General features: G+C 42.5%; 1 protein-coding gene and 1 pseudogene across 12 annotated transcripts; both read right to left on the reverse strand.

The window, feature by feature from the left end:
- Nucleotides 1–8,445: 8,445 nt before the first annotated feature.
- On the reverse strand, nt 8,446–94,149 carry DCUN1D4 (defective in cullin neddylation 1 domain containing 4). Of its 12 annotated transcripts, XM_086705083.1 has the most exons (12): nt 94,080–94,149; nt 93,820–93,880; nt 64,019–64,089; nt 63,813–63,852; nt 52,653–52,767; nt 49,459–49,550; nt 39,307–39,377; nt 33,693–33,784; nt 26,562–26,670; nt 14,103–14,207; nt 11,877–11,979; nt 8,446–11,768 (listed from the first exon to the last, which is right to left on the reverse strand). In XM_086705083.1, exons 1-12 carry the CDS (start codon nt 94,083–94,085, stop codon nt 11,713–11,715), a joined length of 921 nt encoding a protein of 306 aa, XP_086561209.1. In that variant the 5' UTR covers nt 94,086–94,149; the 3' UTR covers nt 8,446–11,712. The 12 variants fall into 12 exon arrangements, with proteins under 12 accessions (XP_086561209.1, XP_086561207.1, XP_086561218.1 ...); XM_086705081.1 differs by lacking the exons at nt 93,820–93,880; nt 94,080–94,149 and adding an exon at nt 83,790–83,947; XM_086705092.1 differs by lacking the exons at nt 93,820–93,880; nt 94,080–94,149 and adding an exon at nt 83,476–83,496.
- Nucleotides 94,150–105,314: 11,165 nt separating this feature from the next.
- Nucleotides 105,315–105,778, reverse strand: LOC112858457 (small ribosomal subunit protein uS8 pseudogene; annotated as a pseudogene).
- Nucleotides 105,779–126,517: the final 20,739 nt, after the last annotated feature.

Genomic DNA, 126,517 nt, shown 5'->3' on the forward strand with positions numbered 1-126,517 from the left:
GCCCTCAGCCTCTGCTTTCACTTTCAGAATGGACTATTTTCTGAAGGGAAAAAAGTGACCTCAAATACTACCTCATCTCTCTTGGCTTCTTTCTTCTTCTAGATCTTTGCCCAACAAATGTTCACTTCCTTAGTAGCCTTTCAATTCCTCAAGCAGATTCTAAAAATATCTTGCCTAACTTTTGAAGCTATCCTTATGAGGAAGTTGTCAAGACAGCCACTGTAAGAAGCAAACTTCATCTGCTGTCTACATACTTCCCAAGAATGTCACCAATTTATAATAAGAACTGGTCTTATTTCCCAGGACCTTTGGTCCTTCCATATTATAAAAGATTTTATAGCTAACTTTTACATTAATTGTTGCACCTGGTGGTTTTTCTCAAGGCCATTATAGCACATTCTGTCTTCTTGCCCCGTTGCCTCAGAGAGACCCCAAGTTTGGCCTAAGCAACTCATGAAGGTGGAAAAGGGTTATCTAGTGGGATATACATGTCCTCCTCTACTCCACTCATCACTTTTTTTAAATGTTTATTTATTTTTGAAAGAGAGTTTGTGTGTGAGGGGGACAGAGGATCTGAAGTGGGCTCTGCACTGACAGCAGCGAGCCCAATATGGGGCTCGAACTCACAAACCATGAGACCGTGAGATCATGACCTGAACCGAAGTTGGACGCTCAACTGACTAAGCCACCCAGACACCCCACTTTTTTGTTTTGGATGAGGGTTGTGATTTCTCCCACTTTGCCTGGCACATGGGTAATGACAAGTGTTAATCTAATGGGATAGTTAGGACAAAGTGAGACATTTGAGTGGACCCTATTTACCACCATGACATGAGACTTTCCATAAGAAAAAAACTATCACCTCTCCCCTTGTTTCCTAATATGTCCACAGATCATTCTGGCTGGTCTTACACAATCACAACCACCAATGGCCAGGCTTCTCAAGAACTCTCCAGCTCTTATGCGAGCTGGACTTTCAGCTCTCTCATCAAACAGGAGACACATTTGGAAAGTGACAGGGGTTACCCAGCTATCATTTGATTTCTCACATTGAGAGAACCTTCAGAATATGTTTTCCAATCCTTCCACTTGACTATCACATTGAGGTACAGTCTCTCATCTCCTGAGGGACCTGATATTAGGACTCCTTGGTCCATGGAATTATTCCAGTTAGTCTCCAAAGCTTGGGTTTGCGGAGTACAGGGTTGGATAATGATGGGGAAAGTCAACCTCTGATTCTTTTTTCTCTATTAAGTGTGTTACCATGCCAATGATGTCACAGTCCTGGTGGGGAGGCCCACCCAGATCCATTCTTCAGGTTCCTCCCATTACCATCCATTCCATTTCTAGATTGCTCCCCACAGGAGTGGTTGTCTCTTACCTAGTTAGGTTCTTGGTCTCCTACACTTCCATCCTCCAGAACATCCTTCAGGATCTCCTGTTTGTCAGGTGGGACTCTAGCCCTGGAGATGGCCCGCAGGAAGAAACTAGAGCACCACTGGGTGAGTCCTCTTTATCTAAGTAGTCATAAATTGTCTTTCTACCTTAGTATCTCACTCTCTGTAGAGCTTGCTGTATTCTTGGGAAAATCTGACGTCCTCTGATGTTTGTTCCAAATTAGTAAGGGATAGTCTGGTATTCCTCATATTGTAACTCTGAGCACAGCGTGCCCTCTCATCCCACTTTTTCTTTTAATCTACCAGATGATCCATGCCAGTATCCCAGAATAATCACACAAATGTCATCATCCATTGTGCCTGCAGCTTGAAAGCCACAGAAAGCCACTGGCTGGATGGCACCACTCCAGTAACTTAGGAAGCTTCTCACGCTTGCCTTAGTCTTTCTGTGCTACCTTCTTACACATGAGGTCTTTCTGCCCAAGCGTGTTAACTCTTCACAAGGATTGACCACAGGGCTGGTCTGGATTTGAAGACTAGTAGGCATGGCATCTCAACTATGGAGACTTCCACTTTGTTTTACCACACCTTTACCTAGAAAACAATGCAAAGTATATGCAAGCCTTCATGGATACATGGTAGTTCAAACCAGTGGATGTGGCGTAACTGGGTTTCCCTTACTTTTATTTCTCTGGAGGCAATTAGACCTATTCCTTAATCATTTCTCATTCTCCTCAGGGGCTCTTCCATACTTCTATCTCTCTCCTTGAACCTCCTACTTCTCCCTTCCCTCTCTCAGTAGAAATCTTTGAATCAGTCTCTGCGATCAGGTCTCATAAGGTGACACCATTTAACTGCCGCCTACTCATAGACATTTCCCCCTCTTGTCTCAGGGGAAAACTGGTCCCTTGCCCTAAGTCTCCACTTGGCTGTAGGGTCGGTTCTTCCTCCTGCTTATCTCCAGTCCCTCATTCCATCACCATCTCCTTTCTCTCCTTTATCTTGAGAATAAAAAGGTCTTATACTCCACTTCAAGAAAGGAAGGAAAAGCAGCAGGTTCACTGGCCATAGTAACATGTAATAACTACTAGAACTGGTTTTAAACTTGTCCCTGCTGATCAATGACAGCTTTGTATCATCAGTACCCATGTGTGATATTGTGACTGATAATAAGAATTGTGTATTTGGTTTTGATCCCAGATCCTGGCATAGTTCCTAAACCCGTTGGAAATTCCCTAAGTGATGAGAGGATTAGGATACCTTTTGTAATGTTAATGAGGTGACTTTTAGAAAGCCCCTAGGTAACCTAAGGATGGGGCTGGCTTCCAGGGAAACTAACCATGTGATTAGAGAGTTGGAACCTTCAGTCCCACACCCTTGCCCCCACGTCCATAGAAGGTCTGGAGACTGAGTTCAATTACCAATGACCAATGATTTAATCAATTGTGCCTATGTAATGAGGCCTCCATAAAAACTCCAAGAGACGGGGTCCAGAGAGCCTCCCGGTTAGGGAACTCATGGAATTTGGGGGAAAGTGGCACACTTGGAGAGCATGAAAGCTCCATGCCCCTTCCCACATACCGTTCTCTATGCATCTCTCCATCCAGGTGTTCCTGAGTTACATCCTTTTATAATAAACTGGTAAATGTAAGTAAATATTTCTCTGAGTTCTATGAGCCACTCTAGCAAGTTAATTGAACCCAAGGACAGATGTGGAAACCTCCAGCGTATAGGCAGTTGGTGAGAAGCACAGGTGACAAATGCTCTTGCTACTGGTGTCTGAAGTGGAGGGGGGATGTGGCATGGTCTTGTGGACTCAGCCCTTAAGCTGTGGGATCTACCCAGGTAGATAGTGTCAGAATTGAGTTAAATGCTTAGTGGTGTTGGAAAACTCACACACATCAGACCATGCCTTTGAAAGCCAGCCCCACACTTCTGAGTTAGCCAATCAGCAATATTCTTATTCCAGTGACCTCAATTTCATGGCTGAAGTACAACCAATCCATAAACATTCCCACTTCTGAAAAACTGGCCAAGCCCTGAACGTCGTGTGTTCCTAGAACTCGATAAAATTCGCAGGAGAGGGCCACCAATAACCCTATCAGAGACCCAAGCAGCACACACAGGGCTGCCGTGCCTCAACTTTCCTCGTGGCAAACTTTTCTCTACACCACGTGGCCCCCTCAGCAAATTGTTGGAGGTGGACACATCCGAGTTGAATCCTCACTCTCCCCACCTTCCAGCCACGTGACTTAGCACAAGTTACGTAAACGTTCGGAACCTCCATTTCTTCCACATGTTTCCCATGACGGTTGAAAGGTGTCTCAGGAGGTGAGCATAAAGCATGTTGCCTGGCTGGCCGTCTTCTCTTCTGAAAGGAGCTAAATGATGCCAGTAAGCCACCAACTGGCCTTCCTGTCTTCATCCTTCAGATCCATCACAGCTTGCTAGCAATCAACTCTCAAAACAAAGTCCATGAATATACGCATGATATTCAGCATCTAAAGTAACAAAGATGATTGTGTTGAACCAGAAAATCTAATTGTTTTCTGGTTCCCTCTCATGAGCCTGTCACCTACAATGTCATCTCATAGTGGTCAGAATTCAAAAAGTACTCTGCCTAAAAGACCCATAAAAGTCTATTCCCTTACACCCCCCGATTTCCATGTTGGAGCAAGCGGCGGGGGGGGGGGGGGGGGTGGTTGTGGGTGCCTTCTAGCAGCCTGTTCTTTTAACAGGGAGGGTGGAGGTGGGGTAGGGGGAGACCCAACTGCTTAGCTGCAAAGATTCTGACAGACTCCACAAAAGAACATGCTGTATGAAGACTGACTCAATTCTGATGACGCAGAGAAAGCACAGGCTCTCTGCTAGCCTGTGTGTTCTCCCTGCTACTGAGACTTGGCTCTCTGAAAATCTGTTAGCCGGCGAACTCCCCGCTTTCCAAGCACTTGTCCATACCTTGGTCCCGCTTGCCCCACTGCTCCCCACGGAGATTCTCCTCCCCTAAGTCCCTCTGCCGTATTGTGAGACCCTTCTCACCTCCCAGCATCTCAGCTTCCCACTCCCCATGCTGAACCTCGGGGGTCTTCCTCCCAGGAGTGTCCTCCCTTCTACGGAAAATGCCTAGTGGCTGGGCCCCGGGGAAGGATACTCTTGGAAAACTGACCCTCCCGTGCCCCTCCTGTGCCCCTCCTGTGGAGAGCGGGCTGGGGTGCTCTGCACCAGTTTCCTCCATCTGCTGAGTGGGCAGGCTCAGGGCCGATCTCCAGAAGATGGCAGAGGCCTACACCCTCTGTAAGACGGCAAAGGGAGCATCTCACACCTGCTAGAAGCCTCACACCGTGTGCGAGTTTTCCACTATAGTCAGCCTTCCCCAGAGTGAACTTTGGGGCTCTGGGAAGGTGTGCCTCCACCAGGAAATACGCTTGACTGTCCCCCTGCTTGATTGAAGCTGCCTCGGTACATTCCTTATCATTTGTCAGGAGATACTTCTTCTGTTAGCATCTTTTCATCAGTTGTATTGCTACCTCTTGGTGACAACCACAAACTCCTGTCCTGAAAAGCCTAATCTAATGCCGCCCCTATTGCTATCTTTGCATACACGACTAGACGCCCCCCGAGAGCTCTCCTCGGCCGAGTCCCCATCTATCACTATAATGCCCTACTCTCCAGAGGAACTCTAGGCTCCGACTGAGCTGGTGTCTTTCTCATCTACCATTTATTTGTAAGTGGCTGATGCCACTTACAGCCAATGGGCACAAGACCCCCAGGTCCTTTCCAATTCTTCAGTCTGGTGATTTTCTATTTACTCCAGTCCCCACTCCACACTTGCACGTTAGTGCCCGTGTTCCCAATTTCACACAGGAGCCCTGCCTAACATATAAAGTTTGTTGATACAATGATTATACTGAGAATCTGAAAATCAACCTTGATTAGAGCAATAAAGGAGGAATAAGAACTTGAAGCGTTTATGAGCACTCTGAGACATGCAGAATAGGTTGCTAAAATGCACGTATTAATCTATCGGGATTATGTGTGATGGAGTCACAACCCTCGTCCAAGTCCCATTCTCAAAATGGAGTGGGTAGGAGCCCCTACAGGCAATGAAGCCGAAACACGTAAGAAGCAAGGAGACATGAAATGCAGTGGCCCTTAATATACTATTGAAAGTTGGCCAACACTTTTTGGTGAATTAGCTCACTGGCTGTGAGTACAGCTGCAGCTCTCCTTTATCATCACATTTATCTCAAGATTTCTAGAAAACGCTAGCTTGAATTTCAGATATTCAAATGTAGGCAATTCCGAGATGTCTCTGGAAAAACACAAACGCTCCTCAGCTTACTTCCTTCCTGCCCTGGTTCTTCACAACCCACATGCTTCAGGGAGTGATTGCAAAGGAATTTTTTTCAAAGGACTGAATACACTTCTCCAGGAGAAGAGATTTACATTTTAAATGATGTTTTAAGACATTTCCATTTAATTACTACAGACAATTTCTGTTTTTCGGTCTCCAATTATTATTCTCAGCATAGTCTACTTACTCACCATAATTTCTAAGCAAGTACTTGGACACACGGGATGATTTTATTTTTTGTTATGGCAATTGAAGATAAACGTTAGGAACGAATTCGGGGGGGGGAACCCAAACTATTTTTTGCTGAATGGGTCAAAAGTGGTAAAAGTGGTCTATTTTGGATTATCTTCTGCCCTAAATGCTTAGATAAGTAGACAGGGCCAGCAAGCTTGATGTGTTCTTTCCTTACGTGATAGGTTTGTTTCCTCCCTAGCTGTAACGAAGTTCCACTGGCAATTCTTCTCTAAAGGAATCATGAAAGTTTTTCTCTCACCTTCTGCCTGAAAGTTATTCTTCACACTAAGATTTGGGGATAACGTTCAAACGAGTCATATAGGATGATGTAATGCATACTGCACCACAGAGAACACGTCCTGCCTCCCTGTTGGTTCAAAGAAAGCAAGAAAGGTGCTGTCCAGAAGTAGCTAATTCTCTTCCTCACTTCTGTAGCCCTGGGGTGGACTTGGTGACCTTCCGTCTTTTCCTGTGGGTGTTTGTCATTTTTCAGTTCACTTTCCTCTTCATCCCCTTATTGCAAAAAGTGGTCTTTAAAAATGCTCTTCCCTTGAAGCAAACTTCCTACAAACTTTTTTTTATTTTTGAGAGGGGGTGGGAAGGGACAGAGAGGGAGAGAGAGAGAGACATAGAATCCGAAGCAGGCTCCAGGCTCTGAGCTGTCAGCACAGAGCCCAATGCAGGGCTCAAACTCATGAACTGTGAGATCATGCTCTGAGCTGAAGTTGGGCGTTTAACCGAATGAGCCACCCAGGTGCACCCTGTAACCCTTTTTCCTTCGGAAGTCTGCTGCAACGGACCTCAGCTGGGTTTTTTGTCTTGAGCAGGCATTAGTGATTTATTCTCTCCCCAGTCTACCTTGTTTGTTACATGGCTGGAGAACTTTATTTCAATTCCTCTGAATTTTTTTAAATGTTTATTTTTGAGAGAGAGAGAGAGAGAGAGAGAGAGAGAGAGAGAGAGAGAGAGGGAGAGGAGGAGAGACAGAGACAGAGAGAATCCCAAACAAGCTCCATGCTGCCAGGGCAGTCCGACGTGGGGCTCAATCTCACGAATGAGATTGTGTGTGACCTGAGCCGAAATCAAGAGTTGGACACCTAACCGACTGAGCCACCCAGGCACCCCTCAAGTCCTGTGAATTTTCATATAGACTAGTATTGCCCAGAGAAACACATCTCATATTCCTATTTTGTAGCACTGGATGAAGCGGCCTGTGGTTTTCTGCTGTTTGCTGTATCCCAGGTTGGGTCCTCGGTCCTAACACTGGCCACCTCCCACTCCTTACTATCCATATAGAATTAAGCTCTTCCCTTCATTCCACCCACCGCCTTTGTAGGTGTCTGCAAGAGTATCTTCTTGATTTGATCCTCAGCTTTTGGTCCAAATTATCGCTGAAACACCATCGACAGCACCAGTTTAAACAGAGTACGTCTGGATTCTGTGTGATAGGAATCTTGTCTTCGACCTCCGGTCTTACTTTCAAGCTTCTGGGAGTCTTAAAGTCTGGATCAGTCCTTGAGGATCTTCTCATCTTTACGTGAGGTTTCTTAGCTCCTGGCAATTCTCTGCCAAGTGCCAACTGTGTGACTTGCTTCCTTCCGCGTACATTTTCTGGACACCCACTCCGGGCCAGAGGTCCTGCCATCAGGGAGCGGATATTCTAACGTGAGACACTTTCAGAGAGCGGTAACCAGGACTGACACACGCTAGAGACTAACCGCACGGTAGTGCTGGAGGCAGTAAAAGTGGTCATTTCCGTCCGGCTCTGGCACATAGTAGACACTCTGTTAACCGCTCAGTATTTTAGAAATATATAACCATGCGGTTGTAGATCTTCTTATCACAGTTTGGCTGAGGAGCGTTTGTACTGCATCTGGAACCGTTCTAGCTTAAAAGAGACTAAAGAGGAATGACAGCCAGACTCAACGCTTTCCTCCAGATTACGAAAACAAAATTGCTATCAAGGCCAATATCGGTACAAACAGAGAGATTTTAATCTGTGCTGTATATTAGGTAATAGTCTTGGGTCAATGTTAAATTTCTGGAGTGTGATCACTGTACTGCGGTTATAAAAATGTCCCTGTTTCAAAATTTGAGGTCTGGAGCTTCATAATGTAATTTACTCTCAAGTTCAGAAACAAGCGTACCTATCCACAGAGAAGGGCGTACGCACGCGTGTGTGTGCGTGCGTGCGCACACACCCACACACTCGGTGGTACAGAAAAGGTGGCAAAATGTTAACGAGCAGAAAATCTGGGTGACAGGTATATGGATGGGTGTTCACTGTATTCTTCCGTGTTTTTTTTTTTTCTGTAGCTTTGAAATTCTTTAATATAAAGAATTGGCGGGGGGGGGGGGGGGCAGGGAGAGGAGAAAATAAAAGATAAAAATACTCTGGAACTACCTTAAGTGGTTTTTGAAGCAAAAGCCCGGGAAGTGAAGAAAGAATTGACAAGTCAGTTCTGAAACCAAACACAAATACTTTTTATTTATGGGATATCATTTTACATCAATTCCATGAAAACCTAAAACCAGTTTGCTGTACTCAAGTTAGGTGGCATAACAGTATTGTAGTTAAGCTGGAGTCACAGGACTTGCACGCGTTTATGGATGTAATGCAAATACTGACGACACGAAGCGTTCACAGTTACAGGTTGGCTGCTGTCCACTTAACAGTAACCCCCAAGGGAAAGGATTCTATGATAAAAAGCAACCCATGTTTTGGTCTCATTTACAGACACCCAACGTTTAGTTGGTCAATGAATTCTATACATTTATTATACAACATATGAAAGAATAAAAGATAAGGCTTACAGAGGTATTTTAGCAGTTGTAAGAATAAAAACCAAGGGCACAAACTAACTTGGAAAGCTTTCTGTATAAACTTCAAAAGCACTGTTAAAATGGAGACTTGAGAGGCAACAGATGTCCGTTGTTAAATGAGAATCTAGAGGGGTGTCTGGTCAGATTTTGTAAAAACTTAATTCAGAGTTCATGTTTCAAAAAAGCGGCACGTAACATTACAGTGGGTGTTCATGGCAAATCAAATCATGAAACTTCTGACCTACCAGGAAACACCAAAAAGTTGTATTCCATGACAACGGAGTATTGCAATGTGTAGTTCAAAACACAGTGGAAAGAGAGAAAAGGTGTAGACAGGTAAGAAAGAAAAACCAGAAGAAGGCACCCTAATTTCTTTAACATTAACCACTAAATAAGTGTCTGATGACTGCTCAATTTTATGTAACTTAGGAACATTTTTAAGAGAAAAGTATCTTATTACTCATTTGGCCCCTTTTCTGCTCCCTAGAAACAAGTGCTGACTGCATAAAATCAAGAACTGAGGGCAAGCACTCCACAGTCACAGAGGCTTATTTTTCAAGGAAGTTTGAAAGTTATTTGGAGTTTTCTAAATATGCAAGATTATCATCACGTTGGAATACCTACTTTCACATTCTGTACCACGAACAGTTTTCACTCGGGTTTTCTGCCCATCATCAAAATGGTCACTATGGATGAAATGTAACGTCTCCCCATGACAATCCTTTTATTTTAGGATTAACTGTGCTTAGTGTTAAAACATTCTCCAGTTTCTAACAATAACTTTTACAATAACTTTATCTGTGATTCATACTTGTTTAAACAAAACTGTAATTGATCAAATTTAAGAACTGTGGCCATTAAAGTGTGTTTTTGTTTTTTTAACTTTACAGGATACTTTTGGAAACAAATCAAGCTCTTCACCAATTCAGACTTGGCGATGGCCAATCGCCACTGGAGTAACAGGCACCCGTTGGAACGGAACCCCTTGCAACACATCGGTCCCAAGAGCTGTGCTTGCCATCAACACCTTCTATGCTTCTCAGGTATTAATTTGTGCAAACTGGTATGAATTTGTAAGGTAGAAGTGAGTCTACAATTCCTAAGCAAGGAATGATCAAGTATGCTTAATCACTACAGAGTTTTTCACACTTCTGGTTTATTTCACAGCAAACCAAACATTTCTATTTGGTAGAAAAAGGAAGTAATTTCACTCTACCATATCATGATTTTGTATATGCACACACACCGTATATACATACAAAATTTCTGTCTTTGGTGGTTCAGTTAGGGAAAAAAATAATATGAAAATCTGAACACTGTTTGCAAATAAACTGTGAAATAGTGGTCAAGAGTAGCATCGTCTGTGTGCTTCACTCATTTAATGCCATTTAAAGGTTCACATTTAATCCAAAAGATTTTTTTGGCCAGATTTTGAAATAACCCAAACCTCTTCCAATCATTATTTAATCATGGATCCTGCTCACATCTATAGGATTCATTTGTTCAAATGCACCATTAGCTTTTTACTTGGTTTATATCATTAGACTTTTACGTTTTCACAAAACTTTAGGGACTAAATCAGGCATTCAATAGCACCAGTTAGTTGAGGGGAAACATGTTACCTAAAAATTTCCTCAAGAAGGGTAAGGCAAGGGTGGGGGGGGGGGGGGCAAAAAAAAGACACAGCATACAAACCCCCAAATACCGTCCTGTTTACTCTTGTTTCCTCATCCACATAAATAATGGCTATCACCTTTCTGTACAAATTACCCAGGTAATGAATGACGAGTGGCCCCTCCAGGAAAGGTCCTACTGCGTAATAAAGTTAGCTCAATGCTGGTGGTTTCGTGTCCACTGCCTGCAATGGACATTCTGCCAGGGAAAGCCTAGCATGAGAGAAACAAAACGAAACGAAACGAAACCTCTCGCTTACAGTAGAGTTCTTTTTCCAAAAAACTAGAAAATTAGACACCGTGAAAGCTTAACTGAAAATCCAAACCACAACTAAAAGTGCTCTGCGGTGACAAACTGCCAGCGAACCATTCGGCTTCCACGGAGGAGGCGAAATCAAGGTTACTTCGAATGGCACGGGAAGCATCGGCAGACCCAACACTGACTAGGAGAATGCAAAAGGAGAAACAGAACCGCTAAAGGAAGTTTACGAGAGTTTCAAGCTCTTTTCAAAACGTGCGATTTTCATTTGTTCACGTGTACCTATATTCGAACTACTCCGGCTTTAACCTCAGAGGATAAAATCCTACACCTCGCATGGTGGAAAGGCTTGTGGCATGGTGCGTGTCTGTATGTTCAAGTAATTAGAACTTCCGTCGTTTAAAAGCGCTCATATTTAAGTAAACCAAATTATATTTGGTATATGCCTCTGAAAATTTATGACTCCCACCTGCTTCACGAAAGTTGGCCTCTTAAACAAGAAGGTTAATTCAGGTAACATTTGCTTGTGGTAACAGTTGTTCTCTCTTGTTTTCTGAAATGCTACATTTGAGACCAAATAAAGTAGAATTGGTTCGTCTGAAAAAAGGGACTAAGAAATATGCCACAAAAATTATTTTTACAATACAGTTTTGCAGAAATAATCTCTAGGTGAAGCTTTTTCTTTTTATACACATATACAAAATTTAAACAGCAATATACACATCATCACAGTGAGGACGTTGGCAAATTCACCAATCTGTAGTGTAAATACAAACCGCAAAGCAGCCTTCCAAGAGAACAATGCTACACAGCAAGCAGAGCTGACCCGTTCAATAGCAAACACCACAACGTCCCTGCAGAAGGGAGACAGTGCAAGAAAAGCAGCATGCGCTTGGATACAAACAGCAATTTATGGCTAATGGTTGACATATCTGTGGTAACAGTGACTCTCTCGCTGCTATGCATAAAGTCCTAGGACATCTGTTTGTCTTTATACCACTCCACAAACTCGTCCAACAAAACTGGCCCTAAAGAGAGAGAGAAAAGAACACGGCTATGAGGCTCTTCCTCACAGGGGGATGGATGTGCGAATGCACGGTGGCGGGGGTGTGAGGGCGCCCAGCGCCGGTACTTACACGCTCCATCTTCATCGTAGTTGCTGAGGTCAAGGTTAATTGTCCTGCTAAACTCTAGCACATTGCACCACTGGTCTTTGTTAATAACTTTATATTTTGATTGCTGATGGAGGGAAAAGTAATATGAATTACCGACACTCAGAATTAACAAATGGCACGGTTTCAACTGCTGTATGAATCAACATAATCAAGTTCACGAAGGTTAACTCTTTCCACTTGAGGGATGTTAAGCACCAATCTAGGACAAGGATGAGAGAGAGCAAGAGGACTGAAGATGACAATTTGCATTAGGAAAATATTATGAGGGCTCAACACAAAATGACAAGCACACCAAAGAAACGTGATTTTTGTCCCTAGAAGTGAAATTCCTAACCTGCAGAAGTCCTTTTACAAAAAAGAGGTAATTAACCTACTTCACAGAGATACTGCAAGAATTAAAAGAGAGAATTCATGTAAAGTACTTCACTCGGTGCTTGGCAGAAAGCAGGGGCCAGAGAAAGAGCCACTCCCACGAGTAACGCTGTCCTGAGCGGCACGGCTCACTGCCGGGTGTCAGCACAAAGTACACACAGCAGCGACTTACTCTACGAGAACTTACGAAGTGCTACCAGCGGTCTCAGAGCTAGCTGCTCTGTCCAGCCACTGAAGAAAGTTACTGTTCTAACAATTCAAAACTTGAATCTGATCACAAAAGTAACAAATCAAGGATACCCATGAAGTGGTTTTTCTATTCCTCTTAGACAAGAAATATGCCGCAGGTATATTTTAAAGTACACGATTCCTGTAGAAAGACTGAAAACTAAAACCCAGATTCAACGGCTTTGGAATCCTAACCACTAAAAATCAGGAACACCGGAAAAATATACAAGTACATCAAAAACCAAAGAGCTGAGCCAATGGTTTTGAGGATGCAAACACAAGAGAAACTCAAATGAAAGGATCGCTGTGTCCTTTGAAAAGAAAAAAAGCAAACTAATGTAAAAGAGAGAACAAAGCACAGACTACAAGTTGAACTTTCTAAGCAGTGCAAAGCAAACATCGGTCACGGAAACAGTTGAAGATGCTTCTGGAATTGTGCAGTCAGACCTGCCCGCGGCAAGGTCTCTCAGCTAAAACGCACCTCCCACTCAGGCTCAGTCTCCTCAACTCCAAGAACAAGGACCTATTTCTACTCATTTTCCAAAGAAAGCTAACATGTCATGGGATGGCCAGAGAAATTAGAACAGACCATTTGCAGACATGGATTGCCATGTAAACAGACACTTCTCACAGTAAAACTAGAGTTTTTAGACCTGTCTTGAGGAGTCCTGGTTAGGAACATCAAAAGCAATTTTTAGTAACAGTCCTCAAAGAATCGTATCAGCTGGAAGTGTTTCCGGACCCATACAAAAAGTGGGTTGCACAGAAGCTTACGGCAGGAGTGAAGCCGGTCAGGGTACGGCCCGAGCTTTCCTCAAGGACTCGGCACCCTCATCCTTTCAAGCAAAGGGCACCTTTTAAAGGGTTTGGGGCTGGAGGGCAAGAAGGATGCCATGTAGGACAACCCAAGTAGCTCAAACCTGCATCTCCGATACTCGCAGGTCCTACAGCATCACACAGCATCAAAACCAGCTCCTGAGAACCAGCAGCTCAGCACTTGTGATCATTAACACTTAAAGCAAACAAACAACGATGGAGTGAAACGCTGGCGTTTTTCTAACGCAGACGTAAAGCAAGTGGAAACTGAGGGGGATACTGCCAGTGCGCCTAACGCTCAGGTTGGTCTAGGTCCCCAAGTTCCTGGAGAGAAGACAGATCTCTTATCTATCTAGACTAGACAACAATATATCACAAACTTCTTTTAGTAAGAAGGCAGAAGGCTGTTTTTTAACCTTTGCTCACTCAAAGTGGAAATTCATCTAGAGCCACAAAAGAAAGTGAATCTTGCTCATGCAGAGTAGGAAATCCTGACAGCAGTAAAGCTTTCCGAGCGGGGCGAGAGAAAGGAAAGGACAGAGCTCCAGCTGTCTCGCTTGCACCTGCGCCGGGGAGCCATGCGACACATGACCCCACACACAGACACACCCCAAGAAAACGGGTAACTGCTCACGGACAGCAATTACACGTCACCATAATTCCTAAAGGCAGAAAAGTACAACAGACAAAATTACGTGAAATGGTTAAATAAAGTATACTTGGTAGTTCTAAGCAAGCAAACATACATTCCATAAAATAGCAATTTGGTACCTCTAAGAATTGGTGAAAAACTGGAAAAAGGGGCCAGATTTTTCCTAATAACAGTCCCAACATGCACTTGGCAGTGTTTATGTCTAGGCTGCGCTGGTCCTTTTCCTGTTTAACAAACAAAAACAAGGATGAGCCAGATGCCCCCAAATAATAAATTCCAATAATCCAAATTTCTATTTCACTTCGACACAAAATTAGTTAACAGCTCATTTATCATACACCATAAAAACCCTGAACCAAGACTAAGGGAGGGGGGAGGGGAGGCAGTCAAACGCAACGGAGGGCTTAATCGTTTGGGTACCGTACCAATTTACCACAGGAAATTCATGTCAGCTGAGTGATCGCCCTAATGCAAAGTGGATCAGTTATGTAGTAACAATACCGATGATTATTTCATGGGATAAAGAAAAAGCTACAACTCAATCACTCGCCATTTGACATTTCTGATGATCATCCAAATCATTAGTATTGACCCCAAAGCCCGTGACTTAACTGAACGGAATTTAAGGGTTTCGGTTTCCATGCTTAGGAATCAGGTTTCCTTAATAAAAACCATTTTTTCCAACAATTTCATTTCATTGGTAAATGTTTTTCTTGTACCTAAACATGCTGGAATTAAATTCAACTCATAATAAATGCTGGGGCTCTGGGGATTCTAAGAGGACGAATGCATCCCCCTACTCTGCGGGAAAACAGTCTAACCTATTACAGTCCTTCTTACCTTGGATTTATTAGATGTGAAATCTCTTAGCAGAATACACCTAACTAGTAGCCCAGTGAAAAACAACATTTTGTAAGGAAACCAGAAGAGAAATATTACATAAACCTGAATATGGGCAGATTAAGCTCAAATTCACTTATATTTGCAATTAGGATCCTCCTCTCTCACTGTCCCCTTCTGTACAAGTTTCCATTCCGGAACTACAAGTGGGCACTTTCTATGCAAAGGGACAAAGGACCTGGGACCATAAGCGGTAACCTCACACATCCAAAGCTAGCCTCCCTGTGGTATTTTAACTACCGTGGCAATTTGCAGAAGTACTTTTCTACAGAGGGAGAAAGTGCCTGGCTATCTCACTCGGGGTGGACTCTAAACGTTCGCCAAATTAACAGACGATGCTGTGACCACCACTGTCAGCCACATATGCAGCCACACATACCTTCCGATAAAATAAATTGTTACCTCAAGGACTTAATGCTGAAATGCTCTTTAGTACACAGAGAATTTCTGGCCATGACACCAGATTTAGAAGTAAAGGACTCAAACAATACAGCAAATGTGAGGGCCTCACTCAACAGCAGCAAACAAGGTAGATGCAGATACAGGAAGATGTACAACGGGGTCTGTCTTTCGGTCCCGGTCATAAAGCGTAACGACCGTTCTCGTACAGACCGGGTCAGATGGCTCCAAGTCACCCTTCTCTGTTACAGGCCACACAACTGAGTCTGAGGATGGCGGGGGCCCAATTCCACAGTTCAATGCCAACAGGTGGGACCTCCTTTCCACGGCGTTCTCTGCCTGTCTCCCGGCCATGCATACGGGTCTTGCTCAGGGCTGCGGTACTCACTCCCACGGAGAGGAAGACAGTAGAAAAGGTGCTCCCGAGATTGCCCACCTTTTGCCCACCACCTCATTGGTTTGTTGCATTTCGGGGGTTCATACTTCTGTGATGCACTGTGCAAGCAAATGGAAAACTTCCTCTTACCCTGTAACATAGGTGTGGCAGACAGCAACAGCACACCACGCTATAAAGCAATCCACAGAAAAATAAAAAAATAATAACGAGTAAACTGTGGAGAACACACGCGGCACCACAGGACTGGGCCCAAACGTCGTTTGTTGAACAACAGCTCGTGCAGCACAGGGCTGACGCCACCGGCATTCTGGAAAAGCTTTCCCTCTGAGCAGTTTGTCATCATTCACCACACCTAAAATCACTAGTCTTGCCTTGATACATTTGTGCCTTCTTCCAACATCAATGCCTCTGTCCCCATCACAATGGACATACACTAAGGTGACAAAAAAAAAAAAAAAAAAAAAAAAAAAAAAAGATACGAAGGACCTGGACAGACTCTTTGCAACAATATAATCATCTGACAAACTGATGATCATGAAGGATTTCAATGCATGTGTTTGGCAGTGATGCCAAAACATGGAGGAAAAGGCATCAGACTCACAGGACCGGAAGCTGAACAGCACTCACTTACTCCTGCTCTGCCAGGGTGCCAGCCGGCAGCTCGCAATCACTAACACCATCTTCTGCCTAGCAAATAAGAGAAAGATATTATGGATGCACTCACGGTCGGAACAGTGGCATCTTGCTGGTAACCAACATTGCCAGTGGGGGGACTTGACTAAGTGCGAATGACCATAACTGGAAAGGCTCAAAATTCCTGGAACAGCACAGTTGAGAGATCTCACAGCAAACATCTCCTAAACAGCAAAATGGGAGACACACTCAGGGGGTTCTGTGACAATGATCCTAATGGCAGTCTCTGCAAAGGAGTCCCAATTAAAAGTGAAATGAATCTTCTAGAATGCCATGAGGCAGCCATCAACATCATGGGCAGTTTAAAAAAAAAAAAAAAAAAAAATTCACCTTAACAAATTCAAGGAGTACGGCAAAGACACACAGAAGCTCCTCACGAGAATTTAAATAGTACACTGTCAACACCAACCCTAGGACCCTCTGCTCATAGAGCACCAAGGAGCGAGGGACAGATTTCCGCATCTCAAGGTCAGAATCTAAGCAGAAAGTGCCTTGAGAGAGACAGGCAAGAGTCGCTCAGTATCCCCGAAGGCCCATCAAGGTTAAAGGAGAAGAAACGAAACTTTCCTTCCTGCCTACTCCTGACCCAAAAAGTGTAGGTATATATTTCACGCACTTGCATTCAACGTAAGATAACACATTAAAAAACAATTATATTTTTCTAATAATAGGAACCAAACAGGTTCTATACACCAAAGATACACTAACTCCCTACAATACACAACTAGATTCTGCCTTGCTGCCTCCTTAAACACAGATTTTTAAAAAGCAGTTACAGATGAATCAGGCCTCTTAGCGGTGCCACGTAAAACCAAAGGAATGTATCTGAAGATTTGAGGAAGTTATGTTTTGTATATGGAATAAATGCATTCCTCAGGCTGAAGTCTAACAATAGCTAACGTAGAGTAATGAAGTTCTATTAAGGTCTGATCTAAAGTTCTAATACATATACTTTTAAGAAGCACTCATGTTTATGTAAGACTGTTCCAGGATAGGTCTTCTTGTAAAATGTGAAGATTAATCATTTTTTTCCTTAAATGGCTCAAGTGACTTAAGAAACAATAATAGAAACAAAGCAATTAACGGTAAATATGTAAATGTAAGTATGGTATTATAAAGACGAATCTTCTAACATCTTTCACATCCAGTATCCAGATATGCTGTATCAGAGGCCCCCAACTGTTCCAGATGATCTAGTTCCAATTTTCACAAAGTGTTCACAGCTTAAGACTTGTATGTGAAAAGGGGGATGGACCTTGAATTATTAAAATGATGAAGGAAAAAAGCCTTCAAAATAAAAAAACTCCCTAAAATTTTCGAGACAGCCTTTACCAGATGAGCTCAAGAAACAATATATGTGACCACAATTCACAGACATAGATGGCAAGAACCAAGTGAGAAATCGGTGAGATCCAAAGGCCTAAACTGAAAACGGAAGACACGCGTCCTGCACTTCTCGCTTGAGACCACAAGGATTACAAAAAATAAAGAGAGAACGCAGTCCTCTTCAACACAGCTACCTAAGAAAACAAACGTAAGGGAAAAATAATGCTAAAGGACTCAAAGCTTACTGTGATTCAGTTTACAAAACTGACAATGCAGTAAATCAGTTTTTTGAGCGGGAGCTTTTTTTTAATGCACATTAAAAACAAGCTAAAAGTCCAAAAAAACCAAGAGTCCCCTCTCATTGGGAAAAATGAAACTAAATAATTATGCTCTTAGAACTTACCCAGCAACTCACTTACAGATAACAATGTTTGCAAGGCAATTACTTAATTAAGCTAAACTATTGACACTTCCTTTAGAACAAAAGAAAAAAAATCTGCCAACAGGCACAGTCTCTCCTTGTCATTTTATTTGGCACAGACTGTATTACTGTAAGCACTATTCTTGGAAAACAAGTCATTATTTGAGACTTGAGGTATGCAGACAACCTAAACAATGCCCATGAAGAGTAACACAACAACTATTTGCAATTCTATGGGTAACTTTTACGAAAAACTTAATCTGTGCCAGAAACTGTTAAGTGCCTTAAACTCATTTAATACAACAACCGTGTCAGGACAGGCATTATTATAATCCCCACTTTATAAATAAGGAAACTGAGGCACGGGGCACTAAATAACATGAACCAGGAAGTGTGAGTCCAAGCCTGAGCTCTTCACCGAGTACCACGTCGCTTCCCTGAGAAGGAACGAGGAGAGAGGCTGAAATACTGAGGCATAGGGTCCAATTAGCTTTACGAGTACCTGCTGGGCAAACCTCGGTGTCCACAATAACCACAGCGTAATCTTAAAGATAAAACTGACCAGATTTTCAGGGTAACCAACCTGGGATTAGATGACTGCATACTCTTCCTGCTTTTGTCCTCGCCCAGGACAAAACCTTCTGTTTTCTTCCTAATTCACAATGAAAACGTGAGAAGTGGAGAGGTGTGTGTGTGTGTGTGTGTGTGTGTGTGTGTGTTGGGGGGACTGTGTGGAGAGGGAAACTAGACAGACACACTGGTTAAGAAGTAAGAAATTTATTACGGGAAGTGACTCAAACCACCGCAACAGGTGTAGGTTAGAGTCGGGTGGGATTCTCTGGTAAGAGGTTGCTGAACGAGGCCTAGGAAGACTTTCCTTAGTAAACTCTATGAGTGACGTGCTCAGTCACGTCTAATTTGCATGGACAGACATGACTCAGCTGCTATTTTACCGACAGGAAGACGACACAGGAGCTTTGATCTGTGGGGCTCCCTACATCTTCCCGAAACACCCCCTCAGGAGTGGTCACAGAAGCGCTGGGAGCCTGAGGCCGGCAAAGCACGAACAGCCAGGGAGGCTGCGGGAACCACCCTGTCGCCCAGTAAGCGCGTGAGAGCGCCTCCCAGTAAGAGGGGCTCCCACCGGGCTCTTCTGCCTCCACAGAACCCTCTGTTACAACTTCTTAAAGCTTTAGTTTGAGGACTGCAAGGGCAAGGACTCCCCCCAGAGAAATCGCCCGCTGCTCCCTGCACCCCCGCGCCTCACAGGGAGGGCCTCCCTGCTCTCCACCTGGCGGCTCCTCCTGACTCCACGTTCCTCCCCACCCCGTGTGGATGCACCGGTGTTGGTCTAGGAGGCCTCTCGAGTCCCGCTGCCCCCCACGCCCACAGCCTCCTCACTCAATCTGCCCCTCATCTCTCCTTTCTGCACCAAGTCCAAACATCCCGCCAGGGGAAGGCCGAGAACGCCCGCTCTTCTCAGGGCTAAGACGCTGCTGCTCTCAGGCCCTCTCAGCCCAACATCTGTCCTCCTCAAAACTCCGAGGTGTCCACTCGCTCCATGACTTCAGCACGCTACCTGCCTCTGCCACAGAGAATGGAGAAAAATCAAATTTAACGGGCATTTAATAAACTATTCCCAGATCAACAAAAACTTACTATAGTTTTTTACCTCATTCCATCGGTACAATCTTACTGTCAATAGGTCCTTTCTTTAAAAAGGAATCAAGAGGTTCCTGGGTGGCTCAGGTGGTTAAGCGTCCGACTTGATTTTGGATCGGGTCATGATCTCACCGTTTGTGAGATCGAGCCCTGAATGGGGCTCTGTGCTAAGAGTGTGGAACCCGTTTGGGATTCTCTCTCTCTCTGCCCATCCCCCGCTCACACTCTCTCTCTCAAAACAAACAAACTTAAAAAAAATTAAAAAGGAATCAAGAAAAAATGGCTGTTTTATTTAAAGGAATTCATACAATGATATTTGCTTGTATAATAATACCTACATCGGGGAAAAAACCCTTCCACATAAAAATACTCAGATGAAATCCCACTCGTATGGAAAAACTGGCCATTTCAGCCCCTGAATGTATGTCCCACCATCTTCCTCCAACAAGACACCACAGGGTGGTGACAGTTTCCAGTCAGGGAAGGCGCTGTGGCTCTGTGAGAAGACAGTGACGTGCACCACAGGGGCGGTGCCTGGGCCCTCCTGCTGTCCCCTCCTTTCTGGCTCAGTCTCATCATCTACGTAATAACAACACTGGACCAAGTGGCCTCTTATGCTTTCTTTCAGCTCTAAAGCTCCACAATTCCACGGCATCCATAAGACTAAGTCCAAGTCAGAGTAAAATTAGGAGAAAAAGAATGCAACTTTACAGCCAAGCACTATTTTTAATTGGCTACAAGGTTTGAAAGTGAGGGGAAAAAACCCAATCACATCCTCAGGACTACAGTCTTGGTGGAGAGATGTCAAAGAGCTCATTTTACCACTTTCTGGTATTGTACTATAATTTCTTTCCTGGTACATTAAAGTATAAATGAAAATATTTAACATATGCCACTGTTATTTACACCAGGGAATATTTAAGATGTTAAAACTATCAGAAAGTTTCACTTCTATTAAAAGTTTGATTTTTAAAAGGTCTGCTGTGTTAATTACGCATTATTACCTCCAGGAGTCATGTTTTAGTAGGAAAAAAGAAAACGTTAGAGGGGGGAAAAAGAAGAACTTGAGTTCTGCTTCTAACCAAGATGCAGTTAAGAGAAATCAGATTTCCCCTTTCACTTCCAACAACCAGAAAATTGGACTGAATATACGAAGTGATGCCTCTCACACACTGGACAACGGACCATGACCACTGAGAAAAAGGAGACAGGAAGTAAGCCCTACGGTGATCCCAGCTCACTGTTGGGATACCCCTCTGAGGCCAGAGCACAAGAGGGGGAACCCAAACCAAGTCCAGTGGTCTTGCTGAGTTGGAAAAGACAAGAGTTCAAGGACACAAAGGTGGTTATAATTTGTAGGACAGAATACCAAGGTAGGACCTACACAGAGAGGGATCTAGACATTTACAAAGTGTCTCCCTAGTCACTGGCCAAGGACTTCTCTGTGTCTGTGCAAGAGGAAACTGCCTGAGTCTGGGGAAGGAATCACGCAGCAAACAAGCAGGCAGGGTTCCTGCAGGGTTAGGAAGCCCCTGCATTCCTATTAGCTACAGTGAAAGGACCTAACACACATGGCCTGGGGTAGAATCCTCAAAAAGAGTCTTACGGTGAAGCTGAATCACCCCTAGACTGACAGCAATCTCCAAGTAACTATAATTATACCCCAGGAAAACTTTTAAATCAAACCTTATTTAAAGGAATACTAGAAAACCCTGGAACCAACAACATAAAATTCACAATATCCAGCATCCAATCAAAAAACAAAGAAACAAAAACTACTAGGAATGTAAAGAACTTGTGAAATACGACGCATAATCAAGATAAAAATTAAGCAATAGAAAGAAACCCAAAAACGACATACATGATGGTACCAGAAGATAAAGTTGTTAAAACAACTGTTATAAACATGTTCTAGATATTCAAGAGGTAGGAGATATTATCACATAATGAGGAGAGAAACATACAAAAAGGCTCAAAAGGAACTTACAAAGATGAAAAACTACAGTACTTAAAATTAAAAATACACTAGCTAGGATTAACAGAAGTAGACACTGCAGAAGAAAAGATTAATATTAGCAGATGTAGCAAGAAATATTACAAAGGGGATGGGGGGGGACCCAAAAAACTGAACGTGGCATCACTGCCTTGTGGGACGGTATCGAGCATCTAACTTAGGTGTAACTATAATCCCAGACAGAGGGCAGAGGAGAACGGAAAAAATGATGAAGAAACAACAGCTGACCAACTTCACAATCTAACACAAACTATATGTCCAAAGATTCAAAAAACTAAACAAACCCTAACCAAAATAAATATAAGGAAAATTATGCCAATGCATATCATAATCAACTTGCTGAAAAGCAGTGAAAAGAGAATAAAAAACAAAACAAGACACTATGTTCAAAGGAAAAATGAACATCAGACTTATCAGAAATTATACGAGACACCAAGGGAGAGAGATTGTTAAAAGTACTGAAAGAATATTAGATAGTCAATCTAAAATCTTTTACCCAGAAAACACTTTCTAAATTGAAGGCAAATTAAAAGCTTAGAGAACTCATTACCAGAAAAGCTGTACTATGAAAAATGTTAAAGGGAATTTCTTGGGTAGAAGGAAAATGATACCAGGAAGAAATCTGAATCTACACAAAAGAAATAAAGAGCACAAAGACGGTGCATCAAAAATATTTTTGCCTATTTAAAGCAAAAATGGTAACAATGTATGCTATGGGCTGAATGTCTGTGGCTCCCCCAAAATTCGTATGTTGACATCCTAACCCCCAAGGTGATGGTTATTAGAAAGCGTGGGCTTTGGGAAGTGGTTAGGTCACGAGGCTGGAGATTAGTGCGCTTATATAAGGAGACCCCAGAAGCTCCCTCTTCCTTTCTGCCATGTGAGGTTACAGCAAAAAGACAGCCATTCAAGGATCAGGCTCCAGGCAATCACCAGATACCTAATGTTGCTGGCAACTTGATCCTGGATCTCCCAGCCTCCCTTCTACAGAAATAGATTCCCGCTACTTAGTCTCTGGTATCTTGTTGTAACAGTTTGAAGAGACTAAGTAAGACAATATATTGTGAGATTTATAGCATGTGTGTGTGTGTGTGTGTGTATATATATATATATATATATATATATATATATATAAGTAAAATGTACAACAGCAGCAGAAAGTATGGGAGGGCAAAATGAAAGTCTACTGTTATAAAAGTTCTTCATTATACATAAAGTAGTAGAATATTATTTGTAGACTATGAAAATTTAAAGATGTATATGTAAAGCCTAGAGCAACCGCAAGAAAAATGAAACAGAGATGCAGCTATTAAGACAATAGTGGAATGGAATGATTAAAATGGAATCATTAGAAAAAACAAACAAAACTCAATCCAAGGAAGTCATGATAAAAAGGAAAAAGAAACAAAACAGGTAAGACAAATAGGAAAAAAAATACTATAGGAGATGTAAATTTAACCACAGCAATAATTACATTCAACGTACATGGTTTAAGCATCTCAATTAAGACAGGTATTGTCAGACTGTGTATATGGTATCTGTAAGAAACTATATCCTACCTATAAGAAACCCACTTTAAATAAAGACACATGGACAGGTTTACAGTTTTAAAAGGATGGAAAGAGATCTATCATGCAGACTTTAATCAAAAGAAAGCAGGAATGGCTTTGTCTCAGGAGCAAACTTCAAATTAAGGAATATTACCAGAGATAAGAGACATTTCATGATGCTAACATGTCGACTCTTTAAGAGCATAGAACACCATGAAGTAGATCTAAACCTAGTTAGTATCTGCTTCAAAATCCATGTTAGAAACAACAGGAGGAACAGAGCTGGAGAGCTTAACAATCCCCTCTCAGTGAGGGGCAGAGCCTAGCAGGCAGACATCAGGAAGGATACAGAAGACCCGAACAACACTATCAACTGACATGACCTGACATTTATAGAACACTTCCCCGAACAGCAGCAGAATATTCATTCTTTTTATGTGTTTTACACATAACACATTCATCACAGGAGACCATTCTGGACCACAGATGAGGTCCCCATACCTCTAAGTGAACTGAAATTACACAGGGTATCTTCTCTGACCACAACAGAATTAAACTAGGTATCAATAACAGGAGGCTTATGTGGGAAGTCCTAAATACTTGGAAAATAACACCAACAACACGCTTGTAAATAACCAGTGGTCAAAGAGGAAATCACAAGGGAAAACAGAAAACATTTTGAACTGAGTGCAAATGAAAATACATACATCTCAAATCTTGTGGGATACAGCTGAATACACCAAAGCAAACCAAAGGATTCAATAAAAAATCCATCTTAGGGGCGCCTGGGTGGCTCGGTTAAGCGTGCAACTTCAGCTTCGGCCGTGATCTCACCGTTCGTGGGTTTGAGCCCAACGTCGGGCTCTGTGCTGACAGCTCCGAGCCTGGTGCCTGCTTTGGATTTTGTGTGTGTGTGTGTGTGTGTGTGCGCGCGCGCGCGCGCGGCTCTCTCTCTGCCCCTCCCCCGTTCACGCTCGCTCTCTCTCTTGCTCTCAAAAATAAACATTGAAAACAATCTTTAAATCCATTTTAGAGCATATTTTAGCCAAACTGAATCTATTTGGCAATGATTAAATATGCATGCTTTTCACCTTCCATAAAGGGGCTTATTAATTCACTGGTAATGCTCACCAAAAGCAAAGACCTCTGCTGGCTGTTACCGGGGATGCGAAGAAAGAGAAGACACAGTCTCTGGCTCGGTCTGAGAAGACGAACGCCTGTCGTACCCAGACGCCACCCAGACGCCACGGCCGAGCCGGAGGAGGTCGCCAGGGTATGCAGCGAAGGCGCACGACCCCCCAGGACAGGAGGACCCGGGAGGCTGGGCCCACGCGCCCGACGCAGGAGAGAGCTGGGAGAGCACCAACAGGACGCGGGCAGAGGCCCGGAGGGACGAAAGGCAGAAAGCAGAAAGGCCAAAAACGGCGGGCGGCAGGTTCAGCTGACTGGACTTCCCCGCAACACAGGCGCCGTGGGAGAAAGGAAGCCTGGGGTGACCGGCAGCCTGGACTTGAGGCCAGAAGCCGGGTCTGAGTCCTGGATCCACTGCCGCGGACAGAGTGACCACGGTGCAATGTGTCTGCTTCTCCGAGGCCCACTCTGCTCCTCCGTGAAGTAGACCGAAAACGCCCCTGCCTGTCACTCGAGAGGCTGCAGAGCAGCTGCAGGGGGCGCATGGGGAAGCCCCACGTGACATCCGGGCACCGGGAACCGAAGGCTTCGCCGAGCCGGAAGGCGGCCCAATGACCCTGGGGCCGAAGGTGGAGGAGTGGCACCCTGCTAATGTGATGCTGGAAGGGATGTGACAGAGCCCGGGAATAAGGGGACCACAGCAGCGCAGGCAAGGAGAAGGAGGACCGAGGGCCTCGATCGGATCGGCAAGGCTGCGGTGGAAGGCGCCACAAGAGGCGAGCAAAGGAGTCCTCGGGGCACAGGCTGCGCTGACGGACCACGGCCGGCGACGGGGCTACGGCAGATACGTGGGCAACTCTGGCCCCCAAACAGAAAAGCTGGAAAACAGGGCTTACTTTGGTGAGAAGGTAGAACGCTTCTACACAAACTTTACCAAACAGGAAGAAACAGCTGACTTTGGGAGGAAAACGATCTCGCGGGATGAAATACTTAATCCTACAAACTGTGTATCTATTCTAAAAGCATCTGGCAAATAACTTCTGCATACGATTACGCTAATGCCATTTGGTGGAACACTGTATTTGCATTTCACCATACCATTTCTAACATCTATAAACTTTCACGGGTTGGGATTTTATGTGAAGGTTATGAGACATGCAAAAATGCACAAATGAGGACACCACAGAGAACTACTCATGTGCTACCGCAGATGCACCAGAATTCACCATCGGGTAAACCTCTGGTGCGGAACTAGCAGAGCCGAAGCACGTAAGCAGTGAAAAAGACCAACGTGGTGGTAAGAAAAAAGGGAGTCACCTGACACTGAATTCTCTGCTTTAAATCACAATCGATCAATCAAGCCCAATGCCCTGAATGCACCAAACACACCAACTTAACAGAAAACACGACACCGCTCTTGAATGGAGTGTGGCCGTGTGGGCTGGGGACTGCGGGCGAATGAACACAATGCCAACTGGTGCCTCAGAATCCACTGCCTACGGTGACGAGGCTGAAAAACTGAGCCTTCATTCCGCTCCAGGAGAACCGCGGTCACACACTTAGCCCAGCCTCACGATGTGACCAACAAGATGCTCGCTTTTCAAAATGACGACTGGAAATTAGGGTTGAATAATGTTCACTGCAATTAGCTTAGGTCAGAAATTCAAACGATTTCCAAATACAATACAGGAAGTGAAACAGAATCAGATCTGCAGTTTACTCCAATAACTCAATGGGTGAAGGTTTGTTGTTTCAGGAGAATGAAAAGCTTTTCTAAGCCTATCTAAAAGACATTCAGAAAAGTGTCTATTACATGCCAGTTTATAAATTACTTCTAAGCCAATAGCAAGAGCTATTCAAGGTCTGGCACCATAGCTTTTTGCTAACAAACTACATTTTTGCCCAGAATCAGGGTTAGTGTAGAAAGCGTACATGTAGAAAGAAATCCTAACTAGCACCCTGGGAGTAACTTACTCAACCTTCTTTGCTTGCAGCATGTAAAAACAAACCTCAAAAGGCAATTAAAAAAAAGGGGGGGGGGGCGGGAGGAGAGGGAAACATCTGGATAGGCTCCAGAGAACTCACCCGTGCAAAGTCAAATGCATATCTGTAAATAAGTTTAAAGTTTGTAGAATCATTTAATAATGATCTTAAGTAATCCAAAGTATTTCTGAGTTTTTCTGTTGTATCACATCTAGAAAAACAGAATAAAGGCAAATTATAACCTGAGTTTTTTACTTAACTGGGGCAGTAACATGAAACAGAATACCAAAAGACAATAAAACCCTGGAGTTGCAACACATTCATGATGACCCATTTCCCTACGTTTTTGATTTTTAAAAATTTCAAATGTACAGAAAAACGGAAAGAATAATGAACAAGCACTCATATACCCATCCCCTCAGTTCATAACACACATTGTCACATTTGTGCTCTCATGTGCACTTTTTTCTGTACCACTTGAAAGTAACTTACTAACATGATGACACTTCACTCCTAAACACTTAAATACCATCATCACTCCTAATATTCTATCAGTGTAAACTTTCTTAGCTAATATACAACCCATATACAAAGTTCCCCAGTGTTCCCTCAATTTTCTTCACAGATGCTTTTTCTTGATCCAGGATCCAATCAAGGCTCACGTATTGCTTTTAGGTGTCATATCTCCTTAGTCTCCAGAAGGGTGTCACCTCTCTTCTTTCTTGACAATGCCATTTTTGAGAACGGTTGTTTTGTAGAATCTCCGTTTGTCAGATAATTTCCCTCTGATTATACTTAAGCTAAATGGTTATGACAACACTGCTTGTGAGGCCCTTCTCAGTGCACCCCACGAGAGGACTTGTAACGTCAGTCTGTCCCATTAGGAGTCACGGTAAATGGACTCATTCAGTTAAGGTAACATCCCCCAGATTCTCCACGAACAGGTATTTTCCCTCCTCTGAAACAGTATGTAATCTATGGGATGATATCTTGAGACTGTGAATCTTGTTCCCGAACAACCTTCCATCCGGTGGTTTTAGCCTCCACTGGTGATACCACCCGAATCGACGTTACATTTGAAGATGCAAAACGGTGATTTTTCTGACTCTATCACCCTTACCGGCTGAAGTTATTCTATAAAGAAGAGTTCTACTCACCACCTTTTGCATTTTCCGGACTTAAGGATTTTTGCTTTTTATTCAGTGTTACAATCTTTTACTGCCTTTATTCTTTTTGGTGCACAAATCGTCCTCATTTGGGCAGTGGCCCATTCAAGCTGGTGCCAGTGTCCTTCTGACATGTGCCACCAGTCTCTGAGCACGTCCTTGCTTATGGTACAAGATATTCCAGCTCACCTTGTACTTTCTCTACCCTAGACTTGAAATCAGCTATATCTCCAGGGAGCTTTGGTGATGAAAACCTGTTTTTACAGGTAAGGGACACACTGTTTATTCTTCCTAAGGAAGCAGACTGATTGGCTAATTTTACAAACTAATTTTCTGTTCCTCATATCTAGCCCTTAAAAATGAGAACCAAGAGTCACCATTTCCATCAGCAAAATCAAAGCTTTTCAATGCTGGACGTGCTTTCTTGTGTTCCCCTGTAGGGCTTTCACCTACCACTAAGCATAAGTAATACACAGTAAAAGTATTATCAACGTAAACAGTTTATATACTTTATAAACTAAAACACCGTTCATACGTTCACATCATAGATCAGCACACTGATCTATCTTTAGCAATAAATTTGTAAAGGTTTCTTTTTGTAGCTAACTACAAAATATTCCCCCATAATCTACTGAGATAATAAAATACCTAAAAGTCAAAAATTAGAGTAAATGTTTCACTTCTATGAATCTACAACAATTTAGAATGTGCTGTATTTCTTCCGGATGTTTGAAAACTAAAAAAGATAACAATTAGACTGTTTTAGAAGTCAGAAAAGGCAGGGGCGTGGGTGGCTCAGTCGGTTGGGCATCTGACTGCGGCTCAGGTCATGATCTCCCAGTTCGTGAGTTCGAGCCCCGCGTCCGGCTCTGTGCCGACAGCTCAGAGCTTGGAGCCTGCTTCTGATTCTGTGTCTCCCTCTCTCTCTGCCCCTCCCCTGCTTGTGCTCTGTTTCTCAAAAATGAATAAATGTTAAAAAAAAAAAAAAACTGTTTTAAGAAGTCAGAAAAGGCTTCTTTAAGGGACTGAAATGTTAGCTAATGGCTGAGAGCAGAAACAGGATATTTCTGGAGCAGAGGGTTTTCCAGATAAAAGGAACAGCATGCGCAAAGGCCCAGTGGCAGAAGGGAGCATGCCAAGCTCAAAGACTAAAGAAACCCACTGTGACCAAACAGAAGAGAGTAAGAGGGGAAGTGGTTCCAGGATAAGGCTGAAAGGGAGGTGAGGCCAGGCCATAAAGGGTTTTGTGGTCCATACTGTTTTTTGTTTTTTAAATTGAATCCTAGAAACACTGGAAGCTACCTCCAACCATGGGAGAGACCACAATCAGGCTTGCATCTTGAAAAATTCACTCTGAATCTCTGTGGAGAAAGGCTGGGGAAGAAAAAAAAGAGAGATGCCGATAGCCTAGTTAGAGATCTAGCACCAACCCCCAAAAGAGGGCTGGTAGAAGCTAACAGGGCACACGAGAAAGCAGGAAGTTGGAGTCTAGGAGGCAGGAAGGGAGCAGGGCCTTCTCTGCACTGGGGACTCTACTGTATGGTTTGATTTTTTACTGTATACATAAATAACTAATGATACTTTATTAATAATATGGCAGAGGGTCAAAGAGGAGAGAGACCAGCTAACCCCGAAACATTTAAGGCCGAGGTCTCTCCTCTTCACTGGAAAGGAAGGTTAAGGACCAAAGCCACAGGAAATTGGCCAGATTTTGGCAGGGGGGTTAGTTTAGTCCTGTCCAATGAGAGGAAGAAGAACAGATGTCTGTTTCAACAGATTCAAGGGCAGAGAGCACTCACTTAGACATCTGCTACATAGCTAAAAGAAAATAATGTAGCCATGAGTCTTTGGGTAGAACCGCAAGGCAAAATGGAAGTTCGTTAGCATGCCTGGGAGTCTAGCTGCCACCCTGGCAAAAGATGTCCCCTGAAAGACGTTTTCATTTGTCTTAAGACGCTCAGATCTCCTGTCTGGAGTATAAAGCATAAAATACCAAAGTAAAATTTTCACTTTACGTATGTAATAAAGACAGTTACACATGTCAGAGCTATTACCATCAATAAAGAGTTTAATCTGCTTTAAAAGGGGCCCTGCCCCAGGGCGCCTGGGTGGCTCGGTAGGTTAAGCATCCCACTTCAACTCAGGTCATGATCTTGCGGTTTGTGAATTGGAGCCCTGCATCAGGCTCTGTGCCGATGGCTCAGAGCCTGCTTCGTATTCTGTGTCTCCTCCTCTCTCTGCCCATCCAATGCTCATGCTGTGTCTCTCAATAATACATAAACGTTTTTTTGTTTTTTTTTTTTAAAAAGGGGGGGGAGGGCCCTGACCCACAGAGCCTCTGGAGTGACCCCCAGCAGGGAACACGCCTCTGAGTCACCCGGTCCGAACTACAGGTTGCCATCTAGTGGCCACTCAACAAGATCAAGTGAAGAAACTGGCTTGTCGGGAAGTTGAAGCAAACCAGCCTGGGACTTCAGGAAGCAGCCACATCTTCAGCCTCCCCCCTGCCCCCTCCCCCCTCCCCACCCCTGCTTTCCAGTGTATCACACGTAAGAAAACTCCTGTTAGTTTCTGAGTGACATAGTGCCACACCGCTCAAGAGCACCGTTTTCCAAAACAAAACGTGGCCATATTGTGAGATCATTTCTTCCGTGACTTCTGCTCCTGTTACAGATTCAGAAGCACCAGAAATCGGGACAATAAGCACCAAAGGTTAAAACCAAAAGGAGTTCTCCATTCCCTGGGGAAAGGCCTTCACCCCTTCACTTAGCCAAAGGTATTTTTCCAGCCAATCCTCACTTCTATGCAAAGTAAGCTACAAGTCTAACACACTTTTGTTTAGCTTAAACAGCTTTGTAAGTTTGATTCATTAGAAGTAACCTTAAACCCACGTGTTGGAACAAGGCGATAGAACAAACAGTCCACTGAAATGAGTTGTGCCTTCTCCTGACTGAGAATGAGCTACAGAACGTGGAATGAACATATCGGCCCCCCCACCCCCGCCAGATGCCCTCCGTCACGCCTTCCAGCACTTCCAAAACACTGGCCCTGGTGGGGCTTGCACACAGCTCGCTCCCCTCCCCAGTGTCCAGGAGATGGAGTTCTGAGAGCCCAGGTGGGAGTCACAGAGCATCACTTCCCTTTCCTGGTTCTAGACGTGCTGCCAGAGACACCCAGGGAGCAGCGGAGCATAGTCTCCACTCCCTCTGTCCAGTAACCATTTTCTTCAAACTTAGCATCTTAATCGAATATTCTATTATAAATACAGGGATTGCCACATACACTTTAATTCCAGATTGAGCTCAAAACACTTCACTGGACAGGTTTAATGAAACCAAAAAAGGGCAAAAAAGACAAAAATCCAAACTAGAAGACAAAACAGGCAATTCAGTAGACAGACTACTTTCTATCTCTAGAGCATATTCGTCTCTGAGTATTCTTATTTACCGGGTGTGGACGCCTTACAAATACAGTATTTATGTAATCAATTCGAGAAGCATAAAGAGAAGTGGCCTTATTATTTTTGGATCTTTTGGCTGAACTTTGCTTCTGAGCCCCTGCCCCAAAAGGACTGTCTTGCTCGTGAGTTTTATTTCCCCAGGATGTAGAATACTGCAGTTGGCACATCGCTGCCATCCAAACACTTGCTGAACAAATGAATCTAGGGAGGTTAAGGGAGGGGGAGTGGAGGTTCTTAAAACTTGCAATTCGACTATTCTGAACTATAGAGAACCTTAAAGGTTGTTCTGAGTAATGATCTCTTCCTCATTGATGAGGAAACCAGTCTCCGAGTTTCGTATCACACAAGAAGAAAGCAGGCTCCTCCCTGCCCTTAGAGTGGACCCAGCTTGTCACCTCATCTTGAACTACAAGGACCAAGTGGCAGTACCCTAGAGGAACCCAACTGCCCCCGTGTGTGTCACACTGAGTGGCAAGCAGGGTTCCCAACAAAGAACCTACGGGGTGGGGTCCCTGCAATTCCCCTCTGCCCTCCCTGAACTTACATAGACCTCCCAGGAAACTGCATACTTCCCAGGTAACTGCATACTTCCCAGGTGGTGTGGCCCTCAAAACGCAAGGGAAAGGCCCGGCAGTGTGTAACATTCTTTTGTAAAGGCAAATGTAAAAAATAATCTAGAATTACTTAAAAATGGATATTATAGCCTCTTAAGACAAATGAAAATGTGCCCGAAACATACTAATGGTGCCTCCTCTGAAGGCTTGAAATAAAATCTTGATATGGCCATGCATTCATCATTACACGGGCCCCCCTTTAAAAAGTGCAGCCATTATGTGCTGTATTCAGAAGGCAGTTAGGAAAGGCAGGGGGGGAAACAGTGAAAGTCAGTAGACTTAAAATTGTTAAGGAGATGTTCCCAACATGACAAGCATAATTTTTAAAGAGATTTCAGAGGACTTAACCCTAAAATTCTAGAGCATGATGACAGGAAAGTGTATGGCTTTATCTAAAACTCATTTGCCATCAGACAACAGTTGTTAAAGGAAGAATGCGACTTAAGAATCAGAAGTCTTGGGGCACCTGGGTGGTTCAGTCAGTTAAGCATCCAACTCTTGACTTGGCTCAGGTCATGATCTCCGGTTACGATCAAACCCCACGTCGGGCTCTGTGCTGAGTGTGGAGCCTGCCTGGGATTCTCTCTCTCCCTCTCTCTCTACTACTCCCCTGCTTGCTTGTGCTCTCTCTCAAAATAAACATTAAAAAAAAAAAAAAAATCAGAAGTCTTGGGTTTTCTTCCCATTTCTGCCACTTACTTTAACACATCATGTATCCCATGTGTCCCTTCTAAGCCTCAGTTTCCTCATTTGTAAAATGTGCAGGATAAAGCCTGATTTGTCTTCCTCACAAGGAAGGCAGCCGTGAGGCTCAAATGGAAAAGCAGCAAAATGACTTATGAACTACTAAAGCATGGTGCAAATAAAGCATTGTTATCAATAACAAATGGATAACAATTTTGGCAAATTCCAAAATTATTTGAATAAAACCATAAAACCATTTCCACTCCAATTTCAATCCAGTACATGTCAAAGTCTATTATTCCTAGGAAAAGTAAAAAAAAAAAAAAAAGAGTCATTCCGTAGATCAAAGTTACTGTGTTAATAATCTGCTCTTCATCTTCAGGTACCACTGAAATATTTACTTACCCATCTCAACTGTATCCTTCAATTCAGAATACAGAGTAACAACTGTTTACTTGAATGAAACTTTGTGTACACACACACACACAATGAACACATAAAACCACTGTTTTTTTTCTCATTCTGGGTAACACAAATAGACTCTTTATTATTATTTTTTAACCACTGGAGTAATGAAGTTCCAATTTTGCCCAAAGGTAAAATCAGAATATATAAAATACATATTTTCATTTATAAGTTAAACTTCAGTCAACTTTTTCTCCCTAACTGTAAACCAGATGCTGATAGGCCTTTGCTTTTTAAGCTCTGAACCTGTGCTAATATGACAGTCACTAGACACACATGGCCATCAAGCACTTGAAATGCAGTTAATGCAAACTGAGAGGGATCATAAATGTAAAATATGTACCAGATTTTGAAGACTTAATATGAAAAAAAGAATGTACAACAGCTCATAAATTTTGAAAATATTGATTATATGTCTGAATAATAATATTTTGGATATCTGGAGTTGAATAAAATATATTAAAATTAACTTTACCTGTTTCTTTTAACTTTTTTTTTAATGGGACGGCTAGAAAATTTAAAATTACATATGTAGCTCACATCTGTGAGAAGAGGAGAGGCTGGTCTATTTTCTATTGGGCAGCTCTGCTCTAGAAGAATACTAAAATAAACAATACACATTATATAAAAATTATAATTGCAAAACTTCATGCATACTGTCTTCTCTTCATCATGAAAATGGGATTTGGCCTTTACACCTACAGCCACAGGTGAAGTTTGCCAGATCACCCGGCTTTCCTGCAGTCACCCAACCCAGGCTCCTGACCCGCCAGGGAGGAGGCAGCCAGCTGGGGAGTGCAAGGACGCCACCCCGCCTCCCGACCAGGGCAGCCGCGGGACTTACTGTAGAGAAGTCATTCCTTTTAACCATTCCTGCAGAGTAAAATAACCCATGTTTTGTGCATCCAATTTCCAAGCTAGGACAAGCATAACTACCTGTATAAAAACAAACAAAAAAACAGACCAATCAAATCAGAACGACAGATCTCAGTAATTAATCATATTAACAACTCTCCAAATGCTTCTGCTCGCCGCAGTTTAGTCACGGAAATATCAACAGGGTAACTTCAAAAATGAGTTCTAGGCTGGGAAACATCCAAAAGTTTGGTAATTCATCTGCTGACAAGGGCTTGGGGAGACATGAACTCTTATGATGCAGAATGGTGGAAATGTAAAGCCATTAACCTCTCCACAGGGCAATTCTGCAGTATTTATCAAAATTAAAACCAGTGTTTGACTCAGCAATTCCACTTAAGGAAAGTTATATTATAACTTATACCTGTGCACGAACACAAAGATGTATATTCAACAATATTTTCTGCAGAATTATTTATAGCAGCAAAAGACTGAGAACAACCCAACATTAATCAGGGACTAAGTATATACTTCCTTGCTGAATACTTTCTATGCAAAGGAATACTATGCTGCCATTAAGACAAATGAAGTAGAGTTATCAGTACAAACAGGGAACAATCTCCAAGATTTAGTGAAAAGAGCAAGCTGTAGATCAGAGGGCTGAAAAATAAAAAGGCAAGTGGTGAGTCATACACAATAATGCAGCTGTACCACAAATACATTAGTGTTCGTGAGCTGAACTATACACACTGAAGAAAATTATTGTGAAGTGGCCCCACATCCCACTTAAATAGCGCTGTGCCTGGAATGAGCACAGGATGAGTGACCCAATCACTTCTCAGCGGGGCGCCACTCTTGCTTTTAGTGAATCTTCTGAAACTCTGTAGGCATCAGGAACTGTAACAACTCTAGTTTATGGCACTGCTTGTCACTTAGCTGCTTTAGAGAAAAGATGACACAGAGATACTGCCAGCGAGTTTAATAAACACCTGAAGGAGTAAAGACAAAATTACATTTCAAAAGCGCATCTAGCTTCCAACTATCCAGGGCTCTGCAGAGGGAAAGAGCTGAGGCCATCCATCCAAGAAGAGGGTAAAGAAGAGGGACAGGGATTTCCGAGGACCATCCTGCCACTCTGTGGGACTGTGTGCCTCAGGACATTGTCCACACCTAACGGACATCCAAGTCCTGACCTGGGGATCACATATTCACTGCTAAATGGCTACATCTCCATTTGTTGTAACAAAACAAACAAACAAACAAACAAACAAAAAATCAATGGTAAGAAAATAGACCTGTGAAAATTGGCCAGGGACTAGCATGTTCCACATTTGGCAGCTAATTTGATTTCTTTACACAGGACCTGAAGGCTTCATTTCGACGGCTGGAAGAACCAACCCAACCATTAATCTATCACCCACGTGCCCCACTGGGTCAGATGGCGACGGTGGTAAAAGGAATCGGGATGATGTAACATGAAAAAAGTAAGGCAAGCAGTCAATTAGAAATCACTCCAGATGATTTAATTGGCCTCTGAAAGCCACTACACAAATTAAGTACTGCAGAACAATACTATTTAGGAGGTTCAGAAAGTCGGTCCTTGCGTTTGCCAGCAAGCTAGCTTGTGGACTAAAAATGTCCAGCTTTGTCTAATTTATAGCTGCAAGATTAATGAAAAGCTTTCTCTTGATGCTGACTCTATGGTTTTCCATGTTAGAAGTGATTAGCAGTGAGAACCCACTGAATCTCTAAGCCCTTTCATCAAATCTCAATTAAATCAGTACATACCAATTTTTAAAGTCACTAGGTTTTTTAGATTAAACAATCTAGATTACTAGGTAGATTACTAGCACTGATTAGTAAACCAATGTTTCTACATATGCACACCATCACAAAACAGCATTGCTTAATAGGTTAAAAAAATTTTTTTTAGTTTTTTTTAATGTTTATTTATTTTTGAGACAGAGAGAGACAGAGCATGAACAGGTGAGGGACAGAGAGAGAGGGAGACAAGACACAGAATCTGAAGCACGCTCCAGACTCTGAGCTGTCGGCATGGAACCCAACACGGGGCTCAAACCCACAAACCACAAGATCATGACCTGAGCCGAAGCTGTAAGCTCAACTGACTGAGCCACCCAGGCGCCCCTACGTTAAAAATTTTTTAACTTAAGAGACCTAAACTTCCCCAAAAGAGCACACATGTTCTTCCAAATATTTACACATTAGTGGATTTCCCCTCATCCCTCAGCTTTTCTTGGAATTCTGACTCCCACATAACAATTTACCTAGGTGAAATAACCCCCATTTTCAGTTTTAAAAAAACTATTTTGAGAGAGAGAGAGAGAAAGAGAGCACGTGTGCACATGGAAGGGGCAGAGAAGAGAGACAGAATCCCAAGTGGCCTCTGAATGGTCAGCACTGAGCCGGATGTGGAGCATGACCTGAGCCAAAATCAAGAGTCAGAGGCTCAACGCCTGAGCCACCCAGGCGCCCCTAACCCACATTCTAGAACTCAAACTTCCTATGTTCTCAAACAATATATATACTAAATGCTCAATAAGAAAGATTTAAAGTTCCACATAAACACTTGTTAAATTAAAAAAAAAAAATGGTTAGGGCACAGAAACACACACAAGTATGCATGAAATGTGGCTAAAAAGTCAAAGTAGATATTCACGATGAGTATTTCTTTACACAAAATGGACTTTTCTTATGGTAGCTAATAAGGAAGCTAATTAGGCAAACAAAAGGTTTTGCTGTGGCCATAGTAAATGACAGTAGATTTGAATTTTACAAACCTGCTTAAATTTCCTAGGCTATAAGTATCAGGCAAGGTGAAGGTTTTAAGTACTTTAAAGTATTTGAAAGTGCTAACTCAACAATGAGGACAAGGCTTTAAAAACAATTTTACTTCTTATTTTTCAAATGTTAACATTTCTGAAATTGGGATGCATTCCAAATGGATGCATATCAGAGTTTATTTAGCAACATTTTTTCTTTCTTAGTGATGATATACAACTTCTATTAATGGCAGCTTAGAACTGAAGTACAGTAATAAATACTTTAGAATAATCTTCTGAATTCAGTTTCCTCATCTTCAATGTGATTCAACATGTTAAGTCTAGTTCTATTCCTAAGAGGAGACTAAGGGACACCATTGCCCCCCAAAAGGATAATAACAGCAGCTCTCTGTTACGGAGTACTGCTATTTGAAGAACTGTGCCTTTCTTCAGTTAGAATCAACACCAGCCCTCCCTCCCACCTGACAGGCCTCCGGGCCTCTGAGAATAAATGTTCAGACAGTGCCTCTCACACCTGCAGCCTGACCCTGGCCTCCCAATCTCCTCCCTTTCCGGCCCTGTTGCCCACCTCTGATCACATGCTGATGACAGTCCCCTGGGCAGAACCTTTGGGTCTGGGGCACCTTGGTAGCTCAGTTGGTCGAGCATCCAATTTTGGCTCACGTCATGATCTTGTGGTTCGTGAGTTCGAGTCCCACATCAGGCTTGCTGCTGTCAGCCTGTCAGCGCAAAGTTTGTTTCGGATCCCGTCCCCATCCTGTGTCCCTCCCCAGCTTGCGCTCTCCCAAAACTAAATAAAAATTTAAGAGAGAGAGGGAGAGAAGCTTTGGGTCTGTTCTCAGGTCCAACTCACTCTTGCCCCTCTTATTATTCAGTCCAGAAAACACTCTGCCAACATTGGCCCAGCTGTCATCAGGAAACTTCTTTCATAAGCCAGTGTTGTTGTTTTTTTTTAATCTTTTTAAAAAAATGTTTGTTTATTTTTGAGAGAGACAGAGAGACAGAGCACGAGCAGGGGAGGAGCAGAGAGAGAGGGAGACACAGAATCCGAAGCAGGCTACAGGCTCTGAACTTTCAGCACAGAACCTGCCAAGGGGCTCAAACCCACAAACCACGAGATCATGACCTGAGCCAAAGTCGGACGTCCAACCAACTGAGCCACCAAGTGCCCCTGAAGTGTTCTTTTCTATGCTTATGACTAGTCTATGGGCAAGATCAGACAAAATACTACTGGCAGTTCTCCCCAAACCTTTATACCAAAATGAATAGTTCATTAGCTTTTTATTTTTTTATTTTATTTTTTTTAATTTTTTTTTTTAAATTTTTTTTTTCAACGTTTTTTATTTATTTTTGGGACAGAGAGAGACAGAGCATGAACGGGGGAGGGGCAGAGAGAGAGGGAGACACAGAATCGGAAACAGGCTCCAGGCTCCGAGCCATCAGCCCAGAGCCTGACGCGGGGCTCGAACTCACGGACCGCGAGATCGTGACCTGGCTGAAGTCGGACGCTTAACCGACTGCGCCACCCAGGCGCCCCAATGAATAGTTCATTAAGATACTGAACTAGATCACATTAAAATAAAAACTACAAGACAAAAATCCATGTAATGAGCAAAAAGCTCTTTAGAAAATGTAAGGTGTTGGAGGGAGTTGGGAGAGGACAGAGGCATACAAATGTCAAGGGTAAGAAAAGTTTTAAGAATGAAGTGTGAAGTCTTTAGAGTTGTTTTTTTTTTTAATTTTTTAAAGTTTATTTATTTATTTTTGAGAGAGAGACAGAGAGAGCGACTGGGGGAGGGGCAGAGAGAGGGGGTGAGAGAGAATCCCAAGCAAGTTCCTCTCTGCCAGCACGGAGCCTGATGCGGGGCTCAAGCTCACAAACCGTGAGATCATGACCTGAGCTGAAACCAAGAGTCGGACGCTCAACCGACTGAGCCACCCAGGCGCCCCCAAAGTGTGAAGTCTTAATTTCCAGTTTTAAGAGCATGACATATGTGCATGGGCAGCACCTATCTTCCAAGAAGAGTCTATACGAGGGGGATGATCTCTTGTGATCTCTTCCCCATCATAAACTCATCTAGGACCTTAGACATATTTGTTAAATTGGAGGCTAATGCAATATTAAACTGCATAGTTAATGAACCAGGGCACCTGTATGAGCATAACTTTTCATTTTAGTGTAAGAGAGATTATGTAGGAACAGGAAAAAAATATTCAACAATAACATGACGATAAGAGTTGGGAAAAATAATTAAGCATATAAAATAACTTCTCAAAAAAATTTTTTAAAGGAAATACTTAAGGCCTTTATACTAAAAAGCAATCCCTGAGTTAAATTTAATCGGAAGTGAAAGAGCTATGAAAGATTCTTGATAATTACAACTTATTCCAAACCCCTATGAATAATTACTCAAAAATCTGGACAAACTCTACATTATGCTGAACAACTAGGGAGGGGGACAAAGGTACAGAATAGACTATGACTCGGCCCCCCCAGCTCATCTCTCACGGGAGGTACACATGCCCATAACATTTTCTAAACATCTAGTTTAATTACTTTACTATCGTACCTTTTAGATACAAGAAACAAACAAGAGGAAAACATGACTGACTAGTTACACCATGCCAATTAAAACAAAAAAATTTTGCTTAGAAATCCAATTAGAATTGGAACTTGTTTCTTAGATTGCCTCACAAAACTAACACACCATTCCTTCTTTACTGTTGCTTTATTTGTCAAGGGACAAAAGACAAGAAAAATAATCAACCGATTTGCCCAACTTAATAGGCTAGACTTACATTTTCTGGTTCAACACCAATGTCTTCGCAAAATTTCTCCATGCCTTCAGGACCTACAATATCATCAGTACCTGCGATGAAATGCAATCTTACATAAATTAAATCTGACCACGTACATGATTATTACTACAGTGATATTACACTGCTGAAATATTTATTATTAAAATAAACGAAAATCAAATAATACCTACAGGCCAGAACTCTTTTCTGAAAAAAAGAAATCACCAAGCGTAAAGCGAAAAATATTCGGGAATTTCAGTTACTTCTTTAAAGGATTCGGCTCTGCACAATCATCTGTCAATGTATTGCCATGCCTTTCGACCTACGGACAGAGGCTACACATAATTTTTGTCTGAAGATAAGGCCACTTTGCTTCTTTAAAGTAGCGTACAGCTCTGCCTGATTTTGGTAATAATTTTTGGAAACATAGCAGAGAACCACACAATGTTCTTTATAAAATTAACTGGGAAATAACATAATCATTTCTTTTACATAGAAGAAAAGCCAGTAGTCTTTTTGTTCCTGGTAAGGCCATAAAGCCTCTTCCTCCTCGGGCCTCAGCTCTGCTTCTTCCCAAAAGAACCGCCTGCATGGTCCATCTCCACTTGACCTCCTGCTCCTTCTTCAACCACTGCAATTTGGTTTCTGTTCCTCTCTCTCTCTCCTGAAACTTCTTGCCAAGGTCACCAATAACACCTTACCTGCCAAATCTAATCGACAGTCGGATCTTTATTTTATCTGACCTTTCTGTGGTATCTGAAACTCTGAAGCAATTCTTTGCAAAATCTGCCTCCTCCCACGGCTCGCAGAAGTACCCTCCCTCCGGTTTCCCTCCCACTTCTCTCCTCCTCTGGCTTCTTAATGTGTTCCTTCGCTTCTCCCAGCTTGTTAGATTTCATGGGCAGGGTTCCATCTTTAACCCTCGTCTGGTCCATTCTGCACCTTCGCCCAAGCTTCAACCATGCTCGAGTTTCCAGGCCCACACTTTCCCCCTGTAGTTTTGGACTGTCTACCACATTACTGCCCGGCTACCCCACCTGCTGTTTCACTGCCACAGCTAAACTCAGCTTCTGTCCCAAGCCTCTTCCTGCATTTCACATTTTCAGCCGTCACCTCACGGAGAAGGACCATCTGTCCATGCCAAGCCTGCTTATCCTCCTGTACTCTGTCCCACTGGTGGCACCAGCAGAAACAGAAACCTGGGAGTCACTCTGGACTCTTCCCTTCTCTTACACTCTCCACATCCAGTCAATTACCGAGTGTACTGTCCGTTTTTCCTGCCAAACACTTAATTGTACCTTATCCCGTGCTGACCTGCTCAGACTTTATTCTCTCACTCAGATGACCACAGCGGTCTCCCCAGGATCTCCCTAACTCCATAGCCCTGTACCCTCCAGCCCCTCCTCCACACAGCTGCCTAAAGGAGCCATCCCAAACACAAATCCCAGGCTGGCTTAAAATCCTTCAATGGCTCCCACCACCTGAAGATAAAGTCCAAAGTCTCAACCTTACCAAATAAGGTTCTCAATGATCTAGTGCCTCCTTTCCTCTTCAGCCTCCTATCTTTCCACCTTTAAATCAAGTTTCTCGAAAATAAATGAATCAATAAATATTATTAAATGCATAAAAACTGAGACCCAGAAATACTTACCTATGGTTTGCTCTGCACACAGGTCCTGCCACACACCCAATACCAGACTGTTCTTTCTGGCCTCGGCCCATCTTCCTCTCCCTTCCCCATGTTATCTGGCCAACTCATTCAGTCTTTAAGGGGAAAGCAGACGGGAGCCCTCCCGCTCTTCCTGACTCCCACCTGCAGAGGCTGGGAGGGGCGGTCCTCTGTGACCCCAGCAATGCTAGGAGTGGTTCTCTCACACTTAGCACATCTGTGTTAAGTCCCAGCTCATCTGCCTTTCCCTCTAATCCCTCAAAAGTAAGAGCTATTGTAGTTCTTGTGTAACCTCAGCATACCACCTGGCAAGGAGCAGCTGCTTTTATAAAATTTATTGAATAAATAAATGAATGAATACCTGAAGACAGGAACCACTCTACAACCTTTCTACAGCCTCTAGATCCAGTGGTCCTGCAGCATCCACTCCTCAATAGATCTCGGTTTCACTCAGGTAACATTTACTGAAGCCATAGACTGTCGTAACTGCTAAAGATTAAGAAAACATGGTCCCTGCCCTCCAGGAAGACCGAGTATTGAGTAATTTCTTTTTTTATTTTTTAAAGATTTTTTTTTTTTTTTTAATTCAAGTTCGTTAACAGTCAGTGCAGTCTTGGCTTCAGGAGTAGAACCCATCGATTCACTTCTTACATGTGACACCCAATGCTCATCCTGAACAGTCCCCTCCTTAATGCCCATCACCCATTTCACATATCCCCTACCACCTCCTTGCCAGCAACCCTCAGTTTGTTCTCTGTATTTAAGAGTCTCTTACGGTTTGCCTCCGTCTCTGTTTTTATCTTATTTTTCCTTCCCTTCCTGCATATTAATCTGTTGAGTTTTGTATGCAGAGAAAGGGAAACCCTTTAGCACTGTTGGTGGAAATGCAAACTGCGGTAGCCACTTTGGAAAACGGCATGGAGGTTCCTCAAAGTTCCTCAAAAACTTAGAAACAGAACTACCCTACAACCTAGCAATTGCACTACTAGGAATTTACCCAAAGGATACAAAAATGCTGATTCAAAGGGGCACATGCACCTCAATGTTTACAGCAGCACTATCAACAATAGCCAAATTATGGAAAGAGCCCAAGTGTCCATTGACTGATAAATGGATAAAGATGTAGTATGTATACGTCCATATATGTATATATGCGTATATACGCGTGTATATATACGTACACACACACACACACACACACACACACACACACACAATGGGATACTACTCAGTGACAAAAAAGAATGAAATCTTGCCATTTGCAACAACGTGGATGGAACTAGAGTGTATTATGCTAAGCGAAATAAGTTAGAGAAAGACAGATATCATATGGTTTCATTCATATGTGGAATTTGAGAAAGATTTTATTATTTTTTTAAAGTAATCTCTACATCCAACATGGGGCCTGGACTCACAACCCCAAGATCAAGAGTCACGTGCCCCACCACCAAGCAAGCCAGGTGCCCCAGGAGTAATTTCAATACAAAATAATAAACAGGAGGGCCTGGCTGGCTCGGTCAGTGGAGCGGGCGACTCTTGATCTCTGGGTTGCAAATTCAAGCCCCACGCTGGGTGTAGAGATTACTTAAAAATATAATCTTAAAATAGTAATATATAAACCACAATAAATGTATAAAGTGGTTGTCCTCAACAAAGGATAAATATTAAAATCACCTAGAGGGCTTGTTGGAAAGTCTTATGTCATTCCTCTGCTTCAAATCCTTGGCTCCCCTAAAGTCACACTCAAGCCCTTTCCTTGTAATCTGGCCACAGCAAATACTTTTTTTGCATGCTTTATTTCCCTTGTAATCACAAATGTGCTGTTTTGTTACAAAATGTTTTGTTTCATATTTTCCAATCTGTTACCTTTTTCTGGGGTTTTCTATTTTCTCCTTTTATTTTACGTTTGTCCAAGTATTCCTAATTGTCTTATCTTGATTATTAGGGGAATAGCTATTATTCAAATAAAAGTTTAAATACTGAAATATTTAAATAATATTTAAATATTAAATATTAAGATAATAAAAGTTATTCAAAGAAGATTACTTCATTTTTAAGCTACTTATTTTTTGCTACATTAACACATAAACATGATACAAAATTTCATTTAAAAGTGAAAGTGAAAAAATTTACAAAGCAAGTTTCCCCTCCAACCCCTCCTTACTCCTCAGAGACAACCATTTATTAAAAATTCCTGTAAGCAGCTTTCCCAAAATAACTCGTTTATAGAATTCTACATGCATATAATGTATACATATTTATTTGCTGTTTCTAAGTGTCAATGAAATTTCTCTGTGGCTTTCCAGGTAGAATTTAATCATTTCATTTCCAACAAATGATCATTTTTGCCTACTCCTTCCCAATTATTTATTTATTTTTAGCTATTTATTTTTATTATTTTTTATCTCTGAGAGAGAGAGAGTGCACGCACTCGACAGCGGGGCTTGATCCCCTGACCCTGGGATCATGACCTAAGCTAAAATCAAGAGTCGGATGCTCAACTGACTGAGCCACTCAGGTGCCCCATCCTCCTTTCCAATTATTTATGCCCCTTCTTTCTTCCTTTTGTCTAATCACACTGGCTAATAATTTCCAAAACAATGGCAAATAAGCAATCCAAGAGTGAGCATGCTTTTCTCATTTTCCACTCAAAAATGGAAATACATTTTGCATGTTATCATTTGATAGGCTGCTAGCTTTGGCTTTGAGAGTGCATATACCCATGTGTGCCCACATGCACATATTATACGAATGACACAGTAATGCGTCCACATAGCAAAATACTCATATAGGCAAAGTCAGAGCAAAATAAACTAAAAAGAGAAAACCGTTTTCTCCCTTTCCTTACCAGTCAGACATGTGTCCTGAGACCTTTGTGCTTATATTTATGTATGTGCAAATATACAATGAAATCAGTTTTAAATTTATCTACACGCAGGGGTTCACGCTATGCCTATGAATCCTATACCTGGCTTTTGTCACTGAGTACGCCTGTAACCTTCCCGTGGGAATGTCTATACATCTACTTTGTTAGCGGACTCTTCTAACCTTACTCCACTGCATGTATGTGTGTATGTTTCATTGTTTTTTTATTATTCTACTACTAAGAAAGAATTTTGGCTAGGAGATCAAAGAATAATTATTCTCATAAGGAAATATTCACCTATTCCTATTGTGCTAAGAGGTTTTATTTTTAGGAACAGATGCCTTTTTTTGGTACCTACTGAGAGGACTCCCTGGGAGGTAGTTGCAGATTTGAAAGAAAAAGTTACTTTACAATTCTTTTAAAATTCCTGTCTTTGGTTTCCATTCCTCCTGATTTAAAAAAGCTCTTTCCCCATAACCTTTTTTTTTTTCTTTTGAGAGTGAGTGCTAGTGTGCGCATGCGAGCGGGGAAGGGGCTGAGAGGGAGAAAGAATCTCAAGCAGGTTCCATATCCAGTACGAAGCCCAAGGCGGGGTTCAATCTCATGGCCCTGGGATCTTGACCTGAGCCCAATTCATGACCTGGATTTTTAACCAACTGAGACACTCAGGCGCCCCCACTGTAACCTATTCTAGAATCTCAAGAGCCACCTGCCTTCCCCGTCTGTGCACAAGACCTGGGTGGGTCCCGGCTTACTCCCCCTCATCCGCCCTCCAAACCTGGCCACTGATGCCTCTCTCTGCCAGCGTTCATCCTAAAGACAATGCTTCTCAGTTTGTCTGTTTGCTGCACAAGAAAATGGGTGGAGTGTGTCACCCCAGCAAGCCCTCAAAGGACGTTTGCTGAGGTATACTGTGCAGGAGTAATGTTAAGTTCTCCATGCTTTTCTCTTTTCTTCCAGATTCTGTGCAATGCCACTGTCATATTACTTGTATGCACCTGCGTCTATGTTTTTATTTTCCATTGTTATTTTTTACCTATTACATTGACTTTATATCATTCAGCCTTTCTATCTCAATGCTATTCAACAGAAATAATACTGTAGACAACATATGTGATTTAAAGCTTTCTAGTAGCCATGTTCAAAAGTAAAAAGAAATAGGTGAAATTAATTTTATTTTTTTGTTTTTTTAAATATAACTTATCGTCAAGTTAGTTAATATACAGCATATACAGTGTATAGAGTGTGCATCTGTGTTTTTAAAGAGCAAGTTTTTAACCATATGATTTGCAAAGGCATGACTCTGCCAAAAGTAGTATTTTATCCTAAAAACAGTAAAATATAGCTTGTTAATCAACAAGCTTTTCCATATCTTTTAAATACCCACAATTCTGCTTCTTAAAACAACGTTTCTTTTTTTGCCATTATCTTTCCCACACACACAGTTAGATTTAGCTGTAATCACACTGTTATTTGGGATTTTGACTGTATTTATACTAAACTTATAATCCACCTGTAAAATTGACCAATCTTAATTCTAAAATTAAGAATTGAGAATTCTGAATATGTAACTGGCTAACACAAGGCGGGTTAGAAGTGAAGAAGGAGAGGATTTTAAGAAGTTATATCTAAAATCCTAAGCTGTGGAATGTCCTGGTAATGAGACACTGAAGATACGTTCAGAAGACAGATATACTGACAACACTCTAGGAAAAAGTGGTCCTCCCACTTTCCCTGCCATTTTAAGCAGGGGCCCATAAAAAATATATGTGACCTTTTTAACGATGGCCCAAGACCCTCACGATAAGGTTTCCATAATGACACCACACTGCATCCCTGAGGCGAACAAGGCCACACTGTCCCTTTTTAACATCTCTTCCTTTGCTGACAGACCACTTGGTCACTCAGCACCTGCTCCTGGGTCCCTGATCTCATTTTAGTAAACCAAAAAACAATTCTATCATGGAACTTAATCAAAAACAGAAACTAAGGGCCTACAGTCAAGACCTAGAGAACTTTCACGATCTACCTATGTGAGATTTAGTGTAACTTTGAAGTCAATGTTGGCACGGGTATATTTGGCTTAATTCCTTATTCTTAGATATATTTCAGAAAGTGGGAGTTATTAGGTAAATTGTATATTATGTAAAACTGGTTATTTTCATTCTAATGAAAAGAAATGGAGCCCCAGTTTCAGATGGAACCAATCCTTTCTAAAGTCACAGAGAACTAAGGTAATCAAAGCACAGAAGGGTGTAAACCTGTAACCACAGAGAACAGGAGGAGCCCCCAGTGGAGTAAGTTTCCGTATTAAATCTCTGAGAACCAGAAATGGAGTTGACAGGGATTCTAAAAGGTGGGAGGCTGCATCCTAGAATGTGTAAAGGAGGGCTGGGGTTAACTGGCTGGGCCAAAGCTGGGAGGAGAGGGGCTCAGGCTGCAGGAGCCATGGATGGTGGAGGCAGGGTAAGGAGTGGAATGGAGAACTCTGGGAAGAACAAGGCGGCATCCATGTGAAGCAGCTCCACTTCCAAGGCCTCTACCCACCCCTCCATTCACTCTGGATTAAAGTGCAGGGAGTCGGCCCACACCAGCTGACTTTTTTCTAAGGAAACAGGATTCCCCACAGCTTGTGAAGCCTTCCTCATTCTAGCATCCAGGGGGCCTGTGGCCTACAGACTCATCCTACAGCACAACCTGACAGTCACCCCGGGTCATTTCACCATTGGTTTTTCTAAAATAATAATGATCTACAGTTTTTATTCATGTGGTTCGATATTAAAAGTGAAGTGGGTGTCAGTTGGGGCTCTTAATTATTTCCACTTTCAAGGCATTTTCCCTATTGATACAGGAAAAGAAGAAAAGGGGGGGTGCTTGGTAAAAATAGGGATGGCCACACCCACAAACACTTTTTGCAGGGATGAACTGCAAGGAACCACCTGGCAGGGATCTCCAGGATCCTAAAAACTGTGGCTTAACCTTTATCCCAAATGTCACCTTCCTGAGCCAGAGAAAAGCAAACAAAAAGGAAAACTGTAGACTGCTCTCTTTTTAAAGGAAACAGAAATGTGATCGTGCCATGGAAAAATTATGTTTGCTTGTAAACGAAGACACATCCACACAAAAAATCAAAATAGCTGTGCTACAATGGTGGGATTAAGTATACTTTTTGTCTGTTTAATACCTCCTTTTCACCAACAGACACACTGACAAGATGCTAAATGTCACTCATCATCAGGGAAATACAAATCAAAACTACAATGAGATATCACCTCACGCTGGTCAGAGTGGCTAAAATGAACAAATCAGGAGACTATAGATGCTGGCGAGGATGTGGAGAAATGGGAACCTTCTTGCACTGTTGATGGGAATGTAAACTGGTGCAGCCGCTCTGGAAAACAGTGTGGAGGTTCCTCAAAAAATTAAAAATAAATCTACCCTATGACCTAGCAATAGCACTGCTAGGAATCTACCCAAAGGATACAGGAGTGCTGATACATAGGGGCACCTGTACCCCAATGTTTATAGCAGCACTTTCAACAGTAGCCAAATTATGGAAAGAGCCTAAATGTCCATCAACTGACGAATGGATAAAGAAAATGTGGTTTATATATACAATGGAATACTACTTGGCAATGAGAAAGAATGAAATCTGGCCATTTGCAGCAACGTGGATGGAATGGAGGGTATTAAGTGAAATAAGTCAGGCAGAGAAATAAGTCAGGCAGAGATACCATATGTTTTCACTCATATGTGGATCCTGAGAAACTTAACAGAAGACCAGGGGGGAGGGGAAGGGGGGAAAAAATGTTACAGAGAAGGAGGGAGACAAACCGTAAGAGGCTCTTAAGGACTGAGAACAAATTAAGGGTAGATGGGGGGTGGGGGAGAGGGGAAAGTGGGTGATGGGCAGGGAGGAGGGCACTTGTTGGGATGAGCACTGGGTGTTGTATGGAAACCAATTTGACAATAAATTATATTTTAAAAGAACTAAAAAAATAAAACTTCCTTTTCATAACACATTTCATAAAAATAAATGTGAACCAAGATAAGAAAGCAAAAAACTTTCATAATCAAGGTGATACGAATATGAGAAAACTCTTCATTCAGTACCCATATGTCAAACAGCTGGAAAAGTGCCACCCTTTTTTCCTAGGGACACGAAATGTCTTCAAAAGATTCGTATTCTCATGATATAAACATGGGAACACACACATTCTAATACTGCCTTAAGTGTTTATACTAATGTCCGTGCCTGCAAACAAAATCTAGCTCAAACTAGTTCAAGTAATAAAGAAGAATTCATTAGAAAGATACTGGGGTAGCTCACAAAACCAAAGACCTACAGGAATCAGGATCGCGTCCTTTCAAACCTTCCACCCGAAGAGAAAGAAGCCCTTCTCCCTCCCAGCTTCAATCTGAAAATCCTGGGAAATTTTATCTGTCGGCCTGGCCTAGGTAACCCGTCAGCCCCTACAACAACTTCTGTGGCCAAAAAGGCAAGGCTGTTATTAGAGAAGGGCTAGGGTCAGGTGGGGGTGGGGAGGGGTGGGGAGGGGTGGGGAGAGGTGGGAGGGGTGGGAGGGGTGGCAAGATCAGGCCATAGGAGGAACCCTCACTTTGACCTCCAATAAAAGAGTATCAGAACTAGTTATGAAAACTGTCCTGTGCTGTGTTAAGTACAAAGAAGGCTATTAAGCAAATTAAGGGGCTCAGAAGATGTACAGCACAGCTGTCAGATGGAAAAGTGGAGAAAAAACCCTCCAGGTAAGGGGACGGCAGTGAGTCAGATGTCTTTCAACCCATATATAGGTAGCAGGGATTTTTCAGCAGGGGGCGAAGCTGGAGTGGATTGTTAGGGAATGATGTGTATGATCTACCTGTTCAGTTTTTTGTTTTTGTTTTGTTTTTTAAATGAGACAACGGAAGGTGCGTGAAACCTAGCTGGGAGCAGAGACACATGATACGAAAATCGGTCTGAAAGTGGCTGAAATTGTCAAGTTGATAGGGCAGGAGAGGGCCTGAAATAAGGTGAAGAGGAAAAGTAAAAGAGCCTTGAGCTCAAACTTATCTGGACATATTCCTTTTTCTTTTTACACCACGCACAGCTACAGTGACAAACAACCCCTAGACTCCAGTATTATATTATCCAACCAGTTAACTGTCAGCTGCAAAAAACAGGACTGAACTTAAGACATTTTAAATGACAAAACAAACATTCTCCACCAAATGATCTTTCAAAACAGACACTTAATATAAGAAATTCCATTGCACAAAAAGGTTCAAAGCAAGCAAAGCTTATTTTAACTTTGATATACAAACCAAATCATCACCCACTACCAGCATTCTAAACAGGTTTCCTAGCAATCCAGAGTATTTCTCCCAAGTGCATTCATCTTTTCAGTTCCGTTCTAGTGTTCTGAATTCTTTGGCTTAGCTGCTGGCTATAAATAGGACATTTGGTGATTTGTTTCGACTATGTTCCCTCCCTCAAACAGGAAGAGACAGCACAGAAACCACATTAGAAAAGTACACATTTTAAACTTCTTTAATCTCCCCTAAGGTATTCCTTATTTTCATGAGGATCAGTATTAGATAGTATAAGCGAGGACCTTACCAGCATATTCGTAGAACCACTCTAAGCATCTCTTACTTGAAAAGGCTTCTTCTTCAGTCTTTATTCTAGTTGAATCGTATTTTCTATACATGCTAGAAATTGAGAAAGGAATCAAATTATTTAAAGATGCTGAGTTTCTTTTCAGTAGCAGATAGTTTTTACTCTTTTACCCAAACCAGATACCTACTCAATCAGATTCCCAGTATATTTTAAACATTTTACTTCCTGCATTCAGAAGCTTCAGCTTTTATAACTACAGTTTTAAACACAGTCATACCCATAACAGAATTAAACAGTAAACACTTGATACAGGTTCTTCTCTGATTAACAAGTGGATCAGTAAGAACTGACTGGATATCCTCCCCTCTACCCCACTAGCCAGAACCAACTACAGAATGATATAGTGAGACATGGTCAGCAACAGCTGAGGTGTTTTCTTCAAGTAATGACCCTAGAACCCACTCATGTCTCTGCATGAAAAGCCTCCTGACTTTCATGTCCTACAAGTCAGGCTGGGCACAGAACACAGTCTAGGGAAGAACCTGTCAGTATTAGACATGTCAAGGGACCATGAAGCAAATAAAAAGAAACATCAAATTATGTCTACACCTCCAGGAAAACACCTCAGGAGAGAGACATACAGAGAAGCCTTGGTTTCTGCCACTCTCTTGCAACACCCCCCTACTGTGGGGACGGCTAGCATGAGCTGGAGAACTGAGTCGGGAAGCAGGGTGGCTTCCTCCTCCAACACTGTGACTTGCTGCAGAATTCTCTATTTTATGATGACCTGGGGCTAAGAACCAAGATATTCCCTACCTGGGGAGGGGAACGAAGGAAGGATCTTGAAAATAGTCATTTTAATAGAAAAATTAGGGGCGTATACTTTTTCTTTCTCTCATTTCTATATAGGTTGCCTAAATAGGTGTGTATGTGTGTGTGTGTGCGTGTGTTGTGTGCATGTGTGTGTGTGTATATATATATATGAACATTTATGAATGTAGTTTTATATAGTATATATTGTAAAGATCACACATAATTACTTTTTAGTAAGTATTTACTCATGACCTAGGCATTTATCAAAGTAACTGTATGTACCTCTGATTAGAGATTCTGGGTTTTGATACCAAACATGGCTACAGGGTATTAAGATACTGAATCTGCAAACCACCAGTGTTCTATTTCTTCTAGAAAATGTAGCCATACTACCCAGAAACAAAGGGGAGTACTGGCCAAGGGTTCAAACGCACAGGTTCCAATCCTGGGCCTAGACATTCTTAGTTCACAGTCTGTAACAACACGGAGACTTCCGTATGACACTGTAATGTCTGAATGGCCTAAACACACCCCACATAAAAAAGGACAACTGAATACCATTCCGTAAATAAGAGAAAAATATTGACACATGCTACTACATGGATGAACCTCTAAAACGTCATGCTAAGTGACAGAAGCATGACACATGAAGACCACTCACGTGAAATGCCCAGAAAAGGCCAATCTGTAGAGAGAAGTTGGATGGGTGACTGCAGTGTCTGGGGGCGGGAATGCGGACAGACTGTGAATGGGCATCAGGGATCGCAGTGGGTGGTGGGGACCTTCTAACACTGCCTTGTAGGGACAGCTGCGTAATTCCTAACCACTTCGTAAAAATCACTGAGTTGTACACTTAAAATGGATGAAAGCTATGGTACGTAAATAAACTTGTTTTTCAAAAAAGACCAAGAGGGAAACTGAGCTAAAGCTACAGACCCCTACCCCCTGGGTGGCCAATGAAATGCTATCAGTAAGAGTACCTCACATCCTTCTGCAACACAGCTACCAGTTTCCAAACTAGCTCCTTCATACTAAGTTCTGTCGGACTGTGGGGAGAAATAACAAGTCTACATACACAGTCACAAAATGCTATGTGATTATCAGAACTTGGTAATTCTTTACACCAAAGGGGCGCCTGGGTGGCTCAGTCAGTTAAGCATCGACTTCAGCTCAGGTCATGATCTCACGGTTCGTGAGTTCGAGCCCCACGTCGGGCTCTGTGCTGTCAGCTCAGAGCCTGGAGCCTGCTTCAGAGTCTGTGTCTCCCTCTCTCTCCACCCTTCCCCTGCTGGCATTCTGTCTGTCTCTCTCTCAAAAACAAATAAAATATTAAAAAAAATTTTTAATTAAAAAAAATAATTCTTTACACCAAAGAAGTATCAAGTAACCTGGCTTCCCAAAGCTGAAAATCACTGGTCTACACACTGCTGGTGCTTATCTTCTAAATCACCACTGTCTTCTTAGAGATCATTATTTTCTACTCATCTGGGATATGAAGAGTCATATTATTTTCACATTTTCAGAGTCTATCTCTCTATCCTTCCAACAGAGTTGGAACCTATTAAGTATCACAGCAAGAAAAAAAAATGAAAAAATCTCATCTAATCTCCTTGATTTATAGATGTGAATATTCAGGCCCATTAGTGAAATAACCTACAGGCCAGAATGGAGGAAAATGTAAGAAAAGCAGCAAAGACTAAAATTATGATGTTTGTTCATTGTTAAAAAAAAAGAGAGAGAGAGAGAGAGAAAAGGAAAAATGATGTATGAAAATCAAGGGGCAATGATAGAGATGCCTCAAATCAACAAGTCTAATGACTTTTTAGAGCTAGCAAAATTAAACAGTTCACTTGTCGGAAAAAGAATTCGTTTACATGGTCTTATTTTTTCACAGTTCCTAAAAAATTCTCACTCATCTGAGACTCAACCTCTGCTCGGCTAATACTCCGAGTGGGCTCAGAGCGTTCAGTCCCGGCAGCGCTCTCTTGCAACCCAGCCTGGGTCCCTTGTGAAAGCAATTACGGATTCCTGTGGTTGTGTGTTCAGTGAGACCTCTTAAAGAACACACGCATACCAATCCTGCGGTCCTCAACACGCACAGATGGCAGGCCCTTCAAAGGAAAGAAAAACTCTACACGAGTTTTGGTGGATCAATGGACTAAGATAAAACTTGGGTTCCTAAGAACTCAACTTACCTAAGTTTGTTTTCGTTTTAGAAACCCCCACACGAAAGAAGAATCGCAAGATAATTACACCTTGAAAATACACCTGGCAGAACCAAAACAACATTCCAGTGGAATCTGCGCACGACCAGACCCACAGAGGGCTGGGTAGGAATGCGCCTCTTTGATACACATCATCCGCTCTGATCTACGACATACCCGTCATGTCTACTTTTCTTGGCAGATAAATCATCTCCAGAGGCAGGTCTTCTCTTTTTCCTCGGCGGCATCACTTTACTAAAGCAGTCTGAGGAACTGCAAGACCGCAGGCTTCCTACGAACAGAGAGTCAAAGGGCACAACATCAAGTTTAGCCACATCCTAACATTTCCAAAGAATACCACCACCAAATTAAAAACTTTCACGGCTTGTACTGTAAAGGGTTTAGAGGTTATCTGTAAATGTTATAAGGTGAACAAAAGGTTTTTAGTTCCTCTTTGAGAGAATGTATAGTCAAGAAATAAACCTTGCAGTGACACAAATAAGTTAACACTGTCCCCACAAAACCACATCAGAAACGGAAGTTATCACAATTTCCATTTACTCTCCAAAAACATTAATATAAATCATCAAAGCTTTCGGTCTCTCTTATTTGTCAACGTTCCTTCAAAAGGAACTGCACTGCTATCTCAATTGCGTATTTCATGAGGCAAGGCCAGATCAACCAGTAACCTTGAATCTAAAATACAAACAGGCACCTCAGTCCCAATACTCTTAAGCTTCAGGGATATCTCATCTTAGAAAAACAGGGTTTAGGGGTGCCTGGGTGGCTCAGTTGGTTAAGCATCCGACTTCGGCTCAGGTCATGATCTCTCGGTTCGTGAGTTCAAGCCCCGCGTCGGGCTCTGTGCTGACAGCTCAGAACCTGGAGCCTGCTTCAGATTCTGTGTCTCCCTCTCTCTCTCTGACCCTCCCCCGTTCATGCTCTGTCTCTGTCTCAAAAATAAATGTTAAAAAAAATAAAAGAGGGGTGCCTGGGTGGCTCAGTCGGTTGGGTGGCCGACTTCGGCTCAGGTCATGATCTCGCGGTCCGTGAGTTCGAGCCCCGCGTCGGGCTCTGTGCTGACAGCTCGGAGCCTGGAGACTGTTTCAGATTCTGTGTCTCCCTCTCTCTGACCCTCCCCCGTTCATGATCTGTCTCTGTCTCAAAAATAAATAAAACGTTAAAAAAAAAAAAAAAGAAAAAAGAAAAACAGGATTTAGATTTTTTGGACAGAAGCCTGACATGATCTTGAGCACAATTTCCATACTAATTTTGAGATTGTTTCTGCCACTTTCAGTCTGGGTTTTCAGACGCATAACTTTCATTTGGTAAAAGATACTAAACTATAGTAACAACAATCACAACGTAGAGCACTTACAGGGACCTCCCTGTGAGCCAGAACCCGTTCATATGACCTACTGACCTGTTACCTCCAAACAGGCTTATGAAAAGAGAATAACCTTTGTTGCCCATGCAGATGAGAAAACGGAGACGGGGAGTTAAGTGGCAAAACTGGGGTACAAACCCAGACAGTCTCGTTTCAGACTAAAACCGTTATAAATTAAAATACTTGTATCCATCCTGGCACAGGGGTAATCAGATATGCCATCTGGTTCCCACAATAACCCCAAATGTCAGGCAGGGGAAAGATCATAATCTGTACTTGACATATGGGAAAAACCAAGGCTCAGGCAGCCATGTGATTTTCCAAGGTCCCAAAAGTGTTCAGCGGTGTATTCTGGACCCCCATGACTCTCTCCTCCTTCTATCAGCTCCTTGGTGGAAAGCTCTGGGCTCTCACTGAGTCAGAGACAAGAGGCAGCATAAGGGGCTAGTGTTTAAATGACCTGCATTCGACGAGTAAGTTCTGGCTCTTCATCTAACTGTGTGGCTTGGTCAACCGCTACCCTATTCGGGTTCCTCATTTAAGGAGTAAGAACTGTGATACCTACCTCTCCAGATTTTTATGAAGGAAAACATCCATTCAGTGAGTGCCTAGGTGCCAAGCGCTATGTGTAGACAGATGGCAGGGACATAAAGAAACACGCTCTAACTTCCATACTGGAGTTATGCAGGCAGTGCTCAGGCTGCATCGCAACCCTGCGATGTAGGTATGATTAGCACCCCATTTTTACATACTAAGAAACTGAAGAAGACAGATTAAGTGACAGCCAGAAAGCGGTAGGTGAAATGGATGACGGAAGCCAAGCAGCTTGGCAGCAAAGTCCAAGCCCTCAGCCGCTATTTTCTGTAGCCGCTGAGGCCATCCAGGCAGAGATGAGAAGCAGGAACTCAGGACACAGCCCTGGGGAGTACGGATATTTAAGGGTCAGGGAAAGACCAAGACAGGGAGAAAACCTAGGAAAGTACAATGTCCTACAAGCCAGGAAGAGACAGTTTCGGGCTGCGGTCAAGTGCACACAGAGGTCAGCTCAGGGAAGGAGCAAAAGGGACACACCGCAACGGGCAACGAAGCACAGCAGCGTGGGGCCGGTGAGGGCGGGGGCCACACTGCGATGGGCTGTGGAGGGATGCGAGGTGAGGGAGCGAACACAGTGCACACAGACCGCTCCTTCTAGAAAACTGTTTTGTGGGCAGGAAGAGAGTTGTCAATAGCTCATGGTCACAACCACAAGAAGTGCAATGATCAGGACTGGAACCTAAAGCCCAGTTCACAGTGAGGCTTCCACACTGTGCTAGGTTCCCAGGGCGATATGTTTAGGAACGGAGCAGCCAAAAGCACCTTTTCTGTTACAAACCAGGACCACAGCCTGAATGAGGCTTCTACCCAATGCCAGGTCCTGAACAACGTGTGAGCTCGAGGGTCCTGCTTGCTCCTTTAGCACAGAAGCAGACCCCAAACAGGGCTAGAAAGACGACCCTCAGTGGCCCTACTCCAGGTCCCAACCAGATCCTGTCCTTGCAAGAATGCAAGGAGGGGGGTTTTCAGAGACACAAGGCGTACCGTGTCTCTCTCCCTGACAACAGCAGCAATAACCCGAAAAGAAAGCCAGAGAAAGTGTTGCCCACCACCACACACACCATCTTCCCTATGAAGGGGTGGTCCCGCTTATAAACAACATGGGAGCATACAAAAAGGTCCAAAGAGTTTCAGAGCGACCCAAGCTTTTGGAGACTGCCAACACACAAGAAAAAGATTCATTCTTGTCCGTTAACGCTTTGGGCTGGGGCCTGCAGAACGTAAAAGTACATCCTGCCTAGCTGGAAAGCCTGCCACACTGCTCAGAAATAACAGTCTGTCCAAGAAATAACAAATGTTGGCGAGGATGTGGAGATAAGGGAACCCTTGTGCACTATTGGTGGGAATGCAAGCTGGTGCAGCCACTGTGGAAAACGGTGTGGAGGTTCCTCAAAAAAATTAAAAACGTAACTACTATATGACTCAGCAATCCCACTTCTGGGTATTCACCCAAGGAAAACAAAAACACTATTTTGAAAAGAATATATGCACGCCTAGGTGTGCTGCAGCACGATTTACAACAGCCCAGATAGGGAAGCAACCTAAGTGTCCCTCAACAGATGAAGGGATAAAGCAGATGTGTGTACATACACAATGGAATATTATTCAGCCACAAACAAAAATGAAATCTTGCCATTTGCAACAACATGGATGGGGCTAGAGAGTATTATGCTAAGCGCAAGAAGTCAGAGAGAGACAAATCCCACAGAATTTCCCTTGTATGTGGAATCTAAAAAATAAAACAAATGAACAAATGAAAAATAACAGACTCACAAATACAGAGAACTGGTGGCTGCCAGAGGAGAGGTGGGTCGGGGGGAGGTGGGCAAAATAGGTGAAAGGGCTTCAGCCGTACAGACTTCCAGTTATAAAATAAGTAAGTCACAGGGATGCAAAGTACAGAATATAGTGAATAATACCGTAATAACCGGGTATGGTGAGAGGCGGTAACAACACTTACCTTGGTGAACGCTGTAACGTACAGAACTGCCAAACCAACATGTTATACACCTGAAACTAATACAACATTGTATATCAACTATAGCTTAAACAAAAGAAAGGAAGGAAGGAAGGAAGAGTAGTCTGTCTTAAACCTTGAGGCTCACTTTCCCCTCCCTGAATGTGTACGTATGAAGAAAAGTCATTTCCTTCCAGTGCCGGTCATGGCTTAGTTCTGAGCACCTAGTCTGGCAATAAACTCTCCCTCACACCAGTGTTTGCAGAACACAGAGGAAAATGTACTATCCCCTCAGCCCGTGGAACAGCGAACACTATTTAAAATAATGTTTTCACAATATTCGCCAATAAAGGTTAATCCACTTGCTCCTCTCCTACCTGCTTCCTCATAGACGAACAGGTATAATGTCTGGCTTTCACTGAATCCTACTCAACAAGAGCATCATGTTTTGGGGAAACATACAAACATCTTAAGTTAACTAACGTTTTCAACTTTCTCTTGTTTTCTTCCTTATTTGATGCTTTCTGTGAAAAGGTTTCACAAATCACTTTTCCTCGTGTCCATGTAAAATGCTATCATATTTGAGCCCCAATTTGGCATTTTATTCTTTTATTTACTTAAAATTTTTTCCTTCTAGCCAAGAACTATGGCTTCTGTTCAGATCTCTCTACTCTAACGATCAGCGTGAGTGGCTACCGTGGGGCCATCTTTCACAAAGGAACAACATCTGTTCACCTTTCCAGCACTCACTGGCTCACCGACCCTTTCAACCCTGCCTCAGAGGAAAGACACATCCAATTCCCATGCCAGGGAAGATACAAAGGACGACACAGCACAGCTTCACAGGTAGAACCCGAGATAGAACCCATAACGACAGTGAAAAGTTTCAGGCTACATAAAAAGCAATTTTTTAATGCAAGGAAAACAAGTTTACTTGAAATACTTTGCCAACACGAACCAAGTCAACGAAATACACAGAGAGCACACAACTCAAGGCGTATTTGCCCCAATACTGCTCCTCTTCCCCCCAACACGGCTCCAGGGATCCCAGCTGAGCAAGAGCAATAAACTAGGGTTTTTAAGCGCACATTCCAAATACACCCTGGCTTGCAGGGCCCCGTTTGGTTTACCTGTGCATAGACAGCAGCCAATACAGTGTCTCAGTACAATAATAATAAGATACATACATTATTGAGAATCCAAAAGGAGACTCTCAATAAATATTTGTTAAATAAATGTGTTCTTAAAACATGTATACATCAAATTCTACTTTAAAAAGTCAGTACGTTTCGGGGCACCTGGGGGGCTCAGTCAGTTGAGTGTCTGACTCTTGGTTTCAGCTCAGGTCATGACCTCACGCTTCTGTGAGAACGAGCCCCGCATCAGGGTCTGTGTTGACAGCGCAGAGCCTGCTTGGGATTCTCTCTCCCTCCCTCCGTCTGCCCCTCCACTGCTCATGTGCACACACACATTCTCTCTCTCAAAATAAATAAACAATTAAAAAGAAAAAAGTCACTATGTTTCTTCAGTACCTTTCCAGAGATTTAAAATACCTATGAACAGATAACATACCATAATTTCAGATTTTTTTCCCATTCGTCAGGAAAATAAGCACTTCACTTTAAGTCTCCTGGCAAAGTAGGATTTTTTTAAACAAATATATTCAAGAATGTCTGCCCCTTAAAATAACTCTGTGATAAGTCTTTTTATAATAAAAATTGTATTTGTTTAAATGAATGTTTTACAAATTTGTATTTATTTGCATCATTGTATTTATGCTTTACTCGGAACTTATATCACATAATCTACTTCAATTAAACTTTATCTTTAAAAAAACAAAATAATAAGTAACAAGAACATTACGAAATGTTTATCTGCTTCAAAGAACGGACTATTTGAGGCACCTGGGTGGCTCAGTTAGTTAAGCATCCGACTGCTGATTTCAGCTCAGGTCATGATCTCACAGTTCCTGTGATAGAGCCCCACGTCGGGCTCCAAGTAAGAGCTCAGAGTCTGCTCGGAATTCTCTCTCGCCCTCTCTCTCTGCCCCTCCCCTGCTCACGCACCCTCTCTCTTTCTCTCAAAATAAATAAATAAACTTTAAAAAACAAAACAAAGAATGGACTATTTTAACACTCTGTAAGTATTTACTTAAACACAATCAATCTGACATTACAGGTAGAGGCAAAATATTAGGCAAAATATTAGAGGCAAAATATTATTATTAAAATATCTGGCATTTTAAAGATAACTCTGAAGAACTTTCAAAGTTATGCTCACTAATCTGAGAGGTGTTATTACTGTCCCAATTCTACAGATGAGAAAATTGGCCCATTAGGTTGAGTACCCAAAAGTTCCTACATCAATAAATACTTAACAAAGAAAAGCAACTTCCTGTAGATGAACTTTAAGAAACCCCAAAATTCATCTGAAATGATCAGAGCTGCAAGTTTTCATTCTTTGCCAATCACCCAAGAAAAAGCGGTGATGAAAAAGATTTTAAAGATCTATCTTACATCAGGAGACATATTTGGCAGATACATATGAAAGAAGAAAAGCCTTCTGATAATCATAATAAAGCAGGAGAAAGAGAAGACTAGTATCAACTAATAATCCCAAGCTAGAATTCTCACTCCTTATAATTATCTTGATGTTCTGGTGTTCAGTCTCAATACTTCTACACTAGACGGACAGTCAGTCTGAAATCTAGCCTGAGATGCTAGGGTCGATATATGATCCTTAGGAAGGCAATAAAAATTGTTTATATTTTTTACCCCAGGTTATGATTTGAGTTCATTTCTTTTTGGCTTAGTTTTAAAAGAACTTCAGATCACTAAAGTAGATCTAAAGTGATCTAAGTTGTTAAAACAAATGAGGGGCGCCTGGGTGGCGCAGTCGGTTAAGCGTCCGACTTCAGCCAGGTCACGATCTCGTGGTCCGTGAGTTCGAGCCCCGCGTCAGGCGCTGGGCTGATGGCTCAGAGCCTGGAGCCTGTTTCCGATTCTGTGTCTCCCTCTCTCTCTGCCCCCTCCCCCATTCATGCTCTGTCTCTCTCTGTCCCAAAAATAAATAAACGTTGAAAAAAAAAAAAAAAACAAATGAAATATTCTATTAATTGACCACATTTTCAAATAAATCAGGTAGTCAATGAATTCTTCCCACATTAAACAATTAGAAATACTGCCAACATTTTTCAACATTTTTTTTTAAATATCTGGTCCCAGAAAATCTATTTTTTTTTTCAACGTTTATTTATTTTTGGGACAGAGAGAGACAGAGCATGAACGGGGGAGAGGCAGAGAGAGAGGGAGACACAGAATCGGAAACAGGCTCCAGGCTCTGAGCCATCAGCCCAGAGCCTGACGCGGGGCTCGAACTCACGGACCGCGAGATCGTGACCTGGCTGAAGTCGGACGCCTAACCGACTGCGCCACCCAGGCGCCCCCCTAGAAAATCTATTTTAAAGAGAAACTTGAGTTCACCTGTTTGGACCAAGGCCCTTTAATGACTATCCAGCTTGTTGTCTTGATAATAATTTAACTAAATATGTTATTCTTAATAAACATTATTTAAGTAGGTGCACCATTGCCTTTCCCTTTTTGACCTTTTTGTTTGTGGGCCTCAAGAGGCCCATAAAATTAGAGAATTATTCTGACCTTTCCTAACTTAGTAGAAATGCATGTTCCAGTACAAAACTTTCACTGTCCGGGGTGCCTGGGTGGCTCAGTCAGTTAAGCATCCGACTCCTGGTTTCGGCTCAGGTCGTGATCTCACAGTTTCGTGGGTTCAAGCCCCAAGCTGGGCTCTGCACTGGCAGTACGGAGCCTGCTTGGGATTCTCTCTCTCTCTCCCCCTCCTCTCTCTGCCCCTCCCCAACTCACACTGTCTCTGTCTCTCCAAAAATAAACTTTAAAAAATAAAAAACTTTAAAAAATTCCACCATCTAATTTTCCATTTTATTGAGTTTGTTGCATCATAACCTTGTTCCACTTAATAACATTTTACGTGGTTCATTCTGCCACTTCACTACTTTTTATGGAGCTATTTCACCTCACTATTCACTGAAGAATGTCACAAAGACATAGTGATTTAAGTTGATAAATAGATCGTGTTTGAAAACATCTTTCCAGTACCTAATATTTTCTTTCATTTCCTTGAACAGATCATTGAACTACTTGCTTGCTTGAGTGAAACTATTAGGGTCCAAATGTGCAATTTTCATCCTACTACTTAAGACAAAAAAAAAATTTTCCTTTCCTTTGTCTCTAAATATTGACTTCTGACATCTACCTTCTTTGTTACTCATTTTTTTTGTCCTCCCCATCCACTATTTTTTATTCACTCCCTATAATTCGGATTTGGGGCTACTTGTCCAAGATCAATTCTGTCTGTCTATCTGTCTCTCTTTGGTGGGAGGAAGACTGAAAGCACCAAAGGAAAGTGCTGGAAGAGACAGAGCAGGAAGACACCAGCCTCTTTCGCACTTGGTTGGCTCTTCCACATACAGTTTCCGGCAGATACTGCTGAGACCCCGTTGTGCCAAAACATTCAGAGCAGCATTACAGTGATTAATGTTCTCGGATTTCCAAACGTTACAGATTTTATGTTGTTTAATTTTTTGAGTATACTCAGGTATGGGAATCACAAGTGATGCTATAACCAAACGGGGAAACGTTAACGAAATGGACTATTCGAAGGAATTACTAATGCTAATTGGCACTGACTGGCATGTCTGGGGTACCAGGCACTGCCCCAGCATGTCACATACCAAGTGTCACCCATATCCACTATCCCCAAGGGGGCAAGAGGAGGCATGAGGCCAAACACACTTTCCACTTTCATTTTCTTAATTACAGCTTCCAGTTATTTAATTGCTATATTCAGTTTAAATATTTAGATATAAAATTACTATAGTAACAACATTCATTTAAATCTGAAGTTCAAAGTTAACTGCATAATGTATAGGATTCAGAACTCAGAGGTCTTATTACCCCAGCTAAAGAAGAGACAATCTCCAGGCTATACAAACACAAAAAGCAGTTTTAAATCAAAACTACACTAACTCTTAAGTTTAAAAAATCCTCAGAGCCACCAACATATTATTTTAGAATTGGAGAGAAATGTGCTTCACTACTTAACTATTAAAGCTGGCCCTGAAAATTTTATTTCAGCATTACTTGTAGCAGCCAAGTTAAACACACTTAAATGTATATCAATAGGAGGCTGCAGAAACATATTATGATATATCCATGAACTTTAAAAATGCAGAGACATTAAGGTATAGAACACATGCTTTATAAATGGGCTGCTATGAAGAGATCAAGATATACTGAGTGACAAACACAAGAGGCACATACAAATGTATACAGTATTGGGGGGGAAATATCATCATCTGGGACATAAACATAAGACTGTAAGAGTTACCCCTGCAGAGTCAAGCATGGAGTACTAGTGGGGATGAAAGCTGGGGATAATAAAATGGAACAGAAATTTTCATTTTTTATTTTATACCTTCTTTTTTTAACGTTTATTTATTTTTGAGACAGACAGACAGACAGACAGACAGATGTGACCAGGGAGGGGCAGAGAGAGAGGGAGAGAGACACAGAATCCGAAGCAGGCTCCAGTTGTCAGACCCCGATGTGGGGCTCGAACTCACAAACCACGGGACCATGACCTGAGCCGAAGTCAGATGCTCAACCAACTGAGCCACCCAGGAGCCCCTATTTTAAATTACCTTTTCGACACTTCTTTTAAAACCATGTGCACACAATGTTTTTAAAATTTATTAAGCAAATTGTTTTTGACTGCCCTCGAGTTGATTTGCTGACACAAAAAGATCAGATGAAGGGAGCCTCTGTGGCCTGGCCTTCTAGAACACTCCTGGCACAGACTCTGCTCTCCTTCTCTGACTCCTTGCCCTGGAAGGAGGATTGTCTAATCCAATTAGTGGTCCAGGGAGAAGGAGCTGAGCAGAGCGGCCCAGCCCCCGTCTGAACCCCCTTTTCAGACTGACCTGCCGGCAGAAGTTCAGACTCTTCGGGCCTTCATGAAGTGGGGAGTTGGGGGTGAGTGGGGACAACAGGTGTGCTGGCCTGTGCTCATCTAGTTGTGCCGGTGACTGGGTGTAAGGCTATTTATTTAGTTCAGGTAAAATACTACAACTCCTCTGCATTCTTGCTATATATCTAAGCTGTGTTTTCCAACAAAACTGGTACTTCAATCTCCATCTTGTGTCTAATTTTCAACTGGTTCTAAACCAATGTGGAGGAGAGGGTGGGAGAGCTCTAAATCCCCAAACCTCCAAGGATATACCATTACATGAAAAATGAAAGATGCTGTATAATATGTACAGGTACGATCTTAGATGCTAAATTTTTAGAAGTCCTATAAAAGTATAAACGCACGCATAAAAATCTCTGAAAGAACAAACACTGAACAGCATACTGGGGGAAGGCTGGATTGGGAGAAGAGAAGGAAGACTGTCACTTGTCACTCCATTCGGTTTTGTGCTATTCAACATTCACCAACAAGCATGTATTCCTGTATTCCTGTATAATTATAATTACCTGAAAATTACTGTGGTAATTTTCAAAAAATCTAAATACATTTTAATAACTTTTGTTGGAAGTCATAGAAACCATAGAACAAGTGCAAGTTTCTAAACGTTCTGCTTCTCAACAGTTTAGAGAAGCGGTTCTCAGAGTGTGGTCTCCAGACCAGCTGCATCAGCATCATCTGGGAGCCTGATAGAAACGCAAACTCTGGGGCCCCAGCCCAAATCTACAGAATCAGAAACCCTGGGGGTGGAGCCTAGCAATCTGTTTTAACAAGCCCTCCCTGGCTGATTATAAGCCAGCTGAAGTTTAAGAACCACAGGACTAGAGACCGGCTCATAATAACTGTTTCAATGTTTCCATTTGTAAATCCTCTGGACCTATACCACCCACCCACCCACACCCCTACCCACCAATCAAATTATCTTTCGTCTCAATTCAACACGCATTTATGGAATACCTTTCAAACTGCATTACTGTAAGTTTTTAGTATATACTAAAGCACTTTAGTAAAGAAACGGTATCGTGAGGCCACTAGGGAGAGTCCCCAGCCTCTTTAAAGGGACTGAAGTAACTCTGACATAAACCAGAGACCCACAACGGAGCTACACCACCGGGAAGGAGGGGCAACATGGTTTCCTTCACACACCCTGAAAAACATCCTCAACCAAGTAGCGACTTGTCAGTGTATTACAACACACATCATTCTCAGCTAGTATTTCTCCTTCGTAACTTTGTATTATGAAGCTTATTTAAAATTAAGTAAAAAATAAAATTAAATTAAAAAATAATTTAAAAAATTAAATTAAATTAAATTAAGTAGCGTAAGCATTTATAGATACCTGTTGAGTGATCGTCTTGGCCAACGTCTTCTGTTAGATTCTGCAAGAAACATGTTCATGATTACCAAGAAATCACATACCATTCAGCAAGTTTTAAAATTCAGTATTTGCATAAACAGCTGGTATCTCAATATCCATAATCTCAATTTTCACCAAATACACTTAACTACTTTAAACAGTTGGTGGTCTTTAAAAGCTTGACTTACTAGCTTATTAAGGGTGTGGTAGATCTTATGAATATTTGCCAGTGTTGAGAGATGAGAGTTCAGCTGGAAGTCTTTAAAAGAAAAAGAAGAAAATTCAGGGTCATTTATTTCCCATGCTGCCAAACAACTGTAAGACAAGAAAACTCAGAAGTGCAGAAAAACAAATGTTTTGATACCACTGAATAGTACCTCGTTAATTTGATACTTACTAAATAAAATTCAACATGCAACTATTGACCTATCTCTTAGAACTAAAGTCTGACAATAAAGTTAAATCCCCAGCCAAATGTTTAAGTTCATGAGATTTTCATGTTCACTTTCTCTTTCTCTTTCCCTTCCCCAGAATTACTGATACAGTATCCAATCAAGCTCCTGGCAAGAAAATAACAGAAAAGCATCTCAGCCATTTGGCGTTTCTTACAATATATTTATTTTGCTGGCTCTTATACAACAGAGAGAGCAAAAATGGAACCGAAGTCCCTCCTCTCCCATCAAGCAAACACAGGCAAATTAAAGGACTGTGCTGCAAGCAGAGTCCACGCGCCCAGAGCCCGAGGATGGAGTCTACAGTCACTCGCACTGCAGAACTGAGAAGCGCCACAGACCCAGGAGGGAAGCAGCAGAAACCGGGCTCACAGACGTGTCCAACTCAAAGAACATATCCCGCCCCTCAGCATCTCTGATAATTTCAGGACTACATGCTAGATCATACATACGTCGTAGAATCCCAAACAACATAAAACTTTCAACTGTTAGGCTTGTGAATCTCTAACCTCAAATGCTTCTTTTAAAGTCAAGTATGCTTGCATACATATTGGCGACACAAATGCAAGTTAAAAGTCAATGACTAATTTCACATTTGAAAAAGCATCAAGGAAGTATTCTCATAAAATATCAAGATTTATATTAGCTCCTTTCCCTACTCTATCGTAAAGGCTAGTCTGAAAGTAACCTTGAAAAGATACTGTAACTCCCCAAGTTATGCCATTTGGATAAAAAAAGAGAACAATCGCCCTTCACGGCACTGGTTCACTTGGGACTCGTATTGGGTGCCAAGAACAGAGCAAACGGCAGACACTACAATACAGCTGTCTGTGCTGGGCTGGACTCTGGGCTGGACTTGGGGCTGCTGCTCCGAGTCTGGGAGGCACGCTGACTTCGCTGCCAGTGTTTAGAGAGCTTTACTTTCTTTTCTCAGTTGTGCCAGGAATCCAGCTCTGGACTGGCCTGCAGAGCAGAGGGGCTGGCGGGCAGCAGGGCCTCTGGCCCTCACACGTCACCATCAGGAGCGGCAGGCCACACTTGCACACAAACACGTGGACTGCTCTGACCCACCTGGCGGTGGCCATGGTCTAACACTCACAGCCACTGAGAGCTGCCCAGAATTTTTGGCTGAGAGACGATCAGAGCAGGGCCTCAGACTCTAAATGGGCTTCAAATACAGACAAGTGTTAATTGTTTAGCATCTGAATGGTTTAGCCGCACTTAAGGTAAATGATGACATAATGTGGCACAGAATCTTGATTTTCCATCTTAATTAGTACAGTTGCATAGAAAAGGTATAGGAAAGCATTTGGAGCATGTGAACATGTGTATGTGTTTATTTACTTATGTTTACATTTAATAAACATTGACGGGGTCTCTAAAGCTAGAAGCAACAGCCCTCTTCTGAGCCACAGGAGGCTTTGGGGAGCTTAAACATCCACAGCCCCCTTGACCCACATCTACCACCACACCATAACCGCACCTTTTCGTACTTGCAATTTAAAAACTGGAGGACAAATGATACATTCCATTACCATCTCCAAATTAAATCCTGAATTAAACTCCTGGGCCCCCCAAAAAAACAAAAACAAAAAAAAAAATTAAGGGTCTAGATTCTCTCTTCACTGAGGCCACATGGAGCAGGGAATAGAAAAGGGGGCTTGCCAAAGATCATTCAAGCACTGAGGTTTCCAGACGCCCCCCCCCCCTCCATGCTATACTTTTTCCACCCCTCTGATGTTAATTCAATTGTCAAAATTCACATAAGAGAATCTAAATGAATTAAAATTTCTAAATCCTTCTACACACACACACACACACACACAGTTCCATACAAAAATCACAGCCAAATAAACACCTTGATTTACAACCTCTCTGTGGAGTCTGACCGCTAATCTGAATCTCAGGTCTACCAGTTATTTAATCTAAATCTTGATTTTCTCATCTATAAAATGAGATTACAACACCTTGATGTGTCATTCATTCATTACAATGTCTGGACCATATTAAGTGCTCACTAAAAGAGACCAAAGATCACTACATTTGCTGATACCATTTTCCAAATCACACTTCTATCTAAAATGGTCTCTAATTCCCATAGGTCCAAGTCAAGCCCCACAACAGAAACTCCACAAAGCTGGAGCTCCCTCTGTGATTGAGGCATGTGGCCCAGTATATCGTTACAGCCTGTGATGGCCTTTCTGTATTCACACACCACCAACTGATGTCCACGATGATGGTCAAAGATAATCTCAACACAGTGGAAAAAATATACAAGAGCGTTTAAGACCAGGTTCTAGATACAAAGTTTCACTTCACAGGCAAGGAGAATAACAAGGCTTATTTCCCAAATCACATAACACAGTCAGCAATTCTCCATTTCCATATCCACTATCATCACTTCACCGAAAGGAAAAAGAAAACAGCAACACACATAATTTTACTTTAGCCTCACCAAGGTAAGAAGCAGCTAAGGAGGTGGCACAAATTCAGTGGGAAAAAAAGACAAAAATGGCATTAAAAGATAAATCCACAAAGGTTAACACATACTGAATTTATGGTTCATCTGTTCAGTGCTCAGGGCAAGTAATAGACCTTGAAATCTAAAATAGATTTCACATCCTTAAGGAATAGATGTTAAGGCTAAAGATCAAATGCTTTACACAGAATGTATTTAGGAAAGCACTAACTGATTCATAAAAATTTCCTTCTGCTCATATTTCAATTCCAAAGGATAAATGCCAGGTTAAGTCACCTTTACTCCAGGACCACATGGCTCTCCACAGTAAAGCAGTGACTGGGTGTCACTCTCCTGTGTGACATGCAAACCCTAGATTCTGTATTAAAAGCAAAACTGGCTCTGCAAAAAGGCACAGCCTGCTTGATAAACAGCTTGCCTAAATTATCTTCTGGGTATTCGGGGCATTCTTAAAACGATCAACAAATGTTGACTGGGCATAAAGCTCCCTGGTTTTTTGTTTGTTTTGCAATTACCATTTGGCATGACCTACATAATGGAAAAGAAAAGAATGCCACTGAGGGGAGGTCAAAGCCCGTGTCCCCAAAGTCCCCTGGGTTTAGAGCTCCACAATATAGACAGGGACATTAATATTAGGAATGAAACAATTATGTGAGTTCAGACAACTGACCATCAGCAACAAGAATCAAATTTAAAAATGAACAGCCCTTATAGGAGTTTACTTCCAGAAAAGGATCAGACACAAATTAAACACTTAAAAATCAAATCCTTTCCTTCATACCATCCTCACTTGTAAAATATAGCTGGGAGATGTTCCCCATTGTAATAGCAACAAAAAGCAATAATACCTACAGGAATAAACTAATATGTAACATACAAATGAAAAAAAACAATAAAAGTTTACCGAAAGACCTAAATGTAGAGATATGACACTCCTGGAATGGAAAGACTCAGTATTGTAAAGCAATCACTTCCCCTTTGCACTAAACTACAAATTAAATGTAATCAAATTCCTATTCTTCCTGCCTCCCAGATCTCCACTCCAAAAGAGGTGGAGAAAAGGAAGGGACTCGGGCAGATTGATTCTAAAGTTCATCTGAAAGAACAAACATGTTGGCCTTGCCAAGAAATTGTTGAAAAAAGAAGAATGAGGGAGAACCTGCCCTATCAGATATCAAAACAGAGTATAAAACAGAGATTGGTAAGCTCTTTGTAGAGAGCTGGATAGTAAATATTTGTAGGCTTGTGGGCTATGCAATCTCTGTTGCAACTACTGTGCCACGGTAGCTCAAAGCAGCCATAAATACATAAACAAAGGAGTGTAGCTGTGTTCCAATAAAACTTTATAAAAACTAAGTGGTAGGCCAAATTGGCCTGTGGGCCACGGTTCGCCCATGCTTGGTATAAAGGTACAACAATTATAATAGAGAGGTACATGTGCAAGAAGACAAATCAGTGAAGCCCACTGATGAACATATGTGCGTGTCTATAAACACACATATTAATAAACATATGATAAAACGGCATTTCAAATAAATGAGGAAGAGCTAATCATTCAGCAGAGGGGCAACTAGCTAGCAGGTGGAACAAATTAAAGTTCACTCCAACCTCACCCAAAAGTTACATACAGATAGAAGGGGAAGGCACTCAAGGCAAAAGAAAAGCCCTTATCTTGGGCTCCGGGTTCTGCTCTGACTCTACCCACCTCTCCAATCTCATCTCCTCCCTGGTGCCTGGGTGGCTCAGTTGGCTAGGCAATCTCATCTCCTCCCCATCCTCCCCATGCTGCTTCCTCAGCCACAACGAGCTTCCTGTTGTTCAGTGACCATCCCAAGCACACTCCTACTTCAGGACCTTTACACATGCTTTGCCTTGAGCCTTCTTCTAATAATAACACAGCTTGCTCTCACATTTCACCAGGTTGCCATTTAAATATCACCTTTTTTTTTTTTAAGTTTATTTATTTAAGAGACAGAGAGAAAAACCAGCAGGGGAGGGAGAGAGTGAGAGGGGGGGACAGAGGATCCGAAGCAGGCTCCAGGCTCTGTGCTGACAGCAGAGTACCCAATGTGGGGCTCAAATTCACAAATGGTGAGATCATGGCCTGAGCTGAAGTCGGTCGCTTAACTGACTGAGCCTCCCAGGCGCCCTTAAACATCACCTTCTTACCAACCTTGCCAGACTAACAAGCAGGACCCCTTCTTTGATCTTTTACCTTACCATGCTTTCTTTCTTTCTTTCCTCTGTATTTGTCATCTTTCTCTCCCAATTAAAGTGTAAGTTTCACAGAAGCCAGGACTCAGGTCTTGTCCACTACTGTATCCCTAGTACCAACTTAGAACGCTCTCTGGCACATAATAGGTGCTCAATAATTACTCAGTGAATAAATACAGATACAAAGGCACCAAATCTTAATTTTGATGTATTCAGGGCATTTCAAATGCATCCACACCATTAGACCTTGAACTGTGAGAAGCAGTGTGGTAAAAGAGAAACTCATAAGGAAGGCAAAGGTCTGAAAATGAAGAGTCTGTGAACCCTGCTCACCAGTTTCCATTTACTCTCTTAAGGACTCGTATGTCCCACTGGGCCACCAGAGGGTATGCAAACCAAGCAGATAAACATGATGCATTCAAGCAGCATCGATTCTACTCAACAGAAGGCACCTCTAAGAGTATTATACGAACACAACAACACGGTTATGGCACAAGACTTTAAAGAAACTTCATCACACCGAGCCATGCTGCCAAGATCCTGTGAGTACTTAATTCCCTGAACCTCTGCCATGGCAGAGTGTTGCTGGAGAACTTGGAGAAGCACTGCTGGGAGCGTGGGTGCTGCACAGGGTCAAAATGTTTAAATCAGGAATTCTTTAGAAGGATCACTCTGCGGCAAGAGCGTGGCCTGGACGGTGGGTGGCCTCTCATGAAGACGACTGGGAGTGACTGAGGTGGGGCACAAGCAGGGCCTCACGTTAGACAGTGAGGAGAGGAGAATCCCGGTACAGTGGGAGAGCAGAGGATCCACGCTTAACTCACACAAATTCAACTTCATTCACTTGCCAAAAAAAAAAAAAAAGAAGGAAAGAAAGAAAAGGAAGAGAGAAGAAAAGAAATTTCAATTGTCCCACAACCGCCCTCCATCCTACTTAACGAACTGGAGACAGGCAATACAAATCCCATAGTTGCTCCTAAGTCTCGATTTCCACGTGCCAGTCACATTTTGTGCATCTCACAACACTTAACGAGTCTAGTATTTAAAAGTGGATTTCCCATAAAACTCGGTCCCTCAATGCAGGCCAGCTGCTTCGGCTGGTGCTCCACTGAAGAGCCAGTGATCTGCTCCCATGCTGGAGGAAAGAACTGGCCGTCCTGGGTGGATCTGAGAAAACCCCTCGAGGGGCACCTTCTCAAAGTGTTCCCAAGTGCTATCTTTCATACAGGTGACTTTGACCTTACACATGGACTCAGAACTAACCTCTTTATAAAATGTCACTGTACTAGGAGGAAAAACCACTATGACTGCATTCAGGAGATGCGAGAGGAGTTCATCGTTTCATGTCCGTTTGTCCAATTCTCCTTTTACTGGCTCAGGCGGATCACACAGCTAGCTGTGGCCAAGCCGGGAATGATTCACATCTTCTGATTCCCCATCCAAAGTCCGTTCCTCCATTCTAGCTTATTTGTAATCAGAGCAAAAATTGACCTATCTTCATGCTCCATAAAAGGAAAAAGCAATACCATTTCCCACCCAAAGTTGTTAATAATCAGGTACACAAATTAGAGTAACATTTTCTTAAAAGTTACTAAAACTGGCTGAATCCAAAACAACCAACTTTTTAAGAGAAAAGATGTGCAAAGAAGCTACCACTAATAACACCTGTGTTATTTTGATTTCAAGTACACTTCTTCTAGAGCACTAACGATGAATGAAAGTATTTTATTATTAGCTAAACTCTAGTTGGGCAGTGAGCAATGCTCTCAGGTCTAGAGGTTTTCAATGCAGCACTATGCATAGACATGTACTTAATAAATGCTTCCTGATGACCATGAATGAACTAAACCAGTAAAGGCTCTTGAGGAGGGGAGGAGCAGAATAACCATGTTATTGACCAAAAAAAGTGAAACAAGATCGGACAAAATTAAAGGTTATCAAATCAGCATGGGTCCCTGATGTTTCTGGGGCAGAACAACAATATGGTCGAGCAGAGTGGGCTAAGGCCTAACTCAGTTTCAATATGTAATGCTACGGGTTCTCCAAGCTACAGGTTACATGGCCCATTCTCCTGAAATGCTGATTTTACTCAGTGATAAGGAAAATGAAAAAAATTCTGTTGTCAAAATCAAGGGTAGTTGAAATTTATTCTTTAGGTTTGCCTTGCCTCCTTCCTTCTAGAAACAGAAGCCCTTTGTCCAGTGAGTTTCAGAGAGACGGAGAATGAGAATGCCAATGATGTCAAGAGGAGACCCCTGCCAACCTGCAAAGAACACGGAACAACCTCTGATTTCAAGCAACACAATTTTGGATTTGTTATTGCAGCATAAAAGAAAAAAAAAAAATCCAAGTCTTCAACAAGTCCTTACAAGGCCCTACATGATCTGACCTAAGTCATCTCATTCCATTATCCTTGCTCACTCCATTCCAGCCACTCTCTTCCTTAAAGACTCACGTGAATTCCTACCTCAGGGCCTTTGCATTTAATATGCCTCTGCGTCAATGACCTCTGGTGTCCGCAAAGCCTGCCAGCTGACTTCACTGAAATATCTATTCAAATGTCACCTCATCAGAGAGGTCTCTCCTCTCCTGACTCTATCAAAAGCAGCACCTGCACCCCCCAGCTTTAGATTTACTGTATTACTCTAAGTTTGTGTGCTAGGTTTGTGGGTCAGTTTCATACTACATGCGCTTTGTTGCTAGTGGGAATTTCTTTATGAAACAGAAAATAGCAGCGCCTGCCTCACAGGGCTACTGCGAGGATTAAATGAGTTGATGCTGGGATGGGCTTGGAACAGTACCTGGCACACGGTAAGCACTGAGCGCTGGCTGGGACGTCACACAATGAGCAGGAATGGCTGGCTATCCGCCCAGCGCCCTCTCCCCCATAGCCCGAACCAAACCCAGCTCGCTAATTAAGCTTCTTAATGCTAATCCAGTGGCTGCACATAAGAATCACCTGGGAAGCTTGAAAAGCAGCCAGGGCCCCAATCCAGATCAATTAGATAAAAGTGGGAACAGGGTCGTGGATGTTTCAGTAACCCAGGTGATTCTAACATGTAGCCAGGGAGGGGAGTTCCAGCCCCAGGCTGCCAGCACAGCGCAGAACGAGCTCAGCACAGAACAGACCAGAACCCAACTCATTCACGGGGACCCCGTCAGCATGGGAAAAAGAAAAGCTCCAGATGTAGGGGAAAGATTGTACGGCTGGAAAGATTATAAGGTGAAAATGAAAAGAAACAAAGTAGCAGTAGGAAGACCTTAACATCATTCCCCTCATCAATAAACACTTGCTACTTAAAGGCACAAGAGCCAAAAGGTGAGCCACGCAAAGAGGACGCTGATAAGGGGTGGGAAGCAGGTCACCGTAGGTGACTCAGCATTTTCACTGAGCACAAGATCCAAAATTAAAGCTGTCCAAGCATACTGCTGCTGGCTTTTTCCTTCTAACTCTCACAGGACCCGTAAAAGAGGCTGCGAGAAGCCATCCGCCCTGGAGAGGCGGTGCGCCACCTGGCCCCGTCTTCCACTCCACGACCTGTGCCTGCTGGTGCCGTCTCAAAGGAGTCGGCCACTTCAGGACACCCTGTCTGGCTGCGTTCCAAGTGTGACGAGGTACAAGGGGCCCTAGATTCATTCCCTTTGCCCCACCCATCCGCCGAAGAACACAGACCCACTCCGTGGTTCAGAGTAAAACTCATCCTTTAATCTCACTGATGTCACAACAGCCCTGACACTCTGGCATCAGAAAGGCCCGGGTTAGAGTCTCAGCTCTGTGACACCCTAGCTGAGTGACCCCTTGTGACCCAATCTCACTGTGCCTCAGTGTCCTCATCTGTACAGAAGAACGGGCCCCCCTTCACAAGGCCATTGTGAGGAGCAAATGAGATGGTGTGTGCCAAGCACTTAGCACAGTGCTGGCCCACGCTATGCACCCATTACGGTTCATTGTTTTAACCCCTGCTATTATTAGAACACAGAATAGACTAAGACACGCTGAACCTGGAAGATCAAAAAGTAAAGACAGGGCAGAAGGGATGACAAGGTGACGGGCCTTTAAAAGTGTTGCGCCAATGGCCAGTAGCCTGGACTTGACCATGCCACTATCCTTCCCAGCCTCCCGTTTAATTAAGAACAAGTAATCTGGGTGCCTGGGTGGCGCAGTCGGTTAGGCGTCCGACTTCAGCCAGGTCACGATCTCGCGGTCCGTGAGTTCGAGCCCCGCGTCGGGCTCTGGGCTGATGGCTCAGAGCCTGGAGCCTGTTTCCGATTCTGGGTCTCCCTCTCTCTCTGCCCCTCCCCCGTTCATGCTCTGTCTCTCTCTGTCCCAAAAATAAATAAACGTTGAAAAAAAAATTAAAAAAAAAAAAGAACAAGTAATCTGTGGTCTAACTGCTGGGAACGGCATCTGCAGAAAGGGATACTAAAGGGGGAAAAGAGTCTAACTCAATCTCAACTACAGAAAGAAAGAAAACAATTTCAAAGATGTTACACAAAAACACATAAGTAGCTCTACTGAAAGGTAAGTTTTAGGTTTTCTCGCTTTTCTGCAATGTTGTTAGGTATGTCCTAGATTTAAAAATAATATAAAGAGTATGTTTTAGGAGTATGTTTTTAGGGCTCAGTCGGTTAAGTGCCTGACTTCGGCTCAGGTCATGATCTCATGGCCCGTGAGTTCAAGCCCTGTACCGGGCTCTGTGCTGACAGCTCAGAGCCTGGAGCCTACTTTGGATTCTGTGTCTCTCACTCTCTCTCTCTCTGCACCTCCCCTGCTTGCATTCTTGTCTCTGTCTCTCAAAAATAAACAAACATTAAAAAAAATACATATTTTTAAAAAGCATGTTTTAGAAGTAGTTAATACATGTTTATTTAAAATAGACACCCGGGTGGCTGGAGCACCTGGGTGGCTCAGTCAGTTAAGCATCTGACTCTTGATTTTGACTCAGGTCACGATCCCACAGTTCGTGAGACTGAGCCCCATGTCGGGCTCTGTGCTGACTGTGCAGAGCCTGCTTCGGATTCTCTCTCTGCCTCTCCCGTGCTATCAAAAATAAATAAATAAAAACTTAAAAAATGTAAAAAAAAAAAAAAAGTAAAATAAGATCTAAGGAGACGAAATAAACACGACTATTCCGTGAGTTAAGGTACGCAATACTTTGCCACAATCAGTCCCCCAGTTAGAATCAGTTTTTAAATGCCAACTGTCACTGAGAGAAGATGGCAGCGAGGAGGAGAGAGGAGTGGCAAAGAAGGAATTCATCCTCCATGCTGATGCTGTTGAGGCCCACTCCAAGAACAAAAGAGCCAGAAGCAAAATGGAGACGATGAGGTCAGCTGGCTCTGCCGTCACCATCCACAGGCCAGAGACAAAATCAGGGGTTCCAGGATACCCGCAGGGCTGCCATAAGGACTAAACCAAAGGCACAAACAGAACGTTGAGTATTATTTCATCGGCAGTGGTGGGGCATCTAGCCCTGCGGTCAGAATGCCTGAGTTAGAATCTCAATTCGCCACTTACTTACAAGCTGTGTGACGTTATGAAGACGACTAAACATTTCTCCGCCTCAGCTTCCTCATTTGTGAAATGGGAATAATGGTACACAGCCTGCTTCTGAGGGCCGTGGTGAGGGCTGAATGCGTCAAGACGGGCAAAGCAGCTGGAACAGTCCAAGGATAATCACCAAACCTGTCTCAGCCCCTCTCCATTCCCCCTTGTTCGTCCTCTCTCCCTGTGCCCCACCTTGTCTGACTTGTGCTTCCCTCCTCTCCTCTCCTTCCTACTCATACTCTCTCCCTGGTCCCTTTTCACAGCCCTCTGCCCGTGTGGCTCCCGCCCACCCCTCCACCTTGTCCCCTTCACTCTAGCCTGCCAAACACCCATTCTACTGCCCCAGTTCTCAGTACTGTCACCCCTGCTTGTCCCCACTGCTGGGAAAGCACCCTCCTACCTAATCCTCCCCCCAGGCGCACATAGATCTTTTCCTTCACACAGGAAAACTTCAAAAGCAAAACCCAAAGTATAAATACTAACCTTTCCGTGAAGTCTAATTTTAATGACTTCCCATTTGCTCCCAAAGCACCCTGGGCATCCAACTAACTTAGCTGCCATCGTGTCATACTCAAACCGTCCATTACTTCTCTGCCTCCACCCCTAAACCCGCTGGAAGAAGCTTCTTAGGCACAGGGACCCCCTCATTCTCACAGTCACGTGTGTTACAGCAATGCCTGGCAACAAACAAGAAAGCCTCCAATGTTTGGTGAATGGCTAACTGAAGGAATGCCTCACTTGGTTCTTTTCCTTCTGATAACCTCTCTTCCTCTCAAGGGTCTCCTTTCATAGCCTAATGAGGAAGGCGTCATTACACAGCAGTCATTAGCGACAAAAACAGAAAAGAGCCACACACGTCTCTAAACTGCGTGTTTTATCTCATTTAATCCTTGGGATCGCTCAGACCTTGCCTCCTACTTCTTTCTCTCTGCCCGACCCCCAACTCCACTCGAAGCACAGCAGCCTCTTTGCGATTCCTTCCTTGGTTCTGGGCCTGCTCCCACTCAGAGCCTCGCATTCATCTCCCCTGCTGCCGGGAATGCTCCTCACTCCCATCAGGTCTTAACCTAAAACCTGACCCTGCTATTTAAAACCACAACGTGCTCCATTCCTTTCCCCTCCCTGCTCACACACCTGTGCTCCCCCACCCTCCACCACTTTATTTTTTTTCTTCACACAACTTATCGCCATCTGACACACTGCATGATTTACCTGCTCATTATCTCCCTCCCCCACACTAGACTGAGAACTTCACGAAAGATGAAGAACCGGGCCTGGTACATGGTAGATGCTCAATAAACACTGCTAACTGACTGCACAACTCCATATTCTGCAGCAGGGAAGTTTTATACGTGAGGGCTCTGAAGCTCACCGAGTAGCTGACCAACTTACCCATGGTCACACAGCTAATATGTAGCAGAGCAAGGATCTGAATCCAGGCAATTTGACTCTAGGGCCCACACTTAACTATTATGCTTTCCTGTCTCTCAACCTGAGCCAGATAACAATCCAAGACATCAACACATCCAGGGAGCAAACCCTGGATGTGACCCTCTTTGGGCCACAGAGAACAGCCATCCACTGGAAAACTTCAAGAGAACAAGTCATTTCACTCTAGACAGTTCCACGTGGTAAAGCATTACCAGATTTATAATTTATACAGTACTGATAGTTTTTCTTTGGATTTAATAGTTCAGTAAAAAAAGAGAGAGATTAATACTGTACTGTATAAATACTTTTTATACTGTAACATCCCCATGAACAGCAAAGTGACAAATCATCAACTAACATGGAAGCGGCCTAAGATAACATAGATCAAAAGCCAAAAATCGTGGTGCAATGTGGAGAAGTACAGACTGCAAGGGGGCACAAGGGAACTTTTGGGGGTAATGAAAATGTTCTGTATCTTAATTTTAGTACTGGTTATACCAGTATAGATATTTATCAAAAATCATCAAGCTATATACACTTAAAATAGGCACAATTTTATAGTACGTATATTATACGCAATAAATGACTAAAATGCAATAAAGACATTCAGATAGGAGTTTTAGGTAAATATTCTACCCAAAAAAACCACAAATATTATTTCCATAGCTAATACTCCCAAATCAGATCCAAAAAGACACACTAGAAGTTATACATTAGTTCCTGAGCATCAGACTTTGTTTGTCTTCAGGGCAAAGAGGCGATTAGGAAAAGACAAGCAGTGAAAAGCTCTGTATACTGAGATCCAGCAGGGTGGCTGATGTGTGGCCCAGAGTCCTGACTGACCACTGGCAAGACAGCACCCACAACCGACGTCATACATGCCTATGTGTCCTTTCTGTCCTTTGAGTAACCTGGGACCAGGAACCTAGGACTCTGAACAGAGTCCAGTCAGGGTGGAAAGGCACATCACTGCTCTTCTCCACAAGGGCCTCTGCCACGAACGGTCCGGTGACAGGTCTGGATGTTGATCTTCAGAATTCTTAGTTTCTCGAGCACCAGAAACCAACTAGCTAATATAACAGGATAACGACTGCTCTTTTAAAGGGCCACCGTATAATTCACAGCATGTCTAGGAAATCCAGAAAACCAAGTTACACAACCAAAACAATGCTTACGGGCACACGGCAGAGCACGCAGACACAGCCAGAACTGGCTGGCCCCTGGGACCAGGGCAGCTGCCCCCACTGCCCATCCCCTCCAAACGGCCTCAGGGCACTCCCCCCGGCTTCTTTCCGTCCCTTGCCTCCAGCTTCAGATTCCATTCATTCACATTCAAGTTCTGTGGTGGGTGTGTGTGAGCAAGTCTGCCTACAAAGGTAGGAGTTTCCCAACCAGAGAAAGAGCCAGGGCCCGGAAGACTGACAATGCCCATCACAGACACAAACGGATGGCACACCATCTCTGGGAATACTAGCGATATGGGCCAGCAAGTAGCAAAAGGTTTTCAAAAAAAAAAAAAATACAAGAAAAAAACCCCTCAAAGATGGAACTAAAAGGAATCATACCCAGAGGTAATGCTATTTGGGGAGGGTGGGGGTCTTTTTCATATCATTTAGTGTTTTAGTATATTAGTTGCAAAAACTACAAGCCTACCTTCCTAAACTGAAAATAACTCATTAAGAGTGTTTTCTAAATAAAAGAAAAATAATTCAAATCTGGAGTAGTAAATTCTTTGTTTGCTACAATAATGGACACAAGAGGGGAAAAACAAAACACTCAGGTCTGAAACAGTAATGCAATGATTGCCAAAATACATGATTCTATTTAAAATGCGTTTGGATATCTTTTTCTACTTAAAGCATATTTTTTAAATGTATATTCTGCTTAAAAGAATAATTCTCAAGAGATACTTCTCCTAACCTGAATCTCAGAGTAAGAAAAAAGAACAAGCTCTGAAAAGCTATTAATACGAATGCAAGATGACCAACTATAAAAAGATATCAGCACTAATGTCACATTCTCAGAAAATTCACCTTCAACTAACAAAGCTTATCATCTAAATGAAGAAAGCTTCCAGCAATCTCAATGTATAGTTAATATTACGAAATAAACCCTAAGGACCAGAATCTGGTCACAAAACAAAGAGAGGTAATGCCAGTCTTCTCAAGCCCTGCCTTAGCCTTCTCCACACAGACTTACACACCAGATCTGAAATGGAAACATGCGCTTTCACACAGACTCCTGGTCCCTTAGCACATCACCAGCATTTTACTTTCCCCTTGAGAACTTCTCCGTGCCTCAGGCATTCTTCAAAACTGATATCTGCATGTATTTAAAAAGAAATATTATCGGGGCCCCTGGGTGGCTCAGCTGGCTAAGCGACCAACTCTTGGTTTCGGCTCAGGTCCTGATCTAATGGGTGGTGGGATCAAGCCCCAGGTGGGGCTGTAGCTGGGCGTGGAGCCTGCTTAGGATTCTCCCTCTCCCTGTGCCCCTCCCCTGCTCGTGCTTGCATTCTCTAATATATTTATATTTATATAATTGAAATTGGTTTGCTTATGGCTGACTTTGTTAAAAAAGAGAATGAATAAGTGAAAGTTTGTATTCCCTAAAGACAATCTGAAGATAATGAAAGACTCAGAAGCATACTAAATAGGAAGGAGAATTAAAATTTTCTAGATAATTCACTATTTAAGAGTTGACCATTTAAGTGCAATTCAATACATACTTGAGGACCTAAACAAAGCATCATCTTTGATGACAAAGTGGATACTAAGTCAGATAGTCCCAGATCTTAAGGGGTAATAATCTAATTGGGGAAGGGACAAATAAGTAAACAAGCAGCTACTGTTATAGAAGTTAAAACTGAGAACAGAAGTAAACAGTACTTTGGAGATTCAACACAGAGAGAGAGGATGAGTCTGCTAGAGAGGGAACAGGAACCCGGTAAGGAAAAGCTCCCCAGAAGTAGCACTGAGGGCAGTGGACAAGGAAGCAGCAGTTCAGGGAGAAGAAAGTGAGCTTCAACTACAGAAGCTGGTTCAAACCCACGTTCTGAGGAGTCTGTATTTCATGCAGTAAACAGGAACCCTCGTTTTGTCTAGGGGAATCCTAAGGACAAAGATGATTGGACTAGCGATGAGGAAGGCAAAGGGAGAGGAGGCTGAGGCTAGCAAAAGGATTACTGCCCATTCACTACAACGTAAGGAAAGACGGATCAGCCCCAGGGTGACGGCAATAGGTCTGAGAGTTCAGTAGACATGGGGAAGGATGAGAAATATCTAAGCTGCCAGCTTGGGTCAGTAAATGAATTGCAGTTCATGAACCAGAGGAATAAAACTAATTAGTCTTGTTTTCCTCTTTGTTTTGACTGCTAGGATGCTCAGAGCCAAAATATGGCCTGTTTCTAACATACAGCAAGCATTCATATGCAGCCCGTAAATCTACAGTTTATTTTCCTTCTCTTGACAGGCTTTTATTGATACTTAGTAAGTCACCTTTGTTTTAAAATGAAGCAGAAAATAAACTGACAGATAAAAAAAAAAAAGACTGAGACCAAGCCAGAAACAGCTGGACAAAGTAGCTGGCTCAGGGATATAACCTGTAGGCTGCCGACCCAGAGCATTTTCCTCACTGTTCTCACACCTAGCACAGGCCACATCTCACAAAAGCAGCTGAAAAATGCCAGACTTTCACTTTCTCAACCTTCCTTACAAGTAGCAGTGCCATAGGATCAGTTCTATTCAGTGAAACTGAAAGGGGGTGGGGGGGGGGGTTGGGAGTCTCCAAGGTGACCTTCTAGAAGACTCCTCTCTGCTAAGAGGGAGTTGTAAGAAAATATATTCCTTTCTTCCCTGTCTTACACAGGCATGATGTCTGAGGCCCCAGCAACCACACTGCCAACAAGAGGCAATGAGCCCGAGGCTTTCCAGAAGTCAAAATATTAAGAAGAGAGGAAGAAAGCGATGCAAAGAACCTAGAGTCTTCAAAGGTATCATTCAGACACTGCACCAGAATCATCTATTCTCTACATTTCTTGCTACTGGGCAATAATAAGTTCTATTATTTATGCCATTTTCAGTTGTGTATTGTTACTTGCCAATAATGGATACAACAGAGGTCAAATCATGAGGTCGGTTTCTGACAGGTTGATTTTTTATTCTGCTGATTTAACAAGATCCTTATTCTTGAGATGACAAAATACCAAACAAGTATTATTAGCCAGGAAGAAAGCAATAAACTATAAGAGCTGCTGGGAGCAGCTAAAGATAAAAACAGAAAGGGATATAATGATAAATAACATCTGGAAAAATGTGATCAAGTACAGGCAGGGGCACTTCTTGGAGGAACAGAGGAAGGAAAGAGTAAATGTACAGAAGTTCTCTATGATGAAGAAAATAAGGGAGACTTTGCTGGCAGTGCTATAGACAAGATAACCTAAAAACCTTCCCAATATAAAACTGTGAAAAAATACTGGGCCAAGGGTAAGAAACATCTGTTTAAATGCATAGATAAGTTCACATGAAAATAAAGGACCTCCATTGGGGCGCGTGGGTGGCTCAGTCGGTTAAGCATCCCACTTTGGCTCAGGTCATGATCTCGAAGTTCACTTGTTCCAGCCCCACATTGGACTCTGTGCTGATGGCTGAGAGCCTGGAACCTGCTTCGATTCCCTGTCTCCCTCTCTCTCTGCCCCTCCCCCTCTCATACTCTGTGTCTCTTTCTGTCAAAAATAAATAAAACATTTTAAAAAATTAAAAGAAAAGAAAGGACCTCCCCAAAGGCCAAAAATTAAAGAGGAACCTAAAATCCACAGCATAAAATATAAGCTGATCAGGTTTAGAAACCGAGGGTTTGAGGGGCTAGAGAAGAGGGGGACTGTGTGTGTGTAAAGGGCAACTGCCCTTTGGGATATAATAGAGATAAAAAGGGAAAAATTACTAAGCTAATACTTCTTTTAAAACACCACCTTGAAGACAATTATATCTCTTGTTTTCATCTTCATACACTTTACCCTTTATATGAGAACAAATTCCAATATTAAGTGCATATTTTAAAAAACATGTCCACATTACATAGTAACACATCACAAAAGGCTTCCTGAATATTTCGTCACAAGATTAAGCAAAACGTAAGATAAACAGAAATCTTTTCCTGAAAAAATTACACATTGCCCAATTTTTCAGCCATCACTTAACCATTAATCACTTAATCAAGTATGCAAGTTCAGTATGTTTGTAACCATACTAAAAGGTTTCCAAATTTTAGGACTTTTTGGTAAAATTTTATCATTAGGATCATTATAATATTCTTCTAGTGACTATGCTACCAATAGTTTCACAATACCTTATATATCACATAAAATCAGTCTGTCATCTCTGAGCTAATCTTATGGCCCTCTACGTTACAGATTCTGTGATGTACAGATTCAGTATTTAAATGGGAATGGCAATCCGCAAAAGATGTGGCATTGAGGGCACCTAAAGACTGAGAGGGTGGTCTCTAATATTAAAGAGGCAAAGAGAAAGAATGACAGTAGCAGTTAAAAGCAAACCAAAAAAAAAAAAAAACACAAAAAAACAATATGAAAACTTAAGGCCCTCCACCAAGTTTACCTTCTTCTAGCTTCCTTTGCTCCCCTATTCCCTTGAAAACTGAAAACATCACATATTCCCTTTGTTCGTCTTCATGCTGGCTTTATGAATGGGCACATTTCCACCCTAAATTCCATTAAGCCTCCTCCATCACTCAAGACCATCTTTTTTCAAAAAGTCCTATCTCTGGGCAGTCCAAACAGCCCAAGAAATACAACCACATAATCTATACTACCTTCACAAGGGTTACGCTGGTCTCCACTGCATTCCGAGATTTATGTAAAATTAAGCCTTTTAAACTAGTGTTTACATACACTGGATGCCACAATAAACACAGCGTCCTAAACTCTGCTTTAAGATCGTGCTGAATTTTGAATGTTTTTCCAAACCTATGGGCTAGATGATAAAAGACTAAGCATTACCCTACAAATTACAAATAAGGCCACCAAATGCCGGAGGAAGTAATCAACTAGTGAATCAAGAACCCAAGTGCAAAAGGACTGTGTCCGGCTTGGTTTTCCCCCTCCCGCTGACACAGAGAGGTCTAGTGAATCGCTCCAGCCCCAGGGTACAAGAGAAGATTCCCAAGAGCTCGCTCGGGTCCGCCGGGGAAAAAGCACGAGTTAGCAGAGCCGGGAAGCTCCGAAAGGCGCGAAGCATTCTGGGACTCGTTTCCACAGTTACCCACGTGCACCCAACCCAACCGCGGCCCCGCGCGGCGCGGACTACAAGTCCCAGAATTCCGCGCGACCGCCTTTCCCCTTCACACCCGGCCACTAGAGCCAGACCCTAAAGGAAACCCCTAACGCGTCCTCCCCGCAAGCTAGGCAGAGGTCGCGCTCCGCAGGCGCTACGTGGAGCCTGTGGTCCAGCCCCCCCGTGCAGGGAAGCGGGTCTCTAGGTACCAGCGTCCACACCTGACGACCAGAAATTAGACAACTGCGTCACAGACTGCCAAACCCACGGACTGCCTGGGACCCCAACACCTCCCCTGCGCAAAACCCCCCACCTGGTCTCCAGGGCCCGACCCCTCCCGCTCCCGCCGCGGAAAACCCGCAGCCCGCGCCCGTGCCCCGCCTCCCAGTCCCGCAGCCGGAGCCCGCGCCAGCGCTGACCTCGCTTCCCGCCGCTCTGGGGGAACCGCGGCCAGCGCCAACCTCAGGGCACCTCCCCGCCCCCTCCACCTCAGCCCCGCCCCCTCCTCTCCCGGCACCCCGAAGCTCAGGGCTCCCCCTTACATGGACCCTATCTTGATCCGGGGGAGGGAACACCTCCCTGAAAACTGAGTTTGCCACCTTTCCCCTGAGCCCCGCGCGGACCGAATGTGGACTTGACAGTCCTCCCCCTGCCCCCGGCCCCTCCCAACCCCCCTTTCCTCCCAACTAGCTTTACACCCCCACCGCACCTCCCCTACCCCTGCCCCCATCCTGTCACCTCAAACCCTCCCCTCCTTCCTCGCCTCTAACTCCCAATTACCCTCTCTTCCCAACACCTGCTCAATCCTATTACCCCAACGTCTGCCCCCCTCTTAACCACTCCCAATTACCCTACCACCCTCCCTATGCCTCTCCAGCCCGCCGGACTCCCCAACTATCCCATCACACCCCAATCCTTCCCACCACCTCGCTCTCCCGTTACATCAGCCCTCATCTCCGCGCCCGCCCTCCAGCCCCGCTCGGCCGCTGCCCCCATTCCCCCACCGCATTGTTCCCCCCCCACCCCCGCCATCCAGCCTTCTTCCCATTGTCCCCGCCCCCGCGCTCCCCTAGCACTCACCCGCCTTTCTCACGGAGCCGCCCGCACCACTCAGCCCCTAGGAAATCCTCACCCCTGCGCCCCGCTCGCTCGCTCCCTCCCTCTCTCCCCGCGCCGGTGCCACCCCCGGCCCTGCCCGCTAGCGCCCGCCGCCGCCTCCACCTCCATTCACCCCAGGCACTCCGGTCCCAGCCCTTCATCGCACGTCCCGCCCCCCCTGCCCCCAACACTGAAAAGGAGCCAGTCCCCACCCCCCTCACCTCCGCCCTCCCCCATCAGGCCGGCCCCTTCCCCCCCACGCCCGCCCCCGCCCCGCGCCGCCCGCAGCGTCACCGCCCGCCCCGGCCCCGGGAGGGGAAGGGGTGGCTCCCGGGCAGGGACTCCCGGCGCGTTTCGGGACAGGAGGCGCGGGGCGGGGACTGCGGGAGCGGAGTGGAGAGTGCTAGCAACCGCCCGGCCCCGGCCAGCTCGCTCTCTGTTACTCACTGACAGCGGCGGCATCCGAGTGCATTTTCGGGCAGCTCACACCCCACTCGCCGCCCAAGCTCCCGCGCTCGCCTCGCGGTCCCCCCACCGGCTCGCCGCACCTCGGCTCGGAGCTGAGGACCAGCCGCCAGCACTCCCGGCCTGCCCACCTCGCCTCCAACCATTGGCTGAACCTCGGTCGAAGGGCCGCCCCTCCGCGTCTCTCATTTGACAAAAGGAGTAAGGAGGGCGCCGGTCTGGGGCTGGCAAAGAGGCCCCGCCCCTTGAGGTCCAATGCGATTGGTCCCGGCGTCTCGGCCCCGTAACGCCCCTGGCGGAGGCCACGCTCTGGAGCAGCAGGTTGGGCCTGGCTGCTGTCACTCATCCCCGGGGGTCCGAAAGCGCGTGTAGGGGCGAGGCTGGCGAATTGGTCCACCTTGACCCTGAAGCCCCGCCCCGTCACGGGCGGGATTGGTGGAGCTGCAGACCAACCGAGAAAGAAGGGTCGGCTTCTGAAACAAAGCACGCGTGGTGTTGCGTGAAGAGCGGTAAAGGGAAAGCACAGTTGGGGGCATCTTGTGTCCCGCTACAAGGAGTAGGGGAGTTGGCCCCAAACTTGCGTCACCCACTTGTCTCGCACGCCTCGGAGCGGTCCTCAACAGAAGCCCAGTCCGCTCCGAACTTGGACTGGGACTTCTCTTGTTAGCTGTTTCCTACTGCTGGAAACTGAATAAAGAATCATCGCGTTCTCGTTTCCAGCAAACCCTCTAAGGAACAAACTCCTACTTCTTGTACAACAATCCATCCTCTTCCCGGTTTTGAATTGCACTTCTTTTCCAGAATCAACACACTTCTCCCTTGCTCACAAATGGGCTGTTCTAAAGGCTTCGAATGCTAACAGGCATTGTCCGTCGTCCTACACACATCTGAATACGCCCCCCCCCCCCCCCACAGCACGCAGGAAATCAGGGCCACGCTCTCAGCTTCAGGCTCAGTCTGGCATGTTGGCAAGTCCAGAGGATAGCTTCTGAGTCCTCGAAGGACAACTGGCTGAATTGAGAGACTGTCATTCATTGACGCTGAGAGGGCCTCATTTGGCTGTTAGTTGGCAGAGGAAGGTGTTAATTTAAGTGAATTCCTAGGATCACTGAGTTTCCTAAGACAAGAACTGACACCATTCTTAAGAGTTCCAACCATTTTTTTCAATGCTTTTCAACCAAGTCGTCACACTTAACCATAATGTAGCAGAATAATATTTTGAGATACTTAGGAAGGATAGCCCTCTCCTACCCCAATCACGGGCACATCCACCGCTTACCTGTATCCCAAGGCTCTGCCCCAGCCTACAGCCAGGGCATTACACACACACACACACACACACACACACACACACACACACACACACCCGCCGCCTCCAAGAATATTACAAACAACTGGTAACAAAACATTAGCCGTTTAAGTTTTAGATTTCTATAGCCAAGGCTTTTGAGTTTCAGAGTTCTGAAATTTAGGTTTCAAATCAGTGGATAAATGTTACACCAAAAACAAGATATTTTGAAAGAACAGGATCAAACCAGTTCATCTGTCCACACCACTCCTGTTGTAGTATACTCTATCCCTATAAATCCCTAATGTCTCCCGAGTAAATTACAGCCTTATAATTTTGTACCTATCATTAACACGTTTATAAATCACTTCACCCTAATTGTAGAATCTCAGAATTGACCTGAATTTATCCACTTCAGTTTTCTTCTCAAGAATCTCCTCCATATTGGTGACTTTTAACCTAATAGGTCTGTCAGCTGGGCCTCACAGAGATGGGTAAGTACCTCCGGACTCTGAAATAGGCCATTCCTTGTTGGGCAGATCTAATTCTAAGAAAAGTCCCTTCTTACTCTGAACTAAGAGCTGTGCTTGCAATCCTTATCACATTTATGTGTTCAACCGACTCTGTATCTAGAAAATAGTAAATTATATATAGGTTACACAAATTCATAATATTTTGTATATATATTTGTATGTTTTTTAGTGATCATGGTAATTTAAGGGCTGAGACACAGTTATTTTGCAAAGAAAGGAGGTTGCTTCTTGACACCACCAAATTAAAATAAACCCACAACTAATTTGTTCTAGGGAGCCATTTACCGTATTGATTTTTTTGCACCAAACTTTATAATGTATATAATGGCTAAGCTACATGAGGGATCTGCCCACTGCTTTGCCCCTAGCACCCAGCACTTCACTGGCTCAGGGTGTCCACAAAAATATATAGGATGTTCAGCCTTTGTTACTTCTCAGCATCACTTTCAGTCAGGCCTGTATGGTTATTTTCAAATGAAAAACAGGCTTAGTAATTAGTACACATCTTTCTGGTAGGTCAGCTACAGCCTGAAGATTGAGGGGCTAAGTTCATTCTTAGTTTGCTAAGACTTACTGCCCCACATGTTGAATGAATAGTAAAACAGGTATAACTAAATGATTACATAATATTCTGTAAATATCACCCCATCATTTTAATAATCCACAAGACTAGAAACCTTTGAGGGCAGGAAACTTGTTATATATATCTTATGTCCCCAGCATCTAGTACAGTGCTTTCAAATAGTAGGCACCAGTTAGTCGTTCCTTAAAGTGAACGGAATGTTGACTGTAATGTGAAATTTTAGATCTAGGAGAAGCCTTGGGAAAACCCAACTTCCTCATTTTAAGAATATGAGACTTGAGGTCCCAGGAAGTTAAATGTCTAATCTAAATCACTCAGCTAGTTAATAGCAAAGCAGTAACTAAACTCAGGTTTCTCACCTCCTAGACCAGGTCTTTCCCCCCCTTACCACACTGTCCCATACCATACCTTCAAACTCCAAGGATGGGTAAGCTACTCTTCCTTCCCATTTGAACGTTATTATAAAAACCTGATACAAGTTCTATACTTCATAGCTGGAATACTGCCTTCTTTTTTATGAAACACAATAAGAATTTTTTTCAATATGTAATATAACATGTAACGTTTTTCTCTCTGGTGCCATTTCCAAATTACTTGATCCTTATGGGGATGCTTACAGAGATAATAATGTTACACTTCTGTGCATTTATATTCAAATCCTTGGAGGAAAAATTAATAAGTATCTTGGGAGTGTGATGGTAGAGTAAAACTTTTCTCCAAATTCTACACATCCCACAATAGCAGGCTTTTCTGCATGTGTCGGGGATGGGGATACAGAGTGGAGAATGGCATAGTCCTACGACTGAAATAAAGCTGGGCCTGCTTAGATAAGTAGATAAATGTGCCCCTGGTAAAATTTGAAGAGAATGGAAAAGAACACATGTCCAGGAGGAATCAATTCAGCCTCAGACTGCAATGCGAGAGTGTGTAGAACTCCACTCTTATCAAAAGTCAGGCTACCTGGGTTTACATGGAAACGAAAACAAAACAAAGTAATATATCTGTAGAGGTCAGGATAATTCATTTCTCGAGACTCATAACCAACTGACAGTTTGCTAATCCAAATGATGACAACTTTTTTTTTAGTTGCTTCCCATGTGATTGTGCTTTGCTTGTTAAAGTATTCCACCTAACCTTGCAACACTCCAGTAGAGTACTAATATTATCCCTAATTTGCAGATAAGTTAACGGAGGCTTAGACAGCTTCAGTAACTTGCCATCTAGCTAATAAGGAATAGTGTCCCTAAGTGGTGAAACTCCCTGCGTTATAATGTTCCCCCTCTTTTTAATCAGGTTAATATATGCCCTGCATACCTAAGAGACTTATGTATAAGGATACAATGATATGGATATGAATGTGCTTTTAAAAGATAGTGAAACCTGGCCTTATTCTCAAGTTGAATATCTAGACTCAGGTTTTCTTTGTAGATATATATTATGAAAAATAGGAGTCAGAAAGATTAGTTCCAGGTTACTCTATCCTTCTTACCTGTTTTATCCTTTGGCCTGATTTCAATAGCAACTATCAACTTCATGGTATTTTTTTAATGAGATTATTTATCTAGAGTATCTAATGAGGCTCTGCTGAATGTAATAAATTCACTACTCTGATATACCAGTGGGAAGGGACAGCCTCTTCGGCCTACTGGAGTTAACCTTTTAACCATTGAGGCCTGTGTTATTGGGAAACAGTTTCGGCTCTTAAGCTTTTAATTTCATAGGAATGTCACTGTAACTTATGCTTCTTTTCACTTATATACATTGAACAGTTTTGCAATAGCCACTTGCAGATGCTACTAGGGTAATAAAAGTGTAGGTTTCATTTTTCAATACCTGTATATAGTCATGTCCCAATTATTAGGCTAATGGAAAAGGCTTAGAAGTAGACATTTTCCTCCATTGTCACCAACAGGGACAGTCTCTCCTCAAAACTGATGATGATTGGGGCGGCTGAGTGGTTCAGTTGGTTAAGCGTCCGACTTCGGCTCAGGTCATGATCTCACGGTTCGTGAGTTTGAGCCCGTGTTGGGCTCCGTGCTGACAGCTCAGAGCCTGGAGCCTGGAGCCTGCCTTGGATTCTGTGCCTCCCTCTGTCTCTGCCCCTCCCCCACTCACACTGTGCCTCTCTCTGTCTCTCAAAAATGAATAAACGTGGGGAAAAATTAAAAAAAAAAACTGGTGATGATTGACAAGCTGAAAAGACGGCATCATTTGCCATATATCTTGTTTAACACACTTTTTCTTTCATCAGCTTCCTTTTCCCCTGCCCCTATTATGCTAGAGGTTAGAACACTGACAGTGAAACACAAGCAAGTGACCTCTATAATCATCACAGGTTACTTCGTAGAATTGATAACCTGTCATGTGGGTTTATAATGCACATTAACGGGACTTCCATATTTTTCATCAGCCTCTATTGGGTCAGTAATGTAACTCCCAAAGTGAAAAAAAGAGACCTTAAGAGATGGAACTTTTTAGAACCAACTCTGCACTGGGCATTTTTGGACATGGCAGAACTTTTGACATTTTTTTCTGAAGCAAGACATAGGCTTAACCCAGATGGCCTGGATTAAAAACCCATCGGCTCCACCACTTGAGAAGACAAATTATTTTGGGGCGCCTGGGTGGCTCAGTCAGTTAAGTGTCCGACTTCAGCTCAGGTCATGAGCTCATGGTTTGTGGGTTCGAGCCCCATGTCAGGCTCTGTGCTGACAGCTCAGAGCCTGGAGCCTGCTTCGGAATCCGTGTTTCCCTCTCTACCGCTCCCTGCCTGGTGCTCTCTCTCTGTCAGAAATAAATAAGCATTTAAAAAAAAAATTTTTTTTAAAGAAGACAAGTTATTTCACCTCTCTCTGTGTCTTAGTTTCCTCATCTGCAAAAGAGTGAAAATAACATGAACTACCTCATAGTTATGTTGTGAGAAGTAAGCATATGAATAAGTACAAGGAAAGCATATGAAAGTACCTGGCTCAATACCTGTTAGTTGCGGTACTCATCATACTCTTGAATAAACCCTTCCCCTTCACATCCACCTTGTCATCCCAGATCCTTCTTTTCCTCTAAGCTGGTCTCTAACTCCACAGTCACTATGTTTCATTAAGTTGGCTTCCTTTCTCCTTTCTAGAGTTTACAGTGAACACTGAGTTGGGATACAAAAGCCTTCTTCACCGAGACATGCCACCAATGTGAAATTAACCTAGTTTGAAACTGACATGGGAGACTTTACACAATAAAGAAGAAAATGGGGACCCCATATCAATGCTGCGTCATTCAAACTCTTTGAAAACTAGCTTAATGAAAATTGATTGATACTGAAAGTTCAGATGTACGTAGGAAATTTCTAAACAATTAAACAAATTGTAGCAAATTACAGGGGATTCTACATAAATAGAAGCATATATTGTGTTCCCATAGTGAATAATTTCTCTTCCTTGTCCTTTGAAGTAATATTACCCTTCTCTGAGTGCCACAGTTACTGGCATAAAAGACTTTGAATCTGCTATACCAGAGGCAAAATGTCTTTAAATATTACCCTTGAGCCAGCCTGGAATAAGATGCAGACCCTACCACTTTAACCCTTGAACAGGAATTAAACTTGTCTGGGCCTCAGTTCCTCCGTCTATAAAAATGGGAGTAATATCTTCCAGAGATAAATATGATAAAATATGTGCAAACATTTATAAAAGTAGGAAAGGGAAGCAGAAATAAATGCATGAGCACCAATTATGTGATGCATCCACATTTTTCTTTGTGAACCTCATGCAGTCTTGTGAGGTACAGTTGGTTGGCTAATTTTTATGCTTGGGGCTATTTCAAGCAAAAATGAGTCTGTGTTTTTAAGTTATCTAGAAAATCCTGGTTTCCTTCTTTATGGAGCTGCCATTTTAGGGATCTCTCAGAAAAGCTAAGAATTTTCCAATTCTGATGAGATTTGACATCAGTATTTCAATTTCTTTTTTTTTTTTTTTTTTTTGCCTCTCCTGGATATAGAGAAAAAATTTCATTTATTATTATTTTTTTTAATGTTTATTTATTTTTGAGACAGAGAGAGACAGAGCATGAACGGGGGAGGGGCAGAGAGAGAGGAAGACACAGAATCGGAAACAGGCTCCAGGCTCTGAGCCAGCAGCCCAGAGCCCGACGCGGGACTCGAACTCACCGACCGCGAGATCGCGACCTGAGCTGAAGTCGAACGTTCAACCGACTGCGCCACCCAGGCGCCCCAAAATTTCATTTATTTTTAAAACTATTTCCAACTTCCACGATTTCTTGACACATGACTACATGACTATTAGGGTAGCATTAATAAGCTTTTTTTTTTTTTTTTTTTTTTGCTAATCTTTTTCTCCAGCCCAACTATACAATGCTTCAACTGGCACTTTTTTTTTTTTTTTTAATTTTACCCAGGGCCTTTTATTTTACAGAAATCACACCTGCCTAGGGACTTAACAGAGTATTTGAACAAAAATGTATTCATTACCACATGTTCTTTTCTGAATTGGGTATTTTCACCTTATTCGCACAGAGCTAATCAAGTCCTAATGATGTTGCCTTAAATTAGATCTCAGAAGGTATAATTTTCCAGTGGAATCTAAACAATGCATGACGTTTATAGTGACTTTCATGAATATAGCATTGCTTTAGTTACTCCAGCTAGCAGGGTTTGGGCAGAAAGAATAACCATTTTACTTGTACAATGGCTTCTGTGCTGTCAGGCTCTTCGTTTCTCCTCGCCTTTTCTAGCCTGCTTCCATGAATACAATGTCTTTTTAACATCCCTCTCAGGGCAGTACAGGAGGCCCCATCCATCTCCAGACGTCGGTGGCTGCCGAGCATCTCATTATGGCAAAGTGGAGCATTCTGGGAGAGTGGATGGAGCCGGCAGGCAGCAGTAGGAAGTGGGGGAGGGAAGAGGAAGACAGGAGCTGAGGAAAATATATGCTCACTTCCTTGGTGATAACATGTTATGGAAGTAAGAACTTCCTGTTCTAGAAAGGAAGAGGACGTAGGGTGTCAAAACACCTGTGACTAAGCAGATTCCAGCTCCTATAACCCGGTTACATCTTCCTCAGCTACTGCAAGTCTCCTGACACTCATCCCCGAACCCCCCAAGAAGAACCCCCCAACAACAGAAGCCATGTTGTGGGAAGAAAGCAATGAATCCAAGTATTTAAGAAAAATATCGGTGGTTCCAAAATAGAAAAAGAATCTGGAGGCCTGCATGTACACACACACACACACACACACACACACACACACACACAGAGGCACACATACACACACGTACAAATCGCTAATTTACCCAATTGAAAAATATTTTCTTCCAACTAACCTGAATGCTTATTACACTTCACTTTGTTACACTGCCTTCGTCCAAATAGGTTAAAGCAAATGCCCCCAACATTTTGGGAGTCACAGACCCCTTTAGGAAGCATTGAAAATGATGACTCTGTCAAAGGCCTGAAACCCACCTATGCCCACCCCATCACCCCCCTAAATTAAGAATTCCTAGATTAGACATTCATTTGAGTTTATATTTCCTTTTTAAAACCCAGCCACTTTAGGGATTAGTCAGTGGCTATGAGTAATTTGTTGATGAGAGAGGAGTTCCACACTACCCTCCCGAGTCTGGCTGACCTCTGGGCCTGCACTCAAGTAGGGGGACCTGAACAGTTTCAGGCTGTGGAGTCGTGGGAGAGAAGGGAAGGCTTGGCTCGGGACAGGGGGCAGCATTTTCAACACAGTATGGAGATATTGGACTATTGGACAAAGAGCAAGAGGAGGTGCCCAAGATTTCTGTTTCTAAATTTTGCTCCCCTCCAGTTCCAAACGGGGTTGCAGTCAAAACTGCTTTTTCTGCAGCCACCCACACTCGGACTCGGGGTCCTCCCCAGCGCACAGGGGACCTTTTGCCTTCCCTCTCGTCTAATTGTTTCACCCTCTCATCCATTCCCTGACCCCAGGCCCTGATCAGCCCCACTGCGCCCCGGGCCTCCCAGCTGCCCTGCCCCACCCCCACAGTCTGGTCAATTTACTGGGGAAGTCTGACCTTGAACCCCTGCCACTGCTCCGTTTCATTCTGCATCCCTCCACCTCCCAATCACGTATTCTGGCTTCAAAGCTCTAACACCACCACCATAGTCTGTTCTAAACCTCCATTCAAATTTATAACTATAGCTTTGGGACACATTTCAGATTCGCAGATGATAGACCGGCGGATATAAATACTGTATTGGCAAACACTTAAGCACCACTCACTTGGCACCAGGCACTGTTCTAGTGTTCCTGTCAACCCATGTAATCCTCTCGACAATCCCAAGAAGTACAAACTTTCGTTAGACTCATTTTACAGGTGAGGCGACTAAGGCACAGATAGGTGAAGGAACTTCCCCAAAGTCATACAGCTAGTAAATGGCTGAACTGGGAGAAATTAAACCTGAGCAGACTGGCTCCAGATCCGTATTTTCAATCACTTTGCTATATTGCTTCTTTGCATAGCATTGTACAGATGGCTGTGTGCCCACCCTCTCCACCCCTCCCCCAACACACAGCCCAAAGTCCTCTGTTGCGGAGGCTGTACCTATTTTTCCAGCAACAGTAGGCAGTCACACCTAGCATAGCTCTAGGGGGCTGGGGCAAATGTCCTGTGTTCTCACTGCCCATCATCAGTGGCAACATGAAACATGGTTTTCCCAGTTCCAGGGTATGGAAATTTATTCTCTTCCTTGTTTTTGGTTTTTTTAAATTTTTTCTAATATTTATTTATTTTTGAGAGCGATAGAGAGAGCGAGCCTGGGAAGGGCAGAGAGAGAAACGGGGACGCAGAATCCAAATCAGGCTCCAGGCTCTGAGCTGTCAGCACAGAGCCTGATGCGGGGCTCGAACTCATGGGCTATGAGATCACGACCTGAGCCGAAGTCAGACGCTTAACTGACTGAGGCACCCAGGTGTCCTTATTCTCTTCCTTGTTAGACCTATTTGGGGACCTGGTAACAGGACTACATGTTGGGGTCTGTAAGAGTAGGGCCAAAAGTAGCAGAATATCGTTACGGGCAATTCGACTTTAAAGGGTTGCCAGTGCGCGTGGGTCAAAACTGTGCCTCTTGCCCCTGCCTCCCTCTTGACCTTGCTGAGCCTTCTCTCCCTTTTCCGGCTCCCCTTCCAGCAGTCCAGGGCCCCGTTGTGGTGCCTGGTGGCCGGCCCTCCAGGACAGAGGGCGCCCATTTTCAGGATGAGGTCTGCCCTTAGTGAGTAAGGAGAAACCTCTTTGTTCCCTGATAGGAGCAGGATTGAAGAAGCCAGACTTGAGTTTAAACAACATCCTGGAGGGCAGACACAGAGGGGTTGCCTGAAGAAGTGGAAGGAGAATAGGCCGGTCCTGAGAGGTTATTGCACTCTGCAGTCGCAGGAAGGGGGTTAGTGCCCATTCCTCCCGCTGGTTTTTGCATCAGGCAATGGAGACACTTCTCTCTTCCCTGTCTCTGAGTCACTCTGCCACTATTGGAGCCCAAGACACAAGGGCACCGTGTAGACCCCAGGGCGACCAGCCTGCTTCACACACCCTAGAGGCGCTTGTATTGGGGACCTATTTTGATGATTAAAACTTACCTGTCCAATGTCTCATTCCCTCAGCTCCTTGTGCATGACTGGCTTGCTGTTCTCGGATAAGCTAGTTCAGGGGAAACATAGATGTGTTAAGATAGTACCCCTTGCAAAGATATTTACATTCGAAAAAAAAAAAAAAAGACTCCCGACAAACACCAATAACATACTTCCCACAGCCAGCCTCCCACCCCAGGTCTGCCCACGTCTGTCTCTCCTTTACAGCTCCTCCCACTCCCAGCCTTTCCCACTCAGCACAGGCTCACCTCCATTAAGCCTTCCTTGACTGAGGCTGCCCACAGTCATGTCTTTTTCCACTTAGTACCTTCAGCACTAGAATGGAACTTGGCAGGAGTGAACGGAACCAGAACAAAAGGGAACAGAACGTTGGGCGGGACAATCTCAGAGATGAGCTGGGCACAGTCCCTCATCTCACAGGTGAGGAAGCACAGACGCAGAAGTGACTGGTCAGACACTGCCCAAGGCAGGCCAATGGCTGGGTGGGGACACTTGGACGCTTTCCTGCCTGGCCTGCCCCTCTTTTGCTTCTTTTGGGGAACTACTCACCCCACCATTCATCAAACAGAGTTATGATAGCCAATCAGCATGCCTCCCACTCCCAGTGAGCACATGATCTCTTGCTAGCTCATTCATTTATTTATGAAATGACCAATATCTGGCCTTCCATGTGCTGGACACTGCTGGGCTCTAGAAATTACACGTTGAGCAAAAACAGACCCAATTGCTGCCCTCATGGAGCTTATGAGATTTCAAAGGAGGCATACCTTAAATAATCATGCAAGCAATGTAAAAAAAATTTTTTTTTAGAGAGAGAGAGAGCACGTGCAGTACAGGGAGAGAGAGAATCTTAAGCAGGCTCCATTCTCAGTGTGGAGGCTGATACGGGATTCCATCTCACAGCCCTGAGATCACAACCTGAGCCAAAATCAAGAGTCGGATGCTTGGCCAACTAAGCCACCCAGGCCTTCCTAAAATTGCTATTTTAACAAGTAATAAGGAGAAAAGGTACACAGTTGTTTTTTTTTTTTTTTAAGTTTATTCATTTAGAGAGAGGGAATGGGAGAGGGACAGAGAGAGAGGGAGGGAGAGAGAATCCCAAGCAGAAGTCAAGTGCTGACAGCATAGAGCCTGATGCAGGGCTGCAACCCATGAACTGTGAGCTGAAATCAAGGATCCGAAGCTTAACCGACTGAGCCACCCAGGTGCCCCTCAAGAGCTTACAATAGGGGAACTGGCTCAGCTACTCTGCACAGGTATACAGTTTGTGCACTGCACAATGGAGCACAACCATGGGGGCAGGGGGCTGGAATACCACTTAAACAGCCTGCTCACCAACCCATGGGGCTTGGTGTGAAGCTGTGTTTGCTCAGAGGAAAGGGTACTTTGTTCTTGACACACTGGGCACTGTCCACCCAAAAGGGTCATCATTTTCTAGTTTGTCCCAGAGGCTCAAAGAGACCAGCCAGGACTCTGGGTGTGATTCAGTAAGAGAAATGAGTGGAAAGAGGGCAGGTTGCCCCGAGGAGGCAACTGGAGACACATGAATGATGGGTAGCAAATAAACTAAGTGGAAAGGAAGAGCTTTCCAGACACAGGGAACAGCCCTTACAGTGACTTTGTCATGACGGCTTTCTAGTTCCTAGTTCCGGTCACTTCTGAGGCTTGGCTGATGCCTCGCCTTTCCAGGGCCTTGCTCTCACAACATCACATTTTCTATTTACAGTTCAAATTTAGTTTCTGTCACGTGCAACTGGAGAGTCCCAGCTCATAGAGCAAAGCTGGTCCAGCTCTCCCTCCTCCCAAGACTGTTGGGCCTCCTCCCTCGGCCACGCCCCCATCCCTCCATGTCAGAAACCTCTACTCTCTAAGACTGCCTCATCTTCAGAGCAGGAACTCTGTCTTTGATGATCTAGTATTGCCTCCAGCATGTAATGGAAACTCAGTATAACATCAAGACTTGAGTCACTCTTACTGGCGGTCATTCTGTCCACTGGGACTGGATGAAGTGAGTATTAGAGTACAGAGTAGCTTTTCTGCGTGTCTCTCGTTGCCACCAGTTTGCCTGTGATTTCTACTGGGCCTGAGTGTATGCAGACTCCAACTTATGCTTATGTTAATAGATGGCTCTGGTTTGTCTAGAATTTGGCTGTGGAGGGCTGGTGGGATTGATTTCATAAGCAAGAGTCAGCAGCTTTTATTCTGTCTCTGCATGCTGAGTGCTAGTGGGCTGCCTTTCAGGTGAAGCATTTTCTAGATCTGACATAGCTGGATGTTAAATATGCCTAACGCCCTGTTTAGGGGTGTCAGGCAACTTGAAATCCTCTGTCGTTTTGTCAGCCAATAACAGTCCACTTTCCCATTGGTCTTTGTATTATTCCCAAATTAAGGACAGTCTTTCTTTTGGGTATATCCTTCCCCTTTAATTCCAGGGCCTGAAGAATTTCAGCTGCATGCAATATCTCATGCCACTGTGGCTATTAGCTTTGTTAAAGGAGCTGGTATTTGAGGTTTTGTGAGACTCGAGTCCCCTTTTAATAAGCCAAGCTCTATTGGCTTGAGATGCAGGCTGTCCTATGGAGGCTGCTGAATAAGCCAACATTTGGAAATAAGATTCATAGAATTAGGTTCATTTTCTTCCCTGTATCTCAAGATCCGAGAGACTCTGCCATTCTTTTCTCAATTCATCAGACACGAAGGGAAACACAAAGATGATGCATCCGTCAGATCCTTTCCATCCTTCCTTCACCACAACTCCCACGCCAACAAGGCTATTGAAGCCAGGTAGAAGGGTTATGAAAACATAACGCACCCAGACTTCGGAAAGGCAGCCAAGGCTTGAACATTGGCTCTTCGGCTCAACATGGGACACATTATTTGAACTCTCTGTGCAATATTCCTTTATTTTCGAAATGAGCATGACAGAACTGTTGTGAGGACTCAAACAGATGAGACGTGTGGTAGACAGAGTAATGGCACCCCAAACGTGTCCACACCCTCATCCGGGAAACCTGTGAATATGTTACTTAACATGGCAAAAGAGACTTTGTACGTATAATTAAGAATTCTGAGATGGGGAGATTATCCTGGATTCTCCCAGTGGGCCCTCTGTAATCACAAGGATCCTTACAAGTGAAAGAGAGAGGCAGGAGGGTCAGAGTCAGAGAAGGAGATGTGATGAGGTTGGAGCGAAGCAGCTGCTGGGAAGGGCCAAGGAATCCTGGCGTCTTTTAGAAGCTAGAAAAGGCAAGTAAGTGAATTCCTTCCAGGAGGAACACAGCCTGACAACACCCTGACTTTACAGCCCCATGAGACTCATTTTGTACTTCTGATTCAAGAACTATAATAAGTATGTGTGTTTTAAACCACTACATTTATGGCATTTTGTTACAGCAGCCATAGGAAACTAATACAACAGTATGTAAAGTATTTACCTGCTAACATACCATAAATCGTGGCTGTTACTATTATTTTTATTTCCTTTAATCAGATTTCTTTTGTTGTAAATGACAGAAATTCAATCAATGTAGCCAAGACCAAAAAAAAAAAAAGGTGGAGAGGGGAATTTTTTGGCTCAGGTAATCAAAAAAAGGCAAAGCAAGTGTAATAATAGAAGCAAATTTATTTATTGAATGCTGGTCCTGGCACTGAGAGGAGGGCCCTGGTGGCTGACCTAGGGTCACATATGAAAAGTAGAGGCTCCTATCCAGGACTTCACCTCTTAAGAAAATGGTGCAGAGATCCAAGAGTGAATTAGAGATGGTTTCTTGACTGCAGGAAGGTTGAGGGTCCAGGGGCAGAGAATTCAAGAGTAGCAGGGTCTAACACAAGCCGGAAGTCCAAAGCACAAAACTTCTACGGCAGGATCTAAATCATGCTCTACCCTCCTTGGCTCTCGCTTCAGCTAGGTTTTTCAAACTTCCCATGCATTCTGTGAGCTTCCCAAAGCCTTCCCATGAATTCCTCATCTGTGTAATTTAACCAGAGTCGTTGCATTGTATACAATTGAGAATCCTGCCAAGCTTAACAGAGATAGTCCAGCCTCAGAGGCCACTGGATCCGGGAACTAGAACTCAACAGGACACTCTTCCCATGGTTCTCAACTTGGTAGGGTGCATTCTTTTACAGTTGGGGTCACTTCTCAAAACGTGTGATCTTAGGACAGAATTCTGATTGGCAGGGCCTGACTCACATGATCATACCAAAGCCTATCAGTATGACAGGAAATGGAATGGAATTGGCCAGCCCTGAATCATAAACTGTCTTCTGAGGCCAGGGTATTGGATACTATGATATGAAGCCCCAAAAGAACATGAAGTTAGCAAGGGGTAGTTTTCTAAAATAGTGTGAGTGTTCTTTCCAGAAGAATAGAGGGAAGGAATGCTAAGCAGGGTTTTTTTTTCCAGAAATGTCTACTTCATAATTATTATTGTTGTAATTTTATGAGAATTTATGTATTTATTTAAATAATACTTGTTTAGCATTTACCATGTGCCAGGGCTGTGCTGAACTCTGGGGATACAGCGATTAACAAAACATAAAAATTCATGTTCGGCTATTCAAGGGACCTCAAATAGCCAAAGCAATCTTGAAAAATATGAATAAGGTTGGATGATACACACTTCCCAATTTTAAAACTTACTACAAAGCTACAGTAGTCAAGACGATGTGGTACGGACATAGTGATAGACATATAGATCAATAGAATAGAATTGAGAGTGCATAAATTAAAATTCTGAGCATTAATATTTAAGTGATTTTCAATAAGGGTGCCAAGACAATTCAATGGAGAAAGGATAGTCTTTTCAACAGTGGTGCTGGGTGTCCACAGGCAAAAGGATTAACTTGGACTGCTCCCTCATACCATATACAGTAATGAACTCAAAATGAATCATGGGCCTACATGGAAGAGATAAAACTATAGAACCCTTATAAGAAAACATAGGCATAAATCATTGTGAACTTGAATTAGACAGTGCTTTCTTAGATAAGACACCAATAGCACAAGCAACAAAAGAAAAATACAGATAAATTGGACTTCATCAAAGCCAAAAACTTTTGTGCTACTAAGGACACCATCATGAAAATAAAAAGACAATCCACAGAATGGGAGAAAATATTTTCAAATTATTTATCTAGTAAGGGACTTGTATCTAGCCAACATAAAGAACTCTCATACCTTTAAAAAGATTATCTGTACTCTGAAAACTATAAAACACTGATGAAAGAAATTGAAGAAGACACATAGAAATGGAGAAACACTCCATGCTCATGGACTGGGAGAACAAATATTGTTAAAATGTCTGTACAACCCAAAGCAATCTACACATTTAATTCAATCCCTACAGCATTAATGCAATTCCAATAGCATTTTTCACAGAGCTGAAACAAACAATCCTAAAATGTGTATGGAACCACCAAAGACCCCAAAGAGCCAAAGCAACCTTGAAAAAGAAGAGCAAAGCTGAAGGCATCACAATTCCAGACTTCAGCTTATATTACAAAGCTGTAGTGATCAAAACAGTATGGTGCCAGCACAAAAATAAATACATATATCAATAGAACAGAATAGAAAACCCAGAAATGAACCCACAACTATATGGTCAATTGATCTTCAACAAAGCAGGAGAGAATACCCAACGGGGAAAGAGTCTCTTCAACAAATGGTATTGGGAAAAATGGACAGCAGAATGCAAATGAAACAGGATCACTTTTGCACACCAAACACAAAAATAAATTCAAATGGATTAAAGACCTAAATGTGAGACCTGAGACCGTAAAAACCCTAGAGGAGAACACAGGCAGTAACCTCTTTGACATTGGCTATAGCAAATTCCTACTAAATACGTGTCCTGAGGGGGCACTTGGGTGGATCAGTGGGTTAAGTGTCTGACGTTGGCTTAGGTCATGATCTTATGGTTCTTGAGTTCAAGCCCCACATCAGGCTGTGTACTGACAATGCGGAGACTGCTTAGGATTCTCTCCCCCTCTGTCTCTGTCCCTCCCCCACTCACACTTTCTCTCTCTCTCTCAAAATAAATAATAAATAAATAAATATCCTAAAGCAAGAGAAACAAAAGTAAAAATAAACTATTGGGACTTCATCAAATTAAAAAACTTCTGCACAGCCAAGGAACAAATCAACAAAAATAAAAGGCAACATACAGAATGAGAGAATTTATTTGCAAATGACATATCTGATATCCAAAATATATAAAGAACTTATCAAACTCAACACCCAAAAAACAAATAATCCAGTGAAGAAACGGACAGAAGACATGAATAGGCACTTTGCCAAAGAAGACATCCAGATGGCCAACTGACATATGCAAAGATGCTCAACATCACTCATCATCAGGGAAATACAAATCAAAACCACAATGAGATACCACCTCACACCTGTCAAACGGCTTAAATTAACAACACAAGAAAGAACAGAGAGAGAAAGGGGAACCCTCTTGCACCGCTGGTGGGAATGCAAACTGGTGCAGCTGCTCTGGAAAACAGTATGGAGGTTCCTCAAAAAGTTAAGAATAGAACTACCCTCTAACACAGCAATTGCACTACTAGGTATTTTCCCAAAGAATATAAAAATACTAATTGAAAGGAATACATGACTCAATGTTTAGAGCAGCATTATCTACAACAGCCAAATTATGGAAACAGCCCAAGTGTCCATTGACTGAAGAATGGATAAAGAAGATGTGGTGTGTGTGTGTATATATATATATATATATATATATATATATATATATATATATAATGGAATATTACTCATCCATAAAAAAGAATAAAATCTTGCCATTTGTGATGACAGAGATGGAGCTAGAGTGTATTATGCTAAGTGAAAAAAGTCAGAGAAAGACAAATACCATACAATTTCACTCCTATGTGGAATTTAAGAAACAAAATAAATGAACAAAGAACAAAAAGAAAGAGAGAGAGGGAGAGGGAGAGGGAGGCAAACCAAGAAACAGACTCTTAATTACAGAGCACAAACTGATGGTTACCAGAGGGGAGGTGGGGCGGGGTGGGTGAAATAGGTTATGGGGATTAAGGGGGGCACTTGTCATGATGAGCACAGGGTGATGTATGGAAGTGCTGAATCACTATATTCTACACCTGAAGCTAATTACACTGTATATTAACCAACTGGAATTTAAATAAAAACCTTAAAAAAAAGATATGTAACCCAATCAAAAAAGAGCAAAAGATCTGAATAAACATTTCTCCAAGGAAGATACACAAATACCCAATAAGAACCTGAAAATGTGCCCAGCATCTTAGCTATTAGGGAAATACAGATCAAAACCTCAATGAAGACATTTAACATTTACTAGGATGACTATATGAAAAAGACAGATAATAACAAGTCTTGGCAAAAGGGTTAGAGAACAAGTGTTGAAGAAATTGCATTGCTAGTGAGAATGTAAAACTTACAGCTGTTTGGAAAATAGTTCAGCAGTTCTTTAAAGGTTAAGCAGAGAATTACTCTATAACCCAATAATTCCTCTCCTAGTTATATACCCAAGAAATATGAAAACATATATACACACAAAAACTTATATACAAATGTTCATGGCAGCATTATTCATATCCATTAACTGATGAATGGATAAATAAAATGTGAATATCTATACAATGGAATACTAGTGAGCCATGAAAAGGAATGAAGTACAGATACTCTATGGCATTGACCTTGGAAACATGCTAAACAAAAGAAGCCAGTCACAAAAGGCCATGTATTGCATAACTCCAATTTTATGAAATGTCCAGAATAGGCAAATTTATACAGACAAAAAGTAAATTAGTCACTGCCTATGGCGGGTGGAGGGAGTGGCGGATGGCAAGAAAGAGAGTGACTGCTAATGGGCAAGTATTTTGCAAGGAGAAATGAATGAAAATATTCTAAAATTGGAATGATGGTTAGACAAATCTGCGATTATACTAAAATGCATTTGTGTACCTTTTATTAATGTTTATTTATTATTGAGAGAGAGAGAGAGAGAGAGTGTGAGCAGGGGGCGAGGGGGAGAGAGAGAAGGAGACAGAGAATCTGAAGCAGGCTCCAGGCTCTGAACTGTCTGCACAGAGCCCATGAACTGCAAGACCATGACCTGAGCTGAAATCAGATGCCTAACTGACTGAGCCACTCAGGCACCCCCAAATTGTATACTTTGTAGGTAAATTGTGTGGCATGTGAATTATATCTCAATGTTAAGAAAAAAAATCCATGCCCTCATTGAGCTTGCACTCTATTGGGAGATGTTTATATATAAATAAACATAATGTTTTCAGTGTTGCTAAAGCAAATTCTAAAGCAGAATGGGGGAGAGGGAGGTCTGGAGAGTGGGCAGAGGCTGCAATTGTAACTAGAGTATTATTGAAGGCAAAGAAGATTACACATGAAGAGACCTACAGCAGATGAGGGTACAAGCCCTGGGGAGATCTGGGATAAGAGTGCCCTAGGCAGAGGAAACAGTAAGTGCAAAGGCCCTGAGGCAGGAGTATCCCAATCACATTGATGAACAGCAAGGTCAGTGTGGCTGGGGAGACTTTCTTTCTTTCTATTTTTTTTAGGGGCCCCTGGGTGGCTCAGCTGGTTGAGCGTCTGACTCTTTATTTCAGCTCAGGTCATGATCTCATGCATGGTTCGTGAGTTCAAGGCCTGAATAGAACTGTCAGTTCAGAGCCTGCTTGGGACTCTCTCTCTCTCTCCCTTTCTGTCCCTGCTGTGCACTCTCTCTCTCTCTCTCAAAATAAATAAATGAAAGAAAGAAAGAAAGAAAGAAAGAAAGAAAGAAAGAAAGAAAGAAAAAGAAAGGCAGACCAAGTGTGGACAAGGATGTGGAGAAATTGCAACCATTCCATTTCTGGAGGGGATGTAAAATGTTTCAGCCACTGGGGAAAATAGTTTGGCAGTTCCCCAAAAGGTAAACAGAATCACCATATGACCCAGCAATTCTGTTCGTAGGTAGGTGTACCCCAAACAATTGAAAACAGCTACTCAAACAAATACATGCACATGAACAGGCAGCACTATTTATAATAACAAAAAGGTGCGAACAACTCAAATATCCATGGATAGATGAGTGAACAAATTAATTTGTGGTGTATGCATACAATGGGGTATTATTAGCCATAAAACTGAAGAACTGATCCATCCACAATGTGGATGAAACTTAGAAACTTGGAAACATGTGCTACATGAAAGAAGCCATACACAAAAGGTCACATGTTGTGTGATTTCGTTTTATGTGAAACATCCAGAATGGGTCGGTCTGTAGAGACAGACTAGATCAGCAGTTGTCAGGAGCTGGGGGTAGGAGAGAGGAGAGAGTAACTGCTTAATGGGAAAGAGTTGTATTGAGGGATGGTGAAAACGTTTTGAATTAGGCAGAGGTGGTGGTTGCACAACATTGTGCCACTAACTTGCCCCTGAATTGTTCATTCTAAAATGGTTAATTTGTTGTCAATTTACCTCAATTAAAAAAAATAATAATGCATTCAAATGTAAGCCTTTTATTATATACCTCAACAAAAAAACAACAAAGCATTCAAATTTTGGCCTTTTATTATTGTCTTTAAATGTTTGCTTGTTTTTGAGAGAGAGAGAGAGCAGGGGAGGGGCAGAGAGAGAGAGGGGGACAGAGGATCCAAAGTGGGCTCTGTGCTGACAGCAGGCAGCCTGATGCGGGCCTCGAGCTCACAAACCATGAGATCATGACCTGAGCTGAAGTTAGACGCTTAACTGACTGAGCCACTCGGGTACCCAGATCTTTTATTATGAATATGAAATAGCCCAGTAACATACCTGTCAAGACACCGTAATCTAAAGTGCTCTACTGTAGCAATATCGCTTCCTCCCCCCCCCCCCCAGCAATATCACTTCTATTTCCCTTTAATTCTCAGCTAAGTGCTTGCCACTGTGTATCACCTAGAGATGCGTGAATTGTCAGGTAGGTGTGTTCTTATAGACATACAGGTTGATTCTGCTCCCTTTTCTAGCAGCTGGCTTCTTTTGAAGGGGACCTACTCTTGATTACCTTAGTTCACTTATCAATCCTATTTTAGCAATCTCAGAGATACCTGTAGGTCTTATTTCCTTGCACTTGTTAACATCTCAAGCCTACTTTGTCTTGCCACTGTGCTAGCTCCTCAAAAGTGGAAACTGGACCAATTGCATCAGAATCACCTCACCCCAAATCCAGACTTACTGAGTCAAACTATCTGAGGGGCATCCCCAGAATCTGAACTTGTATTAAGCAGCCCTGCCATATGCTTTTGTGTGTAGACATTTAAGACCATTACCTCTGTTCCAGATTCGCCTTTAGTGGTTAATTTACTAATTCATTCAACCATTCATTGAGTGCCCATCCAAGCAGTTTCCTAAATACTACAGTGAAAAAAGAAATGGAAACCACAATTGGTAAAAAAAAAAAAAACAAGAAACCTGTATTTTTGATTTGCAAAATAGATCAACTGTACCAAGTCATAATATGCAATATAAACTATCTAAACGCAAATTATTTTAACACTAGCTCATTCAGACCCATATATCCTAAGATAAGACTATAGTAACAGTCACTTCACGTGGATTCATTTCTGTGTTCCAAAGACCGCAGACAGTTCTAGCAACCTGCCAGATTTACAAATTCTGTCAATCCTGACCTAACCCCAGTCCTACAAACTCTGCAAGTACTCTTCCCTAATTTTCCTCTCCGGAGACCCTACTGAGATTCCATCCAGCTCATGTTTTTCCTTGCTCACAATTTCAGTAAACTCAGCTTGTATAAGCAGCAGGTGTCCATGGTGTTCTTTTTGTTGGGCTTCAACAGCAGGTACAGATATGAAATTGTTATTTTCTTCTATGAATTATTGTTTATCTCCTTTACTGTTATTTTGCATTCTGTTTTATGTGATACTATTCCTAGAATCTAAATTTAGTGTTTCTGTGCATTTTCCTCCGGAGGCACATCGATCAAGACACATCCATTGGCTGCTTACTCTCTACACCTCGAGAACAGAGTATAGGAGAATTATTTCAAGAGTTAAGTTACTGAAGCAATAACAATCCCACAGTCTTCAGCAATTTGAAATGTGTCTAGATCCTGTGGAAACGAGGGCTGTGATTCCTGAAATGTTGCCAGGGTGTCTCTCAATGTGGATTTAGTCTCCTTCATCCCATTCAGGATTTAGAGGATACATTCAATCAAGATTCCTCTTTTTCAGCCCTGGACATTTTTCTTCTATTTCTTTATTTCTTTCCCTCCAGTCTCTTCATTACTTACCTCTACACAAAGGCATAAACTTCTAGACCTATCCACCATGAGTCTTAACTTTTATCCCCTCTTTAACCATTTCATTTTGTTTTGTTTTTATTTAAATTTTAGTTAAGATACAGTGCAATATTGGTTTCAGGAGTAGCATTCAGTGATTCATCACTTACATACAACACCCAATGCTCATCACAAGTGCTCTCCTTTTTCTTTTTTTTTCCAGTGAGGCATTTTATTAGTATGAATGTATTACATCCCTAGAAAAAGAATCCCAGGACTTTCCCTCCTGTGTGTTTTCGTCTTGCTTCTTCATGGTCCATGATGCCAGCCGATGTTGTCAGTACAACAAAACCAAACTGGCAGGATGGGAGCAGATTATTCTGCCATTTTTCTAGATCTTTGAGTTGTACATCAAACCTGGGGCTGATCACTCCACACTTGTTTAACCTGCCTGTGAAGTTCACAATTTTCCCAGCTCTGTGATCATCGATGATTTCAAATTCACCAATGTAGCCATGCTTCATCATCACAGTCAGAAATCAGACGATGACTTTGGAGAATGGCCTAATAAGAACCTGGCATTTGCCTGTCTTTTCATCATTGTTTATGCCCTTGAGAGCATCTGCCAGGACATTCAGGCACACCATTATGGCAGCACGGAAAGATGGCGGACAGAGAGTGTCCTCCTTACTCCCCATCACCCATCTAGCCCATCTTCCACCCACCTACCTCTGTCAACCCTCAGTTTGTGCTCTATTGTTAGGAGTCTCTTGTGATTTTTTCCCTCTCTTCTCTCCCCCTACTTCTCATATGTTCATCTGTTTTGTTTCTTAAATTCTACATATGCTTGAAATTATATTGTATTTGTCTTTCTCTAAGTGATTTCACTTAGCATAATATACTCTAGCTCCATCCACATCATTGCAAATGACAAGGTATCATTCTTTTGACAGCTGAGTAATATTCCATCATATATATATATATATATATATATATATATACATATATACATATATATATGCCACATCTTCTTTATGCATTCATTAGTCGATGGACATTTGGGCTCTCTCCATAGTTTGGCTACTGCTGATAGTGCTACTATAAACATTGGGGTGCATGTACCCCTTTACATCTGTATTTTTGTACCCTTTGGGTAAATACCTAATAGTCCAATTCCTGGAGCATACAGTAGTTCTGTTTTCAGTTTTTTGAGGAACCTCCGTACTGTTTTCCAGAGTGGCTGTGCCAGCCTGCATTTCCACCAACAGCGCAAATGGGTTCCCTTTACTCCTTCCAACACCTATTGTTTCCTGTGTTGTTAATTTTAGCCATTCGGACAGGTGTGAGGTGATATCTCATTGTGGTTTTGATTTGTATTTTCCTGATGATGAGTCATGCTGAGCATCTTTTCATGTGTCTGGTAGCCAACTGGATGTCTTCTTTGGAAAAGTGTCTATTCATGTCTTCTGCCCATTTCTATTTCTGCCCATTTCTATGAGCTATTTGTTTTTTGGGTGTTGAGTTTTATAAGTACTTTATATATTTTGAATACTAACCCTTTATCAGATACATCGTTTGCAAATATCTTTTCCCATTCCATAGGCCGCCTTTTAATTACTTTGATTGTTTCCTTTGCTGTGCAGAAGCTTTTTATCTTGATGAAGTACCAACAGTTCATGTTTGCTTTCAGTGACATGTCGAGTAAGAAGTTGCTCCTGCCTAGATCAAAGAGGTTGTTGCCTGTGTTCTCCTCTAGGATTTTGATGGTTTCATTTCACATTGAGGTCTTTCATCCATTTTGAATTTATTTTTGTGTATCATATAAGAAAGTGGTCCACTTTCATTCTTCTGCATGTTGCTGTCCAGTTTTCCCAGCTCTGTTGTTGAAGAGACTGTCTTCTTTCCATTGGATATTCTTTCCTGCTTTGTTCAAGATGAGTTGACCATATAGTTATGGGTCCAATTTCTGGGCTTTCTATTCTGTTCCACTGATTTACATGTCTGTTTTTGTGCCAGTACCATACTGTCTTGATGAGAACAGCTTTATAATATAGCTTGAAATCCCGTAACCGTTTTCATTTTGAGTTCTGGCCACACCCCTTGGGTTGATCTCCCAACATAGTAATTCACTTGTCAGCTGTGTGCTATTTAATAACCCATTAGCAAAGGGTTGTTTTGTGGATAAAACGTCTTTGCAAATCTCCCTGAATCAGGTTCTGCCATGAGGAATTGTTACCGACTGAATGTTTATATCACCCTAAAGTCCATATGTTGAGGCCCTAACCCCCAATGTATTTGGAAGTAGGGCTTTTTTGGAAGGTAATTAGGTTTAGACGAGGTCATGAGGATGGAGCCCTCGTGATGGGATCAGTGTCCTTACAGAAGAGAAAGAGATACCAGAGCTTGCTTTCTAACAGAGACTTTGAGAAAGCCTGAGTTGGTAAAAAGGGCCCTGACCCAGAACCCAAGAGACCTAGATTCCATTCCCAGGTCTGTGCCTCACTAGCTGTGTGATTTCAGCTGAGCCACTCACTTCCCCAAGCTCCTGTGTTCTCATCCAAAAACCAAGAGGGTTGGCTAAATTAGAGGCCCTCAACATGAGGGTTGCAACATGTGACAAAAATCCAGAAATAACAGTGGCTTAAGTTAGATAGAAATATAATTGTCTACACACAAACAGACAGCCCAAGGATCTCATGACAGCTCCGGCATCTTCATGGACCCAGGCTCCTTCTACCTGGTTCTCTCCTTTGGCACCCTTGACACATGCTTTCCACCACATGGTGGTCCAAGATGGCTGCCATAGCTTTCATCTCCACTTTTCAGGCACAGAAAGGAAAAAAGGGCATGGCCCCTTTAAGGACACCTTCTGAAGTCTCATACACTCCTTCCTTTTATATCCTGGCGTCAAGAACTTGTGCCATGATCGTTGTAGCTGTGAGAGAGGCTGGGAAATGTAGCCTTTTTTCTGGGTGTCCATGTGACACAGGAAAACCAATATCAGGGGACAATGACAGGCTCTGCCACAATGTCTCCATTGTGATTTGTATACCAGGAAACCTACTGCTCATGAACTACTCAAGATTACTAACGAATTGTTTTACAAACGTGAGTGGATTCAAAGTCATCCCTGTGTTAGCACTTACGCTCTCCTCCTTATACTTTTGATAAGTTTTCTTGAGAGGCAGTGTTTAATTCAGTCATAGCAAATCAAGTAAAACACAATCTTTTCAATGACTCAATCTGCAGTGAATTACTGTCGCTAATAGTTAGTCCTTACCAACATTTGTGGTTTTGTCAAATGTGAAAATATTAATAAGAGAGTGCCATGTGTGTATCTTGATGGCAATCGTGTTGGCTTTCATGAAGGGAAAAAGGTTAAGAAATCTTAAATGAGCTCTAAAAGTGCGTATCAGCTTGAAAACATCTGTGATTCAGGGAATATAAACTCTCTCCTTCACTTGTAATGTGAAGCCCGCAAGGGGGAAGCTTGTTAACAATACAAGTCCTAGGCCCACTTCATACCAACAGACTAAAAATCTCTGGGGGTGAGGCCCAGAAATGTGCCAGTTTCACAAGCTCTCCGAGGGGTGATTCCTATGAACACAGGGTTGGGAGTACTTCAGGTCTTTTAGGGAAAAGCTTTGGCCGGCCACTTTTCATTCTGTCCCACTGACTGATTCAGCTGCGTCTGGCTGCCGGGCTGTATGCACGGCTTGAGGCAGAGGCAACTTGCTCTATCAGGATCATCAGCGATGTTGTGGTTTTACCAGGTGTCCCTCACCACAGCATGATGTTAAACTGCTACCGTCAGTCTCCCACCGCATCACTGACACAGCAGTGTCAGCTCGGAATTCAATGGAAAGTCAGGTGCCACTCATGGAAGGGGTGAATATGTTGAATAAACTGACTCTGCCTTCTGCACCTGTCTTTATTGTCAAGGCTAAACCAAGTGTAATATATCAGGTTACAGTCTGTAGAGGTAAAGGATTTTTTGGGCTTCCATACATAGAACGTACTGATGGTTTGGGGACTGATAGGTGTACCCTAGCAGGCGGAAGAACGTAGGTTGTTGTGTGGTGGGGTCCACAGCTATCGGGGAAAAGACAAACCAAGCATCTGGTTTATGCTCAGGGCTCACTCCGTGTTTGTAGTCTACACAAGTGCACGTAACACCCATGACAGTCCCGTGAGAGAGCGACATCTCACTTTATCCTCATTTTCCAGGGTGGTCAAGTAACTTGCTTAAGCTCGCCCAGGAAGTAAAAGAGGGTAACTCACCCTCCTCGCCTCAGGGTCAATTGGGAAAGTAGGAAAAAAAGGCAAAAGATTTGTAGTTCTTGAATCAACGCATTTCTACCACACCATCATCTTCAAATTTCTGTATTTGCACGTCCCATTGGGAAAAACTTCTGTGTCTCCCATATGTATTTATTTGTAAGTATATACATTAGAGGGGCGCCTGGGTGGCTCAGTCGCTTAAGGGTCTGACTTCGGCCCAGGTCATGATCTCGAAGTTTGTGAGTTCAAGCCCCACATCAGGCTCTGTGCTGACAGCTCAGAGCTTAGAGCCTGCTTCGATTCTGTCTTCCTCTTTCTCTGCCCCTGCCCCACTCATGCTCTGTCTCTCTCTCTCTCTCAAAAATAAAAAATAAAATGAACATTAAAGAAAAAAGTGTATACATTAGAAAACAGTTTGCTCTTCAACGTTAGTACCAGCATCACCTGGAAAACTTATTTAAGCACAGCTCATCAGGGCCCATCCCCAGAGCATCAGACATCCTATAGGTTTGAGACGTGACCCAAGAATTTTTGCCTTTTTTTTTTAATGTTTATTTATTTTTGAGAGAGAAAGAGCACACAAGTGAGTGGACAAAGGGCAGAAAGAGAGGGAGATAGAGGATCTGAAGCGGGTTCTGCTCTGACAGCAGAGAGCCTGATATGGGGCTCAAACCCACAAACTGTGAGATCATGACCTGAGCCGAAGCTGGATGCTTAATCAACTGAGCCACCCAGGTGCCCCAAGAACTTGTACTTCTAACACATTCCCAGGTGGTGTCAATGCTGCGATTGATGGACATTCCTTTCAGTAGCATTGCTATAAGCATGACCCCAAGGTAGAAATTTAAATTTTTTTAATGTTTTATTTATTTTTGAGAGAGAGAGAGAGAGAGAAAGCGTGAGTGGGGAAGGGGCAGAGAGAGAGGGAGACACAGAATCGGAAGCAGGCTCCAGGCTCTGAGCTGTCAACACAGAGCCAGATGTGTGGCTCAAACCCACAAACAATGAGATCGTGACCTAAGCCGAAGTCGGACACTCAACCAACGGAGCCACCCAGGCATCCCCCAAGGTAGAAATGTAAAGCACTAAAATATTATGGAATAAAATAGTAATTCTAATTAATATTTTTCCTTCACCCAGATAATTGTCTTATAAAGCTCCAGGAGTGAAAGATCCCATTTTGGAAACCAGTGCATTAAGCTGAGCCACTCTGTCCTTTGCCAGAGAGGCAGGCTAGGCAGCACTTCAGAAATCACAGAAATTTCCCAAACCTCAAACATTGAGAACAAAGGAGATAATAAAAGGACACATCAGATGGGCACAGCTCTCGGTCCCACTAATCCCCCCCCACAGGGCTCAAGCACTCTGCTTTTCATTTGCAGCTAACTCTACTCATATCATCTTTCTTCTGCCTTAATTTTTTTCCCTTTGTGATAACAGCTACCATCACTTTTAGGTAATGCAATCTAGCACCCCTGTTGTTCCTTTTATGGAAATTCTAGCCACTGCAAGTACATGCGGTACTTGATATCCACAAAGCAAAAATGTTCTGAGTGAACAACGTTTTGATTGAACTTTAATTTTGCTGTTACTTTGAAGTCCTGGCTCTGCACAAGCGATGTTAGGCATGGGTACCTTCAGAAGCACTTGGAAAGGAATTTTTCCCTACTCACATACGATGTAGATTTCCAAAGTGCTCTTGTGGATTTCTTCCATGCTTTTGCTGTTTGGTGAAAAATGAGGCAGGTTTACATGCAGTGAATAAAACCAGTCCCAGCACCTTGAAAGAGAAGAGACACAAGTATTTGCAAAAACTTGGTGCATAAATTTAATACCTATATTATATACAATCTATATGTCTAATATAATGTAATATCTAATACAGGTAATATCTAAAGGGTATTATAGCAATAGGCTATAATAGAAATAGCAATAGGCTATTACAGCAATATAATTATAAATAATAGATGATATAATTAAGATATAATATTATAAATACTCTAAATTATAGCAATAGGCTATACTATAATAATAAAAAGAAAAAAGGTGAGTTAGCCATTGCTTCACTGGAAGAGAAAAGAAGCCTCTTGTGAAATTTTGACATAGAGGAAAGTGGAAGCATAGTTATTAGTAAAGACAAAGTGCCTTCTGCCAGAGATAACCCCAGAATTTCCTGTGACCAAATCTGAGCAATAGAGAAAATGTCATGTACTAGAAGGTCCTTTTCAAAAAGCCATTTGTACCATACAGGAAGACTGCTGTGACACGCTCTGGCTTTTGTTGAATACAGTCTCAATTTAAAACCAGATTCCAAAGGACTGATGCATATTGGCCCATGAAACTGCTCATGCGCATTTCTTTGCCCCACAGCTATTTATTTTTTCACTAGCTTTCCACCCCCATTCGCCTCAAATATATGGTGTTTCTTCCACAGGTTAAGCCTTTACTTGCTTTGAACTTAAAGTAATGTTAACTCAGCAGCATGCATTAAGGGAATCATCTGGCACTGCTACAATTATCCAGTTCTTACAAACAGCCTTCCACCTTTTACCTCTTGCCTCTCACCTCATTCCTGCCTCAGAAAGGAAATAGGTCAAATGGGAAAAGAGAGGCACTGGGACCATGTAGCATCAGAAACAGACACATAAGACCCGTCTGGGCCCTTAGATACCCTGGACTTCTCCAATGACTTTTATTTATTTATTTATTTTTATTTATTTTTTTTATTTTTTTTTTTAATTTTTTTTTCAACGTTTATTTATTTTTTTTGGGACAGAGAGAGACAGAGCATGAACGGGGGAGGGGCAGAGAGAGAGGGAGACACAGAATCGGAAACAGGCTCCAGGCTCTGAGCCATCAGCCCAGAGCCCGACGCGGGGCTCGAACTCACGGACCGCGAGATCGTGACCTGGCTGAAGTCGGGCGCTTAACCGACTGCGCCACCCAGAAGCCCCTATGCAGCCAAGTTCTAAGCCACAAAATCATGAGACATAGTTTACTATATAATAATAGGTAATCCACATTACTTACCAATATGATTGTGAGACTCAAAAAGAGAATGTAGATGGAAAAGGACTTGTAGACTGCAAAGCAACATGTTTTGTCAATAGTGTATAAAAGAACAAATACAGTCTCCGAACACGGGCATTTACTCAGTATTAACTTTGGTGACATTTGCCATTACTACTTAGGGATGCAAAGTCAGTTGCGGTCAGGTGATAATACTGGAGATTAAGAGAAATACATTCAGCATCTAAATATTTATTTTGAGGAGGGCCAAGGCTTTGTAAGCAAGGGATACTAATGCAAACTCCAGCAAAGCAAAGAATACCATTAGGCTCTAAGTTATTTATTTCATAAAGGAAATTTGGAACAATGATTTCTTTTCCTAAGGTTATATTCATTCACCTTAGAGTATTTTGATATAATAAAATCAGTTAGCCAGAATATTCAAAAGCATGGTACTGTATGTGAAAATTCCATCAATGCTTCTTGTTGAAAATCTTTCCAAAATGCCATAATAACTTTCTTGCCTCTTGAAAAGATCGTGAAAAGTTACTTTATAAGTTGGGTGTTTGAAACTTAAAATGCATTTCCCACTGAAAGAGCACTATAAATGATAATAAAATTTGCAGACACAAAGCCAATAGAATTTCCAAATGCTTTATAATGCTGCATAATTATATATTTTAAGGTTTAAAAAAAATTCCCCAACCAATTCCATGCAGTGATTTCTTTAAGTCTCATAAAATATACTCGTCCTTATCAAGTCCTTTTCAGTCAGACCTAGGGGGTTTGCAGGATGTCAGAGCCCAGTTAGAAGGCAGCTTTATTATTATTTTTTTAATTTTTTTTCAACGTTTATTTATTTTTGGGACAGAGAGAGACAGAGCATGAACGGGGGAGGGGCAGAGAGAGAGGGAGACACAGAATCGGAAACAGGCTCCAGGCTCTGAGCCATCAGCCCAGAGCCTGACACGGGGCTCGAACTCACAGACCGCGAGATCGTGACCTGGCTGAAGTCAGACGCTTAACCGACTGCGCCACCCAGGCGCCCCAGAAGGCAGCTTTAGAAGGTAGAGTTTGCATGTTGTTGCCAGTGTCTGTCCAGGGCTTAACACAGTGCCTAGCCCAGGGAGGCACTCGGCAGATGTCTACTGTTGAGCCCTGAAACAGCGACTAAAACACGGTTCAAGTCAGAGAAACCTAGCTTGGATTCTGCCCTGCTTCTTGCTTGTGGCGACCGTGAACAGAGCTCAGCGTCTACAAGCCTTGCTTTCTTCAACAATAAAATGGGAATCAGTAATGCCAACCACACAGTGCTCCTGCAAAAGTTCAATGGAACATTTTAACAAAAGCTTGGTGCTATGCCTGGCACACTCCTGTGCATCCTCCAAAAGTGGCAGCAATTATTATTACCGTTACTGAACTCAGACATATCCCATTTGTGGGTCCATTCAGTGCCTAATTCAGCAGTTCCGGGGAGTGGCCAGGGCAGGAAGAGCAAGGAGAAACAATTACAACTTCTCTGTATTTCTTTTTATCCAAAAATATTGGAGATGAATTAAGCTTTACTTCTATTTGATACCTGGATTTATAGTAGTATGTATTTGTAAGTTATAAATAAATATATTGAGAGTATACACTCCATTGCTCAATTTTAAAATTTTAAATAATATGGGTGCACATCAAAATGTTTGAGGAGCATTGGCCTGATCCTTCAAATAAGTCACTGGAACTGAAGCAAGGGCAGTGGTAGACACTGGCCTCAAAGGAGCCCAGCTGTGGGTAGAGGGAGCTAAAAGTCCTTAGCCACAAGAGGGATCTTGAGTCTCTGTCCCTGCAGCCTCCAGGAGAGGCATAGTCCTGCCTCCTTGAGGCAGGAGGGATGCTGGAGGGGAGAACAGAGATGGAAAGTAAGCGAAAGTGGGATGAACTCTAAACAGCCAGCCAGCCAGGCAATCCTTCGGTGACAAAGTTAGCCAGCGAGTGGGCTTGGGTTCCCTCTGGTCAAGGGACTTCACGAGATGGAGGAAGTCAAATTTCCACAGGGCTGCTGACAATGGGTCTGACCAAGTGAAGGGGAGAAATGAGGTCAGAGGGGTGGCTGGGAAAGAAATCTGCATCGGAGATTCGGGTCCTGTGCTAGTTCCTGGGTAGGGGGGGCAAGCGGTAGGTGGAAAGTCAGCTCTGTCCTAGTAGGGTGGTGAATCCGGAACCGGGGCACCGTCTGTGTATTTGAGACATGTGTAAGACAGGCAGACATAATTCAGTTTGGAACACCTGTTTTTATGGTGCAGAGTTTTGGGCAAACTATCAGATCTTCCTGAGACTCCCTGGAAATGTTTTCATTTCCAAACAAATTTTATAAGAGGCAGGATCACGAAGAAGGTGGAATGTTGGGCCAGGGAGTCAAGAAAACTGTATTCCTGTTCCAGCTTCTATTATTTAGCTGTATCCTTCCATGAGTCGACTACCCAGAGCGTCTGAGTTCCATTTTCTCACCTGCACAACCAGAGTTGATTTACCCAGTCTCTGGATTCTCCTCCAGCCCTGGGATTATGAATTCCAGGATTCTGAAATGGGCATATTCTCTTATGATTTGCCTCTTGTGCCTAAAAGCTGAGTACAGAGAAAAATTACAGTTTACTAAGGGTATCTGATTATTTGTGTTTTCAATGTTTGATTTAGTGGCTCTCATTCTAGAGTCTTCTTTAATGTCTTTTCTCTAAAATAACAGCTATATTACTGCTCCGGTTTGCTGCACACAGACGGAGGGCAGCTTGCAGCATGAACTCTTCCAGAACTCCGCAATACAGATGAAGGTAGTCTAAGAGTGAGAAAGAGAGAATAAGAAATTGAAATATTAGCTCATAGGAAGCTGTAACTAAAATAATCAGATGCTTCCCAAAAGCACAGGAATGAAAATAGCTGCTGACCCAATTGTATAAAGTAAGATAAATTCACCACTCCACAGCAGATAAGCAGTTTTCCCTTTTTTTCTTTTTTCCCTTGTCTTTTCCATTGTTCCCAGAATCCATCTGATCATCTAAAAAGTGTCCTGGAATTCAAAAACAAATGAGGCAAGAGGACACAACTCTTGAATTGCCAGATTCCACTAAGTAGAAAATCGGTTTGGAGAGCAAGCAGAGAAGAATGGAGAGCAAGCAGAGAAGAACGGAGAGCCCGGTCTCCAGAATGGAGGAGACAGTTCTCACAAGGGTGTCCATTGTCAAGTAGGGACAGGGATTTGGATGTGTCCATTTTTCCCCACGGGACTCTGCTCTCCTCTCTCTACCGACCACCCCCACCCTAGGGTGAGAATCATCAGGTTATCAGATCTGTCCTCCCAGTCAGTTTGGGTTGCTGTAACAAATTCCTGCGGACTGGGTGTCTTAAACAACAAATATTTCTCACCACTCTGGAGACTAGGAAGCACAGAATTAAGAGGCCAGCTCTCTTCCTGGTCTGTAGATGAACGTCTCCTTGTATCCTCCATGCTGAGGAAGAGAGAGAAAACTCTTGAGTCTCTTCCTTGCAAGGGCACTAATCCTAAGCATGACAGCTCCACCCTTGTGACCTCATTTCCCCTCAAAGGCTCTTCTCCTGATACCATCACATTAGGGGGCAGGATTTCAACATATGAATTTCAGGGGAACACAAACATTCAGTCCATAATACCTGTCCCCCTAAAGGCATACTCAAGACATAAGTGAATTCTCATCTTAAATTTAAAAGGAATCTGAGGGAAGAAAGAAGGAAAGAAAGAAAGAAAGAAAGAAAAAAAGAAAGAAAGAAAGAAAGAAAGAAAGAAAGAAAGAAAGAAAGAAAGAAAGAAAAAGAAAGAAGAGAAAGAAAGCAAAAGCCATATTTAACATATTGCTAGCTAGCTAAAATTTTTAAGGGGGAAAAAAACCTGAATGGAAAACCGCCAGAAATGTTAGAAAATGTTTACAGGGATATTGTTAGAAAGTTTCTGTTATGACAAAAAAAAAAAATGTTTATATAGTGTTTTACTCTGCCAGGAAGCAGTGCAAACATGAAGAATCTGTACACTTTCCTTCTCTACAAAGTAAGCTATAACTGAAGAGGAATTAGGTCTCCAGAACCCCTAATCATCCTGTATCCAATTATAGAATATGAAGTGTGGTGTTCTCATTAACAAGAACCCCAAATTCCCATAGAATTGATTTAATTTCTAACCCACAGATTTCCTCAGAAACCCTGAAAGCAAAGAGAGCTAAGAACATGTTGTGTTTTGCTGGGTTGACCAATTACACCAATGTATTAATCATCTCAAGGTCAGCCACCTTCTCAAAGTCTCCAAAGAAGTCCTCGTGATCTCCCAGGATGGCAACCTTCCCTTCCTTCAAACTACCACAGGCCTTAGTCTCCTACTCCAAGGGGTCTGCTAGGAGGGCCCGGCAATCAGAGAAATTGTGGTCGGCCACACCCTCACCCCACCCAACACATCAGGACCTTGGTTTTACCTCAAGACTCAGCAATAGCAAGCGAGGGCCAGGCCAGATGGTTAGAGACACTCTGAGTTACTAAACTTGCATGGGAATAGTAATCATCGGGTTAAAGGGGATTACATGATACCAGTGCTCCTCGTACTTTATGCTAAAACTAATGGAAGGTGTAGACTTTGACTTGCACAAAGCACATGACTTTGAAGCACACTACTGTAAAGGTATAAAGAGATTACGATATATGAGCCCATTTATTTTTAGAGTTTATTTCTTGGGGCACCTGGGTGGCTCAGTCGCTTGAGCGTCCTACTTTGGCTCAGGTCATGATCTCGTGGTTCATGAGTTCAAGCCCCGAGTAGGGCTCTGTGCTGACCGCTCAGAGCCTGGAGCCTGCTTCGGATTCTGTGTCTCCCTCTCTCTCTGCCCCTCCCCCACTCATGCTCTGCCTCTCTCTCTCAAATTATTTTCAGGTTTATTTCTTTTTGAGAGAGAGAGAGAGAGCGTTTGCACACAAGCAGAGAGAGAGGAAGAGAGCAAACCCCAAGCAGGCTCCGTGCTGGCAGCGAGACTCAAATTCACAAACCATGAGCCGATATCAAGAGTCAGCGCATAACCCACTAAGCCACCCAGGCAGCCCTGAGTTTATTCAAACGTAGGCAAAAGATAGTGTCTTTGCAAAAATAAAATGTATGTGTTTGTCTTTTCCGCTTATCTCTTATTTCTTGGGAGACTTCCATCTCTAGATCTGAGTTTCTTCTCACCGATCTTCCAGTTTTTCAGCTATTTCTCTATTCTGATATTAAGACATTTTACTGAATTCTTGATTTCAGCTACGGTATTTTTGAGAATTCTAGAATTTTTCTTTTTTTTCAAACCTGCCATGTCACTTTTTTATGGTCTTAGTTTCCTGTCAGAATGTTCAAGCATGGCTTTTATGTCCCTGAACACAGTAAGCCATACTTTCTATAGTCTGTCTCTGATAAATCCTATTCCCGAAGTCTCAGTATGTCTGTTTCTGTTGTTTCTGCTGAACATGGTTTATGGTGTCTTATCTTCTACTGTGCTCAATCATCTCTGATTGTGAGGTGGACATTGTGTATGAAAATTATTTGTAGAAATAATTTGAGATATATTATCTTCCCCCTAAGAGGATTGTTAATTGTATTTTGTTTTATCATATTTTATTTACTTATTTTGCCAGGTGTCTAGGGGCATGAGCCATCCAGAATCACCTTAATCTTGGTTCAGGGCTTCAGATTTTTTGGTCCACCAGGATCAGGGCCTCTCAAACTGACATACTTTGTGGAGCTTGTTAAAATGCAAATTTTGATTTAGTAGAACTGGGGCAAGCCTTGAGACTCCATATTTTTAACAAGCCTCCCGGGTGATGTCAGTTCTTGTGATGGTTAATTTTATGTGTCATCTTGACTGGCTACAGGATACCCAGATTAAACACAATTAAGGGCTTTCTGGATGATATTAGCATTTAGATCTGTAGACTCAGTATATTTCCTTCTTCAGCATAGATGGGCATCATTCAATCTGTTCAGGGCTTGAATAGAATAAAAGGTGGAGGAAGGGAGAATTCGCCCTTTCTTTCTTCCTACCCAACTGCTTGAATTAGGATGTAGGTCTTCTCCTGCCCTCAGCATTCCTGGTTCTCAGGCCTTCAAACCCAGCTGAATTACACCACCAGCTTTTCTGGGTTTCCAGCTTGCAGATGGTAGATTATAGGATTTCTCAGCCTCTGTAATTGGATGAGCCAATTTCATCTAATAAATCCATAGAGGTAGATAGATCGATCTCCATCTTATTGGTTCTGTCTCTCTGAAGAACCCTAATAGTCTAGTGCTGATGGTCCATGGTTCTGTACTTTAAGAAAGAAGGATTTAGAATGACTTGAAGCAGGCTTGAAGTTCTTTTGAGAGCTTATTTCCAGTTTCTCCTAACATGGGTGTTTTCCATCTGATTTCCGCTTCCTGTAATTCTAAATTTTTTTTAATGTTTATTTATTTTTGAGACAGAGGGAGACAGCGTGAGTGGGGAAGGGGCAGAAAGAGGGGGGAGACACAGAATCTGAAACAGGTTCCAGTCTCCGAGCTGTCAGCACAGAGCCTAATGTGGGGCTCAAACCCACGAACCATGAGATCATGACCTGAGCCGAAGTTGGACGCTTAATCGACTGAGCCACCCAGGCATCCCTGCTTCCTGTAATTCTAAAAGTTTATCTGCCGATTCTGATGAGTTTTCTTACAAAAACAATCATATGTTCTGAAATAATGACAATTTTATTTTTTCTTTTCCAATTCTTACAGCTTTTATTTGCTTTTCTAGCCCAATTGCACTGCCTAGGGCCTCTGGTACAATCGAAGTAGTCGTAGCAGGCATCCATTGATCTCATCAAAAAAACCATGCCTGATCTCAATTAAAAAAAATTCAATAATTCACTGTTGTCATGTTCACTATAAGATTTTATATGTATACTTTATTAAGTTAAGAAAGTTTTATTTTTATTCCCAAATTGCTAAGTTTTTTTTTTGTCTCAAAAATAATGAATGGGTATTAAGTTCTATCCAATGCTTTCTTACATATATTTTCACATATATTGTTGAGATGGAGAATTATATTGGTTGACTTTCAAGTGTTAAACCTACCTTGCATCCTTGGAATAAACCTAACTTAGTCATTAACACATCTTTTTATACAATGCTGGATTTGGTTTGCCGATATTTTGCTTAGGAATTTTGCATCTGTGGCCATGATAGAGACTGCCCTTTAATTTTACCTTCATTTAACATTCTTTTCAGTTTTATATTGTACTAGTCTGGGTTCTCCAGAGAACAGAACAATAGGAGATGAAGATGGTAGATAGATAAGAGAGAGAGATGATAGATAAGAGAGATAGATAATAGATAGATAGATAGATAGATAGATAGATAGATAGATAGATAGAATAGCCTATATGTAGCATACATACAAATAGATACAGATACAGGTATATCTGTATGGATTGGATGATGCCCATTAACAGGAAATAATTTTGGCAAAGCACTTGGCTCAATAGAGGGTCAATAGTCTGTTTAAGTTACTTGTATCTAAATCTGTATCTTCCATTGTTTCTGTATCTCTCGATATGCCGTATTTTCACTACTATTTAGTTCAAAATATTTTCTAATTTCCATTATGAGCTCTTCTTTGACCTATGGATTACTTAGAAATTTATTATTCAATTTCCAACATTTATAGATTTCTCATTATCTTTTTGTTATTTGTTTCTAACTTGGTTTCATTGTCATTAGAGAATACACTCTATTAATTCAGTATTTTGACATTTGTTGAGTTTTGGTTTTGGGGACAGCATAGGATCAGTTTAGTAAATATTCCATGTGTAAAGAATGAATAATTTGAAGCTGCTTGTGGCACTGCTCTGTACATGTCTATTAGGTTAAGTTTTACAGTGTTGTTCAAATTTTCTGCTTGTTCTGTCATTTACTGAGAGAGGTGTATTGAAATCTCCACCATGGAAAAGCCATTTAAGATGTAAGGTAGGTCCTGGGGTGCCTGGGTGGCTCAGTCAGTTAAGCGTCCGACTTAGGCTCAGGTCATGATCTCATGTCTCGTGGGTTTGAGCCCCGCATCGGGCTCTGTGCTGACAGCCCAGAGCCTGGAGCCTGCTTCAGATTCTGTGCCTCCCTCCGCCTCTCTCTGTCCCTCCCCTGCTCTCAATCCCTCTCTCCCTCTCTCCCTCAAAAATAAATATTAAAAAAAAAAAAAAAAAAAGATGTAAGGTAGGTCCTGAGAGCTTAATGAGAAAGAAGGAGACAAAGAAAAAGAGATAATCTGATCTGCAGTAGAAATTAACAGATATCTTGGGTGAATGTGGAAATCAAAGAAGGTAAGCGGGAGATTCCTAACCTACATGATGTGGAGGAAACAAAAGATTTGTGAAACAGGAGAATATCTATTCCATTTGAAGATGTTTAGGGTTTCTATAATGTAAACTCCTCTCTGTCTTTCCAAATCTTCAGTAAAATACACTATCCACTGAAGCACATGGTGAGACTATTTTACTTTGTTTTGAGGAAGTCAAGGGAAGAATCGAGTTCTATGTTTACTTGTCACAGTCCATAGGTGGCACTTGCTGTCAGTGTAGATCTATTTGCTCAGAACTTTGGGAAGTACGGAGCACCTGCTGAGTGCCAGGCACTGACGAGGTGCATTAAATGCACCCTCTCCTTGCATTTACCTTGCTTTGTAGCATAACCCAAGTGTCAGAAATGCAAGAGCAAGACCATCTATGAACGGAAATGTGACAGTGGAAGACAAATGAGAGAGACCATAAAAATGTGAACTTGGCCTTTCAACCTCCTACAATTCACAGAAGTCTTGGGGAGGACGCTCTCTTCAGGTGGGAGTGGAATGTGGATTCTGGCCATCTTATCCAGGGCTGGAAGGGAAGGAGACCTCACTTGGCATCTAGGTTACAGGACTTTGCAGTATTGTTGTCAGGAGATAGTGTTGATAAAGCACTTGGCTCAAAAGACGGTCAATAGACAGTAGTTACTCTTCAAGATGTCTTTGTATCTTTCTGTCTCTCCAAATTGGCAGTTAGGATCCAGAGAAAAGGGCAATGTCTTTTGCAGTTAAGTGACACCTCCTACCACCACCTCATGCTAGCAGAGAACTATGGCCCTGACACTAATACATTTGCTGTTGTCAGGTTCTCAAAGTTCCCCCAACATGAATAGGTTCAAGGGCTATATTTGTTATCTATTGATGCATAACAAAATATTGCAGTACCCACGTGGCTTAAAACAATAGTTATTGTCTGTTAAGAATTTAGGAGCAGCCAAGCTAGATGGTCGGGCCTAGGTCTCTCATGAGTTACAGTCAAGATGTCAACTGGGGCTGAGGTAGAGTTTGGAGCTTGACTGAGGCTGCAGGGGCCACATCTCAGGTGGTTCACTGACATGGCCATTGGCAAGGGGCCTTAGTTCCTCACCACTTTTCCTCAGGGCTGCTCATGACATGGAAGCTGGCTCTTCTCAGATCCAGGACAGTGAGACTAAGGCAGGAGCTGCAATATCCCTTACAACCTAAGCTTGGAAGTCACAGGCCCTCCCTTTCGCTTTACTCTCCTCATCAGGAGTCAGCCATTAAGTCTGTCCCAAACTCAAAAAAGAGAATTAGGCTCTACCTTTTGATGTTTATTGATTTGAGAGAGACAGAGAGAGACAGAGAGAGAGAGACAGAGAGAGAGAACAAGCAGGGGAAGGGCAGAGGGGAAAGGAGAGAGAGAATCTCAAGCAGACTCTGCACTGTCAGCCCAGAGTCTGATGGAGGCCTTGATCCCTTGAACTGTGAGATCATGACCTGAGCCAAAATCAAGAGTTGGACACTTAACCAACTGAGTCACCCAGGCACCCCATGGGCTCTGCTTTTTGAAGGAAATGCCAAATCATTTCTAGAAATTTTGCTTTTTACTTAATTAAAAATTTTTTTATCTGAGTATAGTTGATGCACGTCACATTAGTTTCAGGTGTACAATATAGTGATTTGACAAGTATAGGTTATGCTGTGCTCACCACAACCGTTAGCTACCATCTGTCACTACACAATGCTATTACATCATCAACTGTATTCCCTATGCTGTGCCTTTTATTCCCATGATTTATTCATCCTACAACCGGAAGCCCATATCTCCCACTCCCCTTCACCCATTTTGTCCAGCCCCCAACCCCCTCTCCTCTGGCAACCATCAGTTTGTTCTCTATACTCCTAGGTCTGATTCTGCTTTGTTGTTGTTGTTTATTCATTTGTTTGCTTTTTTAGATTCCACATGACTGAAGTCATATATTTGTCTTTCTCAGTCTGATTTCACTTAGCATACCCTCTAGGTCCAACTATGTTGTCCCAAATGGCATGATCTCACTCTTTTTTTATGGCCGCATAATATTCCTGTGTGTGTGTGTGTGTGTGTGTGTGTGTGTGTGTGTACATATCACATCTTCCTTACCCATTTGTCTATCAATGGACACTTAGGTTGCTTCCATATCTTGGCTGTTGTAAACAATGCTGCAAATTTCAAATCAGTGTTTTCATTTTTTTTCATCAGAAAGTTTTTATTGATAAATTATATAGGAAGTAAAGTATAGAAATGATTTGTTGTATTTAAATATTGTAGCTATTTTAGTTGTATGTTATAACTTTTTTTTTAGTATGAAATTTATTGTCAAATTGGTTTCCATACAGTTTTAATTTTCTTTAAGAAAATACCCAGTAGTAGAATTATTGGATCATATGATACCTCTATTTTTAATTTTTGAGGAACCTCCATACTGTTTTCCACATTGGCTGCACCAATTTACATTTCCATCAACAGTGCACTAAGGTTCCTTTTCTCCACATCTTTGCCAACACTATCATTTCTTATCCTTTTTATTTTAGCCATTCTGACAGGTATACGGTGATACTTCATTGCAGTTTTGATTTGCGTTTCCCTGATGACTAATGATGTTGAGCATCTTTTCTGTGTCTATTGGACATCTGGATGTCTTCTTTAGAAACATTCAGGTCTTCTGCCCATTTTTTAATCAGATCATTTTCTTGGTATTGAGTTGTACAAGTTCTTTGTATATTTTGGATGTTGGCCCCTTACTTGGATATATCATTTGCAAAGACCTTCTCCCATTTAGTAGGTTGTCTTTTTGTTTTGTTGACGATTTCCTTTACTGTGTAAAACCTTTTTATTTCGATGTAATTCCCGATAATTTGGTTTTACTCTTGCCTTAGGAGACATATCTAGAAAAACATTGCTACATCTAATGTCTGAGAAATTACTGCCTGGGTTCTCTTCTAAGGACTTTTACAGTTTCAGGTTGCATATTTAGGTTTTTAACCCATTTTGAGTTTATTTTTGTGTCTGGTGTAAGAAAGTGGTCCACGTTCATTCTTTTGCATGTAAGTGTCCAGCATTCTGAATGCCACTTATTGAAGAGATGGTCTTTTCTCCATTGTATATTCTTGTCTCATTTATTGTAAATTAATTGGCCATGTAAGTGTGGGTTTATTTCTGGGCTCTCTATTCTATTCCATTGATTTATAAATCTCTTTTTCTGCCAGTACCATATTGTTTTTATTACTACAACCTTGTAGTATATCTTAAAATCTGGGAGTGTGATACTTCTAGATCTGTTCTTCTTTCTCAAGATTGCTTTGGCTGTTTGGGGTCTTTTGTGATTCTATGCAAATTTTAGGATTATTTGTTCTAGTTCTTGGAATTTTGATAGGGATTGCATTGAATCTGTAGATTGCTTTGAGTAATATGGACATTTTAGCAATATTAATTCTTCCAATCTATGAGCATGGAATACCTTTCCATTTGTTTGTGTCATCTTCAATTTCTCTTATTCATGTTTTACAGTTTTCAGAGTACAGGTCTTTCACCTTCTAGGTTAAGTTTATTCCTAGATATTTTATTCTTTTTGGTGTAATTATAAATGGAATTATTTTTTTCTCTTTCTGCTACTCAGTTAACAGTGTATAGAAATGCTGTCAATTTCTGGGTATTAACTTTGAATCCAACAACTTAATTCATTTGTTACTTCTAGTAGTTTTAGGTAGAGTTTTTAGGATTTCCTATGTATATTATTATGTCATCTGCAAATAGTAACAGTTTAACTTCTTTACCATATAGATGCCTCTTATTTCTTTTTCTTGTCTGATTACTGTGGCTAGGACTTCTAGTACTATGTTGAATAAAAGTAGCAAGAGTAGTGGACATCCTTGTCTTGTTCCTGATCTAAAAGGGAAAGTTCTCAGTTTTTCACTATTGAGTTATTAGCTGTGGATTTTTCATATATGACCTTTATTATGTTGATGTATGTTCCCTCTGAACCCACTTTGTTGAGAGTTTTTGACGTGAATCAGTGTTGAATTTTATCAAACACATTTTCTGCATCTATTGAGATGATCATATGATTTTTATCTTTCATTTTGTTGAGGTGTTATATCACGCTGATTGATTTCAACATATTGAATCATCCTTGCATCCCTGGAATAAATCCCACTTGATCCCGATGATCCTCTTAATGTATTGTTGAATGCAATTTGCTAATATTTTGCTGATGATTTTTGCATCTATTTCATCAGGGATATTGGCCTATAGTTTTTTTGGGGGGGGGGGCGCAGTTTGTGGTGTCTTCGTTTGGTTTTGGCATCAGGGTAATGTTCACCTCATAGAATTTATTTGGAAGGTTTCCCTCCTCTTCTATTTTTTGGAATAGTTTGAGGAGAAGAGGTGTTAATTCTTTTTTAAGTGTTTGGTAGAATTCACCTGTGAAACCGTGTGGCCCTGGATTTTTATTTTTTGGTAGTTTTTTTGATTACCAACTCAATTTCATTACTAGTATTTGGTCTGTTCAGATTCTCCTACGGATTCGGTTTTGTAAGATTGTATATTTCTGAGAATTTATCCATTTCCTCTAGGTTGTCCAATTTGTTGGCATATAATTTCCTATAGTATTCTCTTATAATCCTTTGCATTTCTGTAGTGTCATAGTTACTTCTCTTTAATTTCTGATTTTATTTATTTGGGTCCTTTCTGTTTTTCTCTTGATGAGTCTGGCTAAGGGTTTATCAATTTTATCTTTTTGAAGAACGAGGTCTTGGTTTATTGATTTTTTTCTATTTTTTTTTTTCATTTCTATGTCATTTTTTTCTGCTCTGATTTTTATGATTTCCTTCCTTGTACTCACTTTGGGATTTCTTTGTTCTTCTTTTTCTAGTTCCTTTAGATGTGAAGGTTAGATTGTTTATTTGAACTTATTCTTGTTTTCTGAGGTAGGCTTGTATCACTATATATTTCCCTCTTAGAAGTGCTTTTGCTGCATCCCAAAGATTTTGGACCATTGTGTTTTCATTTTCATTTGTCTCCATGTGCTTTTAATTTCTTCTTTGATTCCTTCATTGATCCATTGGTTGTTTAGTATTATGTTTCGACTCCATGTTTGTGTTTGTGCTTTTTCCAGGTTTTTTCTTATGGTTGATTTCTAGTTTCATACCATTGTGATAAAAAAAGATGCAGGTATGATTTCAATTTTCTTGAATTTACTGAAGCTTGTTGTGTGGCCTAACTTGTGCGATCTCTTCTGGAGAATGTTCCATGTACACTTGAAAAGAATGTGTATTCTGTTGGTTTGGGATAGAATGTTCTATATATATCTGTTATATCCATCTGGTCTAGTGTGTCATTCAGAGACACTGTTTCCTTATTGATTTTCTGCCTGGATAATCTACCCATTGATGTAAGTGGGGTGTTAAAGTCCCCTACCATTTTTGTATTACCATCAAGTTCTCTCTTTATGTCTGTTAATATTTGCTTTATGTATTTAGGTGCTCCAATGTTGGGTGCATATATTTTTGTAACTGTTATTCTCTGTTGTTGGATTAATCACTTTATAATTATGTAATGCCCTTCTTGTCTCTTGCTCCAGTTTTTGTTTTCTCTGATTTTGTCTATTTTGTTTGATACTATATATTTTTTTTCTGCTTTCATTTTCGTGGTAAATGTGTTTACATCCCTTTACTTTCAGTTGGTATGTGTCTTTACATCTGAAGTGAGTCTCTTGTAGGAAGCATACAGATGAGTTGGGT

This window comes from Puma concolor, chromosome B1 (genome assembly GCF_028749965.1).
Source record: "Puma concolor isolate L17-30 chromosome B1, mPumCon1.1.hap2, whole genome shotgun sequence".
Taxonomy (NCBI): domain Eukaryota; kingdom Metazoa; phylum Chordata; class Mammalia; order Carnivora; family Felidae; genus Puma; species Puma concolor.

What these genes read in the sequence shown, in the direction of transcription:
- DCUN1D4 (XM_086705083.1), bottom strand. An exon ending in GTGGTTCTACGAATATGCTG is followed by an intron (nt 39,378 to 49,458) that starts GTAAGGTCCTCG and finishes ATTTCATCGCAG; the next exon opens with GTACTGATGATATTGTAGGT. An exon ending in TTTTTCACCAATTCTTAGAG is followed by an intron (nt 11,980 to 14,102) that starts GTACCAAATTGC and finishes TCCCTCCATCAG; the next exon opens with CAATCAAAATATAAAGTTAT.